This window comes from Cetorhinus maximus, chromosome 8 (genome assembly GCF_964194155.1).
Source record: "Cetorhinus maximus chromosome 8, sCetMax3.hap1.1, whole genome shotgun sequence".
NCBI lineage: Eukaryota > Metazoa > Chordata > Chondrichthyes > Lamniformes > Cetorhinidae > Cetorhinus > Cetorhinus maximus.
In genome coordinates this window covers 108,913,863-109,058,041 of record NC_135886.1, presented here as the reverse complement: position 1 = coordinate 109,058,041, position 144,179 = coordinate 108,913,863, and the positions used below count along the sequence as shown (strand labels likewise).

At 41.2% G+C, this 144,179-nt stretch overlaps 3 protein-coding genes across 14 annotated transcripts; 1 reads left to right on the top strand and 2 right to left on the bottom strand.

Moving 5' to 3' along the window:
* Positions 1 to 26,369: 26,369 nt before the first annotated feature.
* Positions 26,370 to 92,413, bottom strand: LOC144683873 (non-POU domain-containing octamer-binding protein-like). Of its 4 annotated transcripts, XM_078547400.1 has the most exons (12): positions 92,294 to 92,413; positions 91,694 to 92,057; positions 74,337 to 74,638; positions 72,830 to 72,925; positions 71,723 to 71,919; positions 70,412 to 70,496; positions 55,757 to 55,868; positions 54,449 to 54,503; positions 47,269 to 47,307; positions 46,774 to 46,901; positions 33,566 to 33,623; positions 26,370 to 31,297 (listed from the first exon to the last, which is right to left on the bottom strand). In XM_078547400.1, the coding sequence occupies exons 2-11, from the start codon at positions 92,051 to 92,053 to the stop codon at positions 33,597 to 33,599; spliced, it is 1,401 nt and encodes a 466-aa protein (XP_078403526.1). In that variant the 5' UTR covers positions 92,054 to 92,057; positions 92,294 to 92,413; the 3' UTR covers positions 26,370 to 31,297; positions 33,566 to 33,596. The 4 variants fall into 4 exon arrangements, with proteins under 4 accessions (XP_078403526.1, XP_078403527.1, XP_078403524.1 ...); XM_078547401.1 differs by lacking the exons at positions 26,370 to 31,297; positions 33,566 to 33,623 and adding an exon at positions 39,324 to 40,302 and having other exon boundaries at positions 92,294 to 92,388; XM_078547398.1 differs by lacking the exons at positions 26,370 to 31,297; positions 33,566 to 33,623 and adding an exon at positions 41,661 to 41,792.
* Positions 92,393 to 126,697, top strand: c1galt1c1 (C1GALT1-specific chaperone 1). Of its 9 annotated transcripts, none has more exons than XR_013577356.1 (4): positions 92,393 to 92,707; positions 93,037 to 93,101; positions 114,113 to 114,167; positions 126,579 to 126,697. XR_013577356.1 is itself a non-coding variant. In XM_078547403.1 (3 exons), the coding sequence occupies exons 2-3, from the start codon at positions 93,096 to 93,098 to the stop codon at positions 103,947 to 103,949; spliced, it is 966 nt and encodes a 321-aa protein (XP_078403529.1). In that variant the 5' UTR covers positions 92,527 to 92,707; positions 93,037 to 93,095; the 3' UTR covers positions 103,950 to 107,401. The 9 variants fall into 9 exon arrangements, 4 of the variants coding, with proteins under 4 accessions (XP_078403529.1, XP_078403528.1, XP_078403531.1 ...); XR_013577352.1 differs by having other exon boundaries at positions 92,393 to 92,933; XR_013577354.1 differs by having other exon boundaries at positions 92,393 to 92,933; positions 114,113 to 114,171; positions 126,579 to 126,647.
* On the bottom strand, positions 122,929 to 135,660 carry mcts1 (MCTS1 re-initiation and release factor). The gene is made up of 6 exons (XM_078547410.1): positions 135,511 to 135,660; positions 134,340 to 134,492; positions 131,365 to 131,462; positions 127,215 to 127,348; positions 125,863 to 125,930; positions 122,929 to 123,404 (listed from the first exon to the last, which is right to left on the bottom strand). The coding sequence occupies exons 1-6, from the start codon at positions 135,519 to 135,521 to the stop codon at positions 123,323 to 123,325; spliced, it is 546 nt and encodes a 181-aa protein (XP_078403536.1). The 5' UTR covers positions 135,522 to 135,660; the 3' UTR covers positions 122,929 to 123,322.
* Positions 135,661 to 144,179: the final 8,519 nt, after the last annotated feature.

Below are 144,179 nucleotides of genomic sequence, written 5' to 3'. Positions count from 1 at the left end.
TATTTCACCTCATTTCTCTATTTCCTTAGTTCTGATGAAGAGTCAAACGGACTCGAAAAGTCAACTGTGTTCCTCTCCACAGATGCTGTCAGACCTGCTGAGTTTTTCCAGACTATTTTTGTTTTTGTTTCAGATTTCCAGCATCCGCAGTATTTTGCTTTTGCCTTCCTACTTGTTTGTCTCAGTATATTAGGTCTATAATTCTTATTTTGCTCCTTATCCATCTAAGGAACTGCAGCTTTTCTTCTGCACAGTTCTAATTTTTGTCAGATATGTTTAATTTTCATCCAAATCATCTCCTAATTGAAAGTTTCCTATTGCCTGTCCTGTTTTATCTGCCAAATTTTCTTCCTTCCAAAACACTCCTTTCCTTTGGGCAGTCAGGAGAGCCTACCTATAAAAGTAAGAAATCTTAATCAAAACACTAAAATCACAGCTTGGAAAATAAAACTCTCTGTAGTTGATGTTTCTTATGCCAAATTAAGGCTTGTAACATAAAGGGGCCTAAAAACTACATAGTTCAAAACAAAATTAAATTCAACCATAAAGCTCTCTTTTGTTTCTTTGAACACAGTATTTAATGTTTTTCGCTGAAGGCTTTAGGCTCTCTCAAAAGCCTTGGGCATGATATTTTTGCTCAGCGTGTGCAGTGTGCATAATTTCCCAGAATGTATTCACAACGTGTCATCAATTAAACAGACAGACAGCTTCTCTTCAATGTCTAATGGTGTGGTAATTCTCCAAAGTTATTTTTTAAAAACTGAAGAACCAATTTTGAAAGCTTTATTCAGGTAGAATTAATAGACCATTTAAAACTAAAAACTGGTTGTATGCAAGAGAGAAAAACAGAAACACATGACACTTCAAAGACGACAAAAAGTGCTAATTATACATGTCATCTAACAATTACTTTTAATGTTTGAGGTTAATAATATTTTGTATGTTAACTTTATATTGCTTTACTATTTTCCTGCATACTTGGAATTCGTATAAATAATGGACCGTAACTTGCAGGAGCAGAGCATCTTGCAGCGTTGCCTGCTTCACTCAGCTTTTGCTCAAAATATTTATTGCACTGCAAGTTGCTGGAAGTACAAGCTGATAACAGCACAGCAATGACAACAGATCATCTGAAACCAACACTATGCCCTTCCACAATGACATTTAAGTATTGAGAAAGGAATAGAGAAACGACAGAGGGTGAATTCGAATAAAATCAGGAACAAGAAGAAATACAGAAAAGGAAAAGAAAGATTGAATTCAGAGAGAAAAAAAACAAAAAAGGAAAAGATTTTTTTTAAAGATCACTGGGACGACTTGGTTACCTGTAGGCTCCCTAGTCGCAATCATTCCCATGCTGGGCCGGAGAGGTTGAGTGGCATTGGAGGAACATAATTCTCAGAGCCCCAACTTGCTGTCGGAAGCTTAATTGGCAATGTGCAAATGCAACTGTTCTTTGAAACTGACAGGGAGGTTGGCAGCAAGCTGCTATTTTCACAAAGCTAACAGTGGAATGGTACAAATCACCCAGCAACTTGTGGCAATTCGTAATTCATGGGATATCTCTTCCGCACAACAAGTTGGACAATTTACACCTTAACAATAGTGCGCCCAGTAAATTTACCAATATTTTGGCAGAAAATTCTGAGCCAATGTTTCTGGAGATAATAACAAATGCTAATAAAAATTGACAGTAGCATTGGCAATTTACAAAGAATGAAGATTGAAATTCTGACCTCTCCCAATAGGTGTAAAAATTTGTTGGCTGAATTTTGCTCATTAAAATTGAAAGCTGTCCATTAAAGCTGCTGTATGTTTCTTTGCCAGTCCAGAAGGGCAGACAAGGGAATCTTTATATTTATTTACACAGCTGTGGCATTTATTTATTTAAAGAAAATTACATTTACTTAATTTACAGGTGCCTGTCACAAACACATAATTGAATGCCTCCTTCTCCATCCCCACAATGCTTCCATGGCTGCTGGACTCCAGGAACTACTCCAGATACCCACCCAAGATCTGACATACTGCACTATGGTACCAAACCCCAACACCTCCATTTCATTGCAGCCAAACTTCAAGAACCCCAACCTCACTCCACTCAGCCTGAGGAACACTCCAGTGTTGCTAAACATTATGATCCAAAAAGGCATGGATTACAATCTCAAGCAGTTATATGGGTAAAAAAAAAGTATGGAAACAGTTTTTGCAGAATAATGAGCAGACTTGCAGAATTCAATCCCCTGGCACTGACAAGAATACCACAATACCATGAAATAAAAATGAAATTTGACATTGTCACAATAAATCATTTTATTGTTGTAAAACACTCGCAGCAACTTACCACAGCCACCATCACAGGAGGTCCGTACATATTTGATACTGTATGTACTAAGGGTTGATATATTTGTATATAATGTAGAATGTCACACTTATTTTCAGCAACATTTTAAATGCCACACTCACCCATTTTGTTGATAGCATCTCTATTGTTATAAAATACCTTACACTCTTACCCTGAGCATTGGCTCATTTTGCACTAGTTCATGCTTGTCCAACACAGCCCGGGTGTGGCCTGCAAAGCCAGTCTATGTGGCCCCCAGAGTCTCTGTTCAAAATGCTGCTACGACAGGTAGGTGAGGCTGAAGGTTTCTGCGAGGGGCTGCTCCTCCAATCACAGGCCGTTCCTCTCCCGTGTTTGCTGCTGATAGGCTCACAGAAGCTGGCTGTGATTGGATAAGCAGCGAATACCGACAGCTGTGGGCATATGGAGGGAAAAGGAGAGGATTTCATGAAGTATAGAGAGACACTGTGGGGCACACAGGGCCTCGGTTCCTCTGGCTCTTGGTGCTTTCTTTCAGCTCTCACTGGTCCCCGCATTCAAGCATCACTAGGCCTTACAGAGAGCGCTCCAGGTCGCTCTTCCCCTCTCATCGCACCAGCCATGTACCCTCTCCCACCACCCACCAATTGGGTGAGTGCATTGGAGGGGTGGGGGGGGGGTGTGTGTGTGCGCGTGCGCGTGGGTGAAGACAGGTGTGCGAGGGAGGAGGGTGGGTGGGTGTGTGAGGGAGCGAGGGTGGGTGTGGATTACACACAGACTATGTCCCTGAACTGTGCTGTAGGTGATTTTCAACTAAGATTGTCGGTTACAGAACAATCCAATTTGTTTTATTAAAACTGGAGTGCTGAGTACCTATCCAGATGGATTACTGGCATCACTTTTATCGAAAATATCTAATCCAGATATCCGACTGACCTAATGTTTACTGTTTTTACCCGTCCAAATACAGGACTGAACATTCCTGCAACGTTAATTGTGTGCGCGCAAGAGGAGAGGAATGGGTGCGCAGGGTGAGGGGGTGGTATGCGCGGGTGCAAATGTGTGTGGTGCATGCGGTGAGTGTGTATGAGTGAGAGGGGTGTGTGCGCACGTTGGGCTGTGCACACGTGTGAGAGAGGGGTGAGTTTGTGTGTGTGAGGGGTGAGTTTGTGTGTGAGAGGGGTGAGTTTGTGTGTGAGAGGGGTGAGTTTGTGTTTGTGGGGGAGGGAAGAGAGAGAGTGCATGTGTGCGCAAGAGAGAGGGGGTGAGTTTGAGAAAGGAGGAAAGAGGGGGAGGAAGAGGATGTCTGGTTCACTCCCAGGCTTTTCATTTACCACCCCCACCACACACACACACTCACCCACGCTCAGTGAGTGAAGGCGAATCATTGAGCACCCAGAGACTGGGAGTGAGCCAGGCGAACAAACACACATACGTACGGCACACATGGTGACACACACAAGATCACGGGGACACGGACACGCTCTCACCCTCTAATGGTCATCTTTATTTATTACTCATTTTTTAAAATGATCAATTTATTGTTTTGACTTTTTTTTTTGCTCAGCAAGTTACTTATCATACGTAAGCTTTTTTTTTTTAAATTCACATTTAATGTTGTGCCATGCCTAATCTTTTCGAAATTTGCTCATCAGCCCCTTGAGCAAGAAATAAAATTGAAATGTGACCCCTAAAAAGTTCGACAAGCTTGCACTTATTGATTTCACACAGGAGTCAACAGTATATCAACTTAAATTCTCTCATCATGGATGCTTGGAAATAATTATTTCAGTCATCACCGAGTAGCACTAAAAAAATTAGGGCATTATAAAACACTCAGGCATTTGAGATTTAAGAAAATCCAATATCATCCAAATAACACCAATATAGAAAGCTGCCATTATCATTACTACCATTATAAGTGAGTACATAAATTAACTTTCAACAATTTTATTAATTAATTTTCACCTGAGTGTGCTATTTGTTCATTTCCCTGACAGTTTCATGTAGTATGGGCACAACATGAATTTATATGTGATTTTTACAGGTTGTGTTAATTTGTCTTAACAATGGGAAGATTCAAAAATTGTCAGTGTGCTGATCCTTGCTGTTTTACCAAACCTAAATCCTTGCTTCCTCCTGGTCACTCGTTTATGAGGACTTGATTCATGCTGATCTCCCAGACCTGAAGCCCTAACTCCTGCTCGCACCACAGGCCCAAAACCTTGATTCCTGATTTATGCATTGGCATCAAAAACACCAATTCCCTTGGGGCTGGGCTGGGAAGAAACTGACCATTTATAACTATAACGAAAAATTGCAGGTATGGTCTTAACTGCCTTAGCTGCTACCAAATAATCAAACAACTGTAAGGAGCTTTTTGATTTTAACTTAACTGTCTTACATCAATAGGACAACTGCAGGGCGAAGGTTGAAAGGTACACAGAGGTTGGACGGAAGTGGAGCTAGTGGATGATATGGGGAAAAAAAGACTTCAATACATGCACCATAACCTGCAGACTAACTTAGTCAACTTTTAACATGTCTAGTTTGAACATCAAGTTTTTGCTAAGTTGTTTGATTTCTGTTAATTTCTTTTGTATGTTTCTTTGCTGGTGTTTGGGGGGGTGGGGGGGAAGAGAGGAGGGAAGGAGAAGTAATTGAAGTGTACAGCTGCATATATTTTTGTATCTTGTAATTCCCAGCTTATTCCCTCATTGTACATCTCTTTCAATACCAAAAAGTGTTAAAGCAGCTCAAATCCTGACCCTTTGAAATGAGCAGAAATACAATGTACTTCTTTAAAAATGCCTGACATACAACAGTAGAAAGGAGCCAAGCAGCAGCTGTAGGAGCAATAAAACAGAGTGGGAGATGGGGACCAAGGTACACTGAGTACAGAGCAGAGTGGCAGCGGCAGAAGCAGCAGCAATAGAGCGGAAGACAGGTATCTGGGTACACTGAGCATAGAGCAAAACGGCAGCAGGAGTAGCAGCAAGAGAGCGGAGACAGTGGTCTGGCACACTGAGCACAGAGCAGAGCAGCAGCGGCAGCAACAGGAGAAGCAGCAATGGAGCGGGAGACAGGGGTCTGGGTACACTGGGCATGCAAAGCAGCGGCAGCATGTATATAGCAAAAAAGAAACTCAAGGAGTGATATCACAAGGTAACAAGTAGGTAATTGATTGGTATTACCATTGCCTTTGTTTCTCGGAGCAAGGGCAAGGGGTTAAACTAGGAAATTTGGTTGATTGTCCAATAGGTTTTTAAGTTTGGTAAGTTTTAAATTTGATATGCTAAAATCAGCTCAAGTCAAAGTCTCGCATTTTATTTAAATTAACTTCTGATAAATTAAGAGACATCAGCACAAGAGAAGCAGCTGATTGGTGAGCTGCTGGTTATTGCTAATTAATTTCCTAAATTTATTTGTCAAGTAAATCGTCTAATAAATAGAGGCATAACAGGGCACATCAGTCCTGCTTGATGCACATCCTGTTGTGTGTGGGAATTCCAGGAAACATCTCATGTTCTGGACAACCACATGTGCAGGTGTCCACAGCTATAGGAGCTCGAGCTCAGGTTTTCAGCTGGCATCCCTATAGTGCATCTGCAAAGCTGAGAGCTGTGGATAGCACGTTTTTGGATGTGGTTACCCTACAGCTTAAGGGTGTGTAGGCAGTGAGGGAAAGGGTGACCAACCTGGCAATCCAAGAGGATCAGCAGATGGTGCAGGAGTTCACAAAATGTACCTCACTCTCCAACCAGTATTCAGTTCTAAATACTGATAAAATTGGTCAAATACTGAGGCACTCTAGGGCATGCAGCTGGAGCCAAATTCTCAGCACCACGGCTGGCTCAGCTGCACTGAAGGGTAGGAGGAAGATTGGGAAAGCAATAGTGATAAGGGGTTCGATAGGGGAACAGATGGACATTTCTGCAGCCACAGACTTGAATTCAGGATGGTACATTGTCTCCCTGGTGCTAGGATGAAGGATGTCACTGAGCAGCTGCAGAGCACTGAGGGGAGGGCAAACAGCCAGCAGTCATGGCCCATATCAACGCTAACAACTTAGGTAGAGGGCTTAGGTAATGAAGGGAGATTGGAGAAAGCTAGGGAAGAAGCCAGCAAGCAAGACTTCAAAGGTCATAACCTACAGATTACTCCTGTTTTTATACTCATGGCATGGCATCAGGAGTTTAGAGCAGATGAATGCATAGCTGGAGACATAGTATAGCAGGGGAGAGCTTTAGATTCCTGGAACGTTGTGACCATTTCTTGTGGAGGTAGAACCAATACAGGTTGCACTTCAACACAGCAGGGGGCAATGTTCTTCTAAAGTGGTTTGATAGTGTTGTTGGGAGGGATTAAACTAAATTGGCAGAGGGATGGGAACCAAGCTGTAACATTAGAAAGGAAAACACGGTGCACAAAGAATTAGGGGAGAGAGATAACACTCGAGTAAGAAATAGTAAGGTATTAGGTTGGGGCAGAGTAAGTGGGAATGCAATAAAATCTAAATTAGGATTCCAATGCATCTGTGTGAATGCAAGGAGCATGATAGATAAGGTTGGTGAGCTGCAGGTGCAGAAGGTCAAGAAAGAATATGATGGGCAGGATTCCGCCTCCGGGGTCGAAAAGCTGATGTCAACATAATTTCCAAGTGCCAATCTCACACTGGGCCAAATGGGTGGGAAGCAGTCAGGGTCTTGAATTTTCACCAATGTCAACTGTTAGTTGGCTCAAGAGCAGGTTTGGCAGCCAATTAACAGCAGCAGGTGCAGGAGGAAGGACTCAGTGTGGGCCCCACGTAAAGGCATAATGGTAGCCATTACTGTAGCAGCTGTTTTAAATCAGCATACAAATTCCAGCAGAGGCCTGGCACCCAGGGCAGGGCTGCCCCAGGCTTCACAATGCAGCTCTCAAAAGGTGCTACCGGAGGCTGAGAGAAAGGAGGGAGCTCCTGTTTCCAGAGGGTGCTATGAGAAGGCCAGATAGCCAAATAAAGCGGGCCTGGTTGGAGGTTGCAGGAACTCTTGAGCAGAAGTATCGTGCAGAGCAACTGGGGTTAATAATAAAGTGGATGCAACATGAGGCCCTGATGACAGGCTTCTAGGTATGCAACCATCAGCTGAGTGGTTGGAGGGGTCATGGCACTCCTGAACATGGGAGAAATATGCACCCTCAGCAATGGCCAAAGCCCCAATGCTGCAAAAACCTGATAGCACTGATACATGCAGCTCCTTACGTAAATAAGCCACTGCCATTGGTCAGCAGTGACTTCTCTCTCTGGTTTATCATCACAGGAGAAGACGACATAATTTGCGGGTGGGGGGTTGCACATGAGGAGGCAGTGATGGAAATCGCCAGGCTGGCTCATAGGAGCAAATGGGCAATGGATAGATCAGAATACCTAGAGGAGAGGGTGAAAAGATTGAGATTCATGGATGAATCCCCGTTTGACAGCATGTCAAAGATACAGCCAAGTTAGGAAACCTCAGCACTACTGAGGCCTCTGCTGTCACAAGCTAGTTCTTATGATCTCCTCCTTATTTCTCCCAGAAATGGTCTTGGAGGGTGACCACCTAAGTAACATACGTCACCAGGGCTCTCAAGCATCCAAAACAGACAAGCCAGCACCATCACATCATTAGAGCACACCCTCCCCCAACTCAGATAGGAGGACGAGGCAACCATGGCTGACAAGGGAAGTCAGGGACAGCATAAAAGCTAAAGAGAAAGCGTACAATGTGGCAAAGAGCAGTGGGAAACCAGGGAATTGGGAAGCCTACAAAGACCAACAGAGGACAACTAAAAAAGAAATAAGGAGGGAGATGATTAAATATGAGGGTAAACTAGCCAGTAATATAAAAGAAGATTGCAAGAGTTTTTAAAGATATATAAAGGGTAAGAGAGAGGCAAAAGTGGACATTGGGTCGCTGGAAAATGACGCTGGAGACGTAGTAGTGGGGAACAAAGAAATGGCGGAGGAACTGAATAGGTACTTTGCGTCAGTCTTCACAGTGGAAGACACGAGTAACATCCCCAAAGTTCAAGAAAGTCGGGGGGCAGAGGTGAGTATGGTGGCCATCACCAAGGAGAAGGTGCTAGGAAAACTGAAAGGTCTGAAGGTGGATAAATCACCTGGGCCAGATGGATTACATCCCAGAGTTCTGAAGGAGATAGCTGAAGAGATAATGGAGGCGTCAGTGGTGATCTTTCAGGAATCACTCAAGTCAGGGAGGGTCCCAGAGGACTGGAAAATCGCTAATGTAACCCCCCGTTTAAGAAGGGAGTGAGGCAGACGGGAAATTATAGGCCGATTAGCCTGACGTCGGTCATTGGTAAGATTTTAGAGTCCATTATTAAGGATGAGATTTCAGAATACTTGGAAGTGCATGGTAAAATAGGGCAAAGTCAGCATGGTTTCATCAAGGGGAGGTCATGCCTGACAAATCTGTTAGAATTCTTTGAGGAGGTAACGAGTAGGTTAGAGAAAGGAGAGCCAATGGATGTTATCTACTTGGACTTCCAGAAGGCATTTGACAAGGTGCCGCACAGGAGGCTGCTCAGTAAGATAAGAACCCATGGTGTTAGAGGCAAGGTACTAGCATGGACAGAAGATTGGCTGTCTGGCAGGAGGCGGAGAGTGGGGATAAGGGGGTCCTTCTCAGGATGGCGGCCGGTGACTAGTGGAGTTCCGTAGAGGTCAGTGTTGGGACCACAACTTTCACTTTATATAGTAATGATCTAGATGAAGGAACTGAGGGCATCCTGGCTAAGTTTGCAGATAATACAAAGATAGGTGGAGGGACAGGTAGTATTGAGGAGGCGGGGAGGCTGCAGAAGGATTTGGACAGGTTAGGAGAATGGGCAAAGAAGTGGCTGATGGAATACAACGTGGGGAAGTGTGAGCTCATGCACTTTTGGTGGGAAGAATAGAGGCATAGACTATTTCGTAAATGGGGAGAGAATTCAGAAATCTGGAGTGCAAAGGGACTTGGGAGTCCTAGTCCAGGATTCTCTTAAGGTTAACTTGCAGGTTGAGTCAGTAGTTAGGAAGGCAAATGCAATGTTGGTATTTATTTCAAGAGGACTAGAATATAAAAGCAGGGATGTGCTGCTGAGGCTTTATAAGGCTCTGGTCAGACCACATTTAGAATATTGTGAGCAATTTTGGGCCCCGTATCTCAGGAAGGATGTGCTGGCCCTGGAGAGGGTCCACGAGAACGATCCCAGGAATGAAAGGCTTAACATATGAGGAACGTTTAAGGACTCTGGGTCTATACTCGATGGAGTTTAGAAGGATGAGGGGGGATCTGATTGAAACTTACAGAATACTGAAAGGCCTGGATAGAGTGGACATGCGGAAGATGTTTCCATTAGTAGGAGAGACCAGGAACCGAGGGCACAGCCTCAGAGTAAAGGGAAAACCTTTTAGAACAGAGATGAGGAGAAACTTCTTTAGCCAGAGAGTGGTGAATCTATGGAATTCATTGCCACAGAAGGCTGTGGAGGCCAGGTCATTGAGTGTATTTAAGACCGAGATAGATAGGTTCTTGATTGGTAAGGGGATCAAAGGTTACGGGGAGAAGGCGGGAGAATGGGGTTGAAAAACTTATCAGCCATGATTGAATGGCGGAGCAGACTCGATGGGCTGAATGGCCTAATTTCTGCTCCTATGTTTTATGGTCTTATGGTCAGATAGCTTAATAGCGGTGGATCCTTGTGCATATTTGGAAAGGGTGACGTGGGGTGAACAACATGGCACAAGTGACCAGGTGGTTGTGGTGAAAGAGGTAGCTGCAGGCAGACCCCCCCTTAGACGATAGAGGACAGACACAGGCTCAGTTGGGTGTAAATGCAGAGCTTCAAGAATCACAAGCAAGGAGGCTCTACTTTGATTAGCAACAAGAGGTGTGCACCCATGTCAGTATCTTTGAGGTAGTGCAGGGTCATTGGTTGAGAATAAAGCCACGTGCGCCACCATGGCTCAGGGCTTTGAGAGCATGAGCTCCTCCATTGAGAGAGTGGTCAACCTCATGCAATGCTATATGCAGCAACTCTCGAATGGATGCCAGAGCAGCACACTGACATGCACAGAGTGCATGTCAGTGCACTAATAATGCGCAGATACATGTAGTGGATGCCAACTGTACCCTAGCTGGTGGCCCCATCCAGTGATCCAGAGCACCAAAGGGGTAAGACGGATAATAATAAGGATGAGGGAGTTTCCCCTTTCAGGATATCATCAGCCTTCTTGGCCCCTCTAGCTGAGGGACCATCTCTGCACCAGGGGTCCGTGATGGAGGCTATCCCTGCACTGTTGTCAGTGCAACAGCTTCTAGCACTTATTAGCATCTCCACAACAAGGATGACTGCCACAGGCATCTCAGTCACAAGCAGACATTAGCAGGTTGCCTCCATCACATCTGAGGCCACGAGGAGTGCACTGCGTTGAAAAAGCCAAGAACAGAAGCCACTGTGTCCATCAGACCACGTAGTGTTTCACTGGGGTTTATTTCACTTGTTAATGTGCACTGTTACTTTTCGCTAATACTGTAAATCTTGACACATGATTCCAGACATGAGCTTCCATTCTTTAATGTCAAAGGTCAAAAGAGGGATGAAATGAAGGGGAGAATGAATGGTCTTTGAAGGAGGGCAGTAAGACTGCTAGACAGATGTGCATTGGCAGTAAGAGTAGATCTATTCAAGGTTGCATCTTCCATGGAAGTGTTCTCACAGGCAGCTCAAAGTGAATTTCAGAGCATGGGAGTCCTGCTGGGTTAGAAATGCTCAAGCGAAACATGCCTGAATCAGATGTTTCCTGCTGTCAAGACCATGCCATTGAGACCGTCGAGTACTGTGCCAACCCAGTCAAATCCCTGCACAGCCTGGGCACCTGTCTGGTCCACATCTTCCTCTTACATTTTCTGCTCCTCTGCTGATGAGCAATGTCATTCCAGCACCTTGTCCGCTTCAAGGACCACTACTCTCAGGAGGGCCATGTTTTGGACAGTGCAGCAGCCCACCACAATATGTTACTCAGCCCTAGAATCATAATTCTTTTCTAATGCAACTTCTCTAATGCCTTTATTCCTTTCCCAGGTGTGGTGTTCAAAACTGGGCAAAATACAATTGAGGCCAAACAGCTCCCTTGCTTTTGCTCTCATTTTTGATGCCCAGGATCCCATAGGCCTTTTTAACTTCATTCTTAGCTTGCCATGCTACCTTCAAAAATTTATGCACATATATCCCCATGTCTATCTGTTACTGCATCCCCTCTAGAATTGTATCCTTTATTTTGTACTGCCCCTCCTTGTTCACACTTCTCTGCATTAATCTACAAGATGTCCACATTCCATCAGCCTATGTCCTCCTGAAGTCTATCACTATCCTCCTCAGTTCACAATGCTTACAAGTCTTAGACATCCGCAAATTTTGCCCAGTACACGGAGGTCCAAGTCATTAATATATATGAAGAAAAGCAGTGATCCTAGTGCAGACCCCAGAACACCAATGTAAGCTTTATTCCAGTCCAAAAAATTGCCATTCACCACGAGGTAAATTTTGTATCCATGCTGCCCACTGTCTCTTTTATTCCAAGGGCTTCAACTCTGTTGACAAGTCTATCAAATGCCTTTTGTTAATACATATGCACCATATAAACCAAATAATCCTCTGCTGCCCCCTCTCTGTTACCCATCAAAAAACTCAATCAAGTTAGTTAAACAATTTGCCAACAAATCTGTGCTGGCTTTCCTTAATTAATCCCCACTTTTCCAAGTTGTTAACTTTGTCCCAAATTAACATTTCTAAAGGTTTCTCCAACACCAAGGTTAAACTCATTGGTCTGCAGTTGTTGGATTTATTCATACATTCTTTTTTGAACAGGGGTGTACATTTCAACTCTCCAGTCCTCTGGCACCACCCTTGTATCGAAGGAGTGGAAGATCAAGGCCTATAACTCCACAATTTCCAGCCTTACTTCCCTCAATTATTAGATGCATGCCATCTGGTCCTGGTGACTTATCAAAAGTACTGCCTGCCTTTCTAGTAGCTCATCAATATTTAGCCCATCCTGTATCTCAACTACCTCCTCTTCCACTAGCTTTGGCAGCATCTTCTTACTTGATAAAGACAGATGTCAAGTCGTCATTTAGTACGAAAAAAACTGTGAATGCTGGAAATTGGAGTTAAGAACGTAAAATGTTGGAAATACTCAGCCAGTCTGGCAGTATCTGTGGAGAGAGTTAACGTTTCATGTTAGTGATCTTACATAAGAACTGGGAAAAGTTAGAAATATAAGGTTTTGAGCAAGTGAAAGGGGGAGGGTCAGAAGAACAAAATTGAAGGTCTGTGATAGGGTGCGGGACAGGAGAGATTAAATGACAAAAGGTTTCATGGGTACAAAGCCAACGGGAGTGGTAATGGAACAAGTCAAGAAAAAAAAGATGTAAATGGCAGGGTGCTGAATAACTGCAGTCAAAAACCAGCAAAGACAAGCAGAACAAAGTGGGAGCAGAGTTACAATGCAAACTGGTTGAACTCAATGTTGAGCCCAGAAGGCTATAAATTGTCTAGTCAAAATAAGAGGAGCTGTAGTTTATGTTGAACTTCATTGAAAAACTGCAGCAGGCCAAGGTCAGAAAGGTCCTTTTGGGTTAAGTTGGAGACTTAAAATGACAGGCAGCTGGAAGCTCAGGGTCATTCTTCTTGCACAAGATAAGAGCTCACGGTATTAAGGGTAATGTATTAGCATGGATTGAGGATTGGTTAACACACAGACAGACAGAGCCAGGGCTAATGGGTCTTTTTCAGGTTGGAAAGACGTAACTAGTGGAGTGCCTTCAGTCCTGGTGCCTCAATTATTTACTCTCTATATTAATGATTTGGAGGAGGGGGCAGAGTGTAATGTATCCAAATTTGCTGATGATACAAAATAGGTGGGAGGGCATGTTGCGATAAGGACATAACAAACTTGCAAGGGGATATAGACAGGTTGAGTGAGTGGGCAAAAACTTGGCAAATGGGGTTTAATGTAAGAAAGTGTGAGGTCATGCACCTTGGTAGGAAAAATCAAAAGGCAGACTATTATTTAAATGGAGAGAGACTCCAAAAAAATACAACAGAGGGGGATCTGGGTGTTCTTGTGCATGAAACACAAAAAGTTAGCATGCAGGTGCAGCAAGTAATTAAGAAGGCAAATGAAATTTTGGCTTGAATTGCTAGGTGGTTTGAGTTTAAAAATAGGGAAGTCCTGTTACAACTGTACAGGATGTTGTGTACAGTTTTGGTCCCCGTATTTAAGATATACTGGCATTAGAGGCAGTTCAAAAGAGATTCACTAGGCTGATTCCTGGGTTGAAGGGGTTGACTTATCAAGACTGGCTAAACAGATTAGGTCTTTATTCATTAGAGTTTAGAAGAATGAGGGGTGATCTTATTGAAACGTACAAGATTCTGAGGGGGCTTGACAGGGTAGATGTTGAGAAAGTGTTTCTACTAGTGGGGGAACCTCAAACTAGGGGTAAAGTTACAGAATAAGGGGACACTCGTTTAAAACTGAGATGCGAAGGGATTTTTTCTTAGAGGGTAGAGAATTCCAGACATTCACTACCTCAGCTGTGGAGGCTAGATCACTGAAAGTATTTAAAGAGGAGGTAGATAGATTTTTGAAATATAAGGGAGTTGAGGGCTATGAGGAACCAGCAAGAGGAGTTGAGGCCTGGGGCTGATCAGCCATGATCTTATTGAATAACGGGGCAGGCTTGAGAGGCCTAATGGCCTACTCCTGTTCCTATTTCTTATGTTCTTGCAGATTAAACCGAGGTGTTCTGCAAAGCAGGCACCCCATCTGCATTTGGTCTCCTTAATGTAAAGGAGTCAATGTCGTGAGAAGCCAATACAGTATGCTAAATTAAAAGTAAATCAGTTTCACCAAGTAACTGTTCTTGGGGCTTTAAATGGTGAGAAGGGAAGTAAAAGGGAAAAAAAGTGTTGCATCTCCCTCTAGGGGGGGAACCTGGGTACCACGGAGGGAATAGTCCTTCTGAATGCAGAAAGGAGGGGAAAATATTTGGCAGTCACGTCACACTTGAGGTGGCAGAAATGGTGGAGGATAATCCATTGAATACACAGGCTGGTGAGGTGAAAGGTGAGGACAAGAGAACCCAATCACGGTTCTGGGAGGGAGATGATGAAGTGAGCTCAGAATGTGTGAAATAGAATGGACGAGATAGAGTGGACACAGTCCAAGACCCTGTCATTACTCATTTAATGCCTTTGCCTCCTTGTGTAGGTGTCTTTTTGATCCTTAATTATTCCCAGCCCTCCTTTTAACTACCCATTTACTATTCATGTGCCCAAAGTAAGTCTTTGGATCCCTTTCCATATTAGCTGCCAAAGTCTCTTCTCATACTTTATTTACTTTATTTTCTTTCTTGACTCCCCTTTGAACTTTCTACATTTAGCCTGCTTCTGGCTGTATTTAACCAAGTTTAAAATGCCCCAAATAATAACAATTAACAGTCTCTTTGAATATTGTAGACAATACTTTCATGATTGTAGAATGTGATTCCTAAATCACTAATTAAAAATTCAAGATCCCCAATGCAATTAAACATCAATGTTCAGTTTAAGCCAGTGATGCTCCAACAGCAGCTCAATTACCTCATCCTAATGAACATAGGCAATTCTCTTGGAAGGGAAGAAAATGGTACCAATCATATGAAATCTTAAATCTATTCAATTTGTGCTAGCAACTCATTCAATAAGATAATTCAATGCATGTTTTGGCGACAAAATCAACCCAAGTGATTAAGTGCGTTAGTTTACAAATAGTGGACCTTCCCCAAAATAAGTTTTGGGCACCTACCAAGGGGATATTTCCCTAGAAGATTAATCCCATACCAAACAAAATAACTATTCTGAACAGAGAATAAAAATAAACAAGTTATAACACAAAAAAAAAAGGAAATGAAGAGCTGGGCAATAGGATGAACAAGAGGACAAAATGGGCCTTGTTCTTGTCTGGAATTTCCATGATGCTATTATATTCCTTTGTTATATTGCTAGATAATGCTGTGAACTATATTACCATAAAAACCTTAATTTTAGCACAAATAATTATACATCATCAGTCCCTTATAGTATGAATAAAGGAATTTACAAATTAGTGGTTCACTGTTCATATGAAATAATAAGAATTACTAATAGGAATATAAAATGTAAAACCTAACCTTTAGTACTACCCTAAGTCAATATAATTTCACCACATTTCTACATTAATGGAGTTATATTGGTGTTTCAATCTTCAATGATCTTCAAGCAGAAATGCATTCTCCTAATATTTAAGAATCATGTTCAGCTGTATACTTGCTTAGGTGTATTTTATGAGCATATTTTATGTAGCATTGAATATAAATGTTAAGCTGGTCACAGAATCTCAATTCAAAAGAAGCACCATGTTAAAAAGCACTATTTTGCTTTCATTCACTGATTTTAGTAAAGGGAAAGGGAGGAAATAATGAAGCACTGAGAATCTTGTGTTGCATTTTATAGGGCGGTTTCATATTAGAAATCGGTTATCCAAAACGCAGTCAATACATCTTTCTTACACAGGATTAATGAATATATAGAGCTTTCTGGAATGTACATTCATACAATGCACCTATCATAACTGCTGAACATAGGTGCTCAGAGGTTGTTGTAGTGCTTACAGCTTGGCCCGTTTTTAATGTCGGCCATTCCAAAGTACATGAGATACGTAGGGCAAGAGCACGGTTAGTCCAGCTGACAAATCATGACAAGCACAGCAACTGCTAATCCTCTGTATATGCACCACAGCTCAGGAAAGATTAACTAACAAGCCATGCAGCTTCTGGATTTTAGGGGATAAGATCCGCCCATTCAAACCACCAAAACCAAGAAAAAATTATAATCTGGAGTTCTTGAGGCACCAGAATTAGATAAATGGAGATATGTGACAGTTGTAGAAGGTTACCGAGATAATGGGGGGCAAGGCCGTGAAAGGATCTGAAAACAGAATTGTTTTTTTTTAATCGATGCATTGCTTAACCAGATGTTAATGGAGGACAGCAAACACAAGGGTGATGGGTGAATGGAATTGCGCGAGTTAGGACACAGGCTGCAGAGTTTCGGATGGCCTCCAGTTTACATAGAGTAAAACGTGCAAGGCCAACCAGGACTGCATGGAATAATCAAGTCCAGAGGTAACAAAAACATGGTTAATAGTTTCAGTTGTGAGGTATGACTACAGAGGTGGAAACAGGCAGCCTTTGTGAGGACATGGATATGTGGTCAGAAGCTCATTGCGGGGTAAAGATGACCAAGGTTGTGAACAGGTTTGGTCAGCCTCACAGTTGCCAAGAAAGGGATGAAGTCAGCAACAAGTGGAAGACAATGGCTTTGGCTGGACAAGTAGTCTGACAATTTAGAAACAGTGGAGGAGTTAAGAGAGGTTGTGATGGGGTAGAGCTGGACGTTGTCAGCGTACACGTAGAAACTTACATGTTTTCAGGTAAAGTCACTGAGGGGGAGAATGGAGATAAAAAATAAAAATAGGAGCGGGCCATGGGTAGATCCTTGGAAGGCACCAGAAGTTAATTGTACAGGAGCAGGAAAAGAAGCCATTGGTGATGATTTCATGCTTATGATTAGATAGATAAGAACGGAATCAGGCAACGGCAGTCCCAAACTGGACAACAATAAATATCATTAATTTAAATTATTTAATACTTTATTCCCCTTACTGAAATTCACTGTGGGTATAATTGCTTATGCATAACCAAGGAAGAAAGAGTTACAAGGTAATATAACAGCCTGTGTCACTACAGTGTAGCGTTAACATCACAGCCAAAGAGAACAAGATAGAAAAACAAAGTCTTAGGTCTTCATGCACCCTCCCCAGAAGTACATTCAATAAATATGTCCAAATTGGTGATATGACTGTGTCCTCCAGATCGTCTTCTGTACCACACATTGATGGTATACTCAGCATGGTGATGAAGCAAATACAAAGTTTCAGTAAGCTCTCCAATCCCAGATAGTCACAGTCTGTCAGCAGACATTCCTTAATATCCTGCTATCTTTCTGCTACCAAAAATCCCCATGCCAAGGAGACCACCTGCTTTTGCTGGCCCAACCCACTCCTGTACAGAGGTATTTCAGCCCAAAAGCCTCCTGAGCAGCAACAACTCCAATGCAGCAACTCTCATCTGAGGCTGTTCACTTGTCAGTCCAGTGTTCGCCAATGAACTGATCCAGGAAAAGGGATATCAGGGAGATGGCCAATACATTTGGTAGCCCCATGTTGCAGTTGACACAGCCAAACCAAACCAGGCCACTCCAGCACGACTGACCACTGTACCAGGGCTCCATGCCCCCGTCTGCATGGAGCCTTCTTTCAAACCACTGCCATCTTGTTTGAATGGCTCAACCGTATAAAACGTTGTAGAAAGGCCAAGGACGAGAAGGAATAGTTTACTTTCCTCACAATCACGTAAAATGTCATTTGTCCTTTGATAAGGGCTGGTTTGATACTGTGGCGGGGCAGAAGCTTGATGGAGGGATTCAAAATGGGGTCCTGAGAAAATTAACATGAATTTGGGAGGCAGCAACATGTTCAAGAACTTTGGAGAGGAAGGGCAGTTGGGGATAGGTTGGTAGTTTGCAAGGATGGAGGTATCATGGCTTGGTTATGTTAGATTTGAAAGAGACGAACCATGAACAGCTGTCATGGGAAGGAAGGGAAGTTGGGTGTGCAGTTTAATGGGAATAGGGTCAAGGCAACTGGAGGTGAGTCTTATAGGCAAGATAAGCACGAAGAGGACATTTTGGGAGATGAGAGAGAAACTAAAGGATGATATGTGTTCAGGGCTGGGGCAAGGGGGTATTGAGAGGAAGTTTGGTTCCAGTGGGATGGGGGAAAGGAGGCAGAGGGAGCTGAGGGGATGGTCTCAATCTTAGTGACAGAACTGCATGAACTCATCACACTTGTTGGAAGGTGAGAGCGGAGGAGACAAGGGAGAGTGGTTTAAGATGATTGTCTGTAGTGGAGAAAAGCCATGGGTTACCTCTGCACTCCAGGGTGGTCCTGGAATAGTGAGCAGTTTTGGCAGATGAGAGCAGAATGATTTATGTCGTCCAGCCAAATCTGGAAGTTATTGGATATGATGTCCACCACATCCAATTAAGTCCTCAAGCGGAATATTACTGGCTTCTTGGTAGCGGGCTAGGAGATGAGGCGTGCATCAGGATCACAGTTCCTCTACACAGGAAGTTTTCCAATGGGTTGGCTGCCCATTGACCGAAGGCATTTTTACAGCAGTGGAACTGCCCTCATGACACCACCACGACCCCACCCCACCACCATTACCTGTGGCTTTCCAGGGAGGCCGGAGCCGAAGGCCCAAGGAGATGGCCATTAGCAGCAAAGGCTGCCCCCATTGGCAACAGAAAGTTTTCACCTCCGATTGCCTGGGCCTGCCTACTTGGCCTTGGCAAGTAAAACAAATATCTGCCCATCCCTGTGAGGGTACCTCAAAACAGCTATCTTAGCAGCAGCAACCCCTCTTAGAGGTGCTGCCAAGGCTGCACAACTGCCAGTCCTCTGATTGAGCCAGCAACTTCTTTCGAGTACAATCACAGTTCTTGGTTTTCCATGAGTGGGACATGAACCCACAACCCTCTGATTCAAAGGCGAGGGTGCTATGAACTGAGCCACAGCTGACACCTCCTGGAAGGCCTACTCACCTTCCTTAATTGGCTTCAGCCCCCACCTGTCAGTCTCAATTGTCTCCTCCTGGTAGCATCATGGGGGGAATCCCACCTCCTGCATGAGTGTGCTGGTCACCCAAAAGAAACTCCACCAACCTCAGGACTAAACATCCCCCATCCTTAGGTTTCTTGGATTTAAAGCAGTCGAGCCGAGGGTCATAGCAGGGGACCAGTCAAGGGAGGGAGAAGAGGAATGGTTCTAGTGGGAACTAGGACATCAAAAGTGGAACAGAGGGTGTGGTTGACCAGATTATGCTCAATTATGCTAAAATGTTATCACTAGTATTCACAGCCAAGATGCCCCACAGAAAGCAATGCAATCATGAGGATATATCAGGTCGAAGACAAATGCCTAACAAAAATAGCCATTGCTTTTAAGTGAGGTAACTGAAGTACCTAAGAAAAATAAATTCATATTAAAAATGGCCACCAGGTGCATCTTGGGTATCCGTTAAATTTCTTAAGTGGGAAGGTTAGGGTAGATAGTCAATACCCATAAGGGCTTATATCCTGCTGTCTGTTAATCAACTCATTCAATGCACTAAATGTATTTTGGGGGAATTTTATCTAGACCAAAATTCAATCCATTGCTTAATGTCTCTGGTATCCTCCAGTCTATTTCATATTGACGTGTCTCAGTGATAAATTAGGTGTTGAAAACCATTCCAGGAGGAACTATAGCTGGATCATGAGCTCATTATTTACAGTGACGCATGTCTAGTGAGATTCTATTTGCTTAAAAAAAACACTTCTGGGGCTCTCATTCTTTTATTTTCCGAGCCCCAATATGGTGGGGGTGATAGAAACATTGTCTGGTGGCAAGTCTGCATTTCTTAAGCTCCAAGGATCAGGTATGGGGAACTACAGGAATTACTGATTCTGCCTCTCTAATTTGATTGAATTTTACAGGGTAACTACTTCTGCGAACTGGCAAAGGATAAAGATACAGGTTTCAGTTCAAGCAAGATTCATCCCTCCAATAGGAATTATCGATACAATTGCACAAAGGTCTTGAAAAAAAACACTAAAAGCTGCTTCCTCAGAGACCAAGGGAAGAGAAAATGAAGTGGATTGTACAGTAGATCAGTGGCCTTCCTCCCTGATTAATTTCAAGTTTCGCCCAGCTGAGGGGATGAAAGTCTCTTCTAGTTAATGGGAGTAAGAGTTCTAAGATTTTAAGCAATCTCACCCATTCCCTAGTGAACCTGGGCACTCAATATAAAAATATCCTAATTGCAAACCTTTTAGCACTGTCATTCATATGCTAGAAATGTACACATGCACATTACAAGTGCACACTTCTTCGACTGAAGTAGCAGGAGCTTTACAATGGAACTAACCTGGAAGAAATCATGTTGACATGGATGCCTAAACTAGAACAAGCTCAACAATAACAACACTCACCTGGATACGCACAACATTCAAAGATAAATACGTATCATACCCCTGTGCAGAAATACTCACTCTGCACATCTAACTTTACCCAGTTGTCGATTATATATCAGCACTGATAGAACTCTGGAACCACGTTAGCTGCATGATTTCTTGATCAGGGATATTGGTGTTGCAAAGATTAATCAGGAAAGGATGACAAAACAAAGCTTATTTAAAATACATATCTATTGCAGACATGTCATGAAACAGCATTAAAATTTGCATCTTAAAAAGTAAAATTGTGCAACGTAGGGTTTAGTTTAAGTGGATTCTTTTGTGTATTACATTTTGTAATGTAAAGTATTCTAAAAATAAATAAACAGCATTATCTATATTTTGGCTGTTCCATCACATTACAAACATCATCTGGCATAAGCAAATTATTTTCTTCCTCTTAATGAAACGATCATATTAGCTGTAGATCACAGTACTGTATTGACAATCTAGTGTTAATTTAACAATCTGAAGCCCTGTAATCCATTTCTGCAAGGATTACCTTACATCATTTTGCCTTTTGGAGAAAATAAGCCTCTGCCACTTGGCTGCTGAAAAAAAATCACCTCTTCCAGTTATGTAACTAGGGTGTAATTTGACTTAATTTCCCTTTAGAAATAGATAGCCTGTAAAGAGGCAACTAGGAGTCATCAGCATGGAGACATGAACATGCTCAGTCACCATTTTGAATACAAGGACTCCTGTGTTATTTTTAAAAATATAATGAAATGCATGTAGGAAAACCGAACAGCTTATCTTACCAGTCCAGTGAGTTTTGAGTTCTCATGGTACAAGACATCCACTGGCCCACTTCTCATTTGGAATGAAAACAGATAAAAATGGCTTAACTTTCATGTTTAAATAATTGAAGATAAATATAAGTATCATTAATTTGTCAGAAAAATAAAAGTTGATGTTAAACATACCTTGTATGTGTCTTTTCAGCTCAAACAAACAGTTTCTTGAATGTAAATAGTGTGTGTAGTGTTGGCTGGCTTTTTATTTCCCTTGGTTGTTGCACCTGCCATCTGGTTTCCCACTGAGGCCTTACAAAGTTTAATAGCAAGAAAAAATCCAGTTTCAAGGAGATTTTTGTTCACCTTTAGTTTTACAATAGTTTTCCTATCAGTTGTATTATCCAACCACAAATCTGTCCCAATTTGCAACTAAATTGGCAAATCAGTGAGGCTTAACAATTAGAAATACAAATTCCCACTCTGTGCAGCATGGAGAAAGGCAGGTAAGCAAAGGGAACATGAAAAAGTATTGATAAGTAAAATCAAGGAAAGTCCAAGAGGTTTTATAAATACATAAAGAACAAGAGCATAACCAAAGCAAGAGGGTCAATTAGAGACCAAACAGGTAACTTGCACCTAGATGTGCAATATGTGGGCGTGATACTTAACGCGCACTTCACATCTGTTCTCACAAGAGGGTGAAGCTGACATAGTAATTAAGGAGTGCAAAATATCGAATGGGATAAACATATTGAAGCAGGAAATATTAAAGCATTTAGTATTCTTGAAACTGGATAAAATCACCAGGCCTGGGTGAAATATATCCTAGACTGGAGGGGGGGCGGCAACAGCAGGGGCTTTGTTGATCATATTCCAATCTTCTCCTGCAAAGTGCCAGAGGAGTGCTAACGTGGTACCATTGTCTAAAGGGAGGAAGGGATAACCCAAGTAATTACAGGCCAGTCAGCCTGAACTCAGCGGTGAGCAAATCATTGAAAAAATTCTGAAACATGGTATAAATCTTCATTTAGAGAAGCATGAATTAAATCAATGACGGTCAACATGGATACGCTAACGGTATTGTCTGGCTAACTTGATTAAAATTTTTTGAACTAGTAACAAGGAGGGTTGGTGAAGAGCACATTTGGTGCAGTCCACATGGATTTTAGTCTACATGGATCTTGATAAGATCCCTCATGGCAGACAGATCAGCAATTAAAAGCTCATGGAGATCCAAGTGAAAGTGGCATATTGGATCCAAAATTGGCTTAGTGGCAGAAAGAAAAGGGTTATGATCGTGTTAAGAACTAGAAATCGTTTAAGCTATATTTGTATTTGAGAGAGTGTTAGGAATGAGTTTTAGCTTGATGTTAAGTTTGGTTTATTTTTCTGTATGTGGGAGAAGTTTTAGTTTCACTTTAAAAGATGCCTGTATTTTAATGAGGTTTACAGCTCTTGAAGTGGAGTTAAAACAATCCAGGTAGAAACAACTGCGCTGCTGCCTACTTACAGGGGTCCAGAGAGAGGGACCTCACACGGGCACAGAAACAGAAAAACAGTTTGAGTTCAGTTGGTCATTCTGCTCTTAAGGTGAAGGGAGAAGTTTATTTCTCTTTAGCTGACGTGTTACCAGACTACTGGGGAAAATAAATCCAAGAACCTTAGATGAGTTGCTCTATAGTCAAAGTAACAATGCATGTCGAGTGAATTGTGGGTCTCAAGGGAGGAACTAAGGTGTCAGCATTCTACTGGGAGAGGGAGCTGCAGGGAGCAAGTCCTAAAGAAAAAGGAGAAATGCTCCAAGCTTAAAAGGAGAAAACTGCAGGATGCAGACTTGAAGCAAAATAGGTTTGCAAAAAAGATACAAGGAGACAGCCAAAGGTCTGTAACTCTTCGTTATGGGCACATGAAGCAATGGTGTTCTGTTGGCACGGCTGAGCATTTAAGAGAGTGCACGGAAGGCAAAGCTTGAATGCACGTGGCAATCCAGGGAAGGGGAACACTGGAAGGAGAGTTCAAAACCCTGGAGGTGGACCGTTGGGGAAGGCAACTGACAGAAAGAGTAGTTTGGGAGAAGATTCCAAAGCGAGTTCTTCTATTGGAGATTGGAAACCCTCATGTGAAAGACAGAGTTCAGTGAGACCTCACGGTGTGGCAAGGCTCTGGGGGGAGTTGGAGGGATCCATAGCATCTGTTTGGGGTGGCATTTGTCACTTAGTTTCAGAGTGTGGTATGCCTGAACACAGGTTGCCTATTAGTTTACATGGACTGTGTACTTACTGTGAATATAAGAGTATAAGATAGCTTTGGTAACTTGTGATCCTTCCAAATCTGTATATATCTGTAAAGGTATAGTGGTGGGTGAAGGAGTATTGTACAATAGTTCATCTTTTGTTTAATAAATGTTTTATTCTTTTGTTAAAAGTTCATCAGCTGGCTCGTGTGCCTCTGTCCAGTAGTCACTCTCCACGTTTCTAAACGAAAAATGAAAGTTAGGATCTATCAAGCCAGGTTCCACCCTGGGATCCAACTAGTCCAGTAGTAACATCAGCTGGGATCATAACAATCGACAGGTGTTTGCATGACTGGAAGGCTTTTCCCAGGGGAGTTCCACCAGACTCAGTACTCGATCCCCTTGCTATTCATCGTTTAGATCAATGATTTAGACTTAAAATACAGGAGATGTGATTAAGAGGTTTGAAGATTATATGAAAATTGACCATGCAGTTCAGTGAGAAGTTGAAGACTTCAGGGAGATATCAATGGATTGGTCAGGTAGGCAGAAGGGTGGCAATAGAATTCAATTGCAGAGCTGAGGTGAGTGGCTGCCCTTGACATCAAGGTAGCATTTGACCAAGTGTGGCACCAACGAGCATGAACAAAACTGGAATCAATGGGAATCAGGGGGAAAACTCTCCACTGGTTGGAGTCATATGTAGCACAAAGGGAGACCATTGTGGTTGTTGGAGGTCAATCATCTCAGCTCCAGGACATCACTGCAGGAGTTCCTCAGACCCAACCATCTTCAGCTGCTTCATCAATGACCTTCTTCCTATCATAAGGTCAGAAGTGGGAATGTTCGCTGATGATTGCACAATGTTCAGCGCTATTCATACCTCCTCAGATACTTAAGCAATGCATGTCCAAATGCAGCAAGACCTGGACAACATCCAGGCTTTTACTGACAAGTGGCAAGTAACATTCCCGCCACACAAATGCCAGGCATTACCATTTCCAACAAGAGAAAATCTAATCATCACCCCTTGACATTCAATGGCATTACCATTACTGAATCCCCCACTATCAACATCCTGGGGGTTACCATTGACCAGAAACTGAACTGGACTAGCTATGTAAATACTGTGGCTACAAGAGCAGGTCAGAGGCTAGGAATCCTGCAGCAGGTAACTCACCTCCTGACTCCCAAAGCCTGTCCACCATCTACACAGCATAAGTCAGGAGTGTGATGGAATATTCTCCACTTACCTGGATGAGTGTAGCTCCAACAAGTCAAGAAGCTTGACACCATCCAAGACAAAGTAGCCTGCTTGATTGGCACCCCATGCACAAACATCGACTCCTTCCACCGCAAACACACAACGGCAGCAGTGTGTACCACCTACAAGATGCACTGCAGGAACTCACTAAGCCTCCTCAGACAGCACCTTCCAAAACCCATGACCACTAACAACTAGAAGGACATGGGCAGCAGGCACATGGGAACACCACCACTTGGAAGTTCCTCTCCAAGCCACGCACCATCGTGATTTGGAACTATATTGCTGTTCCTTCACTGTTGCTGGATCAAAATCCTGGAACTCCCTCCCTAACATCACTATGAGTGCACCTACACCACATGCACTGCAGCTGTTCAAGGTGGCAGCTCACCATCATCTTTTCAAGGGCAATGAAGGATGGGCAATAAATGCTGGCCTAACCATTGACACCCACATCCTGTGAACGAATAAAAAAAATCCAGAGAAGTGCAAGGTAATGCATTTGAAGAAAAGGGAATGCACAATATAAGAATTTTTTTTTTTAAATTCATTTATGGCATGTGGGCATCACTGGCAATTGACCATCCCCAACTACCCTCAAGAAGGTAGCAGTGAGCTGCCTTCTTGAACCATTGCAGTCCATGTGGCATAGGTACACCCACAGTACTGTTAGGGAGGGTGTTCCAGGGTTTTGACCCAGCGACAGTGAAGGAATGACAATATATTTCCAAGTCAGGATGGTGAGTGGCTTGGAGGGGAACTTCCAGGTGGTATTCCCATGCGTCTGCTGCCCTTGTCCTTCTGGATGGTAGTTGTGGAAAGTGCTGCCGAAGGAGCCTTGGTGATTCTTGCAGAATCCGACCATTTAAAAGGAACACAGGCTTGTTATGTCTATAGATTCCTGAACATAGCAGGACAGGCAGATAAGGTAGTCAAGTACACATACATGATACTTTCCTTTATTGGCCAAGGCATAGAATACTAGAGCAGGGAGGCCATGTTAGAACTGCATGAAGCACTCATCAGGCCACAGTTGGAGTACTGCATATAGTTCTGGTCACTGCATTGCAGGAAAGATGCGATTACACCAGGGAGGATACACAGGATGTTGCCAGGAATGGAGAATTTTAGCTAAGCAGGAAAATTGGGCAGAATTGGAAGAGAGGAGGCTATGGGAAGGTTAAATCTAAGTGTATAAATAATGGGGAGCCTAGATGGAGTGAAAAAGAAGGGCCTATTTCCATTCGTAGAGGAATCAAGAACCAAAGGACATAAATTTAAACTAACTGGTAGAAAGATTAGACAGGAATTGTCCAGAGGGTCGTGGGGATCTGAAAGGGTGGTAGAGAAACATTCAACATTTGTGCTTGGATATGCAATTGAGGTGCCATAACCCAGAAGGCCAAGAACAGAAAGGTGGCATTAAACTGAATAGCTCTTTCAGGTGGCATGGACACAACAGGCCCTTCTGTGCCTTTCTATGCAACAAATTTCCCATTTGTTGTTCAGTTAGCTCCTACAAACTACACTTAAAGTATTGGTGTCCGAGATTAACCCTTTATAAAATATAACACATTCAAGTAATTAGTAGCTCAAGCAAATTGTATTAGCAACAAGTATAATACCAATTAAAAACTTGACTGCCCTTAATACATCAGTAAATTTGTACTTTTTTCAAACTCAAAGCAAGTCAGAGTAATGCTGCTAATACTTGCGTCACACAGCTCTGAATTCGATACCGTCATCCAATGGAGCAGAGTGCTGCATGCTCAGCGATGGCTAAATGCATATGTAACGATGATAGCGAAACGTTCCCAAAACAAACTCGCCTTTTCAAAATATAACTGAGAGATTTTAGTTTACTGTATTCTGCACCTATTCTTGGCCACCATGATCATCACCAGCTTTTACAATTTCATATGCGATCAAACCTCAAAAGTGGAAAGCTGAAGGGGAGGAAAGAAACTCCAAAGGCCAAGACATGGACAGCTGAAAGCACAGTCAATCTAATGATGGAGTGAATGAAGGAGGAAATTCATAAGAGGCCTGACTTAGAGGATCTTTACAATTGTGAGATTACACATTGGATAGCCAGCTCAGGGTCAAATAGACTGTTCACAACATCCTCTTCCTGTTTCAATTGAGAATATTAGCAGGGATGTGGATTCATAAGTGAACTGAGTCTGGTGGGAAATGTGGAGAAGGTTGGTGACTTTTGCTGGCAGCGTCAGAGTTTAACAAGCAAGAGGAAAAGGAGATTTATTTTGACAGTGCTGGGTGGAAAGATGTTCAAGACAAAAGCAGTCTCAAGGACAGCTTCATGAAGAACAGCATAATCCAAAGATGCACAAAAAAGACATGGAATTAAGAATGCAGTCACGAGGTAAATTAAGCTGTGCACACAACAAACCACCACTTCCAGGAAAATAAGCTATAGCAAAGCATGAACTTCTGCTTATGCAGTACCCTTCATGAATTCACAGTATGCCAAGCCACTTTAGTCAATGAAATACACTTGCAACACAGGGAAATAAAGCAGTCAATTCGCACACAGTACGGCCCAAACAACAAGAAAAAAGTGTTGTTGTTTGAAGAATAAATGTTTGTTATTTACTCTTCTTTAAATTATGTCATGGGAAATTGTGTGTGCATCCAAGAGCAGATGGGGCCCTGGTTTAATGCATCTTCCACAAGACAATGGAAGTTGGGGAATTTAAATTCAGTTAATTAAATCTAGAATTAAAAAGCTAGCACCAGCAATGGTAACCATGAAACTACCAAACTGCTGTAAAAACTCAACTGCTTCACTCATGCTGTTTACAGGAAACTTGTCACCCTTATCTGGTCTGGCCAACATGTGACTCCAGTCCTACAGAATTGTAGTTGTAGCAGTTGCAATTTCAAGGGCAACTAGGGATGTGCAATAAATACTGGCTTTGGTAGTGACATCCACATCCAATGAATGAATAAACAGATGACAAATGAAGGCTTATGTTCCTGAGAAAGTGAAAGCCTGTGATCAAATGAAAAGGTTTGCTTTGCAAGTTGAAACACAGAAGTTCATGAATTCATTGTTCTATTTAGTGAAATTTTTTAATAATATTTTCAATGTTAGTTATAAATTTGTATTTGTACTGAGTTTGATAAGAAACCAATGTATGTACAAAAAAGAATTATTTTGAGATACACTTAAGAGTCTCATTATTCTCATTAGTTGCCAGGAAATAAACTGCTCACAACATTCAGTGCCGTGCATCAAAAATTTTCTTGCACTAAGAACACTCCCACATCCAGTGAAGGTACATAGAGACATATCCCATATGATGGGAGAATTTTTTTTTATATAATAGCAACATTGAGAAGGACAATGTATCAATTAATGAGTACTGTTGAGTTGTATTCATAAACACTTCCACAGGAAGAAGTGTGCAGTAGTGAAAGGATTTGAAGATTGACAACATTCCAAAAAGGCCACAAAATGGGTCAACCCCATTCTGGGCTGTAACATCTTTTTAACCAGCCGATCATTAGCCCAACATGGCAGGTTTAAAGGGCTCCCACAACCAAAAGCACTGGACATGAGTATTCCGCTGAATATCATGCAAGAAATCAGAGTTGGAACTTCGGTCCTTACTTGCTCAGACTGCCTAAATTAGGATCCGAACCCTGTACTTTCTGACTCGAAGTGGGAATGCTATCGTGAAGGCAAAGCTTTTCTTTCATTGCTCATGCAAAACAGGTTATACATTGGGCTTGCAGTCTGAGTGTATTAATACTGCTGCGTAGAAGTCTTCAGTGGGTTGTATTTTTTGGCGATATTAGATATTATAGATATTAAGATTATTAATCTTACTATACACGTATTCATAGGTTACAGCCTTATTCATAATTATTGTTGTGCGCTTACATTCATTATTACTATTAAGGGTGGTCAAGATCTGATTGATACTGAAAATAAACTCAGGAGTTTGCGCATTTCAGTTTAGTCAGATTGAACTAAAGTTCAGCCCAGAATATCCCAAAAAATAAGTGCGGTGTTTTAAAGTCCATTTAACAGCCAATTTCTTGAAGCAGTGGAGATTTAAAAAATAATTATCTACTGCATCAATCTATTGCAGTGAAGAACAAGATTTTTCTAAAAATGAAAAATTTACAGGAATAAAAATGGTAACCTTACAACTGTTAACCACACAACAGTCTGCAAATAACCTTACAACAGCCTGCAAAGGGGTGAAACAAGCTCAGAGCCTGGGAGCATAGTACTCTAGACCAAGATACAAAAACAGGTCAATGTGATATAGCAACGACTGTAAAGATAAAATAGGTTTATGGCAAAGTTTCTTTTTGGTCGAAACCATTAACTGCAATGTTGATAAGATTCATTTTTAGATGTATCTAGTTTGTAGCTCAAAAAGTAACATGTTTAATGGAAGTTTAAAAAATGGACATTTGATTATTTTCATGTTACTCGCTGGTTCGGAAGTGTGGTGTGGAGGAGAAAGGGAAAAATGGAAGAAATAACTGAATGTTCAAGTACTTGCTGATCAGGTGAAAAGCAATAGCACCGATGGTGGTCATGGAACCATATTCCAACTACTGAGAGCAAGATATAAAATTGAGGGAAAAAATAGGTAAAGTAAATGCTAAATAATTCAGTAAAAAGGATTCAGCTTAAAACTGAAAGGAAGGTTTATATTTATTTAGTGCCTTTCATAATGGCAGCTAAGTACTTTGGATGTGTGGTCACTGTTGTAATATCAGAAATGCTGCAGCCAGTTTGCACACAGAAAGATCCTACAAACAGCAGTGTGATTATGACCAGATAATCTGTTTGTGATGTTGATAGAGATAGAAATTAGCTAGATCACCGGGGGAAACTCCCCTGCTTTTCTTCAGAATAGTGCCATGGATTGTCCATGTCCATTAGAGGGTCGGATGTTTGTTTAGCATCTGTGAAAGACAGCACTTCCAACACCACAGTGCTCCCTCAGGACTGCACTGGAGCGTCAGTCTAGATTTTGTGCTCAAGTCAATGGAATGGGGCTTCAGCCTACAACATTCTGACTCAGGCGAGTGCTACTACTGTGCCACAGCTGATAGCCAAGGACTATTAAGTTAAGAAAAACATAGTAAACGAGAAAGTGGAATAAAATGTTTTAAAAAAGCAAACATAAAAAGTATGACAGAGAATAAAGCCTTTTTACTGCTTTAAATGTTTCCTGTAACAGTTTTTCCTGAATCGACTATCTTCAAACAGAAGCCCTTTTCAAATTTCCATTAAAATCTTAGATCAACCTACTTTCCTCCACTGTAGTGTTGCATGTAATCCGCCACTATCAGACAGGCAAATATTGGCTTGGCTACATTTCTTTTTGGCTTACTTGCATTAGATATTGAAAAGCCTTCCTATGAAGACTGTCTACTCTGCAATACGTGCTCAACAATACTCAAAACTGCCAAATCATACAAAGGAGAAAATGTCAAAACTAAGGTTTGCCGTCAAAGGAACATCGTAAAAACATTAAATATTTGTTCTTTGAAACCTGTTCACTAAACATCGAAGCCCTGAAACACACTCACTTCAGGATTTTTTTTTAAAGATATAGACAATTTAGAGGTGGAGGAGGAAAGCAGAAAAGGAGGGCAAAAAAATAAACCCTTAAAATAAGCAATAGAAAGATTTACCACTGTCAACGCTGGATTCAGTTTCCAGAGGTATACAATTTATCAAGATATTTTCTTCTCAAAAGGATTTTCTTAAGTCCATGTGCACTTAAAACTTATTTAATATTAAATACATTTGGACAGTACATCAATTTGGCCATATTTCACCACGTGCTGTATATTCCAACAGACTTTTTTTTTTAAAACTCTGTATACAGCCTTATGGATTAAGAACAATTCTGGGCTTCAAAACCGGTTTACTCCAGTCATTAATAACAAAAGCTTTGAAATGAACATAGTAAACTAAAGCTTTCCCCGTTCCCATCCCACAGTTGAACCGCCAATATCCAGCGTATGGAAATTGACAAGTCACCTGCATTCTCCAATTTTAGTCTTAATATACGTAGTACATTAGAAACAGAAAAGACAAGCACATTTCAAATAAAGGTACATTGTTTAGTTACAGTTTTGATTATATTTAACATTTCCCTAAAGGGTCTATTCTCATCTGTCCCCTCCTCCACACACAGATTCTGACTGACAGCTTAACTGGAGATAAAGGAAGTTCTACAATATTTAGAATTAAAACTATAAAAACAGATTTTCCTTCAGAGATTCTTTCATTGTATTTCAGTATGAATGCAGTCGCAAATTTCTTGTATCTATCAGTTTTCTTCAGCCAAGTAGAGCCTTCCATTAAAAATACATTTTTCTATATGTATTACATATACTTAAAATTATGTAGGAGTTACACTTGTAATAGGAAGTAGAATTAAGTTTATACCAATAATGGATCTTCCAAGATCAGAAATGCTTCACAAGCATTGTGGTGAACATCACTTTGGGACCTAAAACAGGAATCAGAAACAGTGAAGAAATTGCTCCTCCAATAAATGTAAATCATTAGCCAGTTAATTAAGTAATTGCAAAGTAATCAATTTGCAGATCAGACTACTTAAAATGACAAAAAGGCCAAGTTAAAAAGTCGAGCGAGTTTGTACTGAGAAAAGACAAGAAAGGAATTTAGCCTGAGCACAAGTTCAGCAGCAAGACAAAATGAACAAATTCGCTAAGACCATGGTAGGCAAGTGAAATTAATTTAGTTAGATTGCAAGTAGTACCGTAATTGGGAGTATAAAAATAGTGGGAATCAGGAACTATAGTGTGTGCAACATATAAGTTATTCCAGAAATTTTAATGTTCAAAGGAATATGCACACATGGAATATCACTTATTTTGCTGCAGCACAAGGACACTGAACGCAAGGAACTGCTGGCTGTGCTCACAACATAAGGCAACACATTCCAGAAAGTGGTCACCCAGATTGAAAACAATAGTAAGGAGGAATAAGGTAATCACCTGTGAGAGAAACCTGAAAAGATGAACACTGCTCAGTGTTTGACCCAAGGAATCAACACCTATGAATATGACCAAGGCAGACACTTTGGAAAGTAACCAAGAGCACTACCAAAAGGTTGATGAAAATCTAAATCTCCTTCTTCAATCAATTGTTGGTGTCTAATGTTTCACTGCTTTCACTTTATAAATGGCATGGAGGACAAGTAGATTAGTCTAGCATTCATAATCTACTTGATTGCAAAGTTTCTAATAAGGACATAACAATAAATCAAAAAAGTCTGCAATGGAAGGCAATACAACCAGAGGTCATGGCTCACATTTGACTATGGTGCAGACCTTGTAGAAACAATGAGTTGTGGTCTAAAGAGCAAGGCCACACAAGCAAACATGTCCATAACGTGATGAGAATGATGTAGGAAAATTGGAATTTGTTGCATACTTCCACCTCCACGACATCAAACATCTTTGCTCCTCCTCACTCACTACAACTCTCATCACTGCATTTGTCTACTCCACTACCCATGTCCCATCCTGTATCGACTCAGACTCATACTCCTGTCCTTGCTGGCTAGTACCCAAAAACCTCTAATTAAAAAAACCCCACCCTCGCATTTAAATTCCTTCTCAAACCACACACCCTAATATATTGCAGCAGTGCCTTCAGAATTCACATTATTGAATTCTCCCCCTCAGCACTGCCAATTGTCCACTCCCCTCTCTTCCTTCAAGGACCTCCTGGTCACCCTTAACTTCTCATTCTTTGTCTCAACATCCTGTCTGATTATGCTTCTGCAAAATCCTTTGGGAATTTTTTTTCTATGCTAAAAGGAACTATTTGGGTTGAAGTAACTTCAGATTCCCAGGATACTTGGACAAGTTCTGGGGCAGGGCAAGATAGCTAAACTGGTAGTGCCTATGTCTTTCACCAAGAATAAATAAGGCACGGCAGATAAATGAAAAAACAAAAAAGTGCCATCGCCGGCACAATTACCACATAAAAACAAATGTTCTGAAGCAATGTTTTCAATATATTTTATATAAACATAAGCGCATCAGGAATGAAGGGCTGATCATCTCAAACTGGGCTAACAGCAGAGAATGACCAATTATCGACAGGGTATAAACAGCTCACAAAGATAGAGGTACAACGATGGATGTAGTGCTTACATTATTGATAAATTTAGCTGTAAAGAAAGGTTGTGGCAAATGGGGAATAAGGTTGAAACAAAATGGACAACAATAATGGCAGCAAATTAGTTGCTACCTGCTGAAGACCACTAAATATGGGGTGGGGGATGGGGGGGATCATTGGGATAGAACAGGAGGGCAGATGGACATGCCACTTCTGATCAGCTCCAGTGGAATGGTACACACCAAACATCGTCTGGTCTAGTAACAGGCTGCATGTGAAAAAATAATTCAGAAGTGACCAGAGACTTTATTTTCACTCATCTATTCCTCATGCCCAAGACTTTAGATCTAGCAATTCAGGCATTGCCAAAGTTGATTATTTGTCTCAAAGCCTTGGCAAAAGAACAAGGCAGTGTCAAAGCCTTGGCAAAAAAACGAGGCAGTGGTACAATACTCAAAGATTTAAGTCACAAAAAAGGTCTTGGAGAACCATATTTAAAAACAGAACAAATGAAAACAGACTAGGAAAACAATGCCATATTTATTATTTCATCATTTTCCTTTTTTAAAAAAGCCCAGCAATACCTAGACCACATTAATTTAACGAGAAGTAAAAACAAACATACTGGGTGGTGGAGGCAGGTTCGATCAAGGTATTCAAAAAGGAATTGAATGGCTGGCCATCTGAAAAGAAAGAATGTGCAAGGTTATGGGGAAAAGTTAGGGGAGGAGACTAGGTACAATGCTCAGAGAGCCAGTACAGACTCAATGAGCTGAATAGCCTCCTACCACACTATAAAGATTCTGTGATTCTGTAAAATGATACATGGAAACAAAACACGAGGACTGAGATTCATAAAATAGCTATTTTCAAATCAATTTAGGAAAAATGAAACAGACCATCTAGAGGGAAATAAAAACCTGTTCAACCACACTGATAATAGGAAGGTCAATGAACCAACAGATTTATGAAAAGGGAGGCTTTCAACCCATTTTGTCTGGGCTACCTGAGCAATAGAGCAATTCAAAACTTCTCCCATTTCCCTACTCTTTCTCCGTCCACCATTTTTGTCCACTTCAAACATTTAATATATTGCCTTCAAAATGCAATGGGCTTTTCCAGCATAAATCATGATATGGAAAGCAGCATGGAAAGAAATTTCTCCTAACTTCCCTTCTCACAGGGAAATTTCAATTTATGACCCCTCTAAACTGACTCACCAACCAGAGATTAAGCCTATTAGAATACTTCATAATTTTAAAAACCATTGTTCAATTTTCAGTGTTTTCCATATTCCACTGGAATAGCCCCATAATTTCAAGTCTCTCCAAACTGCATTTTTCCATCCCTTGTGCCTAAACACTGAATCAACACTGTCCACTCTGCAGGTTAAATTTTGAGAGTTCCCACTTGGCAGTACAGGGTGGTAGCACCCCAAGTGTCATGGCGAATGACTTATCACCTCATCTCTGTGGCTACCTCAATCTCCCCCCTTGGCGACCAGCCATCTTGACAGTACAGGACAGGGCATATGCCGTAATCACTGTCGGCTCCTCTTTGGCTGGACCACCAAACAGGAGTTGGTTTTTAATTTTATGGGGGCAGAGTGGAGCAGGTGTGCTGATCTGGTGGCCACTCCACCCCACAGGTCCATTTTCTTCTAACCCATCTGCCAATGATGAGGCAGCCTGAAACTGGCAGGAAATCCTTGTATGCTGGCAGCCATTCAAACCAACAAGGTCCAGCCCTAAAATAGATTGTGCTTCCGCTGAGACTAGCTAGTAAAGTGAGAATCTACACCTGTTTTTTCCTGTAACGCAGATTCCCAAACTGCATGCAGCATTCTAATTGCAGTGTAACCACTGCATCGTACAAGCTTATCAGCTATAAACCCAGAATCCTACAGGAGTGAATGTTTATGGTTTTATCAAACCATAACTTTAAAAGATTTATGCTTGCACTTTAGGTCTGTCACTTCCTCCAAAACCCATAGCACATTGTAATTTAATTCATATTCTCAATCTTCATTTTACCTCAAAATATATTACTCTCTCCACTTCCTCAAACATCACATCTGCCACTCAGCTGGGACTTTATCAAGCCTGAGTGATGCCAGTTTGTTACACATACTTCAGGGGTCATTAGCAAATCTCATATTATCCAAATCAAATCATTTATTTATATTCATTGTCTTTAACAAGTACACCCAGCACTAGCCCCTGGGGTGCACTATATGTCCAACCTATTTCCAATTCAAGCAATACCCATCAACCTTCGAACAGTTTCCTGCCCAATCACATCCATACTTCTACATTTCCTCACATACCACAAGCCCCTCAACAAATAGTCACAAAATTCAGGTAGACATCTAACACTCAATATGCCTATAAGCAGTTACTCCTTTAGATTAAACATTAAATTTGTCAAACAGAATTCAACTCTACCAAGTTCGACTGGTTGGCCTCAATTTTCCCTTTCTTTCCTCCAAATGCTCATTAACTTGGCCTCAAATTCTTGATTCTCAAATATCTGCCTGCAATAGAAATCTTCTAATTTATCATTCCCTTCCATCTTAAACAGAGGCATTATAATGGCCATGCTTCATTGTATAATTTGCAAATCTATTGAAAATTGAACAATCAAAACCATTGCTTGCAAACCAAATGCCTGGCATCAGGGCCCAGTGAGTTTTACACCTTGACTGTAATTTCAAACTAATTCCTTATCCACACATCTCTATTAATTGTTCCATAGCTTCCAACAATTTCACCTTCACTACCATTTGTAAACCTGATGCAAAATAAAACTACTATCGCCTCTTCTTCTGCCACAGCTCTAACCTCCTTCAGCCATTATTTTTACTTCTTAAAATTATAAGATGCCCAATATTTCCTCTTAGCACTGTAATCTCCCTTTTCACCTCCCTACAATTTTCATATTTATTATTTGATCGTATGTTTAGTTTCAAGTTTGATGAGTTTTAATCTCCACTTAACCTTCTTTGATCTTAAATAGCTTTCTGGCCACAATCCATCCAATTTGAATGTTTTTACTAATTTGAGCCAGATACCATCCAATCTCATTAATTTAGCCTTTTCCAGGCCAACAGTTATCTTTCCTCATCTCAGCGAAGTTTGCTGTGGTCATTAGTTGCAACTAATTTCCTAGAATTATAGACCATTACTTCCTTTCTCTAGACCAAGGATGACCAAACTTTCTCAACCTTGGAGCCACATACATAACCTTCAGATATTTGAGAGCCGCAAGACATGGACAACCTTTAGAGACATCTTTATTACTACTGGTTAAACTTGTGCCCTCCCTTTCCACTCAGTCCCCATAAACTCACTCATGCCCTCCAGCCCCCACTATGCCCTCCTTCTACTCCATCCTCCCCCCTACCTGGATTTCACCACCTTAGCAAGACGTGGGAGAGCTGGAAAGGAGAGAAACACTTTTAAGGGCACCACCGCCCCACACCCACCCCCTCCAATTCCCAGTCCCCCTCTAGCCCTGCTCTCATCCCTGTCCGGTGGCATCAACTCCCATAGCCAAGATGGCACTAGACAGATGATCTAGCGCAGGAAGGCGTTCTGCAGGGTACACGTGCGAGCAGCAGCTACTGGGGGCATTGCATCGCCAAATCAGAAATAAGAGTTGGACAGGTAGGAACAGCTTGATTCTTCGGAATGATCCAGATTAACTTCTCAGCCTTAACAACCACCTCATTTCATCTGTGAAGCCATACTTTTTGTAAAAAATGGGGAACTGCACTTGATCTGTAGGAACAGCTGCATTTGGCTGTCCTTGCTCTGGACACACTGATCTCGTAAGCAGTCTTAGGGGAACACCTATATTAAATATTACCTGTATCCCAGGAAACCGAGGGATAGTCAAAAATCATAGATGAGCAAGATGTAGCAGACATATCGAATCAGTCATCTCACACACACAAGGATTGTAGACAAACTCCGATAATAGTAAATGTGCTAAATGATCGATATCAGTGTTTGTTAATAAGTTATGCAAAACTAGGGTCAAAACAGCCACTAGGTTGGGAGACTTTTTCTAAATTCCTTGACAATTAGTGGATATCAGTGAAGCTTTGGCTGAAGTAACAAAGGTGTGGATGTTGGCAAATCTAGTTCTGATATTTAAAAATAAAACTTATGCTTTATGAAACAGCTAATTTGAGCATGTCTTCACTATTCATGTTGAATTAAACAAATGCCTGAAGACATCCCACAGTTTGCGACAAATGAACGAAAACACCACAGGTATCAGAGAGCATGATTTTAGGAATAATGCAGGTCATGGCTGGCAAAACTTCAAGAAATCCAAGATACAACTAGTTAGAGGTAGCCAGTAGTTTGGATTTTCAAAACAAAAAATTCATGTGAAATTAGTAGAGAGGATTAAGGCTGATAGTTTAGTTGACATTGTTTAGGTTGACAGAATTTGATTGACAAACGAAAGACAAGGTGATGAACAGAAAGTAGTCTGGGGGGGAAAAAAAAAACTAGTGGCATTGTTTCTGACCACTAGTAATTATAATTTGGGAATATGGAACCAAACGTCTGTGGTATTACCAAATTTTCTGACAGCATAAGTCAGTTTGCACAGGTAATGTTTAAAAAGCTGATACATTATTTTCAGAGAAACTTGGATCAATTGTGTAAATGGACTAAGATATGGCAGATAGATTTTAAAATGACTAGATGCAAGAGTATACATATAAAAGGTAAAATAAATATGTATATAAAATGGCTTCTGCTAATGGTGAAAATAAGAAAGGGATTAGGGAGTCACAACCAGACAGTGAATGCAGGTTAGATTAGGTATTATGGTACACTGAACAAGTCAGAACAAGTTACAAGCGTGAAGCCAACTTCAGAGAACAGCAGGCAGTTTTAGTCACCCCACTTCAAAAGGGATATAGATGCGTTAGAAAAATAGCTAACATAAAACCAGGAAATTTGTAAGCCTTGTACAGAACAAGTTATGAATAAAAAGATTATGATTCAAGAGAGAAAACATGATATAGGTCTTCAAAATAATTTTAAAATACAGATAAGATTAACTTTGATGTGTAGATTATGGGAATAGTCCACAAGTTCAAAAACCTCAATCAAAGTTGAAGATGTAAAAGCTTTGGGCAGGACTATGGACATATCATGAGAAATTCAGATGACTAGTTAATTGACACCTATATAAGGGAGCTGGTTCATTGTTGACAAGGAGAATTGAATAAATGGTTGAGGGAGAAAAATTCATTAAGTTAAAAAAACGATGGCTGGAACACAGGGTAAAGGCTCCAAGTTAAAACAGAGACAGACATAGATGGAATGAACGTGATGGGACAAGTTGCCTTTTCTTGTCCCAGGCTGTCCTCAAAATGGCAGTCCAACCATTTGACTTGAACCGAGCCCAATAGTGTAACATGCACTTTTAACTTTTACAGTCGTAGAATCTTGAGTTATTTACGACACAGGAAGCCATTCAACCCATCAAGTCCATGCCAGCTCCTCACAAAACAATCCAGTTAGTCCCACTCCCCTGCTCAGTCCCTGTAGCCTTGCAAGCTTATTTCCTTCAAGTGTCCATCCAATTATATTTTCTGTAAATTTTTTCCAAAAATTTTACATCAGTTAACAAAACTTCAAAATACATGCATCTTTTTCCTACTATTTTATTGTTGTTTTTTTTCAAGATGACTTCAATGGCCCAACAATACTAGGGCATACACAATAGAAAGGCCCGCGATGCACTTAAAAGTCTGTTCTAAATTAGCATTCACCATCTGGGCTCTCACAACTAATTGCTATTTGGCTGAGATACCAGAGGGTTGAGAGGCCCAAATCATCAGTCAGCACCTTCATAAATGGATAAGGGGCAGTGAGGAAAAAAAAGTTCCATTAAAATGCACATTTTTAATGGCAACTGCCAAAATATTTGCTATTAAGGTTTACTTATTTGGTTGGGGAGTGAAAGGACTGACTCAACAATTAAGCAACTTCATATTGGACCATGATAAAGCCACTTACTAGTTGCCTGGTTATTGTGAATTGAAGTTTGGGTGATAGGGAAACAAATTTTTATCAAGATCTTAGACATAAGTCAAATAAAACCATTGGGTTGCTTAAAACTTTGAAATTCTATGGACTGTTTTTAAAAAAAGAACTTCTAATCCACTGTTCCACCAAAACTGCAAGTTAAATTAGAAATTCAACATTCCTACCAACTCTCATTACCCATGCATCTAAAAATGCTAACTAAAATCAGGGAATACAAACTTTAAAAAAATAGACACTGCTCCGAAATGGGCAACAATACAATAGAACAAGATACAATTAGGGTAGTAAATGAATACATTACAATAGAAAGATTGCTGAGAACTTTATTTGCATTTTGAAGTGTGTATTGGAAGGTATACCAGGCAAGTAAAGACAAACCAGAGGGTATCAAGCTCAAAAGGTGGGTTTATATTTGATTTACTTTTCCTGCAAGTTAGGCATGTTTGCCTGGGACACTGAATTTTAGGTTCAAATGTCCCATTCTACAAATATAAGTCACTCCTGTTAGATATGGTCAATGGTTTCAAATATTTTAAACTTTTGAACTAGCAAAAACAATAAGCCATATCCTTAAAAGCGAACACAGCATGGTATTGTCAATGAACCTGGAATCCACCTATTTTATGCCAAAAACTTAAGCCCATTCCACATTCCAACATAAACTCAAATGCAAACCCACCAATATCCTACATTTCTCCTCCCTGCTATATTTAAAATACCAAACACATCAGCATAAAGCCTTCAGCAGTAGAAAATAAAAACACATAAGCCATTTGAGATTCCAATTTTACTGTCTGTAATCACTTTTTAAAAAAAAACAAAAATCACAAAATACGAAATTGTTCCAGAAGACTGTTTCATTGGAGAATGTTGCTAGAGTAGCTAAACAAATATCAAAATAGTAACATCTCAATGAGAGTTCGTGTCCAAATTCTTTGCAACGTGTGCATTACATTATGTACATTGTAGATTACTGAAACATATCATGCACATTTACCAAATACATCCAACAGGAAGTTAAAAGAATATTTGAAACAGTAAATTACTAAAGACCTTATGTACTAAAGCTCATTACAATGATACAATCTGCAAAAATACTCGAGGCAATTTTAAGTGGAATGGCTAAAGGCTACTGTATTTTTCAGGTCTGTAATTAGTATCTACGACGTTTGGCTGAACCATACTCTCCTTGATTTCCACGGGGAAACCCAGCAGGGCTGCCAACCATCTGTCCGCCCATGTTATTTGCTTGACCATCCATATTTCCAGGAACAAATCGATCATTAGGCTATTAATTTAGTTAAAATATGTATGATAGGACATTAGTGTTCATTGCAAGTCCCACGTAGATTTAACATTAGGCAGGTTGAGAATCCCCCATTGGAACGATGAAAGTCAGCAGAGTCCAGAAGTACCGATAAAAAAAGGGAAAGGGGTAATCATATTAGACTTACAAGGTATCAGCAAACTTAGGGAAACAAATTAACACCTTCCTCTTGCCATCCGTACACAGTATTTACTAAAACTGAATTTCAAATGTGTGTAAAATGTAAACTAAATTAAAGAAAAATAAAAGCCACCTACTCTTCCAAACTCCAGTCAGTCAACAATCATGGGCCTATACACAAATACCTTGTGGTGAGAGTGCATCACTTTTATAGAATGATATATGCTCCAAGAGCATTTTATGACCTCAGTTCACTGTGTCATCAGAATAACATGCAAATTTTAATTACCTTAAATAATAGCGAAGGTAAATGTTTAGTGCAGTTAGCAGACTGATCAAATGTTATGCATGACCCCTTTATAGAAGTGCATTGAAAGAACCAGGTTTGATTTTAATGCCTCGGTTCTCAAATAACCTGCAATTGTCAGAGTAGGCGCTTCTACAAAACTGTGCTACAGGAGTCAATATCAAAAACTGGAAAGGGGAGGAAAATTGATGAAACAGCAAAACTGGTCCTCAGATTGTTTGCACAATTCACTTTCAGTGCAACATGATAAATACACAGAACAAATATGGAACATACTTGTACTGCGGTGGCCCAAAATGCTTAACCTTTAAATCGGAAAGTCCTACTGAAGCATAACACTCCCTGTTAATTACACTGTTGTGAACAATACAATCTTATATGTCTCTTTGTCCCTGCTCTTCAAAAAAAAAACACATGGGATTTCATTACAAGTTGAACCAAATATACAAATGGATGCAGGATGCGTCCAGCTGACATTTCCACTTAAAATATTCCAAACATTTTATAATTAGTCAAACACACAATTCGCCTTCCTGATCATGAATGCATCAATGTGACTTAATTAATTCACCTCCCACTCCTTTTGTGTGTCAATTTAAAAAAAATTCAGCCATTAGTAGATCTAATATGAAATTTGAGAAATCCCTCAGTAGTGTAAAAAGCACAACCTAGAGTAATAGAGACCTAAAAGTTCCCAACTGAGCTGGCAGAAGTTCCAGCTCTGGTGCCCTTGGTGTCTCTGGGCTAAGGAAGGGGCCTCATGAGGGGGAAGGGGAGAAGATGGGAAAAATAATTGACTTATGAACATGTGGCTGCCCCAGTTAAAAACATACATCCACATATGTTGGGTAAGGCAATATCAGCTGCAATGCCCTACACAACTGAATAATTTGTTAACGCTCATTGTTCAGAAACACACAAGAATGGTTACCTGAACAAGAAATTGATGGGGCTGACAAGAGAAGAATATACCAGCTCGTGCCAGCATAGAAATTTGAGCACCAGTGGCATGAGCAACACTGGGCTGAGGGGAGAATGGAAAGGAAAAGGGGGAGAAAGTTAATTACTGAATATCCTGCGGTTGAGAAAAAAAAACTTGAAATCACAACTCTGCAGAAAGATCAATGCTGTATAACTTCACTGTTCATAATATTTTCCGAGGGAAAACACCTCACCAAAATTTAAACACCAATACAAATAAATCTAAATAGATTAGGTTTGCTCTAAGCTTAGCCTTCAGCACATTAGCTCAAATGAACAGCAAAATAACCTGGAGTACAAGCTCCACTTGCCAAATTTCCATCAATCTACTGCAGTTGAGATCAAAGTTTAAAGTGCTAATTATCAATTTAATAACAAGTAATATCTTCAATTTTAAAAGCAACTACAATGGGCATATCCTTTGAACACCTGTGTGCTATCATGTTCAACTTTTAAGAGGAAAGAGATCAAGCATTTTATGCAAATAATCCCACCAATTATATTACACAATTAGCCCTGAAGGTCACCTGCAACAAATTACAGCTAGTCAACTACTAACCTACCAAATCTGCATCTCACTTCAACATTGAGTATTTGTTGAATAGCGTAACAGGCTGAAATATTATCTTCGGTTCTTCAAAGAGAAGATCTTTGTCTTTGATTTTGTGAATAAGTGTACTGCATTCATCCCTATGTGCATATTATAATTACAATTATAACTACATTTAGGGAGCCGAATAAATGAGAAAGCAAAAAAAGTGAACCCGACCAGGAGCGTGTGCAGGTGATGGGTAAAGTCTGGGTCAAATACTGCTGCGATATCTTTCTCCCTCAAAATTATTTAGTCAGTCATCTAGGTCCACACATGAATGGTAACTCTTGCAAGAGATCAGCAGCTAACTGACACCCAAGGAACCATATCTCACTAACGCAAGAAAAACAGTCAAATCATTCATCCAGTAGCTTAAAAGTAAATGCTGCAATTCCAGGCATATAATGATCAATTTAAAATATTCCATTCGTAATACAGCAACAAAAGCTTAAATGCCAAAACTTGAAGTAATTTTAAGATAAGATTTGAGCAATGACTACAGCATAATCAAAATGTTAACGTGTGTCTGGGATTGTTATTTTCATACCAAAACTGCCAAGAATAAGACTGACTTACATTTAACACAGAGGATGATTAAACCATCCATATACTGTTGACCACTAATTTCATTTCTCAGCATCTACTCCATCTCCTTTTGAAAGAAAAATTTTCACCAATAAAAGTAGCACTTAATCAATTAATTTTCACAGTAACCAAATAAATTTAAGTTCTCCAAGGCATGTGCAACATTCAGAATGAACAGAACTTATTGCAAATGTTAGAGCAAATTAGGAAAAATATATATTTGATCTCTAAAGTAACAACAAGCACTCTTACAATGTTGTTGGAATTCTGCAAGCTCAAGACTGAGAATGTACAGTTATATTTTAAACAAAGTGTTTATGCCTATAGTTCTACACCACCTGACCAAACATGATGGCACCCAGCTTACTTGTGCCCACAAAGCAAATAGCAGTCATCTGGGCTCTCCACCTTTCTGTAGGAAAGCACTCCATTAGATCAATACTTCTGGTGGCACAGGCACCTACACTACTATCTGCATATTTGTGACAACACATACTCAGTGATTTACTATACTGTTGCTGTAATAATACTTCCCCACAATAACTCAAATAGTCACCATTTTGAGATAAAGTCACCACCATAGTAATGCAAGTTCTCAATTATTCAAAAAATATACAGGCTATTCATTAAAAAATGCTAAAAATCTAAATACATAAATTGGTTCAGCTTTCTGGTTGGGTGATTTTCTGCTGTGTATTTCAATGTACAACAATATAATACATCAAGAAAGCTAAGCTGCCTCATTATTAGGGAAGTAACATTTGACATTTAAAAAACTAGGTCATGTAGCTCAATGGTGCTGGAAAACAACCTTACATCCAAGTGTGTAACTATTAAAATCTATTAACTCTCTGTTCTGCAATTCCAACAGATGAAAATTGCAATTTTGGATAAATAAATATTCAGATTGGACCATTTCAATAATCCAAAGAACTGGACCTTACCACAAGTAATGTATTTCAGATCACTTATGGTCATGTCATTTAGAATCTCAATACCAAGATACATTGCAACCAATGTCAGCAACAATTAATGCAATTATCAATTGCAGTTATCAAGTCAGGATGATTAAAACAACGATCTGCAGGATCATTTTCATATATCAACCCCAAGGTACGCAGCCTACAAAGTAACCGCATTGAATTTCTTCGAGGCTCCAAAAATCACCTACCTTATATCCCCTAGATAACCTCCACTCTGCTCACCTCACAACGAAAAAAAAACTCTTGTAAATCCATCCAAAGACTATGCCACAATCAAAGGATTACTCAATAGCCTGAACTGAAAGCACGTTGATAGGAAACCTTGCATTCAACCTGAAAACCAAAAGTATCCAAAAATAACAATTTCCTGTAGCTAATCTATTTTGAAAGAGACCAACTGATTTTGTTGTAATATACTCCCATAAATTTACGTTAATTTTTAATAATATGCTCAAGACTGATGGTGAATTAATCAATAGTGCTCTTGATATATATATGCGATTAAAACAATAATGATTTCCAGAATGAGAAAGCACACAGAGCTTCTGACAAAAAAATTGTTGTACAAAGTGCAACTATGTTAGAGATTTGTGAATTGATTTTTTTTTTTAAAGTACAGGCTAGTATTCATATAAAAAGTTCTACAAGTTTACAGAAATTCACAAAACCTATTTCCAGTTGAGAATACGCTACAAATAGACTGTAGAAGATATCATACAACTCCAACAGTGTAAAATTTGAGCTGAAGGACAGATGATGAGTTTTTGTAGATAATGGATTGAGTGATCTGGTGAGAAGTCAAGAAGGTGGGATTTTCTTTAAAAAATTGACTGTTGGGCCAAACAAGCTTTTGAAGCTTCTAAAATGTTTTATTTTCACTTGTTAACATAGCGGTGCATTGACACAAACACTATTACAATAGCACCATCAAAACTGATACAGATATCCATGTTCCATCTGTGTCCTTCATTCCAATACAAAATCTTTGCCTTATTCACTATATACATTCGTAAATAGTTTGGCACATCCTCTGTTTAAGAACATAAGTGGCACTGCTTTCGGAAAAGTCGCAAAATTAAGCACGAGCACCTGCTTACCAATTATGTTTTTACTATACTAATCAACTTCCTGTGACACTGGACACAGAGTCAACATCAAATCTAGTCTTCAGAGATAAATTGGACTTGGGCGCACAGATGTAATTCAGGCCCCACCTTATATATTCTGTTCTTATCGCTTTCCATTATAAATTCCTATTTTCACATTCATAATGGAACTGCCTATATAAACTTAGCACAACGCAATTACATCTTCCTTCCAGTGGTGGAGCTCCAACACCTCCACTAGTGGAGAGCATGTAATTTCAACCTGATAAAATTATTTAAAAATTCAGCTTTACAAATCCGGACACAAATATAATGGAAAGAGTTGACAGAAAGTGCACACAACATTTTTACGGTATTAAGATATATCCAATAAGTCACAATTACAGACTTCAAGCAAGAGTATGTACAATAACTGAAACACACTGTATCATTAAGATTACAGGAGAAATAACTTGCTCTCAATATAACTTTGGAGCCTTAAACAGACAAGTCTACACAAAACCAAATAAATGGAGTACAAAACTCAATTTAAGAATAGTTCCCCAGAAGCTTTTTTTTGAGATGTTGACTTTCACTCATTTAAACTGTTAAGTCTCTTCCTCAGAATTTCCAGAAGTCTGCATTCATACCTTCCCCTTTAGGTTTTCTTGCACTTTTCTATCCATTCCTGCATCTCATTTTGACCACTGTCTGTAAACCCAGTTCATTCTTTTACTGAACCTCCTGTGTTAACCAGTTATGCAGAAGTTGGTCCAGTAGGGAACTTGTCATAATTCATCCTGATCTACTCCAGAAAGCAAATGGAGGTAAAGAGGTAAATTGAGAAATCAATTAGGAGCCTGGTAATCTGATCAGAGATGTTAATAAATATTAAAATAAAACTTTCCTTTTTTTTTTAAATCAGCACTTAGGCTGCTAAGAAAATGCATTCAAGTCAAGAATATCTGTACTTTCTAAATGAAAACTCACCATTTTGAAAGTAATTCATCAGTCAAAAATTTGCAAATTTCACAACAACTCATTCCAGTATTTACAGAATTATCATTACTGTCATTGACTAATCAGTGCAGTGGGAAACTAACACCATAGGAGCATGTCCACAGCTTTGACAATTTCCTGTCACAGCGGACTTTTTACAAAGACTTAAAAGCTTATAGCTCTACTACTGCTGTATTCTGCATTTGCAACCGCAAACTGGACTAACCCAAAAAGATCAGTTACTGCGCAATATACACCTAAGTGAAAGGAGTGTTGAAAATCCATAGATTATATGGCATCCAGTATACTAAACATTGTAGAATTTGGAAGACTTCCAACAACTCGATTATAAAAGGGATACGGCAAAGGTATTCTGCCATTGTATGCTTTAAAGACATAACTACTGAAATACTTTGCATTTTTATCTCAAGGACTTAGCTGCCAAGTTGGAATGGGGGCAGGGGTGAGGGGTACTATCCTCTAAACCAAATCCTAAAATGGGAAAAAGAACCAACAAATTTATCAACATACTTTTTATATTTCAGTTAGAGGGGGCACCCAAAGGAGCCACACACCATGTGTATTAAGAGTATAATTTTACTAAAATGAAACCAAACAGTCTAGATAATTTCAACACACATTTACAGTCTCTCTCAGCCCCACACTGTCATGCCAAAGATTAGGAAAAATCATGCTTACAACTTCAAATTCATTATTTCTTTACCTGAAATTTACATCCCTAGGCTAGTTTTATGTATTTAATATATGTTAATACATTACCATTCCCATATTGTTTTCCGGCATTTGGTTTCCCAGGCTTCCAGGTGGTCCTTGTGGAGGTGGTGCATTAGTATTCACAGTTGGCCTGTTCATTCCCATAAGTGGCTGTGGAACTTGGTTTGCAGAGGCTGATAATTATAATATTTCGGTAAAATATAGGCCGACAGTGATTGACACATTCGCCATTCATCCAATCAAGTACTTAGCCCCAAAATAAGTACAGATAACTGCTCCATCAACTCAATACCCATCAATAATTGTTGTGGAGTTCCCACTCCTAATGGAAAACTTACACTCTTTGCAATTTCAAGGAAATATAAAGTGCTAAGATTGAGCTTGGGTGCAGCATTTTTTCTTCCCAGAGTGGTTTTTTTTTGTGCTGCATGCAATAAAATCATATGCCTATATTTTGGGCATCTTCCACGAAGTAAATACTGCAAATTATGCCAAAAAACAGTAATCTCAATGAAATCTTTAAAAATTGAAATTTCATACCTGCTTTAAGATTCGTAAAATCAGCTGCAGTTAGTCCCACTGAAATGAATGGAAACAGGGAAGAGTTTTAAATAAAAATTGTAAGGAATGCCTCCCAAACAAACTTTCAACAATGCCTCCAATACATCTGAAGGATCCACACAAAATAAAGTGGAATATCAGTAAGATTTCCTTAAAATACAAACTAGAAAAGATGAACATGGTAAGAAAAAGATAGCTCCCTAGTCATGTTTATAGCTTTACATTTCTAAAATTAACTCATCACAAACAGTAGGATCTGGTGAAATTTACCAGTTTGCCACTCGACAAAGATGCTGCTGCAGTGGCACTTACAAACAATTAACTTTTCATAACCTGTGATTTTCTATTCAAGATCATTCAATTTTAAATTTTTGATGAATCAGCCAAGTAATGAAAATTAAAATGGCATCAAAATTGGTACAGGATTAAGAGTGTATGGATGTTTTTAATTAGTTTCAATTTTAGCTTTACTTCTGATTCAACATTGGAGAGAAGCTGGGAGGGCTACTTTAAACAGAAAAGTTGAATATTAAGTCAAAATTCCACCTTTGACTCCAGTTTGAGTATGAGTTTATGGCCAAATTACCTAAAGACTGCATAAATGGGGATGCAATCACTCCAAAATCACAACTTAAAAAGACACTAAACAGTGATTGGCATACAAACCATGTTTTAACACAACTTAAGACGACATTTTAAGAAAATCATCATGCATTCTGGAGCCAAGAATAGGTGTCATTCCAATCCACTAAAAATGATCAGCAGCAGGTTAAAAAGCCCTCAACTAAAATTAAGGCTCCCAAGGTAGCTACGCTCTCCAGGCTTTGTCGCAAGAACAAGCAGCACACTAAATAACTAATATTCATGGGTACATCAACAGAGAATGCTGCACTGCATGGATCAACAAGTCAATAAACAAACACTGAATAAAAAAGCAAATAAAAAGAGAATTTCATCTCTATGCCAAATTAAAACGGTAAACTTCAACCCCAAAATAAAGCCCATGACAACAATCTTGATGATTTTAATCCTATAGGGAAAAACTCACAACTTCGTACCAAAACATAGACACTATTCATTTATATAAAATAACTGATCTCCTACAACACCAAGTACATTAAATTACAACCAAACAGATCTTAGCTAAGGCAAGTTACAGAACAGATAAATGGACCACCAGCTCTGTCCTCATTTTGTCTCATATTCTACTTTAATTTTATAATTATATGATGTATATTCATAATTAACTAACAAAACTTGCAGAAATTGGTGCAGCAGAAATAGTCTGTATCTGAGGGTTTCTCTGCAGTGGAGGTTAAACAACTGGGTGTCTCAAAATTCACAAGTACTGCAGCACCAACACCACAAGCTGGAAGGGATCATTCCATTGCAATCCACTCTAGCTGGGCAGTTATAAATATCTACGTGCAATCTGATAGCTAAACAAAAATTCGACAGGAATTTAAGACATCGTAGACAGGAAGTGCAGGTAAACAATGCTTTTTTCCAAAAATGACCTGATTGTTCCACTCCATGCTTCTGATTGTAGTCAGGAAAGATATAACCACAAAGCATCAGCTTTCCTAGCAAAGCTCTAAGAGATCATTTTATCCAGACTGATCTGAAATATATACAAATGCTTACACATTTTTTGTACACAAAAATGAAAATAATAAAATATAAACAGAATGTTTACACCATGAGGCCATACGGCCCATTGTGTGCATGCTGGCTTTCTGCAAGAGCTATCCAGCTAAATCCATAGCCCTGTCATTTCCCTGTAGCCCTACAAGTACTTTCTCCCAAGTTAATATCCAAATTCCTTTCGAAAGCCAGAATTGATCTGCCTCCACCACCCTTGCAAGCAGTACATTCCACATCGCCACCAGTAAAAGATTTTCTTCATGTCATCTTTGGTTCTTTTGCAAATAATTTGTCATCTGGTTCACAACCATTTGGCCAATGGCAACAGTTTCTCCCTCCCCACTCAGTCCAGGTCCATGATTTTGAACACCTCTATCAAATCTCCTCAACCTTCTCTGCTCCAAGAACTTTTGCTGCTTCTCCAGTCTATCCACATAACTGAAGTCCATCCATCTCTGGAGCCAGTCTCAAATTGTTTCTACATCCTCTTCTCCAAAGCCTTCACATCCTTCCTAAAATCCAGCACCCAGAAATGGGCACAATACTCCAGTTGAGGCTAAAACTGCTTGCGCCGCCCCAGAAAAGTTAATCATAGTTTCTTGCTTTTGTATACTCTATCATTTATAAAGTGCAGGATCCTCTACGCCTTAACTAATTTCTCAATCTGCACTGCCACTTTAAGCCATTTGTGCATATACCCTCACGTGTCTGCTCCTGTGCCCCATTTCGAATTGTACCCTTCATTTTATATTGCATCTCCTAGTTTTTCCTACCAAATGTAATACTTCACACTTCTGTGCATTAAATTTCAACTGCCACAAGTCAACCTGTTCCATGAGCCTATGCCTTCTTGAAGTCTATCACTCACCTCTTACAGTTCACAATACTTGCAAGTTTCGTCTCATCTGTAAATTTTGAAACTGTGCCCTGTGCACCCAAGTCTAGGTTACTAACATTTAAAAATAGTGGTCCTCGTACCAAGCCCTGGGGCTCTCCACTGTACATCTTCCTGCAATCCAAAGACCGAGCATTTACCAAACCCGTTTCCTGTCACTCGGTCAACTTCATAACCATGCTACTACTGTCACTTTTATCCCATGGGCTAGAACTTCACTGGCAAGTCTATGTGGAACTGAGCAAAACCTTTTTTTGGAAATCGATCCACACCTTCATCAATGCTTTCTGTTACCTCATCAAAAGATTCAATCAATTTAGTGAAACAAATCCATGCCAACTTTACTTAATTAGTCCACATTTGTCCAACTGGCTGTTAATTTTGTCCCAAATTATTGTTTAAAAGCTTTCCCGAGGTTAAACCGACTTAGCCTGTTGTTGCTGGGCTTATCCGTGCATTTTTTAGAACAAGGGTATAATAATCTCCAGTCCTCCACCACCAACCCCTGTATTTGAGGAGGATTGAAAGATTATGGTCAATACCTCTGCAATTTCCACTCTTACTTTCCTCAGCAACCTAGAATGCATCCCATAGCCAGCCTTTCGAGTACTTCCTCTATATTTCAGATCATCCTGTATTTCAGCTACCTAATCTTCCATTGTGGTTTTAGCAATGTCTTCCTTGGTAAAGACGGGTTTAATACCTCAGCCACACCTCTGCTTCCGTGCATGGTCTCGTTTTTGGTCCCTCATTAGCCCACCCTCCCTCTTTCCACCCTTTTACTATTTATGTGCCTAGACAAGACATATGGATTCTCATTTATTTCAGCTGCTAGTCTCTTTTCATACTCGTTTGCCCCTTTTATTTCATTTTCACTTTCCTTATGAACTTTCTACATGCAGCTTGGTTCTCATTTATATTACCAACCTGGCATACATCATAAGCACTCTTTCTGATTCATCTTTTTATTTTACTGCTTCCGCCATCCAAGCAGCTCCAATTTTTGTTTCCCACAAGGGGGAAAGGTAGGGCATATACCTCAACTGCACCCAAACTTCCTCTTTGAGGCAACCTTTAAAATTTTGTATGCCAACCTTGGATTCCAATTCACCCATGCCAGATTAGTTTTCAACTCTGATATTGGCCCCCATCCAATTAAGTATTTTTACTCTAGACTGCTCCTTGTCCTTTTCCATTACTAATCGGAAGCTTATCATATTATGGCCTCTGTTCCCTAAACAGTCCCCTACTGACTGCTTAACCAACCTCATTCCCCAAAATCAGATCCAGTAATGATGATTTTTAAAATTCATTCATGGGGTGTAGGCATCGCTGGTTAGGCCAGCATTTATTGCCCATCCATAATTGTCCCCGAGGTGGTGGTGGTGAGCTGCCTTCTTGAACCACTGCAATCCATGTGATGTAGGTACACCCACAGTGCTGTTAGGAAGGGATTTCCAGGATTTTGACTCAGCAACAATGGAGGAACAGTGATATATTTCCAAGTTTTTTTTTAATTCGTTCATGGGATATGGGCGCGCCGGCTAGGCCAGCATTTATTGCCCATCCTAAATTGCCCTTGTTCAGAGGGCAATTAAGAGTAAACCACATTGCTGTGGGCCTGGAGTCACATGTAGGCCAGGCAAGGATGGCAGATTTCCTTCCCTAAAGGCATTAGCGAACCAGATGGGTTTTTACAACTATCGACAGTAGTTTCATGGTTACCATCAGACTTTTAACTCCACTTTTTTTTTATTGAAAAAGCTTTACCCTGGGTGTCTGGATTAACAGTCCAGTGACAATACTACTATGCCACCACCTCCCCCAGGATGGTCAGTGGCTTGAAGGGGAACTTCCATGTGGTGGTGCACCATCTATCTGCTGCCCTTGTCCTTCTAAGTGGTAGCTAGCAGTTGTGGGTTTGGAAGATGCTGTCTAGGGAGCCTTGGTGAATTCCTGCTGTGCATCTTGTAGATGGTAACACTGCTGCCAATGTATGTTGGTGGTGGAGGGAGTGAATGTTTGAGAGTGGAGTGCCAATCAAGCGGGCTACTTTGTCTTGGATGGTGTCGAGCTTCTTGAGTGTTGTTGGAGCTGCACTCATCCAGGCAAGTGGAGAGTATTTCATCACACTCCTGACTTGTGCCTTGTAGATAATGGACAGGCTTTGGGGAGTCAGGTGGTGAGTTACTCACTGCAAGATTCCTTGCCTCTGGCCTGCTCTCGTAGCCACTATATTTATATGGCTAGTCCAGTTCATTTTCTGGTCAATGGTTGCCCCCCAGGGTGTCGATAGTGGGAGATTCAGCGATGGTAGTGCCATTGAATGTCATGGGGCGATAGACAGATTTTCTCTTGTTGGAGATGGTCATTGACTGGCACTTGTGTGGCGCAAATGTGACTTGCCATTATCAGCCCAAGTCAGAATATTGTCCAGGTCTTGCTCCATTTGGACATGGATTGCTTCAGTAGTAGACTGATGGGACAGTAACTGGCTGGGTTGAATCTGTCCTGCTTTTTACGTACAGGACATGCCTGGGTACGTGCCAGTGTTGTAGCTGTACTGGAACAACTTGGCTCGGGGCGCAGCAAGCTCTGGAGCACAAGTCTTCAGTACTATTGCCAGAATATTGTCAGGGACCATAGCCTTTGCATCATCCAGTCCCTTCAGCCTTTTCTTGATATCGCACGGAGTGAATTGAATTCGCTGAAGGCAGGCATCTGTGATGCTGGGGAGCTCCGGAAGAGGCAGAGATGGATCATCCACTCGGCACTTCTGGCTGAAGACTGTTGGAAATGCTTCAGCCTTCTCCTTTGCACTGATGTGCTGGGCCCCCCCCATCATTGAGGATGGAGATATTTGAGGAGCCTCCTTCTCCTGTCAGGTGTTTAAATTGTCCTCTATCATTCACAACTGGATGTGGCAGGACTGCAGAGCTTAGATCTGACCCATTGGTTGGGGAATAGCTTCACTCTATCGCTTGCTGCTTCCACTGTCTGGCATGCAAGCATTCCTGTGCTAGTTTCACCAGATTGTCACCTTATTTTTAGGTATACTTGATGTTGCTCCTGCCATGCCCTCCTGCACTCTTCATTGAACCAGGGTTAATCCTCTGGCTTATTGGTAGAGCAGAGGATATGCTAGGCCATTAGGTTACAGGTTGTGAATGAGTACAATCCTGCTGCTGAAGGCCCACAGGGCCTCATAGATGCCCAGTCTTGAGTTGCTATATCTGTTCTAAATCTATCCAATTCAACAGGGCGGTAGTACCATACATGATGGAGGGTATCCTCAATGTGAAGATGGGACTTAGTCTCCACAAGGACTGTGCAGTGATCACTCTAACCAATAGTGTCACGGATAGATGCATCTGCAGCAAGCAGGTTGGTGAGAATTAGGTTAAGTAGGTTTTTCCCTCACCACTTGTCGCAGACCCAGTCTAGCAGCCATGTCCTTTAGGATTCGGCCAGCAATGGTACTACCAAGGCACTCAGTGATAGTGATTGAAGTCTCCCATGCACAGTACATTCTGCGCCCTTGCCACCCTCAGCGCTTCCTCCAAGTAGTGTTCAACATCGAAGAATACTGATTCATCAACTAAGGCATGGGGGAGAGACAGTACGTGGTAATCAGCGGCAGGTTTCCTTGCCCATGTTTGACCTGAAGCCATGAGACTTTATGGGGGCCAGAGTCAATGTTGATGACTCCCAGGGCAACTCCCTCCTGACTGTATACCACTGTGCTGCCACCTCTGCTGGGTCTGTCCTGCCAGTGGGACAGGACATATCCAGGGATGGTGATGCTTGTATGTGGAATATTATCTGTAAGGTATGATTCCATGAGTATGACTATGTCAGGCTGTTGCTTGACTGGAGAGGGAGAAAAACACTGATCAAGAAAGTTATCCTAAACACACTAAATTTTTGCCCCCCCACTCTATTTACACTATCCCCATCTATTTTAGGATCTTTGAAATCCACCATTATGATTACACAGTTCCTGAACCTCCTAATTTCCTGAAAATTTGCACCTCTATATCCTTCGCGCTAGTTGGTGACCCAAGATCATAAGAAATTGGAGGAGTAGGCCATTCTACCTATAAAGATGTCTCCTCGACATTATATTTGCTTAGTTTTTGAAACTCGCCAAGCAGAACAATGAGCCTTTTTGCATTATTGACACATAGGTAACGTTACAACTAAACATTCATTGAAACAACTTGACTCTCTTCCATAAGTAACAGTGCCAGCTAGAAGGATGATAATTTGTCGACGGTGATAAGCACATTGCAGATGCATGGGAATACCACCTCCTGCAAGTTCCCCTCCAAGCTACATGCCACCGACTCGAAACTATAACGCTGTTCTTCTACCGCCACTAGGTCAAAAATCCTAAAACTCACTTCATAACAGCACTGTGGATGTACCTACACCACATGAATTGCAGCGGTTCAAGGCAGCAGCTCACCACCGCCTCAAGGGCAATGAAGGATGGGCAACCAATGCTGGCCAAACCAGCGAGGTCCACATCCTGTGGACGAATACATTTTTTAAAATCTGTGAAAGAAAAAAAAAATTACCTTCACAACACTCCATTCTGAAGTTCACTATGCATCTTACCTGGCATGGTCATTCCACTCCTTTGGGCTATTTCTTCCATCCTCATATTTTCTCTCTAAAAAGAAATTGCATACATGCAATGAAAAAACTCAGTCATTGTCCTTTCCTCCACTTTTGAAAATATTATGATTTGCCTGTGTTACATGTCCATAACTTCCAATTACCCTCTAATACTTCACCCAAGCAGCCATAACTCAAGAGTCGTATTGTTTATCCAAGAAATCTGACCATGTGCATCGACAAGGTGCTCAGTTGGAGGATGAGTACAGGGACCATAACTCAGCCAGTCACGCACTTTCACCAAGAGTTGTTGGATAATAATGAGTAGGAAACTTGGCTGCATTTCTCTATCTGGCAGATTCAACATGAATAATGGTGCCACTGCTGTTGCTCTGGCAGAGTTTAGCGAAAGCCAACAGATTATGAAATGATCAATACAAAGTCCCAAAGGATGCTCATCAAGAAAAACAAGTAGTTGATAGGAAGCCTACAAATTCTAAAAATAACTGGCTACCATTTAATCAAATTCAGATCCACATCAGTGAGTTAAAGAAGCATAGTTCATCATTAATCTAAATGATGGTTATGCATTAAATGAAATCATACTTGTTAATTGGCAAATTGGTAGAAACCCTTGCTCCAGTATGTATCAGTCACTCGTCACAGGTCGCTAATTGGGAATCCAGATGTGGCTAATTGTGTTGTGGACACATTGGGCATGTGATCTCAATAATATGTATGGCGAATGCACATACAAACAGCATTGTGCACGTTGTTGCTGCCTTAGTTACTGCTTATCCGTGAAAATAGTATTGAACAGGGTGAAAATATTGAAATTCAGAATCATAATAAATTAATGCCAGAATTCCAAACTTTGGTAGAATATGACTACCACCATACAGTGTAAACCTTTTTGCAATGTTTGTTGAGTGAAATTACACAAGCTACCTGTAAAGCATTTTCTACTATAGTTCATGTGGCAAGACCTGTAGACAAGTGGTTAATTAGTTATTTCTATAGTCAGTGAATGCCCTCAAAACAATCTAATGATTAGAAAGACTTGATGTGAGTGATCAAAACACTGACCTAACATCAGTGTTGCTCAACATACTGTAAAGCTTGCTGCTCCAATAATGTATTTGCTTAAGTGATACTTTGTGAAAACATACAACTTTTCCTGTTTTTAATCAATATTGGGTCATTTACACATTCTATTCTTTGCCACAAATCTATTCATATATTAAACGTGCTTCCAGGACAGACGTTCCACCTTTGCTCATAATGGTATTGATATTCCAGAACACTTACATTTTCACCAAAGTTCCCTCGGAATCCCTCCTGTTGTCTTCTCATCATTTCTTCTTTTTCACGCTGACGCAACAGCATTTCTTCCTCACGTCTTCTGCGTTCCTCTTCTTGCCTACATTAAAAAGTTGGAATTTAGGAAGTTAAAACAATTCTTTTCAAATCTAATGCTTAACAGTTCACCTCTACATGAAATTAGACAGAGGTATTATTTGAATAGAACATTTTCTCAAATGGGATCTCAAAACAGTTTTGTATTTTGGTGCACGGTAGAGGTATTTACAATTGGAAAATTCTGAGAACCACAGCAATGAAAGCCATCAAACTCATGCTTGTCCTGGCCCTTAATAGAATCTAATCCTAGTTCTGTATTTGCCCCATTTATTTCATGAAGGCTCATCCAATTCCCTTCTAAAGCAATTGTCATATCCCCCACCTATCTTTCTCAAACTTATTTGCACAATAGCACTTAAAGGCGGCAGCTCACCACCACCTTCAAGAGCAATTGGGGGTGGGCAAATGCCAGTCTTGCCAGTGATACCTACAGAGTCATAGAGGTCTACAGTACAGAAAAAGGCCCGTTGGCCCATCGAATCTCTGCCGGTCAAACAAGTACAGAACTATTCTAGTCCCATTTTCCAGCACTAGGCCCATAATCTCGTATGACACGGCATCGTAAATGCACATCCAAATGCTTCTTAAATGTTATGAGGGTTTCTTCCTCTACCACCCCTTCAGGCAGAGAGTTCCAGATTCCCACCATCCTCTGGGTGAAAAATTCTTCCTCACATCCCCTCTAAACCTCCTGCCCCTCACCTCAAATCTATGCCCCCTGGTCACTGATTCCTCCACCAAGGGGAAACGTTCCTTCCTGTCTACCCTTTCTATGCCCCTCAATTTTATACACCTCAAGCTTCAAGGGAGTACGGCAAGGCTGAATGGCCTCTACTTTAATGCCAGGAGTATTACAGGTAAAACGGATGAGTCAAGGGTGAGGATTGACACGTGGAATTGTGATGTAGTAGCCATCACTGAGACGTGGTTGAGGGAAGGGCAAGATTGGCAGCTCAACATTCCGGGATATAGAACCTTCAGACGAGACAGGGCAGGGGGTAAAAGAGGAGGAGGCATTGCATTATTAGTTAAGGAGTCAGTTACTGCAGTAAGATGATATCTTGGAGGGGGCAACGAATGAAGCTTTGTGGGTAGAGCTTAGGAATAAAAAAAAGGGCAACCACATTGTTCGGTGTTTATTATAGACCCCCCAGATAGCAGGAAATTGAGAAGCATTCAAGACAAGACAAATGCTGGTAAATGGGATTAGGTAGGTAGGCCAGGTGTTTCTCACGTGTCAGTGAAGGCTCAATGGGCCGAAGGGCCTCTTCTGCACTCTGTGATTCTGTGATTCAATCACGTCCCCACTCAATCAATCTCCTCTGCTCCAGGGAAAATAGCCCCAGTCTATCCAATCTCTCCTCATAACGAAAACTCTCCAGCCCAGGTAACATCCTGGTAAATCTCCTCTGCACTCTCTCTCTCATGCAATCACCGCCTTCCTATAATGCGGATTCCAGAACTGCACGCAATACTCTAGCTGTGGCCCAACCAACGTTTTATACAGTTCCAGCATAACCTCCCTGCTCTTATATTCTACGCCTCAACTAATAAAGGCAAGTATCCCATACGCCTTCTTAACCACCTTATCTACCTGTCCCGCTACCTTAAGGGACCAGTGGACATGCACACCAAGGTCCCTCTGATCCTTGGTGCTTCCCAGGGTCCTACTATTCATCGTGTATTCCCGTGCCTTGTTTGTCCTGCCCATGTCACATTTATCCGGATTAAATTCCATTTGCCACTGATCAGCCCGTCTGTATCCTCCTGTAATCTAAGGCTATCCTCCTCACTATTTACCACCCCACCAATTTTCTTGTCATCCATGAACTTACTGATCAACCCTCCTACATTCAAGTCTAAATCGTTTACATGTACCACAAACAGCAAGGGACCCAACACTGATCCTTGTGGAACCCCACTGGACACAGGCATCCAGTCACAAAAACACCCCTCAACCTTCACCCTCTGCTTCCTGCCACTTGGCCAATTCTGGATCCAATTTGCCAAATTGCCTTGGATCCCATGGGCTCTTACCTTCGTTATCAGTCTCCCATGCGGGACCTTATCAAAAGCCTTGCTGAAGTCCAAGTGGACCATGTCAAATGCATTGCCCTCATCTACACACCTGGTCACCTCTTCGAAAAATTCAATCAAATTGGTCAGACATGACCTCCCCTTAACAAAACCATGCTGACGGTCCTTGATTAATCCCTGCCTCTGCAAGTATAGATTAACTCTGTCCCTCAGAATTGCTTCCAATAGTTTCCCCACCACTAAGGTTAGACTGACTGGCCTGTAGTTCCCTCGTTTATCCCTTCCTCCCTTCTAGAATAACGGTACCACATTGGCTGTCCTCCAGTCCCCTGGCACCTCTCCTGTGGCCAGAGAGGTATTGAAAATTATTGCCAGCAGTACTCTTTCCCTAGTTATCCTCTTACTCTTAATGTACTTGTAAAATAACTTTGGATTTTCCTTTATTTTACCTGCCAATGTTTTTTCATGCCCCCTTTTTGCTCTCCTAATTTCCTTTTTAAGTTCCTCCCTGTTCATCCCATGAAAAAGGAACCCTTTTCAAATAAATGAATCAACGAACATGGACCTCCCCATTTAAATTATAATACTCAAAATGAAAGTGCTGCTCGTAAAGGGTGTTTTAATGTTTAAAAATCTGTATTTACTTAAAGATATTGTATCCTTTCGACCACAATGCACCTCAATGAGAACTTGCAAATTATTTCAGACTCCTTTTAAGTCGCTACAGGCTCAGAGACGCCTGCAGACTAGTTTGAGAACTACTACTCTGCACATGAGACACCCATGGTAAACAAGTCTTTATGTTCTTGTGGCAATAAACTTCAGTCTATGCCCCACTGAATAATGACTGCCCAGTGGAGATGATCTTTTAACTATTTTCCAACCTTCGATTCCTACCCTTTTCCATTACTCACAAACACAGGATAATTCCAGTCCACTGTAAACGTGACCAATTGCTGGCTCTAATATCTATCCAATAATGTGTGCAGAAATGCACACAAAACTCCTTACTAATGTGCTAGCCAAAGTCTTGCACAGATTCATCACTTGCTTGTTCATGTTCAATACCCCCTATAGAAAAACTGCCATTTCGTAGCCTTATCCCAATTGCATCTTCACCTTTTAAGATCTATGTATTTGCTTTCCTAGATATCTATTCCTCCACAAACATTACCCTCTGGAATAGTATTTATTATTCTTCTTTCACCCACCCCAAAAATATTAGTTCAAACTTCACTTCAGTGAGCATATCTGCTCCTTTCACGAACATAAATAATTTCCCACAAGCTTCCAGTTTGACCCACTCCTACAATCTGCCAAAGTTCTCTCAATTCGAGAATCATTCCATTACATTGGAAAATTGCACATCAATCCACTATTTAAAAATGGTGACAAAGGGAAACTGGGGAATTATGGATAAGTCAGCCTAACATTTATCATCAGAAAATTGCTTGGTCTATAATTAAGGATAGTCAGTAAAGATAAATAAGCCAGTCTGTTCAGAATTTTGATGTCGCATTTGATCCCGAGATGGGCTTACTACCTTATATTCGTGCCATCACTCAAACTATTTGCACATCCGTGACATGGCTCAACTTTGTCCATCTCAGCTGACCTGCTAAAACACTTGTCCATGACTTCAACACCTCTAGGCTCAACTATTCCAATGCACTCCTGGCTGGTCTCCCACATTATCTCTGCAAACTTGAGGTCATCCAAAATTCTGCAACCCATATTCTAACCCACAGCAAGTCCCGCTCCCCTATCACCCATGTGTGCCGACCTACATTGCTTGACCTGGAGCCAATGTCTCATTTTTTAGAATTGTCATCCTGGTTTTAAAATTTCTCCATGGCCTTGCGCAACCCCATCTCTAATCTCTTCCAACCCTACAATGCTCCAAGATATCTGCACTCCTCTAATTCTAGCCTCTTGTTCATTCCCAATTATAATCACTCCACCACTGGCAGCCAAGTTTTCCATTTCCTTAACCCCAAGCTCTTGAATTCCCTCTCTTCGTCTCTCCACCTCTCTACTTCACTTTCATCCTTTAAGACACTTCTTTAAACCTACCCCTTCAATCAAGCTTTTGGTCAGCTGACCTATCACCTTATGTGGCTTGGTGTCATACTTAGTTTGATAATGCTCCTGTGAAGCACCTTGGGACATTATTTAAAGGTGATATAACAAGCTCCTGTTATTATGGGGCGACAGATCATCTTTAAAAATTTCAGCTTATCAGAGCCAGCATGGATTTGTAAGGGGCGGTCTTGTCTGATAAATCTGATGGAATTATTTTTAAAGAGGTGGCTAAAGTAGTGGACAACAGAATATCTATGGATAAGAATTTTTACATAACAATTCACACTCCATTTGTGTGTTTTATTACTATATCCATTACCACTCTCTTTGGACTGTTGCATCATGAAATCTTTTTAATCTCCCCAGGCTCTATCACAGACCTTCTCCATTGTTTTTCCCGTCTCCTCCCCGCTCCCTCTTGACTTAGAAACGCTTACATTTCTATCATCAGTTCTAGTGAAATGTCAGACCGGAAATGTCAACTGTTTCTCTCAACGGATGCTGCCTGACCTGAGATTTTCAGATTTCTAGCATCGGCAGTATTTTGTTTTTGTACTAAAACCATAAGATGTAGGAGCAAAACAGGCCATTCGGCCCATCAAGTCTGCTCTGCCATTCAATGAGATTATGGCTGATCTGATAATCCTCAACTCCACTTTCCTGCCTTTCTCCCATAACTCTCAGTTCCTTTACTGATTAAAAATGTCTCTCACAACCTTGAATATACTGAACGACCCAGCCTCTACAGCCCTCTACAGTAAAGAATTCCACAGATTCATTACTCTGAGAAGAAATTCCTCCTCATCTTTGTCTTAAATGGGCGACCCCTCACTCTAAGATTATGCCCTTTGGCCTTAGACTCTCCCACAAGGGGAAACAACCTCTCAGCATCTACCCTGTCAAGCCCCCTAAGGATCTTATGTTTCAATAAGGTCGCCTCTCATTCTTCTAATTTCCAATGAGTACAGGCCCAATCTACTCAACCTCTCCTCATAAGAAAATCCCTTCATCCCTAGGATCAACCTAGTGAACCTTCTCTGGACTGCCTCCAATGCCAGTATATCTTTCCTTAGATAAGGGGGCCAAAACTCTTCACGGTATTCTAGGTGTGGTCTAACTTGTGCCTTGTATAGTTTTGTGCACAAGGGATCTGACCCCACCAAAACTTCCAATGATACAAGAGTGCTGTGGTCATGAGAAAGAGATGTTTGGGGCGCTGGAAAGGTGGGAGGGAAGCCTTCAAGATGCTGACCAAGGGGGAAAAGAGAGAACTCATCTTCAAGGGGAAATTCCTGTCAACACAAAATATGAGAGGGAGTGTGTGCGAGCATAATGGGATGCAGGCAGGAAGGAATTTTTTGGGAAAGTGGAAATAAAGGAGGAAAGTACCTGTTGATCTGGAAGGGGGAGGAAAAAAATGGATAGGAACTTCACTGTGCAAGGAATAGGAACAGGAGGAGGTCATTCAGCCCTCCAGCTTGTTCTACCACCATTCAATGTATCATGATTGATCTGTGACCAAACTCCATGTACCTGCCTTTGGTCCTTATCCCTTAATAACTTGCGATAACAAAAATCTATTAATCTCAGATCTAAAATTAACGACTGATATAAGCTAGCATAAATTGCTGTTTGTGGAAGAGTGTTCTAAACTTCTACCACCCAGTCTGCACCTGAAGTGTTTCCATATTTCACTCCTGAAAACTCTGGCTCTAATTTTTAAGACTCTGTCCCCTAGTCCTAGACTCTACAATCAGGGGAAATAGTTTCTCATATTATGTTGAAGGCCTTCTAAATTCCAGGGAATACAACCCCAGTTTGTGGAAACCTCTCCTTGTAATTTAACCCTTCGAGTCCAGGTATCATTCTCGTTAACTCCTCTGTCCCTCTCCAGTGATGTGGAGAGCAGAACTGTGTGCAGTGCTCCAGCTGTGGTCTAAACAGTGCTTTATATAGTTCCCTATCAGTATTATATTGATATTATGTTATTATGGATGTTGGGAGCCCCTCACCTGTGTAATAAATGCCTAGCTTCCCTCTCAAGCTCATTATAAACCAGTTCCAGGTAAAGGTGCACAAACACCAGGTACAGCAGGGTGGACAGTTCGGCTTTGAAGGCATCCAGTGCCGTCTCGATGAAGCCCTTGAGGCTGATGTAATATTCCTCATACAAGCTTGGGTCTCCCTCATTGCTGTAGACCGAAAGCACTGAGCTAACATCAGACTGATGGACCGAATCAGAGCCCCTCTGGCACTAGTATTTAATTCACTGCCACTTCTCTTCCAGGAATGCCTACCTTGAACTTCTGCTCTTCTCTGCTGGGATTTCCATTTGGCTCTTCTTCCTTGTTGACAGCCTTTGCTTTCTACTTGCTTTCACATGTTTCATCAGATAGCTAAAAAAAAATCCGCTTCCAGAGCCACATTTGCTTCATCAGCAACAATCTCATGGATTGCAGTTTAAATTCCACCCTTCTTGTAATAATCACATCTCTCTAAGAATTCCAGAACCCTTTGAACCATTGTTCTAACATCCCAGGATGCACACTCAATGTCATGCACCACAACATGTGCACGCTCGACCTCTCCCTTAAGCAACTTCAACTCACTCAATCTCAAAGCTGTCCTGGTCCACAGTTTCATTTCATCCTTCACCTCATTCAGCAATGTAACAAAAAAGCTTTTTAATCTTTCTTTCAGGTGTGAAGGACCACAAGCTTCAACAACTCAGATACCAACATCCCTCTGGATCCTTCCTCCCCTTCCCTTCCTTCCGACCCCCTCTCAGAGTCTCACCCCTTGCCAGATATTCACAATACCTTATGATCTTCCCCTCTCTGATCCTGAATGCTCGGTCCTTAGCAAAGGCCTCAGCTTCACCACCTTACATCCCACTTCTATGAAATTTCAAGCTTGACAACGCTAAGCTCTTCTTCCATCACCTCCACACCCACTTATTCACCAGGAGTCTCTCTCCCACCCCCCAAAACCACCACCCCCATTTAATGGATCCCTTCGCTAGTTTCCCAACATTCTCTCTCCAAATGGACTGTTCCCTGGATCATTTTAGAGAACTGCCAGCATGACATTAGCCTCATCAATTTCTCTGCCCTGCTAACTCACTTTAACATGTCTCCCTCTGAATTTGCTGCACTCCATTCTTGGAGGGCTAAAACAGTCATAAAATCTGGTGACGTGGGTGGCGCTATTCTGGTCTGGCATACCGACAACCAGCACAGGCCAAACATCAACTCGGGCACTTTCTCTTGCCTTCCCAGGACCATGACCCCACTACTGAACATCAAGTGCCAAGGACCTTCACTGACCTCATATCCTTGGCAAATGTTCCCTCCACTGCCTCCAACCTCAGTTCTCGAAGAGCCCACTTCCACCTCCTTCTCAAAGTACATAAACAGGGCTGCCCCAGTCGACCCATAGTTTCAGCCCGACCTTGTCCCATTGAACTTAATTCTTTCTATCTGAACTCCCATTTTTCCCTTCCTTGGTACCAACTCCAACAAGAGAGATTCTAAGCATCGTCTCTTGACATTCAATGGCATTACCATTATTCCCCCACTATCAACATCCTGGAGGGAGGTAACCATTAACCAGAAACGAACTGGACTAGCCATATAAATACTGTGGCTACACAAGCCGGACAGAGGCTAGGAATCCTGTGGGGAGCAATTCACCTCCGGACTCCCCAAAGCCTGTCCACAAGTCAGGAGTGTGATGGAATACTCTCCACTTGCCTGAATGAGTGCAGCTCCAACAACAGTCAAGAGGCTTGATACCGTCCAGGACGAAGCAGCCAACTTGATTGGCACCCCCTCCACAAATAGTCACTCCCTCCACCACCAACACACAGTAGCAGCAGTGTGTACCATCTGCAAGATGCACTGTAGAAATTCACCATTGCTCCTAAGCAGCACCTTCCAAACCCACAACTGCTACCTTCTAGAAGAGCAAGGGCAGTTGGAAGTTCCCCTCCAAGCCACTCAGTATCCCGACTTGAAAATATATCACCGTCCCTGGGTCAAAATCCTGGCACTCACCACGCACCGCCCCCCCACCCCCAACAGCACTGTGGACATACCTCCACCACAGGGACTGCAGCAGTTCAAGGCGGCAGCTCACCACCATCTTCTCAAGGCTAATTAGGGATGGTCAATAAATGCTGGCTTAGCCAGCGAAACCCACATCTAGTAAAATGATTTTTTTTAAAAATCACTTCCTACCTAAACCCACGACTCTTCTGGTGCCCTATGTCACTTCAACAGTTTCCTGGCCCAACTGCCTCTTCACTATAGACGTCCAATCCCTCTACACTTCTATCCCCCACCAGGATGGTCTCCGAGCTAATCTTTAATGGAAGCCCAACCAATTCCCATCCACCATCACCACCCTCTACTGGCTGAGCTTGTTCTCAGTCTCTCCATCTACTCCAGTCACTTCCTCCAAATAAAAGGTGCCGCTATGGGCACATGCATAGGTCCCAGATATCTCTGCCTTTTTGTGGGATCATGAGCCCCATTTCTTTTGCCAGTACATCAATGACTATCGGTGGCACCTCTTGCTCTCGCCATGAACTGGAAAACCTCATTTCTACCCTCCCCTCAACTTCACCTGGCCTATCTGACTCTTCCCTTCCTCAACTTCTGTCCCTAATTCTGGAGATTCATGACAAACCCATAAACTCTCATAGCTACCTCAGCTATACTTCCTCACACCCTGCTTCCTGTAAAGACTCCATTCCATTCTCCCAGTTCTTCCATTGCATCTGTTCTAATGCTGCATCCTTCCACACAGCACTTCAGACATGTCTTCCTTTTTCCCTCCAACATGTCCAAATAATGTAATCGCTTCTCCCTCCCAGCTAACCAGCCTCCATTTCAATGGATCATCCTCCACCAACATAATGTAACTAAATCTTCCCTATCCTCCACTATCAGCATTCCATGGATGTCATTGAGGGAACAGTCCCTAAGTCCACTCCACAAATCACTCCCAACACTCCCTCCTCCCCTACGCACCTTTCCATTCAAGCATTGAAGATGTAACATCTGCCTTTTACCTCCTGCCTTCTCACTGCCCAAGGCCCCAAACACACAATCGAAATGAACCAGCGATTTACTTGCACTTCTTTCTAGAATTTCCACTAGGTGGTGCTGATCTATAACATTTAACCAGTAAGAGAACACTTGCTTCATTTATTATACCATTTATCGGAGAATTCAATCATCTTTAATAGACGTGATGGGGCTACGAAAGGCTTTTTCACAATTTAATGGTATCGCGTACATAGTTTATACAAGCTATTGTTTCTTTATTTATTACCATTTGGAACCGATGACTGTTGAATCGAAAATTAGTCTTTCAATTTAGTATACTGTATTCAGTGCTCACGACATGGTCTCCTCTCCACTGGGGAGACCAAACGCAGACTGGGTGACCGCTCTGTGAAACACCTCTGTACAGTCTACAAGCATGACCCGAGCTTCCAGTTGCCTATCATTTTAATGCTCCACCTGCTTCCATGCCGACCTTCCTGCCCATGGCCTGCTACAGTGCTCAATGCAAGCTCAAGGAACCGCACCTCATTTTTAGTCTCAGCACTATACAGCTTTCTGGGCTCACTGAGCTCAACAATTCTGGATCATAACCTCCGCCTCCACCAACTTCAGCATGATGCCACCACCAAACACATCTTCCCTTCACCCCCCCATCAGCAATCCGTAGGGACCGTTCCCTCCGGGACACCCTGGTCCACTCCTCCATCACCCCCTACACCTCAACACTCTCCCACGGCACCTTCCCATGCAATCACAGAAGGTGCAACACGTGCCCCTTTACTTCCTCCCTCCTCACCACCCAAGGGGCCAAACACACTTCCCTCAATTTGGTCTACTACATTCGCTGCTCCCAATGCAGTCTTCTCTACATTGGGGAGGCCAAACGCAGACTGGGTGACCGCTTTGCAGAACACCTTCAGTCTGTTCGCAAGCATGGCCTAGACCTTCCTGTCGCTTGCCATTTCAACACATCACCCTGGTCTCATGCCCACATGTCCGTCCTTGGACTACTGCAATGTTCCAGTGAAGCTCAACCCAAACTGGAGAAACAGCACCTCATCTTCCGATTAGGCACTTTACAGCCTTCCAACTTAACATTGAGTTCAATGACTTCAGATCATGAACTCTATCCTCCATCCTCACCCCTTTTTGATCCCTTTTCAATACTCATTTTTTAAATTATTATATAAATATTTTTTCCCACCTATTTTTATTATTATTTTTTAAAAATTTATTTCCATTCATTGTTTTATCCCCATCTTTTAGCCTATTTCGATCTTTTCTCCCACACCAACCCCTCCCTCCATCCCACCCGGGCCATTTGTCACTTGCTCATCCTGCTTTCTAGTCAATGTGAGCATTAGCACCTCCTTTAGCCAGTATCACCACCATCAGCACCCCTTCGACCTTTTGTTTATGACATCTTTTGCAATCTCTCCTTTGCCTCCACCCATCACTGGCCTTCTATCCAGCTTTACCTGTCTCACTACCCTTAACAATTTATATTTCACCACATTTCTACTTCTCTTTAGTTCTGAAGAAGTCATATGGACTCGAAACATTTACTCTGTCTTTCTCTCCACAGATGCTGTCAGGCTTGTTGAGTTTTTCCAGCAATATTTGTTTTTGTTTCAGATTTCCAGCATCTGCAGTAAGTTGCTTTTATCCGCCTCCATCTTGCTCTGTGTTTTCTTCTTTTGTTTTGCTAGTCACTCGTGTTATGTTGTTTTCTTCATGTTGCATTCAGGTGGTTTTCATGAAGCAATTCACATCTCATTTGGATTCACACCTCATTTGGATACAACCTTTGTTTCTTTATATGTCCACTGCCACTCTTCAGCTGTTGCATCATGAAATCTTTTGTTATTTTATCTCCCCTGGTCTCCACCCACATACCTTTGCCTTTCTTCTTCCAGCCCTCACCCCCCACCTTCCTTTAGCTTAAAAACTCTTACATTTCTTTCTTCAGTTCTATGAAACATCATTGACCTGAAACAAATTGTTTCTTTCCACAGGCTGACCTGTTGAGTTTTTCCAGCATTTTTGTTCTTATTTCAGTTGTCCAGCATCTGTAGTGTTTTGCTTTTGTATGAATGCTTATAAATGTTGCTTACATGGACTCCTAGAAGGCATTTGATAAAGCTCCTCATACGAGACTGCTAGCTAAAGGTGAAGTTCATGAGCTTGAAAACAAACTATTGATCTGGGTCAACTGGCCGATTGTCTCCTGCCACTCAGCCAATAGAGTAAACTTAATGGGCAGGTACTCTAGATTAGCAGATGTGACCAGTGGTGTCTGGCAAGGTCTTATGTGGGGGCCTCAACTAATCACTGCATTCGTTAATGACTGTGCTGATAGAATGTAAAGCCACATATCCCTATCTTCTGATTGCACAAAGATAGGCAACATTGTAAGAGTGTAATTTTATGCTTCCATTTACAAAGTGAATGACCCCGATTTGCCTAGTTTTGCTCAATGCAGGCAAACACATCCACTTTGGACTCCAAAAAGGAGAAAAAGAGTGCTTATGAAATGAAGAAAAGCTAGAAACAGTGGAAATCCAAAAGAGACTTAAGGGTGCAGGTCCATAGGTCATTAAAATGCTATAAACAGATATAGAAAATGTTCTAGAAGTTTAAATGGAATGCAGACCTTTATATTGAGACAACTAGAACACAAAATGGGTAGAAATGTGGTAAATCATGCCACAACTGTACAAAGACCTGGTTCCACCAAAAGTACCACAAACAATTCTGGAGCACCGCAGCTCAGAAAGAATATACTGGCCTTAGAGGGAATGCAGGATAGATTTACCGGAATGATGCCCTCCAAAGGGTAAACTATGAAGAGAGATTAACACACTGGGGTTGTATTCCCTGGAATTAAGATGGTTGTTTTTTTTAAAAACAGGTGCTTTGATCAGAGTTTCCAATATATCAAGGGGAACAGAAAGACGAGATAGAGAGAAACAATTTCCAATGGTGGGAGAGTCAAGGACTCGTGGAACAGTCCAAAAATTAGTGTCAGATTTTTCAGGAGCGAAATTAGGAAACACTTCTGCATGCAAAGTGGAGATAAATTTCTAATTCTTTTTCACAAACAAATTATCTAGCATCAGTTTCTAATTTTAAATCCAAGATTGATAGATCTTTGTAAATGAAAAATGTTAAGAGACATGGGGTAAAGGCAGGTAGGTATATAATGTTAGGGTGCAGATCAGCAGGCATTTTACTGAATGGTGGAACAGGCTTAAGGGGCTAAGTGTCCTACTTCTTTTTCTATGCTCTGGGCACCACACTTTTGATGGGTATATTGGCATATAACAGGATACAGTGCAGATTCATCTGAATCTCAAAAATCTGAAGTTAACTTATGACTTAGTCCACAGACTAGATTTGTATCCACTTGAGCATACAAGATTTATGAGATGAAAACTGAGATGTTTATAATGATTTAAGGACTTTATATGAGACACAGTCAGAGGCACTACTGCCTCTGTTTGGGAGAGTCCAGAATAAAAAGATGCATAACCTTAAAATGAGAGTTCTGGGATTATATAAGGAAGCACTTTTTCATGCCAAGGATAGTGAAAATCTGGAACGTTCCTTTCCCTGCAAACGTTGCTAACGTTAGCTCAATAGAAAATTGAATGTTGTTAGGAAAGGGGTACACAGCAATGGCAAGTAAACAGTTAGGATACAGATCAGCTTTGTTCAAACTGATTGGCAAAACGGGCTCAAGGAGCCGAAAGGCTTACTCATATTTTTATGCCCCTAACAAACTTGGGGAAACAATCCCAGCTTATCCCTGGGGCACCCCGCAACAATTATCAAATACCTTCTGAAAATCCATACATAAAATCCACAGCATTCATTTCATTTATAACCAATTTCCACAAAATAATTTGACTAAAATCAGTCAAGCATAGCCATGCAGATTAATTGTTCTTCATGAATTCATGCCCCTTTAAGTATTCACCTTTTTCAACATCTATTTCAATCAGAAGTGCACCCAAATAAATAAGCCTGCAATTTTGTAGGTTATCTGCTTCCCCTTCTATGAACAGGGGTGCAACAATTGCCACCCTACAGTTCTTTGGGATGTAGCTATTGTAACAGGAATACAGCAAACTGTCACTTCATGTTTCGAGGTTCACCCTCAAAACACCGAGTTAGGACAAAAAAAATTGTTTGCTCAAAAAAAAATCAGGGTCCAGTCTACTCTTAATTCAAAACTGCCTTATTCAAACTGCCTATTAAATCTAATCAAAAACTCCCACTTAAAAACATAATAAAGATTAATAGATTTACTAGTTACTGCCACTTACCACTACAAAAGCCAATTCAATTCAGTGATTATCAGATACCTTAACTTCAGCAGTATTCACCCACTTGAATAGAGTACATTGTTCAATGTTTGTAAAGGTTTGAGAAGAACAAGATCCTTAGCATCAATTATACAAAGTGTGTGAAGAAACACCCTGAAGAAATTAAGCTGTCAAATCTATTAAAACTCATCCGGACTTCCTCTTGCCCACAGATTATGCATGTCATCTCAAGTACCTCAACTTGAACATTTAGCTATTCAAGCAGGCCACTGAAACTAAACTTCCTCTTCCAGTAAGGCATGATCACTGCAAATTGGACAGATAATTTGAAACAGATAATTTCTACATAGTAACTAACTTCTTCAAATATCAACACATAATTAAGTTTAGCATTCAGTCATGAAAAGACTAGCCACAGAAAAACATTGATTCATGATAAAATTCCTGAATTTGTATCACAAGGTGGAACACACCATCTAAGACTGAAGAAGCAGGTCTTTTTTTTTCCAGCCTGCATAAAAGCAGAAAACTAGTTTCCATCTAGGGAAAAAAAGCAGGAAAAACATCAAAAACCTTGGCAACCTACTTTTAGCTAGCAACCAGAGTATCCATAAATGCAGACTTGGAAATTTTGCTGGGATGCAAGCAGCACTGACCACAAAATCAGCACACTTGTAGATTTGATTTACTCTATCACAAAGCACTGCCACTTTCTAGTCACTCAACTGGTCTCTCCTTCCTTCAAAAAAAACCTCAGTGGCATTCTTAACCCTCAATCTATATTAGCAACTAACTCAATTTCAAATATATTACAACAGCAACTGTATTGCTGTTTTGTATCAACCAGTCACAGTTCAGCAAGTAACTGAAACAAGATGCAAGCCATCAAATATAAAGTGAAATAGAAGATTCTGAACATGTGCAATATTGTGATACCAACTATCTGTCAGAATACGCAGTCTTCAGAAGTTTGGCTTGGGCATTTACTTAAGGGTTTAGTGCAAGAAAGACTACACATTCTTTACCTCAGTTCTATTTGTTTTCGCTTCTGCAGTTCCTGATTATGCAATTCTTCCATGCGCCTCAATTCCTCTTGACGCCTCATTAAATCTGGTGACAAAAATAACAAACGTTTGAATTGAACCAAAATTTCATTTTTCAACACAAGTGCCACACATTGCAAATTCTGGAAGATACGGTTGCATTTTTTAAGTGAACCGATTTGCAACTTTACCTAGTTACGCTTTCTACAGAATTTCCAAAATGGACGAATGTTTAATCCCAATCCTCGTGATGTGCTCAGAACAGTAACTGAATGCAGCAACACTCCTTTAGATTTGCAAAATTGGTGCGCGATATTCAAGCATAGAAAACAGCCTTGGCTTGTTCCCCATTCATCACAAAAAAGCTTCAATTCACAGCAATATAAACCAAATTATATAATTTTCAAGGGGGTGCAAGAACAGAGACCCATGGGTGGCGGTGCACAAAAAACTTAAATGACAGGACAAGTTGAGAAAAATTTTAAAGCAGCATACAGGATCCTTAGCTTTATGAAAAGGAATACAAAAGCAAGACTGTTTCACTTTTTAAAAATTTATCATATCACACTGGTCAGTCCCCAAATAGAGTGCTTTGGTCAATTCTGGGCAACACTAGTTAGGAAGGATGTCAAGGCCTTAGTGAAGGTGCAAACAAGATTAGTTATATGGAGAGACTGAAGAAATTGGGATTACTCTCCTTGGAAGAGAGATGGGAAAATTTGATAGTGGCATTCAAAATTTTGATGGGTTCCAATAGGTGAAATAAGAAATGGCAGAAGGGTCAGTAACTACACGAGGGTTAAAACTCCAGAGATGACATTAAAAAAAGTCTTTCCATCTGGGATGTCCTGCCTGAAAGGGTGGTGAAGCAAATTCAATAACTTTCAAAAAGGAACTGCACAAACACTTGCAAGGGAAGAACAGGAAGAGTGGGATTAATTGGCTAACACTTCACAAAGAGCTGACATAGGCACAATAGTCCAAATGGACTAAAGTCCAGTATCATTCCATGATACAACCTTAAAAATTGTCCCTTCAATAATTTACCTGATGGCTCAACCAGCAAAGCCAGCAGGCAATATAAACCGAGAAGTTCCAGGTTCTATAACTGGCCTTAGTGATAGTGGGTTGGGGAAAAGGAAAAGAGAAAGGAAGGATTAAGTCACAGGATGGAGAGAGGACTGTGTAAACAGAAGAAATTTAAGCCACAGTTCACATTCATGATCTCTATCCAGCAACATGTAATGCCTTTAGGCATGCCACAGAAAACAAATTGCAATCTTCTCAACCCACCTTGTCTCATCAGCATGACTTGGTGCTCATGACGTGCAGCTTCCAGTTCAACTTCCAGCTTCTCTCGTGCTTCCTTTACATTTCTATCAACTTGCTCCTGCTGCTGTTTCTCCATTTCAAGCAGAGCCTTCCACCTCATGGCATATTCATACTCAAATGACCCATGTTGGGCAAATCTAGGTGGCTGTTCACGTTCCCTTTAAAATCATACAATAGTTACAGACAAGTATAATTGAAGGCAAGAGGCCAAAGTAACATCATTTGCACTCCCTACATACAAATAAGCAGTGTAAATGTTCATACACTATGCAAAGAAAAATTCCTTATTACCAAACTAACAATTGATGTGACTACTAAAATGGTTTAGTCTAATCAGGTTGCCAAGTGTTAGCTAATTCGCAATTTCACTGCAATGCTCAACATGCCTATGCAATACGATAGCGAAATCTAATCATGACTAATCTTGACCCTTACAATTTACTCTTTGCCTAACAGAGGTATGGCCTGTTCCCAAGGCCATTCTCTCACCAACTCATGAAAAATAACAGCCTACATGTGCTCCCTACCTTCCTATTCCTGATGAAGAACTCATTCTGTGGAAGGGAGTTTAACGAAAACAAGATGGACCAAATGTCCTACAACACACTCCAGGAACTTATTCCGCTAATTAATTTGACAATGTCTCCTCACTCCCCATTGTAAATTTCAGGGCTATTTTTTGTGCCAGCCCACAGCCTGTAAAAAATGTGACAACTCAACTGGCCTTTGATTTTGTAACCAAATGGCAAACAAAAGTAGTAAAATTTTACTTATAGCAATACACAGAAGTATGCAGTGACAGATAGTACTTAATTTTCCACCCCCCCAAAAACTAGGAATTGAACCTGTGCCTTGAAGTTCATTTAGCACATCAAATCACTCAACCATACAAACACTATGTAGGTTTTCTAATTTATCTACGTATCTATATTTTACCAAGTGCTCAATCAATGCAATTACAGGCAAATTCTTAGATGGTTTTAGAATGGTTCACTTGAGGGAAACTTTAATAGAGGTAAGGAACAGAAATTTGAGCACATATAAAAACAATTTACAGTCAATGCATACTTGTGATAATGTTGATTTTTCTGGACCAGTTTCTCTTGAAGTCCATCTTCATCATCACATTGATCAAAAGGTTCAACAGTCACAGGTCTTGGAAACCTAAAAATGGAAAAATGCAATGACTAAATATATTTGAAGCAGGGTATTACTTTTAAGTAACAAACAATACATTGCAAAACGTAGTACATGGCAACAATTACTGAAATTCAGAATGCTCCAAATCACTGTGTATTAATGAATGACGGTGTTTTTAGGCTGTGGAAAAAAATGATCTTATTCCATCATGCAACTATCGCCAGGGTGCAATTAATATTTTAGCATTGAAAATTAAAACAAAATGAACTAAAAATCATCAGATTAACCATGTGCTTGTCATTGAAGAATAAGACATTATTTGTGTAGTAACACCTTTAGCCAAGGGTGCAGTACCACGAGTAGAATCTTTATGGTTTTGGAGGTGGGGAGGGGCGGGGGCAGGATTTCTTTTTAATTCAAAGCATTGGTCTTCAACAATAAAGGTGATGTTAGCCATGAAAATCAAATCTTGTTTAATACAGTTTTAGAAAATGGAGGAGGTGGGGTTTGCAGAAGAAATGAATTTCCAAAAGTGCTCAACAAAAAAAAAAAAATGAATAAATAAAAGCAAAATACTGCAGACACTGGAAATCTAAAATAAAAACAGAAAATGCTTAAAAAGCTCAGGTCTTCTCTGTGGAGAGAGAAACAGAGTCAACATTCTTGAGAGTCATACGGACTCATAACGTTAACCCTGTTTCTCTCTCCACAGATGCTGCCAGACCTGCTGTTTTTCCAGCATTTTCTGTTTTATATTAAAAATAGTTAGGAATCTTTGGATTACAGAATGTGTCTCAGGAAAAACCTCTCCAACTCAAACAACGAGACAGCACATCTAAGTCTGGGTTCTCTCACTTCCATTGGCATCCTGGAACATTTTTCCAAACAGGTTGTGGAATAGATCTTAACTTTAATCTCCTACACTGAAACAATGGCTTCACAGCTAAAAGAGGAACCTGTTTGAAGTCTTCAGGAAAACAATATTCAGGAACACAACAGTAACAATTTTTTTTAAATGACATCTTGGCCTATCCATTTCCATAAATCATGCTAAAGCCAGTTTTGGGCCAAACTGCGATACATTAACCAAGGGTGGTATTGTGTTACCAGATGCTCTGAAGGAACTAAAACTCAAACCTGGTACCATTTTCTACGCAACCAATTTCTAAAAAGACGATCCCCATACACTTTCACCTCCCTAACCCCCCAAGCACTTAAGCCAATTATAGTACACCAACTAAATCAGCTAACAACAAAACCAGGAATATAACCTGGTACCCATGTAGGGTTAAGCACTACAACAGATGGAGTTTCCACTCATATCCACATTAGAATTTCCAACACATTAAAAAGTGAGCTGAAACAGAAAAAAGTTCAAAACAAAATATTCTTGCCTGCAACCTCTCCACAATGAATCTTTATGCTCATTACTCACGCTGTCAATAAGAATGCACCATCTGTGCATCTGTCCAGAGCCTTGCGTGCTGCAGGTTTTGCTGCAAACTCCACAATGCCTTTACCAGTTGGTTTTCCACGGTCATCTACAATCACCACTGCTCTTTCCACTGGCCCAAAGATAGAAAACGCCTCATCCAACAGCTCATTTGATACAAACTGAGGAAGGTTCTTCACTGTGAGAGCAGCACCATGTGTTGCGAATCGAATTCTTATCTGTCTCCCTCTTAGCGTAGTATCATCAAGTTCCGCCTTTGCAATTTCAGCCAGAGTTCTAGTTTCCTATAATCAAAATGAGTAGGCATTAATTTTCAGTCACATAACAAATAAAATTTTGTTCTAACAAAATACAACCCCCATGACCAAGCTGCCAAACCCCCACCAACCCCATCGGATATAACCTTAACTCTAGCTTCTAGGATTGTACCTCTGCTTTAAAAATAGAAAGCAAGTCAGCTCTCATGCTTACTCGACAACTCTAGATGCAAAAAAATTTCAAAGACAAGTCACCTCATCTCCCCCCACAGTGAAACAGCAGTACTAGATCAACATATATTCTTGGTTAAATCTCCAAGAGCTGAATGGGAAAAATGTTGGAAGATAAGGCCATTGAAAACAAGAGCCTGGTGGTGCCTGCTTATATATCTTACAGGTTGACTTAAATATGTTTTTGCACAAGAACACAAAGCCTCCAGAAGAACCTTTAATCATACATCTTCCCTGAAAGATTCTAATACTGCAACTAGGAGTAATAAGGAAAAAGAGCGCAGATCTTGAAGGCAGGTCAGTTGAAAAAGAGCGCGGAGAGTGTGGGGGAGGTTATTTGAAAAAGAGCGCGGATCTTGAAGGCAGGTCAGTTGAAAAAGAGCGCGGATATTGCAAATAAGAGGGGAAGCTGAAGGGGAGCGACCAGTGTGTGAGTGGCCCAGTGAAGGAGTGGAGCTTTGAGGCTTTGGCTCGAGAGGCTTAGGCGAGCAGAGGCTGAGGACGAGCTTGCTCCCAGTGGGGTAGGGCCGGGTAAAGTCCTTTTAAGTAAATTAGGAGTAGGTAATGGAGGAAGCAGTTGGGGCAGTCGAGTGCTCCGAATGCAGCATGTGGGAAGTCATGGACAGCACAATTGTCCCTGATGATTACACCTGCAAAAGGTGCATCCAGCTGCAGCTCCTAAGAAGGCGAGTTAGGGAACTGGAGCTGTAGCTGGATGAACTTCGGATCATTCGGGAGGCAGAGGCAGTAATAGACAGGAGTTTCAGGGAAACAGTCACCCCTAAAAGTCAGGAGGCAGGCAGCTGGGTGAATGTCAGGAGAGGGAAGGGGAATAGACAGAAAGAGCAGAGCACAACTGTGGCCGTTCCCATCAACAATAGGTATACCGTTTTGGATACTGTTGGTGGGGGCGACCTACCAGTGGCAAGTTGTAGTGGTCGCGTCTCTGGCGCCGAGGCTGGACCCTCAGCTCAGAAAGGTGGGAGGGAAAAGAGGACAGCAGTAGTGATAGGGGATTCGATAGTTAGGGGGACAGATAGGAGGTTCTGTGGGAGAGATCGAGAATCCCGGATGGTCTGTTGCCTCCTTGGTGCCAGGGTCCGCGATATCTCGGATCGAGTTCTCAGTATTCTCAGGAGGGAGGGTGAGCAGCCAGATGTCGTGGTCCATGGAGGGACCAATGACGTGGATAGGAAGGAGGAGGAAGTCCTGCAAAGAGAGTTTAGGGAGTTAGGTGCAAAGTTGAAGGACAGGACCTCCAGGGTTACGATCTCAGGAGTGCTACCCATGCCACGTGCTAGTGAGGCTAGAAATAGGAGGATAATGCAGCTAAATACGTGGCTAAGGAGATGGTGCAGGAGGGAGGGCTGCATGTTTCTGGACAACTGGGCTCTGTTCCAGGGAAGGTGGGACCTGTTCCGACGGGACGGTTTGCACCTGAACTGGAGGGGGACTAACATCCTTGCGGGTAGGTTTGCTAGTGCTGCTCCGGGGCGTTTAAACTAGATTTGCAGGGGGAGGGGAACCAGAGTGTTAGAGCAGATAGTGAGGTGAAGGAGGATAAAGGTCAAGCGAGGAATGCATATATAGACAGAAATCAAGGGTCTGTACGTGATAAAAATGTTCTCAGGTGCATCTATTTCAATGCAAGGAGTATTGTCAGAAAGGCAGATGAGCTTAGGGCAATAATTGACATTATTGCTATTAGAGAGACTTGGTTGCAGGAGGGGCAGGACTGGCAGCTCAATGTTCCGGGGTTCCATTGTTTCAGACGTGATGGGGGGAGGGATGAAAGGGGGAGGAGTGGCATTACTAGTCAGGGAAAATATCACAGCTGTGCGTAAGCAGGACAGCCCGGAGGGCTCGTCTACAGAGGCCATAAGGAGGTGTCAGCTGTGGCTCAGTTCATAGCACCCTCGCCTTTGAATCAGAAGGTTGTGGGTTCATGTCCCACGCCCAGAAACCAAGAACTGTGAACGTACTCAAAAGAGTTGCAATCTGTGACTGTTGATAACTCGAAAGAGTTACAGAGGCCATAAGGAGGTGTCAGCTGTGGCTCAGTTCATAGCACCCTCGCCTTTGAATCAGAAGGTTGTGGGTTCATGTCCCACTCCCGGAAACCAAGAACTGTGAATGTACTCGAAAGAGTTACAGAGGCCATATGGGTGGAGCTGAGGAATGGGAAAGGTGTGACCACACTAATAGGGTTGTATTATAGACCGCCCAATAGTCAGAGAGAATTGGAGGAGCAAATCTGTAGAGAAATAGCAGACCGATGTAAGAAACAGAAAGTTGTGATAGTAGGAGATTTTAACTTTCCACATATTGACTGGGACTCCCATACTGTAAAAGGGCTGGATGGCTTGGAGTTTGTCAAATGAGTTCAGGAAAGTTTTCTAAATCAATATATAGAGGTACCAACGAGAGAGGATGCAATACTTGATCTCCTATTAGGGAACCAGACAGGTCAGGTGACAGAAGTATGTGTAGGCGAACATTTTGGGTCCAGTGACCACAATGTCATTAGTTTTAAGCTAATTATGGATAAGGATAGGTCTGGTCCTCGAGTTGCGATTCTAAATTGGAGAAAGGCCAATTTTGTGGAAATGAGAAAGGATCTAGGAAAAGTGGATTGGGATAAGTTGTTTTCTGGCAAGGATGTGTCCAGTAAGTGGAAGGCATTCAAAGGCGAAATTTTGAGAGTGCAGAGTTTACATGTTCCTGTAAGGATTAAAGGCAAAGTTAACAGGCATTGGGAACCTTGGTTTTCAAGGGATATTGGCGACCTAGTTAAGAAGAAGAGAGAGGTATATAGCAGGTATAGGCAACAAGGAGCAAATGAGGTACTTGTAGAGTATAGAAAATGTAAGAAAATACTAAAGAAGGAAATCAGGAAGGCAAAAGGAAGACATGAGGTTGCTTTGGCAGATAATGTGAAAGTAAACCCGAAGGGTTTCTACAAGTATATTAAGAGTAAAAGGATAGTAAGGGACACAATTGGTCCCCTTGAAGATCAGATTGGTCGTCTATGTGTGGAGCCTCACGAGATGGGGGAGATCTTAAACAGTTTTTTTGCATCAGTATTTACTCAGGAAACTGGCATAGTGCATAAGGAAGGAAGGGAAACAAGCAGTAGTGTCATGGAACATAGAGATTAAAGGGGAGGTGCTTGCTGCCTTACAGCGAATAAAGGTAGATAAATCCCCCGGGCCTGACGTGATATTCCCTCGGACCTTGAGGGAGACTAGTGTAGAAATTGCAGGGGCCCTGGCAGAAATATTTAAAATGTCCTTAGCCACGGGTGAGGTGCCGGAGGATTGGAGGGTAGCTCACGTTGTTCCGTTGTTTAAAAAAGGCTCCAAAAGTAAACCAGGTAATTACAGGCCAGTGAGCCTGACGTCAGTAGTAGGTAAATTATTGGAAGGTGTTCTGAGAGATCGGATATATAATTATTTGGACAGCCAAGGGCTGATTAAGGATAGTCAGCATGGCTTTGTGCGTGGTACATCGTGTTTAACGAACCTTGTAGAGTTTTTCGAGGAGTTTACCAAGAAAGTAGATGAAGGAAAGGTTGTGGATGTTGTCTACATGGACTTTAGTAAGGCCTTTGACAAGGTCCCACATGAGGGGTTAGTTCAGAAGGTTCAGACACTTGGTATCCATGGAGAGGTTGTAAACTGGATTCGAAATTGGCTGTGTGGGAGAAGACAGAGAGTGGTAGTGGATGATTGCTTCTCAGACTGGAGGCCTGTGACTAGTGGTGTGCCTCAGGGATCTGTGCTGGGACCATTGTTGTTTGTTGTGTATATCAATGATTTGGATGATAATGTGGTGAATTGGATCAGCAAGTTTGCTGATGACACTAAGATTGGAGGCGTTGTGGACAGCAAGGAAGGCTTTCAAAGCTTGCAGAGAGATCTGGACCAACTGGAAAAATGGGCCAGAAAATGGCAGATGGAATTTAATGCGGAAAGTGTGAGGTGGTACATTTTGGAAGGTCAAACCAAGGTAGGACATACACAGTAAATGGTAGGGCACTGAGGAGTGCGGAGAAACAAAGGGATCTGGGAGTTCAGATATATAATTACATTAAAGTGGCGTCACAGATAGACAAGGTTGTAAAGAAAGCTTCTGGCATACTGGCCTTCATAAATCAAAGTATTGAGTATAGGAGTTGGGATGTTATGGTGAGATTGTATAAGACATTGGTGAGGCCAACTTTGGAGTATTGTGTGCAGTTCTGGTCGCCTAACTACAGGAAGGATATCAGTAAGATTGAGAGAGTGCAGAGAAGATTTACTAGGATGTTGCCGGGTCTTAAGTAGTTGAGTTACAGGGAAAGATTAAACAGGTTCGGACTTTATTCCTTGGAGCGTAGAAGAATGAGGGGAGATTTGATAGAAGTTTACAAGGTTATGAGGGGTATAGACAGAGTAAATGCGAGTAGGCTCTTTCCACTTAGATTAGGAGAGATAAACACGAGAGGACATGGCTTTAGGATGAAAGGGGAAAGGTTTAGGGGGAACATTAGGGGGAACTTCTTCACTCAGAGTGGTAAGAGTGTGGAATGAGCTACCATGACGTGGTAAATGCAGGCTCACTCTTAAGTTTTAAGAATAAATTGGATAGATACATGGATGGGAGAGGTCTGGAGGGTTATGGACTAGGTGCAGGTCAATGGGACTAGCGGAATAATATTTCGGCACAGACTAGAAGGGCCTGTTTTCTGTGCTGTAGTGTTCTATGGTTCTATGGAAGTTTAACACCCGTTCTGGAACACTAAGAAAGATATGCCTCAGTTGTATACTGCATTGGTCATGACCCATCATGCATGTCAGAAAGGATCTACTGGCCTTCTGGAAAAACAGTATAAATTGATCAAAACGATACCAGAGCTCATTTCAAAATAAGAGCCAAGCTATTCAGAAGTGAAATCACAGAGTACTTGGTCACACAAAGAACAAGACAAATCTAGAACTGTCCCCCACAAGAGTGTGAATGGTGGCTCAAATGAAGCTTACAAGACCTCTGCGATGAGTGAAAGGTCAAGCATGAACTAATCAAATGCCAGAACAGACTTGAGGCATTGAATGGCCTTCTCCTGTTCTGGCCTCATAAGGGTTCCAAGAATACATTACAGGAGACAGGTTGAATCTCCAGAATGTCACAACTACAACTATTTTTCTACCTAGAAGTTTTGGTTGTGCATCCAATATCACACAACCATTGGGCCAGGGGCCCCTTGAGTAGTATTGAAGATATGAGGCAGTGATAGCAGTCATCTTTACTGTACTTGGCTGCTCCAGGAGCAACTGCACGATCTATCCATGCCAATGAAACTTGGTGGGGAGGGGAGAAAGAGAGACAGCAAAATCTCCTACATAGGTTTAAAAGTGAGAGGATAACTGTTTGACTATGTTATGTACCTGGGTCTGACATAAATTTTAAAAGGCTAAGAATCCTATGTTAAGACGGGGTCACACCATCGGTTTTGAAACGTGACAGCTTAGAAGATAATTGGTAGCCAAATTAACAGGGCTGGTCACGTAAGCACAAGCTTTTGCATTTCAGTGCACCATAAGGCATTGTTGCTACTTAATACATACAAAGTTTTACTGTGCACTTGAATAGACAAAATTAGTTTTTCCTGGCTTGCCGCCTTGTTCAGTCAAAATGAGAGCAATTCTGATTACAAAGCAAGATTACACTATAGGTTTAACTCTCCTCCAGCTTGAGTTAGAGATTTTCTGCATCTATTCGCCTTCATTTTATATTGAGTCGCCAGAGTGATTATGTTTGGTGTAAAAATATTGGCACGAACATTGAGCTTTTTGGCCGTGACACATCGGCTGCATGATCCGCAAGGACTGATAATTTTCTGCAAACCACGAACAGTCAATAAGAGGGGTGCCAATATTGGGGCTACAGCAAGAGGCTACCTCGAGTTAGTTCCAACTTAACTGGAACATGATCCAAAATGACTATGAAACACTTATTAAAATTGCTGTCTTTCAACAGGTGGGCTTTCATCATGAAGTAATTTTTAAAAAGTGAATTGGCTTCTTTCACTCAAAAAAGGGTGCATTTATTTGTGCCACAATACAAAGGGAAGCACTTCCTGCACATGGACAGGTGCAGTGTTGGTGATTGCTTAGTGTTTGCTTGAAGTGAGAGATACTTTAAGTGCAGCTCTGCTTTGTCACTGAATTATGCAATTTTTGCTTGCTGGATTCTTACACCCGTCGCCTTTACAACAAACCTGTTAATGGAAAAAAGTTGCAATTTTAATGTCCATTACTTATTCAAGTAGCGAACACAAGATAACTGGGAGCGAAAGGTAGATACTTCCCCCCCAGCAACTCCAATTAGTGCTCTTAACTGTGGAGTTTAACTATTGGCAAAAAATCAATAAAATTATTAAACAAAAAAAAGTCATCTAATTTGGGGCTCGATACGATGACTGGGATTTGAGTCCCATTATTTGAGCTAGCCGGGCTGCGTAGAAACTCATTGCACAGTCTTTCCAACTTGATCACGTTGAAATATATTGTATTTGTTTATTTAAGAATATCATTTAGTGATTAAAGTTGCAGTTAACCTGGTTTGGGAGCAAAATGGCACGCACCAACCATCTTGGTGGGAGGATCTGCATTTACTACAGCAGTCTCAGTGTGCATACGCAACTTTTCCTGATGTCTTTCCAGTCAGCTTCAGGGGTTATTGCAAACCAAAAATTACATAAAATATACAGTACAAAGAGAACATTTAGCCCAAATAATCAGAATGATATTTATACTCTACATGGATTTCCTCCTGTTCCACCTCAGTCTTTTAACATGTCTTCCTATTCCCTTTACTCTCCTGTACTTAACTAATTTCCTTTTGAAGTATCCAAACTATTTGCCTCAATTACTTTCTGCTATGCCATGTCCTCATTCTAAACACTAAAGAATTTTATCCTGATTTCCATATTGGATTGAGTAGTAACTTCCTTGTATTTATGGCCCCCAGTTTTGGATTCTCCCACAAGTGGAAAACATGTACTTCCAACTCATACTCTGTCCAACAAATCAATTAATTTAAAAGACCACTATCAAATCACCTCTCGACCTTCTCTTTAAGTTAAAAAATATATATGAGTAGACCAAACAGCCCCTCAAATCTGCTCCATCGTTCGGCACACTAACAATTGATCTTCTGCCTCAACTGAACATTCCTACCTGTTCCCCAGCTCTTGATTCCCTGGGAGACCAAACAACTGTCCAGCTCAGTCTGAAATGTACTCAACGATGGAGCATCCACATCCTCCAGGGCAGAGATTTCCAATGATTTACAACCCTCTCAAGCAAAGAAACTGCTCCTCATCTCAGTCCTAAATGATCACCCCTTATCCGGAGACTGTTACCATGTTCTAGATTTCCCACCAAGGGGTACAAACTCTGTGACTTCCCTGTCAAGCCCATTCAGAATCTTGAACGTTTCAATGAGATCACCTCTCATTCTTCTAAACTCCAGAATACAGACCCAATTTACTCAGCCTCTCATCATTAGGGTAACCCGGTCATCCCAGGAACAAATCTAGTGAACCTTCACTATACCACCTCTAATGCAACTATATCTTTTCTAAAAATGGAAACCAAAACTATGTACAGTCCCACCAAAGCTCTACACAATTGTATCAAAACCTCTTCATTCTTATACTCCATCCACCTTGTAGTAAAGGCCAATATGCCATTTGCCTTCCTAATTGCTTGCTGTAACATAAAACAGAGAAAAGAGGAGGAGGTCATTCGGTCCTTCGAGCCTGCTCCGCCATTCAATATGATCATGGCTGATCCTCTATCTCAATGCCGTACTCCCGCTCTCTCCCCATACCCCCGACGCCTTTAGAATCCAGAAATCTATTTCCTTCTTAAACATATTCAGTGACAATTTGGCTTCCACAGCCTTCTGTGGGAGAGAATTCCATAGGTTCACCAACCTCTGAAAGAAGTTCCTCCTCATCTCAGTCTAAATGGTCTATCCATATCCTGAGACTGTGATCCTTTGTTCTAAATCCCCTCTCAGCCAGAGGAAATATCATCTCTGCATCCAGTCTGACCATCCCGGTCAGAATTTTATAAGTTTCAATGAGATCGCCTCTCATTCTTCTAAATTCCAATGAATAGATGCTTAGTTGGCCCAATCTCACCTCATGCGACAATACTGCCATCCCAGGAATCAGTCTGGTGAACCTTCGCTGCAATCCCTCTATGGCAAGTATATCCTTTCTTAAGCGAGGGAGCCAAAACTGCACACAATATCCAGGTGTGGTCCCTTACCACGGTCCTGTACAGCTGCATTAAGGCATCCGTACTCCTGTATTCAAGTCCTCTCAAAATGAAGGCCAACATTTCATTTGCCATCTTAACTGCTTGATGCGCCTGCATGCTTGCTTTCAGTGTTTGGCGTACAAGGACACCCAGGTCCCTTCGTACATCAACATCTCCCAATCTATCGCCATTTAAATACTCTGCCATTTTGTTTTTCAGACTAAAGTGGATAACTTCACACTTATCCACGTTATACTGCATCTGCCATATATTTGCCCACTCACTCACCCTGTCTAAAATCACCTTGAAGCCTCTTTGCACCCTCCTCACCGCTCTCATTCCCACCAAGTTTTGTATCATCAGCAAAATTGGAAATATTACATTTGGTTCCCTCTTCCAAATCATTGATATACATTATGAATAGCTGGGGCCCAAGCACTGATCCCTGCGGTACCCCACAAGTCACCACCTGTCACTCTGAAATAGCCATTTAATCCTACCGTTTCCTGTCTGCTAACCAATTCTCAATTCATGTCAATATATTACGCCCAATCCCACTTGCTTGAATTTTACGCACTAATCTCCTATGTGGGGCTTCATCAAAAGCTTTCTTAATACACAAATACACCGCATTCACTGGTTCTCCCTTTGCTATTCTGCTAGTTAGGTCCTCAAAAGACTCCAATAGGTTTGTCAAACATGATTTCCCCATCATAAATCCATGTTGATTTGTTGAATCCCATTGATACTTTATAAGTATCCTGTTATCACATCCTTTATAATAGACTCTAGCATTTTACCCACTACTGAGGTTAAGCTAACTGGCCTGAAATTCACTGTTTTCTCCCTCCCTCCTTTTTTTAAATAGTGGAGTTACATTTGCCACACTCCAATCTGCCGGGACTGTTCCAGAACCTACAGAATTTGGGAAGATAACAACCAACACAACTACTATTTCCATGGCCGCCACCTTTCGTGCCCTGGGATGTAATTATCGGACCTTGGGGGTTGGTCAGCTTTCAGTAACAATTTCTCCAGCACTATTGATTTAGTAATACTAACTTACTTCAATTCCTCCTTCTCACTAGACCCTTGGTTCCCTAGTATTTCTGGGAAGTTATTTGTGTCTTCCTCTGTGAAGACAGAACTGAAGTAGTTGTTTAACTCTCTGCCATTTCCTTGTTCTCTACTATAAAATTCTCCTGATGAGGACTGTAAGGGCATTTGTCTTCACTAATATTTTTCTTCTTACATACTTATAGAAGCTTTTACAGTCTGCTTTTATGTTCCTTGCAGGTTGACTCTCATTCTTTTTTCCCCCCTCTTAATCAATCTCTTGATCCTCCTTTGCTGACTTCAAAACTGCTTCAATCCTCAAGCTTGCTACTTTTTCTAGCAACTTTATGTGGCTCGTCTTTGGATCTAACACTATCCTTTATTTCGTTCGTTAGCCATGGTTGGGCCGCATTTTCTGTTGTGTTTTTGCGCCAGAAACAAATGTATAACTGTTGCAATGCATACAGTAGTTCCTTAAATACTAACCATTGTCTATCCACCATCATGCCTTTTAATGAAGTTCCCCAATCAATCTCAGCCAACTCATGCCTCATACCTTCGTTCTTTCCTTTGTTAAGATTTAGGACACTAGTTTCAGATCAGCCTACTTTACTTTGCACCCGAATGAAGAATTCGACAATGTTATGGTCACTGTTCCCTAACGGGCCCCACACAACAAGATTATTTATTCAACCCTTCTCATTGCCCAATACCAAATCTAGGATAGCCTGTTCCCTCGACAAACTCGTCTAAAAAACCATCTTGTACACACTCCAGGAATTCAACCACCACAGTATTATCGCTAATTTGGTCTGCCTGGTCTAAAGTCACCCATGATCACTGTAGCTCTCCCACTCTTTCTTCCATACACCCCCATACAGCTGAGCCACTCATGGGTGTCACGGACTTGGCTCTTGCTGCATTCCCCTGCGAAAGATCTTCCCCAGCAGTAGCCAAAACAGAAAATCTGTTAGAGAGGGAGGTGAACCTAGGCGACTCCTGCACTACCTGCTTAGTGCTTTTATTCTGCCTGGCCCATTCCCTTTCTGCCTGTGCACTCTACTGTGTGGCCACTTCACTGTACGTGCTATCCACAAAGATCTTGTCCTTGTGGATGCTCCACAGAAACTCCAGACACAGCTCCAGCTCCGAAACTTGGATTTCGAGTAGCTGGAGCTGAAGACAGTACCTGCACACATGGTCACCCTGGACACTGAAGTGCCCTTGACTTCGCATATCACACAGGAGGAGCATTCCACTTGACCGAGCTCTCAACATCTTCCAACCCAAAGAGCAACTTTTAGTAGTTGCTAAATTTAAACTTTAGATAGAAATTAACCCTTCCCCCTCTCTCCTCAAACTCCAACTGAAGCACTAATGCAACCCATAGATGCACTCTACTGCAGACTTTGTACCTGCAAACCTGGATTTTAAAATTCTCATCCTTGTGTTCAAATCTCTCCATGACCTGATCCCTCCCTATTTCTAACCTCCTCCAGGTCTGCAGCTCTGAGATCTCTAGATTCATCCAATTCTGGCAGCTTGTGCAATCTGCACTATTTTCATTACTCCACCATTAATGGCTGTGCCTTCAGCTGCTTAAACCCTAAACAACTCGAAGTGTCTCCCCGCCAATGACATTGCAACATTCACCAGACGAGACAGCCCATTCTTTTTGGATCACTAGTGCTGAGTTTCTTTTTTAAAAAAAAGGGTCATCCTCTCTGCTCTAATGAGGAGGCGACAATTAGGAAGGGTTGTATAAACCAGATCCTGAATTTTGCCCACATGCACTTAAGTGGGAACATTCCTGTAAGAATGTCACAATCATTTTTCTTTACAGCCAAACTTTTCAGGTAGTTTGAACCTTGGAATTAAAGGAAATTATGTCCATAACTGCCATTGTTGGCAGATGTAGTAGGCCATGGTGTGTATTATAGGTAGATATGTGCACATCTCTAACCAATCTATTTAAGTACACAAACATACAGTAGCTAGAACAAATAAATGAGAGCTGGCTATAGTTAAACAAAGACATTTACGGTTCATGTAACAACGGATCCAAGATTTAATCCTTCATCTTGATGTCTCAATGTGAGACTATCTGCAGATGCAAGAGTTTAGTTACAACCATGCCACTGCACCATCTCCAGAATGCAACTGCACCACTTTCAGGAATAAGCTGGGACAACACTGAGGTGTCTAATGAATTTTAAAGCAAACGACCAAATGTAATACTGCCATATTTATGCAAGAGAGCTTTGAACTTTCATGTCTCTTGCACTTGAGCAATGATTTTTTTTTTTAATTCATTCACGGGATGTGGGCTTCGCTGGCTTGAGCTAGCATTTATTGCCCATCCCTAGTTGCCCTTGAGAAGGTGGTGGTGAGCTGCCTTCTTGAACCGGTGCAGTCCATGTGGTGTAGGCAGACCCACAGTGCTGTTAGAAAGGGAGTTCCAGGATTTTAACCAGCGACAGTGAAGGAATGGTGACATATTTCAAAGTCAGGATGGTGAGTGACTTGAAGAGGAACTTGCAGGTGGTGGTGTTCCTATCCATCTGCTGCCCTTGTCCTTCTTGGTGGTAGTGGTCGTGGGTTTGGAAGGTGCTGTGTAAGATGTATTGGTGAGGTCCTGCAGCGCATCTTGTAGATGGTACACACTGCTGCCAGTGCGTCGGTGGTGGAGAGTGAATGTTTGTGGGTGTGGTGCCAAACAAGCAGGGGGCTTTGTCCTGGATGCTGTCAAGCTTCTTGAATGTTATGGGAGCTGCACTCATCCAGGCAAGTGGGGAGTATTCCATCACTCCTGACTTGTACCTTGTAGATGGTGGACAGGCTTGAGGGAGTCAGGTGGTGAGTTACTTGCCACAGGATTCCTAGCCTCTGACCTGCTCTTGTAGCCACAGTATTTATATGGCTAGCCCAGTTCCGTTTCTAGTCAATGGTAAACCCCAGGATGTTGACAGTGGGGGATTCAGTGACGGTAATACCACTGAACGTCAAGGGGTGATTATTAGGTTGTCTCTTGTTGGAGATGGTCATTGACTGCCACTTGTGGTGCGAATGTTTTTTGCACTTATCAGCCCAAACCTGGATATTGTCCAGGTCTTGCTGCATTTCGACATGACAGCTTCAGTATCTGAGGCGTCACGAATGGCGCTGAACGTGAACATCCCCACTTCTGACCTCATGATGGAAGGAAGGTCATCGATGAAGCAGCTGATGATGTTTGGGCCTAGGACACTACACTGAGGAACTCCTGGAGCCGAGATGATTGACCTCCAACAACCACAAGCATCTTCCTTTGTGCTAGGTATGGATCCAATCAGCGGAGACTTTCCCCCGATTCTCATTGACTACAGTTTTGCTCGGGCTCCTTGATGCCACACTTGGTCAAATGCGGCCTTGATGTCAAGCACAGTCACTCACACCTCGCCTCGGGAGTTCAGCTCTTTTGTCCATGTTTGAACCAAGGCTGTAATGCGATCAGGAGCTGAGTGGTCCTGGCGTCAGTGAGGTTATTGCTAAGCAAATGCCGCTCAATAGCGCTGTTGATGACCCCTTTCAATCCTGATGATCGCGAGTGAACTGATAGGGTGGTATTTGGCCGGGTTGGATTTGTCCTGCTCTGTGTACAGGACATACCCGGGCAATTTTCCACATAGACAGGTAGAAGCCAATGTTGTAGCTGTACTGGAACAGCTTGGCTAGGAAGGCAGCAAGTTCTGGAGCACAAGTCTTCAGTACTATTGCTGAAATATTGTCAGGGTCCAAAGCCTCTGTTTATCCAGTGCCTTCAGCCGTTTCTTGATATCGCGTGGAGTGAATCGAATTGGATGAAGACTGGCTTCTGTGATACTGGGGGCCTCCAAAGGAGGCCAACATGGATCATTCACTCGGCACTTCTGGCTGAAAATTGTAGCAAATGCTTCAGCCTTATCTTTTGCACTGATGTGCCGGGCTCCCCCATCGCTCAGGATGAGGATATTTGGGGAGCCACCTCCTCCAGTGAGTTGTTTAATTGTCCGCCACCATTCACAACTGGATGTGGCAGGACTGCAGAGCTTAGATCTGATCTGTTGGTTGTGGGATCACTTAGCTCTATTGTTTGATTATGCTGTTTGACACGCAAGTAGTCCTGTGTTATAGCTTCACCAGATTGACACCTCATTTTTAGACAAGCCTGGTGCCACTCCTGGCATGCCTTCCTACACTCTTCATTGAACCAGGGCTGATCCCCTGGCTTGTTGCTAATGGTAGAGTGGGGGATATGCCGGACCATGAAGTTACAGATTGTGTTAAAAGTACAGTCCTCCTGCTGCTGATGGCCCACAGTGCCTCATGGATGCCCAGTCGAGTTGCTAGATCTATTCTAAATCTATTCCATTTATCACAGTGGTGGTGCCACACAACACAATGAAGGGTATCCTCAATGTGAAGGCAGGGCTTCATCTCCACAACTGTGCGGTGGTCACTCTTACTGATGCTGTCATGGACGGATGCACCTACAAATGGCAGACTGGTGAAGTATGTTTTTCCCTCTTGTTGGCACCCTCACCATCTGCCACATAACAGTCTAGCAGCTATGCCCTTTAGGACTCGGCCAGCTCAGTCAGTGGTGGTGCTATCGAGCCACTCTTAGTGATGAACACTGAAGTCCCCAGCCTAGAATACATTCTGCCCTTGCCACCCTCAGTGCTTCCCCCAAGTGATGTTCAACATGGAGGAGCACTGATTCATCAACTGAGGGAGGGCACTGCGTGGTAATCAGGAGGTTTCCTTGCCCAGGTCTGACCTGATGCCATGAGACTTCATGGGGCCTGGAGTCGATGTTGAGGACTCCTAAGGAAACTCCCTCTCGACTGCATACCTCTGCTGGGTCTGTCCTGCCAGTGGGACAAGACATACCCAGGGATGGCGATGCTGGTGTCTGGGACATTATCTGTAAGGTACAATTCCATGAGGATGACTATTTCAAGCTGTTGCTTGCAATCAGAGACAACTGTCACAATTTTGGCACCAGCCCCCAGATGTTACTAAGCAGGGCTTTGCAGGGTCAACAGGGCTGAGTTTGCATTTGTTGTTTCGGGTGCCTAAATCAATGCCAGGTGATCCGTCCGATTTCATTCCTTTTTTTGTGACTTTGTAGTGGTTTGATACAACTGAAAGGCTTGCTTGGCCAGTTAGGAGTCAACCATATTGCTGTGGGTCTGGAGTCACACGTAGGCCGGGCCATGAAAGGACGACAGATTTCCTTCCCTGAAGGCCATGAGTGAACCAGCTGGGTTTTTACAACAATCGACAATGGTTTCATGGTGATCATTACACTTTTAATTCCAGATTTTTATTGAATTTAAAATCCACCATCTGCAGGACCCAGAGCACTACCCTGGGTCTCTGGATTACTAGTCCAGCGACAATACCACTATGCCAGCACCTCCCCTGTAGGGTAGCCTGTTTCAAGTCTGAAAAGTGCATTCCTGGATCACAACATCTTGGGAATTGGAAACAAAAAGGCATAACCGACAGGGTTCTAAGAGTTCCAACTTAGCATCACAAGCTAATCAGAAAAAAAAGGGTGTCCTAGTGAGCCCACCATTATCAACATGAAATGGGCTTTATTTTCCTTTTTTTCCTTGCTGTAGCACAAGTAAAAACTCAGAAGGTAAAGCAGAAAGCAACTTAAATCATAGCGATCAATGAGGTCTCAGACTATCTAACATACAGTACTTTAACTGATCTCAACTATAGGGGTAGGAAAGCACTCGTAATCCATATTGATTGGGAATCCACAAGAAAATAGGATGGTGGCCCATTCCTACTAACTCCAGCAAACCCTGCTGGCAAATGTGTATGCAGGCACCAGATGATAACAGGATCACACCCAGTTGTAGTTTCCCACACAGATTAAAAAAAGATCGCCAAGGTTTACTGTCAACTTTATACAATAACAACCAATTAAATCAGCTAGGCATTAAGCATACCATAGGGCTTCCTCTTCTAATATTGCCATTCTTTATGGATCAGCAACTCACTGTGCAAGGCTGTATTACCAGTAGCGAATAGCAAAATTGGATTAAGCCCCCAGATTGTTGGAGTACAATAATCCAATGCCACATCTTAATTCACCTCATCATTTGTTAAAAGTCTCTAGGACAAGAGGTAGAAAACAGGATTTAAAAAAATAAGTATTTCATGCGCTAGCGATGATTCCCAATTACAACTTACCTAGAGTAAATTGAAAAGGTAACACAATATAATACATAATTTATCTTCATGAAGTAGTAGGCTCATATCAGGATGCTTAGCTAAAACAAAATAAGGTTGAATAATATATTTAATCAATTTCTAACATAGTACTACCACCACCTTAAAATATTGCTTTTGTTGGTTAAAAAAGACAGGATTCAAGAACTGTTAATCATAAACTATAATTCCAAGTTTTATGATCCAGATGGTTATCCTGGAGTCTTCCAACAAAATAGCTCATTTTACAAGGAGCAAGAGGTGAATTAAGGGGTAGGGTGTTGGGACACTTTTGGTCCAAAATTCCATTGCCTTAATCTAAGGCTCTCATTCACTGTTAGTAGCAGCATAATATGTTGAGGTAGTCAATATTGGAGACAAAGCCCTCTTATTAAAACAAAATGTGCAGTAAAAGCTTGATCAGATTTTATGTCCCAATATACAATGAATGGCTTAACAAGCAAATGACTTGCATAGCTAAACCTGCAAGCTAATTTGTACATGGCAAGACCTCACAAACAGGTAAAAAAATGTTTTCAAGGAGATACGGAGGTTCTTCAAGTCAAACAACAGGCAACTGGGATGCTGGTTTGATGCCTCACTCAAACAATGTCTTGCAGTCTACACAGAAAGCTTATAATTTCAAGGAAAGTTTAAAATAAAAAAATGGAAGTTCATACACTTGAATGGTTAACACTGCCTAATTTTCATCTTTTGAGAAAAAGATGCAAATTAAAGAAATTTTGAAGATTCTGCTGCAGCGATAATCCAAGTCTACAATTTCCTCAAAATCTCAGATAAACCGATTTTGCTTTTTTTCCATGTACAGAGTATACGATTGGACTCTCTATTCGATTGGCACAAATTAACCAGTTTCAGAGGCTGGTAAACTGGTAAAAAAAAAGAAAAGCTATCAGCCAGCACTGTAAAATAACATGAAACATTATAACCCGAAACGTTCTTAAGTTTTCCCTTTACAAATACCGACATACCGTCTTCTGCTTTCCTGCCAGCATTCAATTTTATGCCCAACACCCTTTACGATTATTTGTATTTAAAGATACCACAATGCGGCAAAACAATTTAAACTGACAGTAATATTCATTGCCGTATCGACTTGCATAAGGTTTATCTGGTAAGAATTTGCTGGTAAAGAATAGCTGGTAAATGCGAGGAATTGGTGTGGTGACGGGGAGGGGCAGAGAGAACAAAGACCCTGAGGAGCGGCACTCACCAGCCTGATGAACCCGAACCCTTTATCCTTGTTGATGAAGATCTCGGACGGCTCTCCGTATTTCTCGAACATCTTCTTGAACTCCTCGTCGGTCACATCGTTCGGCAGGTTGCCGACGAACAGGCGGCAGCGCTGCGTGTAGGTCTTCTCGCCGGGCTTGCGGAAATTGGTCATGTCGACGGTGATCCTGGCGTCGGCCGAGGCCCGGTCGCCATGTCGGGAGGAAGCCTGCTGGTGGTGGTGGTTATTGGCGGCAGCACCGCCGGGCCCGGAGCCTGCATCCTGGCGGTATTCCCTCTTACGTGGGCTGCTGTTGTCGTTGCGGTTCCTGCCGCCGGATTTCTGGATGTGATCTTGCATGATTCTGAGATTCAACAACAACAACAGAAAATCTGAACTCTCGAAAATTTAACTCAAACGTTAAAAAAAAGCGGAAAACAAAATTCCGCCTCCCGCTTGATTTTTCTCAGTTAAGGCCCTGATGCGTATTTTTTTACAAGATTTTAAACATTTTTGCACACACGATAGAAAAAGATGCGTTGACTATTTTGACTACAATCATGATTTTTTTTCCTATTGTTTAATTTGATTTTCTTTTACCTCACGATCTCAGGCCGCTGCTTACCGACGAACAAACCAAAGCCGCGAGGAAAGGGCGCCGGAGAAAAAAAAAACCCGCACCTCAACCGAACTTGAAACCGGGGGAAGAGGGGGTGGGGAATGCTTGTCCTCCCGATTGTTGATTGGCGGAGTCGGTTGGCTTGATGACGACACATTGTGGCGTCACAATGGGAGAGCGCATATCGCTGGCCGGTCATTGGTCGGCCCGGCCGTCACTCAATCTCTAGGCCGAACGCCATCACTTTCGGACGAGCCGAAGGTCGGCATGTGCTCTACTCCTGCGTCATTCTGAGTGCGGGCGGCAATTTAAAAGAATTATTATTCAGGGTCGTTTTTTTGTAAACTCGGTTGAAAGCGTAGCCAAAAACAAGGAACAATCAGTTATGTTTAAAAGTGAGTTCCATCCTCCCTAGAATGCTTTTAAATTTGGGGGATTTTCTTGATTACAACGTTCAGATTTAGCCAAATCGAAATAATTCCTAGTTTTGCAATTGCAAGAGTTTTGTTCTTTCTCGAGAGGGAGGGTTTATTTTCTTTTTGCAAGAAAGAGAAGGCCCAAGGAGAACTTTGAATGCCTGTTGTTCCATGGAAAAAGAACTGCAGAATAAATCCACGAAAGGTATATTTTTTCAAAGAATTTTTTTAGCAAATCTTACCTTCCCTGCTTTTTTAAAAGTTTAGCTGAGCAATGCAGTTAACTTTTGCAGTTTACTTTTCTATAGGTTCTGCCTGACCGCAAAGGGATCTGGGAGCACGAGTACACAAATCATTAAAAGTTGCAATGCAGGTTAGTTTTTTTCATTCATTCATTCATGGGATGTGGGCATCACTGACTAGGCCAATGCTGCCCACCAGTTACACTTAAGAAGGTGGTGCTGAGCTGCCATCTTGAACTGCTGCAGATGAGGTGTCAGCTGTGGCTCAGTTCATAGCACCCTCGCCTTTGAACCAGAGGGTTGTGGGTTCATGTCCCACTCCCGGAAACCAAGAACTGTGATTGTACTTGGAAGAGTTGCAATCTGTGACTGTTGATAACTCGAAAGAGTTTGAACTGCTGCAGTCCATGTGGTGTAGTTACACCCACAGCGCTGTGAGGGAGGTCATTCCAGGATTTTAACCCAGCGAAAGTGAACGATAATATATTTCCAAGTCAGGATGGTGAGCGGCTTGGAAAAGAACTTCCAGGCGGTGGTGTTCCCTTGTGTCTGCTTCACTTGTCCTTTGAGATGGTAGTCGTTGTGGGTTGGTAATGGAGGGTGTAAATATTTGTTGAGGTGCCAATCAAGCAGGTTGATTTGTCCTGGAAGGTGTCATGCTTCTTGAGCATTGTTGGGGAGGTGTCAGCTGTGGCTCAGTTCATAGCACCCTCACCTTTGAATCAGAGGGTTGTGGGTTCATGTCCCACTCCTGGAAAAACCAAGAACTGTGATTGTACTCAAAAGAGTTGCAATCTGTGACTGTTGATAACTCGAAAGAGTTTGAGCATTGTTGGAGCTGCACTCATCCAGGCAAATAGAGAGTATTCCATCACACTCCTAACAAGTGACTTGTAGATGGTGGACAGGCTTTGGGGAGTCAGAAGGTGAATTACTCACTGCAGGACTCCTAGCCTCTGACCTGCTCTTGTAGCCACAGTGTTTATATGGCTAATCCAGTTCAGTTTCTGGCCAATGGTAACCCCCAGGATCAGCCCGTTCCTGCGCTCTCTCTCTCTCTCTCTCTCTCTCCCTCTCCCCCCCCACCCCAATGGGGAGAACATTTTTCCCATAGAACTTTATTATATTTCAGCTTAGCATGGATCCTGAGGTCAGCCCTTGGTGGATACTGAGTGAGTTGGCATATAGGGTGTAAAGGCAAAGGGCGGTGGGTGGAGGGGTCATGGGTTGGCATGAGTTGTCATTAAGTTGACAGGGGCTATAAGGGGACATGAGGGTGGGTGGATGGGCATAGTTTGGCATGGAAGATATGAGGGGCCTTGGGTTGGCATGGAGGGAATAAGGGGCCATTGGGGTGGGTGGAGGGGCATAGATTGTCATTGATGGGGAGTGGGTGGGTGAGGGCTAGGGGGCTTAATATTCAACAATACAACTGGGATGAAGTCTCAGAGAATTGAGGCCTTTTAATCAAGCCCGCCTTGGCACTTGGGGCTGCCTCCGATCCTCTGATCTGCATCCAGGAGTGGCAGGCTGGACTCCAGGGTGCATGAGTATTGCGTGCAGTTCTGGAATCCGCATTTTAGGAAGGATGTGATTGCATTAGAGAGAGTGCAGAGGAGATTTACCAGGATGTTGCCTGGGCTGGAGAGTTTTAGTTATGAGGAGAGATTGGATAGACGGGTTATTTTCCCTTGAGCAGAGGAGATTGAGGGGGGACATGATTGAGGTGCATAAAATTATGAGGGGCATAGATAGGGTAGACAGGAAGAAACTTTTCCCCTTGGTGGAGGGATCAATAACCAGGGGGCATAGATTTAAGGTAAGGGATAGGAGGTTTAGAGGGGATGTGAGGAAGAATTTTTTCACCCAGAGGGTGATGGGAATCTGGAACTCACTGCCTGGATCAGAGCTTGTACAATTCCAGCTTCAACTCATGTCAAGGCTTCATGCTCGGCATTGAGACTGTCCATTCCAACATGGATAGAGTAGTCAAGTCCATTAGGAGGACAGTGCTTACATCTGCTGTGGAAGCTCAGACAGCTGACAACAATCTGGCATAGCGAGCCCACTGTTGCCAGAGCAGTTCCAGAGCACCATCTCACTCCTGCACTCTGTCCTTGTACAAAGCTGCAGGAGTGCTGAAGCGCAGTGTTACGAGAGTAGCCTTGGCTCCGGGACAGAAAGTAGATAATGGTAAGAAGAAGCAGCATGGTAAGAATGGAGGGTAATGAATAGTAATATACAGAAGGAAACATCAGACACAGCATACGAGTATAGTTGACATTTTGCAGAGTGCAGTTAAAAAGCCTGAATGAAAGCAGTGCAAAAATAGCAAGGCTAAGGTAATGAAGGCATCAATTAGTGTTTCAGCAGTGATGGAAGACAGGTAGGGAGATAAACAGGTAACATTTTGGAGATAGAAGAATGCTCCAAAAGTCAATGACAGTTGCTGGTGTAAATGCTGTAAACCTGAAAATAAGGTTGTGCACCCCTCTTGTGTCTTGTGCACATGACACCTTGTGCCTTTTCTTCAGCGAGTGTCACAACCTGTAGATGCGGTACTCAGTCAATTTAGAAGAGAGGATTCTCTAAGCACAAATCCATGGTAAGCATTTAAGTGAAGGAGCTTGCAAGAGAAGGCAGTGGTGCAAAAAACCTTTGCTACATAATAAACATGATATGAAAGCACTTTATGACTGTGAAGGAGATAATTGTAAGTGCTCTAGTACACTGCATTTATGGAAGGCACAAATGGCATCCTATGTGACTGTGGCTATGTCATGAAGCTATTAATGTATATAATGTCACTGGAAATTATTTTTTTTAAAATAGAGGGTAAGTCTGTGGGCGTGTCTTAATTGGATTAAAGCCAGTTAGTCTGGGTGCTTTGATGTATATGAATTTTGAGTTTAAGAGAAGTAGAGGTACATTTGCATTTTGTTGAATAGAGCAATCAAGAAGGTGAGTGAAATCTGGCACCTAGCTAGCAGAGAGCAAGCAATATGTTTATGTAACTAATAAAATTGGTACTATGAAAGGGATTTTATTGTTAGACAAGGTGGAGTTCAAAGGGGCTGGTGATACAATGAGAATTTACATTCAATGAAGTGTGTTGGGCATAACAGACAGCAGGCTTGTATGTGCAGGGCAGAGGCATGTAACATCAACACCTGTAAGCCTTCCACTGTGTCTGCAAGGAACCAAAGTGAAAGGAACCTCATTTTGAATTTGTATGGTGAAAATGCTTTGTTTGGCGTCTGCTTAAAAATCTATGGGTTGCTGTTGCCTTAGTGGAGATTAGTCTCAGAATTTGTTAAAAGTTATGATAGTAGTAATTTGTAGCCATGTGTATGTGTTTAATGTGTTGTAACTTAATAAAATATTTCATTTAGTTTAATATAAAACCTCTCAAGAACCGGTGGTGTGATTCCTGAATTTAGAGCTGCATCTCAAACATAAAAAAATATAGGTTATGACAGTTGTTTAAAGTTTCCCTCTGAGATTTTTAAATAACTCAGCTTTACCAACTGCTGGGTCACACAGGCTATGATAAACTATCCTTCCTCATCCTTCTTAACCTGTCTGTAGCATTTCATACAGTTGGCTGCACCATGCAGCTTGAACACTTCTCCATCATCAGCTAGGTGAGACTGCCCTCATCTAGTTCCATTCCCAGCTGTCCAGTTGTAGCAAGTAGATCACCCTCTGGTTCTTCCATACATTCCTTTTACCTTTGGAGTGCCTATGGATTTATCCTTTTGTTCCTCCTATTCCTGATCTACATGGTGCCCTTGATGACATCAGCTGAGAAAACATCAAGTTCCAATTGTACACACCTCACCACCCCATCCCCTGTCTCTGATTGGTCATGCTGCTTGTCCAATATTTAGTACTGGATTAGCACAAATCTCCTTTGGTCTTTATCACAAACATCATTCCCTAGCCACCAACTTCATCATGGCCACTATCTGAGGTTAAATCAGACCATTCGCAACCTTGACACCCTGCTTGACACAGAGGTGAGCTTCTGACTACGTATTCTCTCCCATCATCAAAACCACAGATATCCACCTTTGTAACAGCACTCGAATCAGCCCTCCTTCTGCTCATCTGTTGCTAGAACTCTTATCCGTGCCATTGTTACCTCTAGACTTAACTAATTCAATACTGTCCTGGCTCATCTCCTATTTTCCATCCTCCATAGTCTTGAGCTCATCCAAAACTCAGCTATCCATATCCTAATTTTCATTAAGTCCCATCACCCTTGTGCTTACTGGTCAGCATTGACTACCAATACTCCAACTTGTTCTAAACCAGGTTTGTAGCAAATGACAGAGCACATCCAGTCAATGATCACACTTCAGCTGAATGCTGAAGTAGTATATCTGTAGTATATGTATATACTATATAGTATATCTGTAGTATATGTTTATGACAACAATGGAATTTCCAAAGATTTTTGCACTGTTTTATTAATTCACAGGATGTGGGTGTCACTGACAAGCCAGCATTTAGTGCCCCTCCCTAATTGCCCTGGAGAAGATGATGCTGAACTGTTTCTTGAACTGCTGCAGGCCATGTAGGGATGGTCCTCTCACAGAGCTGTAAGGGAGGGAATTCATGTTTTGAACCCAGTCACAATGAAGGAACAATATATTTCCAAGTTAGGATGGTGTTCCAATGCACTTGCAGTCCTTAACCTTCTAGGATTAGAGGTTGTGGGTTTAGAAGATGCTGTTAAAGAAGCCTTGGTGAGATGCTGCAGTACATATTGCAGATGGCAAGTATAGCAGCCATATTGCACAGGTGGTGAAGGGAGTGAATGTTTAAGGTGGCGAATGGGGTGCCGATCAAGTGATTTGCTTTGCCATGAATGGTGTTGAGCATCAAGTGTTGCACTCATCCAGGTAAGTGGACATTATTCCATCACACTCCTGACTTGTGCTTTGTAGGCTGCAGAAAGGCTTTGGAGAGTTGTGCTGATGAAACTGATTGTTTGGTGCACGTTGGAACGAACTGTCTCAATGCTGCATATGAAGTCATGACATAAGCTGGAACTGGACTTCATGCACTTCAAAATTGTGTGCAAACTTGCTAGCAATTCAGTGCAGCTAGCAATTCGTGTATATGCCCAACAGCCACCTTCTTCATCAATAGACTGAGTCTTCAAAGTCTACATCAGAGTCCAGTGCAGCAGAACCAATATGTGATTGAGCCCTCCAGCAATCTGGCATCTGTCACATACTGTACACCTGCCCTAGTTCCTGCACACTTGTGGCCAGTGATTCACCATATGAAGAGTTCTCCTCTAGCCAAGCCTTAAAGTACACATAGTGCCCATATCTGAGCTGGTGCTTGCGCGGTTGTGATTTAGTGACACTGCGTCTTCCACTGGCAGAGAGACATGCACCTTCTCGGCTCTCCGAAGCCTTTAAAATTAAAAGATTAATTAATTCCAAGATTAAAATCATCCACGATTATTGCAGTACCTTTCTTACAAGCCCCATTATTTCCTGATTTATGCACTGTCCTACAGTGTAGCTACTGTTAGAGGGCCTATAAACTATTCCCACCATAAACTATAAACTACTACTACTTTTCTTGGTTATTTCTTATCTCCACCCAAATTGATTCAATATCTTGATCATTTTTCACTATTATACTGATCTGTACTGATAGGCCTGGTTATGTAGCAAGATTAGGATTCATATATCCTGATTGTAAATATAAAATAGAGAGGAAACAACAGGAGGGAGTCCAGAGCTAAAGGCAGAGGTCCTGTAGAGAAATAAAGTTGACACAGGCTGGGTCGAGTTGTCATGGAGCATTGACGAACTGTTATCCAAGTTCCAACAATTCTGGTAGGCAAGTAAAGTCCAGAAACTTTTTAAAGGATAGAGCATTGATGGAGGTATTTCCCTGCAATGAAGATCCAAGAGGTGCTGAATCGGTTGCGGGGCATACTTAAAAGAGTGGCAAAGTTTGAGGTCACCATAAGACCCAGAAGTAGTGGAGAAAGATACTTCAGCCCAGGAGCCTGAATCCCTGGCTGGGAACCAAACTGCAACTGTATCTGAAAAACCTGTAGAATGTTCACAGACTCAGCAGGGAACAGCAGAGGTGGCGGAAGATGATCAAAGTTAATTTAAATAAAAACAGAAAATGCTGGAAAAACTTTGCAGGTCTGACAGCATCTATGGAGAGAGAAACTTCAAAATTTATGCAAAAGAGCAGCAGATCAGAAACACACCAGCTAAGTCTAATGGTGTAGTCCAGTGCAGAAATGTCATCCTGATTTACTGAGATCTCCAGGAATTTGGAATCCAAACTTGAAAAAAGATCCATTGCTCTCCGAGGAAGACTAAGAGCAGGAATGGTTTGGGTGATGGGCAGTGGCAGTTTAAACTAGCAGTTAATTTGCAGTTTGGATTAAAATACACTCACTCTTAGAGCCAGGGGAACTTAAACACTGTAAGAGACAGTAAAAAAAAAAGAAAATCCTGCATGTTTGTAGTACCTTTCATGACCTCAGCCAATTAAGTACTTATGTAAGAAACACGGCAGCAAACTTGCACAAGGCAACAAATTGTCATCATCATCCTTCCATCAACATAAGAAAATGGACATGCAGCAAATCCATAGGGGATGGGGTGACTTCATTATGATGTATTTTTGCTGACGGCTGAAGAGACCAATCCATGAACAAGTGCCACATATGAGATGGCTATCAGGTGTTTTGTGTTGGCGCCTGCTGCCAAGCTGTTGCCACTGATCATCATGATAGCACACGCTGGCCCACAGGTGATGTTGTTATTTTCCTCTGTCATTGGCTAATGTCTCCCAGGTGTGTAAATCCATGTTTAAGGCCTTCATGTCATGTTTGCAAGCATCCATGAAGCTGAGCTTTGGGCATCCTACCCGTCTTCTGGCTCTGGCAATTTCGCTGTACATAAAATCCTTGGGCATGTGTCCATCTTCCTTCCTGTGAACGCACCCAAGCCAGCCTCTGCTTAATGACTGCCAACATACATGGCAGGTTTTCTTTTGAGACAACTGCTGTATTCATGACTTTGTCATTCCATGAGATACTCAGAATATGCTACAAACAGCAAAGGTGAAAGTTGTTGAGCTTCCTTCATTGATAGCTGTAGGTAGTCCATGTTGCACAGCCAGAGAAGGTGCTGAGAAACATCTATCATGCTATCCTTGGATCACTTGCTAAGAGAGCATCTGTAACTCTTCACCTTTGCTGGTCTTATCTCTAATTTGACTCAGCTTTGATGGTGTTACGTTCACTAGGTGATGGATCTTTATACCTAGATCTTTTATCTCATGGTTTGCTGACATAAGTTGCAGCTCTTCGCAACTGTTCAACCCCAGGATAGCAGGACCAGCTGGTTCAGTGACATAAAACATACAGTTAATATCTTTTCCTTTGTAGTTTCCTTTGATTTGGGTTGTTTCTTGCTGTCGAATATCGGTTCCCCCACATTTCATTAGCATGACATTGCTCGGTTTCAGAGCACCTTTCCTTGGGTAAACATTTTCTTTTAACTTTTCAGGAAAGATCATCTGGTATAGTCTGAATGGGGTGATGTTAACCTGTGCTCTGGTAACAAGCTTCAGCTTCAAATTCATGGTTGTGGAATTATTTCTCACCCTCTTCCTGTTCTGAATGTTGTGTGAATTTCTTTTCTCTGGGAACTGTCGCATGCAGCTATTTCATGCAGTTGTCTAGTTCCTATGCCTGTTGTGTCTTCAAAATTATCGTCATCTTTTAGGGTATGGATGTTTTGGTGTCTTTTACTTCTTATTCGCCTGTTGCTCTGTCTCTGATAAATGATGATAAACGAGTTCTTTGTTCTGTACATATGTTCCCAGTGATTTGGCTTTCTACAAGCTCTGCAGTTTGGTCCAAATGCCGAATATTTCCTTGAGTCTATAAATTCATGTGGTTTTCCACAGCTCTAGCACATCTTTCTCTCTGTCTGGTGTGCATTCTTCTGTTGCTGTTTCACTGCATCAACCCTGCTGACTTTTCTCTCGACTTAACTGAAAGCTAGCCATTTAGGTAGTCAGCGTCTTGTGGCTTCATGTGCTCAGGCAGTGTCTATAGCCTGTGATATTCTGAGCTTGTCCTTTCCAAACCAAATCTTTTTGTACTTCAGATTGTGCAGAGCTCCAAATGAGCTAATCTAGCAGCCTTTCATCTGTGCTCTTAAATTTACATTTGCTGGCTGCATTTTCCAATCTTGTTATGAAATTGTCAATAGACACCCGATTCCTGCCTCAGGCCTTGAAATTGATATCAGTAGATCCGATGATTTGACTTTGGCTGGAGATGTATGCTTAATTTTTCAAAAATAATGTCTGGATTTCTGCTGTTGTTTTCACTCAGCCCCCAGCTATTAAACGAATTTAATCATTCCACCCCTGCCCACAAAAGGATGTAGCTGACTCTTTCCTCTTTGCTAGTGCTTTTTAGAAAGCTATTGAATGTCAGCCCACTTTTGTTTAAACTGAAACTCAAATACCCCTACAACACCATCAGCCTCCCAATTCATTATGGGCTAGAGCTAGTGTTTAATGCTGCAGCTGCCATTTCGTTTTTGCATGATCCACTCAGTTTATCTCTCTCTCTCTCTCTCTCTGGCACTAGTTCAGATTCATTATTCAATCTAATGCAGCATTGCATTTGTTTAAAATGTTTGGGTTTTTTATTCACAGACACCCTGCTGCCACTATGTTATGCCTTCTGGTTCTCATAAGCAGGCTGACCGACTCTGGGGGACAAAAAAGGGACAATTCGTCATGGCATACCGTGGGAACTGGGTGTGGGTGTTCTGCCAGGACAGTTGGGGGTGGGGGGGCGTTGTATTGCTGGAACTGGAGGAGCGGCAGCTGGGTGGCTTACAGGACCGTGGGGGGTGGTGGTGAAGGCAGTGCTGGCTGTACAGTGTGGTGGGGTGTGAGGGTTTGGCCTGACCCAACTTCGGAGCCACCCCCAGTAACAAATTGGTCCTGAGACTGGCACCGCTGGCTGAGATATAACCCCACCCTAACCTTCTGGCCCCCAACCCAAACCACTCACCTGCCAAAGCCAAGCGACTTTCAGAGGCTAGCGCTGGCCAGCGCTCCCTCTACTCCCTCTTGGCCGTGGGGGCTCAAGTCTGCATATGCAAAGCAGAACAGTGTGCATGCACAGACAGAAAAGATTCAGACACAACTGAAGAAATCCAGGGTTTCAGACCTAGAACGCAAGATGGAAAGCTGAATTCTGGGACAGCCCCAGAAAATCTGTGATGGTTTGTCACCTTGTCCACAAGCTAGAAATAATCACACTTTAGGAGCTTCATGGGTGCAAGTATTTTTTGCTATTCTCCATGGGACTTGAAGACTGATAAACTGAAATATTGTCACTGACTGCAGTGCAACAGTTAATGTAGCACCCCGAGATATATTTTCACATAACAGTTAGTTCCTAACTTTATGAATAATCCAAGTCTGTTCTATCTCGCTGACTTGCACTTTGATTCTGCCAGTACACAATATGGCTGACCTAACCCAGTGATGGCAGCCATCTTTGATATTGGCGGAAGCAGGAAATCCGGCTTGGCCCGGAAGTAGACACGTCGAAGGCTGATGTGTATTTGCGGCTGGTTTTTCGAGTGGTGGTCCATGAGCCAGAGGTGAGGTTGTGAAAGGGGGAGGGGGAGTTTGTTCGGGGCTGAGGAAGGGAGGTGCCAGCATCAGCCGGTGGGAGGGAAGTGGTGGTTGTACTGGACTGGGCTCCAGGGCTAATTTGTTGCCCTGGTGATGGACCCAGCGCTGCCGGAGTCGCCTCACCTTCCCTGGGCCATGTCCACTCCGGGTGCCTGAAGCTGCTTTCACTCCTTCACCGACTCGCTGTCACCATTTAAACCAGGTGGCTTTCAAAATTACGTGCAACTTAAAAAAAATAAATTGATGCTGATAAACATTCCGCTCCAAGTGACTTTATTCTTTTTCCTTCATTAAAGGCAAAGATGATTACAGAAGGCAATTCTTTCATGAAGGGTGTGATGTTGGGTGGAATGTTTTATTTGGTGTTCACCCTTTTTGATAACAAGATGCGCGGAGAATCGGGACTGCGAAGCCACGAACACCACCATCTCAAAGCTCCCAACAAGGAAGAACTGTTGAAGCTTCCAGAGGCGAAGCGTATGGAGCTTAGTCTCACGATCCGTGTTCTGTGTTTGATCATGGTTACACCCAAAGAAATTGGCTACTGGGCCTCCGTAGTAGAAACGTGGAGCAAACATTGTGATAAAGCTGTGTTTTACAGCCCGGAAACCATTAAAATCTTCGAATCAGTCAGCCTTGCAACAGAAGATAAATGGGTCCAGACCAGAAAAGCCTTCAAACATGCATATGAAAACTACAAAGATGATTATAACTGGTTTTTCTTAGTAAAGTCAACTACGTTTGCAATTATTGAAAATCTTAAGTTCTTTTTGTTGAATAAAGATCCAGAACAGCCTTTCTATGTTGGTCATACAGTCAAGTCTGGTGATTTGGAATATGTAGAATCATCTTCAGGTGTGGTCCTAAGTATAGAAGCATTAGAAAGGCTCTACAAGGTTCTTGATGATCCTGTGAAATGTCCAGAAAAGGGGAGTTTGCTGTGGAAGATGTCTGAAGAAAAGGAACTTGCAGTGTGTCTGAAGTACACAGGAGTTTTTGCTGACAATGCAGAAGATAATGAAGGAAAAGAACTGTTCAACTCAAAAAATATAAATGCCCTTGTCGTAGAGGCAATGTCTAATAATCCAAATGAAGTTGTGGAAGGATGCTGCTCTGATGTGGCTATTACTTTTCATGGACTTTCACCTAATCATATGTATGTCATGATGTATGGCGTTTACAGGCTACGACCTTATGGACATACGTTTAACGATGCATTGATTTTCATGCCACCTGTAGGCTCGGATAATGATTAAATGCCTCTTCTATGCTAGAGACATTCCAGGATATGAAGTATGAAAACCGCAAAGGAGATGTTTCTGTTGTTATTTAATATGTTCTTCTAGTTTTGTAAAATCTCAAAGAAATATTGTTTCTAACTGAAAATGTGCCTTCAATGTTAATAAGCATAAAATGATGTAACTAACAACTTGACTGAAAAATTGATCATACTTAATTTGTGGTTTTCTTAAACTGCAGGGTTAACAGGAACAGGTTTTAATTACTGAATGGCAGAGTAAATGTTGCTAGGAGTCAGTAAAACATTTTGGCAAGCATCAGAAATTTTTGTAAAATGTTCATGTGAACTTTGAAAAAGCACCCAGTTGTACAATCGTTTATCATTTCAAGCCTGAGTTTTGAGCTGTGTAATACAAGGGTGGTTATAGGGATGTCACTGGTGGTAGAAGTGATGAATTCTGAGTATCATACAAGAAACATATGACCCAACAATGAACTGTATTACTTTGAGTAAAATTTTCAGTCATGCATATAAGTGGATCTCTCATTATGTTGCTTACGTCGGGTTGGATATTGTACTGTTTATAAAGACTGGGTGTTGTATAATGTGACTGAATGTTTTATTTTTCTGCTAAGGTGAATCTGCCCTGTTCCTTGAAATCACAGCCTATTACTGTGCAATGCTGAGGACAAATAGAGTTTAATCACTAGTTTTGGGTGGTGTTTGCATATTGGTAGGTGCAATTACAAGCTCTAACCTGCAAACTTTCTTCATCAACCTCAACCTGTAATTGATCTCTGTGTATACTGCTGTTTTCAAAAGTAATTTTCTTTCTCAAGTGTGACACCTGCAATTTTATTAATTATCAGGACTTAAATTATGTATATAGGATTTGCAGTTAATGTGATTCTGTCACACATCTGTGTCGAACCATCATTGTCACACTTCATTGCACATCATACATCCCACTTGGACCTAAGTGTATAAAATAACAATGATTAAGCAAAATGATGTCATATATAAATGAGAAGAAGTAAGTTTCTGCAGGTTTTTCCTGAATTTGATACTGTCATTACTTAGAATAGCATATTTAAAGTAAAGCATCCCTAAACACTTCAGATGTGTAATGTAGAAAATTCCCTCAGCAACAGCAATTTACCTCTTTGACCTGAGGAGGTGCCTATATGAGCCAATTCTGTACAGGGAACAGCTGAACAATAACTTTGAAAGGATGTTTTGAGGTAAAGTGGTAATCTCATTGGGATGGTAGTAATCACTTTTGAAGAGGGGAAAACATTTGCACAAATACAGTAAGAGATGCTTTTCTGCATAGGGGAATTGTTTGACCAAAGAAGGAACTTCACTGCATCTGTCCTGAAGTTAGTGGGTATAAAACTAAAATTCCCAGCTTCATTGCCCAGGTCCATCACATCAAACACAGAAATTTGCAGAAAAAAAAGCATTACCAGCAAAGAGTTACATTGACAGGAATGCACGATGATATGGTTCTGGAATATCTTTATTTCACAACTTTCCTAGTTAGTGCATTTTAAATTTCCTTTGCTTGCCTCCAAAGTGGAATAAATGAAAGTTGGGATCGAGTCTTGTGCCTTCTACAATGTTCTAAGCTGTACCTTTTGTTTGAGTGTCAGCTATTAAGATGAACCATGCACAGTTACTAACTGTGTTTGTAATTACGAATGTGATTATGTAGCTCCCCCTAAGGTTTAGATACCAGGGATGTCCAACCTTTTTGAGCTGAGGGCTTGTCGTAGATGAGCCGCATAAGACTACACGAAAATGCAAATTCCCATTCATACAGTCCCTATACACGAAAACATTGAAGTCCCAAAAAGAACGCTATACACTAAAAAACCGTCCCAAGGCACAATCATACAAAAACTTAAAGCATTTCCTCCTCCTATTCATCTTCCCTCCTATCGCCCTCTCAATATCCTCCTTTCACTTCCCTTCCCATACCACATTTTATTCATCTCCACCTCTTGCTCCTCATTGCTTCCTTGCCTCTCTTCCTCTCCCCTCAACCCTGTATCTGCTTTTCCTTCTCTTAAAAGCAGTGGTGTATAGTCCAGTGGTGGTGGGGGTTAGTCTAGAGGAAACTGGAAGAAGTCAAGTAGGGATCAGGCTTGGAGCACAACACCACTGATCTTGGAGATGGAAGGCCTTAATCAAAGATAAGTATGTCATAAATATATAGGTATAGTTCCAGGAAGGTGTTGAAAGAAGCAGGTGTGATACAGGAAGTGTGCACTTAGCAAAATACTTCTAATATGTTATTAGGCACTCTCTTGTGGTGTTGCACTAGTCTTCAGGTGAAAGGTTAGAGAATAGGGTATCACAAGCTATGACTATGTGATTCAGTCCTCATTTTAAAGTCATGCATTTTGTTCTGTTTTATAGTCTTTGATTTGATGTTTATAGTTAAATAGCAAAACTGATGGCAATTTGGGAACAGAAGTATAATTGATTGGAGCATAGCAATTTATCAGCATTGCAAACGAAGCAACTGGGAACACTTCAGCTCCACTATTGGTAAGAGAGAACAGTGCAATTGCAGAATGACAAGTTTATATCGACAGTTTTCATTATAAACGTGGACATGGGAGTTTATAATGGAAAAGCTTTACACAAAATTGTGTGTAGGGTTTGCAGAGAGGAAGTGCATACAGATTTTTAATATAAATATCAATATATTGAAGTATTACTATAAAATGGGAAGTAACCTTACCTCAAGATTGTCAGCGCTTTGCTTAGGTTTTTGTGAATATGTCAATATAGTATTGAATATTTCCTGATTTACATTATTTATGGATTAATTGAGATTCAAACATAAATTCTAATGTTCGAGCAACTTTTTTTCTTCTCATGATTTTGAGGAACAGTTTGTCAAAAGTAGATTTTTTTCCAAGGATGATATGAAGGTAGTTATATCCCGTCTACATTTTGAATTCACAAAGCAACTGCTGAATGCAGGAAATGTGTGAGTTCATGAATGTTGGACTTGGACCGTGGAACACATGATTATACCATTATACGTTAATAGATTGTGTAAAGTTTTCATCTCAGCATTGTGATTCTAATTTCAGTAAAGTATAACAATGAACATGTGGAATTTTCAAACTGTGTACATAGAACCAGCAGTATAAAAATGTATTTCCCTGTCTGAACTTGGGTTGTATTGATAGAGAGCATTTTGAGCTGTACAGCATGCAGCTTTATCACTGGTGATGGTACTTCTGATGATGATTTGAGTATCACTCGTTGACATCACATGATGTGTGTTTTCTTGTAGATAATTGGTATCAAGATATTAAGTTCGTCTTTTGGGGGAGGGGTGGTTGTGGGCACTAATGGTCCTTTCTTGTCCTGATTCTTATGTTCATCTGTATTTGTATTGGGAAAACCTGTTTCATGTTTTCTATTTAAAATAAAATTTAACTGTACAAAGATTGAGTCATATTGGGAAATAAACTTAGTATGAGCACCTTTTGTAGTGACCTTCATCTCTGAACCGCACAATCTTCAAAATTGGATATTCTGCTTTAATGAAATAATTTCACATTGTACAGGTTATTCTAAAACGAATCACTGGATCATATTGCTGCAATGGTACTTTTTTATCTTGTATATCCTAAGTCTCTTTAGAATTTGAGTTTTGTGAGTACCCTTTGTGATTTAAAAAAAACTTAGTAAATATACCTTATCAATGATTAAGTGACTTAAAAGTACAAAATGTCCAATTAATTAGAACAACGTTGATATTTTTGTGCCGACTTTAAACTGTCTCCATTATAACTCAATATTGAAACATTTCATTAGAAATGGTGGTTCAATAGCTTTTGCTGTGGCGTGGTCTCATATTTTCTATTAAATAATAGAATTGAAAAATTCAAATTTATCTTATATAATCATAGAATGATTACAACACAGAAGGAGGCTATTTGGCCTGTCGTGCCCATGCTGGCTCTCGTAAGAGCTACTGAGCTAGTCCCACTTCCCTGCCGTTTCCCCATAGCCCTGCAATGTTTTCTCTTCAGTTAATTATCCAATTCTCCTTTGAAAGCCACAATTGAATCTACCTCCAGCACACTCTCAGGCAGTGCATTCCGGATCCTAACCACTCAGTGTTTAAAAAAAAAAAGTTTTTTTCTCATGTCACCTCTGAGTCTTTAGTCAGTCACTTTAATTCTGGAATGGGAACAGTTTCTCCTGATCACCTCTGTCCAGCCCCCACCCGTCATGATTTTGAACAACTCCATCAAACTTTCTCTAAAGAGAACAGCACCAGCCTCACGAATCTATGCTCGTAACTGAAGTTTCTCATCTCAGAACCATTCTTGTAAATCTTTTCTGCACCCTTTCCAATGCCTTCACATCCTTCCTAAAGTGTGGTGCCCAGAATTGGATGTAATACTCCTGTTGAGGTCAAACCAATGTTTTATAAAGGTTCACCTAAACTTCCTTGCTTCTGTACTCAATGTCTCTAAATATAAAACCTAGGATCCTGTATGCCTTATTAGCCGCTTTCTCGCTTTGCCCTATGACTTTCAACGATTTATGCACATATACTCCCAGGATCCTCTGCTCCTGCATTCCATTTAGAATTGTATCCTTCATTTTATAATCCCTTTCTTCATTCTCCCTACCAAAATGTATCACTTAACGCCTTTCTGCATTAAATTTAATCTGCCACATATCCACCATTCCTACCAAATTATGTCTTCTTGAGGTATATCACTATCCTCTTCACAATTCACAATACTTCCAAGTTTTATGTTCACAAATTTTGAAATTGTGCCCTGCACACTCAAGTCTAAGTCATTAATAAAGATCAGAAAAAGCAGTGATCCTTATACCAATCCCCTTTGGGGAATACCAATGTATATCTTCATCCAGTGCGAAAACCAATCATTTACCACTACTCTGTTTACTGTCACACAGCCAACTTCACATCCATGTTGCCACTGTCCCTTTTACTTCACACTGACTCATGTTTATCTGTTGAGAAGACAATATTTTATTTCCAAAGCTCATGCACTTGAAGTGTTGCACTATACAAGCCAGCAGTAAAGTTTATGTTCCAATAAAGAAGTTACAACTTTTCTTGCATGCCTGTTATGACCAATGCACTTGGTAAAGCTGAGTTATTTAAAAATCCCAGAGGGAAACTTTAAACAACTGTCATAACCTATAATTTTAAGTGTTATGTTTGAGATGTGACTCTAAATTCAGGAATCAGATCACCAGTTCTCGAAGTTTTACATGAAACTAAATGAAACGTTTTATTAATTTACATAGATTAAAATATATATGCACATGGCTACAAATTACTACTATTATTACTTTTAACAAATTCCCAAACAAATCTCCATTAAAGCAACAGCAACCCATAGACTTAACCAGACACCAGGAAAAGCATTTTCACCTTACGAATTCAAAATGTGTTTCTTTTCACTTTGGTTCCTGTGGAGACAGTTGGAGGCTTATAGCTGCTGTTGATCTCACATTGCCTCTGCCCTACACACACCACACTGCTGAAGTTATACCTCGCAAAGCCCATTGATTGTAAATTCTTATTGTATCACCAGCCTCTTTGAACTCCACCTTTTAACAATAATTTTTTTTTTGCAAAAATATACTTTATTCATAAAATATCTTCAACCACATTCCAAACCATTTCAAAAACACCATTACAAGTGTACAATCAGGTTCAACTTTTACAAAATGTATCACCAGGTGCATCAGTACAAACAATATTACAATCATTTACAGCCTTTCATTTTGAGCTGTATGGCCCGAGGGGATTTAAACAGTTCCCAGTCCCTCGGTGCCCTGTGGCAGAAAGGTCTTAGACAGCGACCCTTCCCCATTGCGCCTTTGCGGCGGCTGCCCCAAGATTTAGTGTGTCCCTCAGCACGTAGTCCTGGACTTTGGATTGTGCCAGTCTGCAACACTCGGTCGGGGACAACTCTTTGCGCTGGAAGACCAACAAGTTTCGGACAGACCAAAGCGCGTCTTTCACCGAGTTGATGATCCTCCAGCTGCAGTTGATGTTTGTCTCGGTGTGTGTCCCTGGGAACAGCCCATAGAGCACAGAGTCCTGTGTCACAGAACTGCTCGGGATGAACCTCGACAGCAACCACTGCATCTCTCTCCAGACCTTCTTTGCAAAGGCACAATCCACAAGGAGGTGAACAACAGTCTCTTCCCCACCACAGCCACCTCGAGGGCAACGTGCCGAGGGGGTGAGACTCCTGGCGTGTAGGAAGGATCTGACGGGGAGGGCCTTTCTCACCACCAGCCAAGCCACGTCTTGGTGCTTTGTTGGAAAGTTCTGGCGATGAGGCATTCTGCCAAATGATTTTGACAGTCTGCTCGGAGTACCATCCCACAGGATCCACCCTCCTTTTCCCTCAGGGCATCTAAGACGTTACGTGCTGACCACTGCCTGATGGACTTGTAGTCAAAGGTGTTTTTCTGCATAAATTTTTCCATGAGGGATAGGTGGTACGGCACGGTCCAACTACTTGGAGCGTTCCGCGGCAGCATGGCCAGACCCATCCTTCGCAACACCGGGGACAGGTAGAACCTCAGCACGTAGTGACACTTGGTATTTGCGTACTGAGGGTCTACGCACCGCTTGATGCAGCCACACACAAAGGTGGCCATCAGTATGAGGGCAATGTTGGGCACGTTTCTTCCCCCTTTATCTAGAGGCTTGTACATCGTGTCCCTGCGGACACGATCCATTTTTGGCCTTTTCCACCTTTTAACAATAAACCCCCTTTCAAAGTACCAATTTTATTAATAACATAAACATATTGCTTGGTATCTGCTCGCTAGGTGCCAGAATTCGCCCCACTTCTTGAAAGCTCTATTCAAAAAATGCAAATGCACCTACCTCTCTGTTTACATATAAAAACTAGTACACATCAAGGCACCCAGACTAGCTGGCTTTAATCCACAGACTAAATCTCTATTTTAAAAGAAATAAAATATTTTCCAATAATATATACATTAATAGCTTCATGACAGTGCCATACAACTACAATGTCTAAGCTGGTCAAATGCATTGTCTTTTCTCTTGTGATGGCATTTCTCCTTTGAAGTTGCCTGTTTAGAACAGTGCTTAATCTACCAATTCTACTGCTACCATGTCATCAGGTAGGTGTGCCAGTGATCCCTGTGACCTAAGGTTCTATTGTGCCATCAACATTATTTCTAGTTTACAAAAGAGCACTTTCAGGCAATGCATGTTATCAAATTGTTACACAGAATGTGAGCCTACAGCTGGATACTTCTGTTTTTTGTGCGCTTTCTTTTTGGAGGGTGATTGTGTGAGAAATGGAGGTAATTCTTTTTAATTTTTTGGGGAAATATTGTGTTATTCTGTAAATAAGGCTGTGTGTCTGTGTATGTGTGTAAGTGATGTAATTAAGCTGGGCAGAGATTACTAGAAGACAGGTTGTCTGGGGGGGTTTAGAACATGAAAGGATAGAGGTGTTAGGTTTGAGGTACTCTATGTTTCGGGTACTTAGCTATTTTCATTTGATTCACTTTTTTCCCTCCTTCGAGTTGCGTTTCTCTCGTCTGCTTTTTACAGACACTGGGTTTGTCCTGTTCCTTCCAAGGGGAATGTGCACTCTGTTCATTCCTAGAGTGAAATTTAATTTTCTTTCTCCGTGGTGTACGCCATGTTTTTGCTGGACATATACATTTTGCAAAGGGAACATTTATTTCCACTTCTTTCACAATTTCAACCAAACACTTGTGTGCTGTTTTATTTTCAAACCCTTTTGCGAGCTTATGAATCTTCTCAATCAGCTCAGCTTTTTCTTCTTTTAGTCCCTTCCGCTTCACTGTCAGACTTATATTTTCCAATCTCATTTCTGTCTTTTCTTTTTCTGTCTGCAATAGAACTTGGTCCTTGTCCTTCATTTTAGGTTCACTGTTGGCCAGGTCTGTCTCCGGCGAAGTCTTGTTTCAGTACTGTAATTGTGCTATTCATGGCTTCATTACCTGCTCACAGTTTGGAAAGTTTGACGGCTTTTCCTTTCAATACCACCTCTTTTCCATTCAAATGATTCTTCAGCTCTTCACTCTGTTTCTTGTAGCTTTCGGCTTCCTCCTGGATTATAGAACATCACTGAGTCTTCTCTGCCAACTGGTTCTTCAGTTTGTTGAGTGACGTTAAATTTATTTTCCTTCTCCCCATTAATTTTCCAGAGGAATAAACTTTGACCTAAGGAATCCTTGAAACATGTGAAGGTCTTTCAACAGGTTTTCCTTTTCTTTGCAAAGCTCACTTGCTTCACCTTTGAGTTTTCCTGTAATTCAATAGAGTTTCCTTGTGTTTCTTCTGCTGTGCTTCCATTCTGCTGTTTAAGGCAGTCTTCATTTCTGCATGTTGCTGAATAGTTATGTATTCCTTTTGCATTTGATCTTGAATGACAATCAACTGTTCTTTCAACTGTTTATTTTCGTGTTGATCTCTTGCCAACTCACTCTGGGCATTTAAGCATCATTTTGTTGCTGCTGATACTTCAGAAAATGCTGCGTTGGAACTATTATCCAACATTCTTTTTAGCTCCTCATGTTTTTCCATGGCTACATATTCTTCAAGGAGTCTTTCAGGGTTGCAACTTCTTTGTGTGCCTTATCTGACTGCTGTTTTGCTTGGCTGTACTTCTAGTTGAGTTTTCCCAACTCCTGCTTTGATTTGTCAACTGTGGAATTGAGGGTCATTATCTCCACCTGGTACCTTTGTGTTGTCTCTGAAATTTGTTTTTTCAGATCTTGAACAGCTTGGTAAACTGCGTTTTCAGAGGTATATACTCAGCTTGAATCTTGTGCTTCAAATCTTTCAGTTCAGCTCTGATGCACACATTTTCCTGTAGAACAGCTTCATTTACTTTTTGCATGCGTTACATCTTTTGAGTTACCTCAGATAGCTTTCCTTCATTCACAGCAATCTGCTCATCCCGCACAGCCACTTGTCTCCCTCGCCCTTGGATCTTTTGGCTCCCTCTCTGTGGGGTTTTCTGTCACCCTCACTCTGGGGTCTTTTGTTGCCCTTGCTCTCGGGTCTTTTTCCCTTGCTCTGGGGTCTTTTGTTGCCTCCCTCTGGGGCCTTTTGTTGCCCTCCCTCTGGGATGTTTTGTTGCCTTCCCTCTGGGGTCTCTATTGGGAGTTCCCCTCTCTCTGGAGTCTCTTGTTGCCCTCAGCGCTTTATTAGGAGTGTGCTAGATCTTGCGCTCTCCACAACTTGGAGCTTAAAATATCTGTCAAAGCCTTTTAATATCTCACCAAATGTTGTGAATACATTGGCTGTGGAGTACTTCACTAGCAAATAAACCAAAGATGAATAAAATCAACTTGTACTTCTTCTGATTCCTTATTTATTCTTGTAGTTCTTCTGTAAACTAAAAATTGTTTTCTCCAAGAATCCCACTCTTGGGTCTGGCTTAGACTTTTCCGTAGCCCAAATGAATCTGGCTCATCTAATTTGCTGTCCATGGCTGCTTGTTTTCTCTTGTATTTACAGCTTTAAATTTCATTACCCCATGAAGATTATCTGTGCTTTTTTGTGACTCAGACTGTCTCTGCAGCTGCAGATTTCTCTGCTTGTGATTTTCCCACGCTTTTACAATCTTGGTGGGCTCTCCGGCAATCATGCTTCGTTTTTCAAAGTTTTTTTTTAAAGAAAATACTGCAGCAATTCTCTTCTGGGTGATTATTTCCTTTTTAAACTCTGCAGGTTATTTTTTTCGCTCTACGAATGTCCCGTGCTTTTCCAATTCTGGCATGCTCGCAAGTGATCATGGGCCTTTTTAAAAAAAATTTATAAACTTTTAAAGCTGGGTCCCAATGGAAAAGGGATTTATTTTTTGGACTCTGCAATATTTTTTCCTGTTTTTTATTCTCAGTGCCTTTTTTTTAATTTTAAAGCTTCAATATAGCAGCACTGTTCTCTTCTATACAAGAAGCCAGGAACACAACTGAAAAGGATTCCCTTTCTCCTAAACTCTGCATGCTTTTCCTTTCTTTTACTGTGCTCTGAATGTTTTTTTGTTAAACGATGCAGGTTATGCTCAAACATTTGACTCTGCCAGCTGACTTTTACAGGTTTTTTAAAAAACTTTTATTTTTTACTTGCAGTTCTTCAGCTGCCCTCCAGATGCTGAGCCCTTGGGACCGTCACCTATTCTAAAATGTAAGTACACCTACTTTTTTTGTATTTTTGCTCACCATCGCGTGAACTGTGAGACTCAGGTTCTTGCAATTTTCTGTAATAGACTTCCACTCACTCTGGTGGATTCCTCACTTCCAAGTCTGTAGTGAAACTTCTATAACTTTTTCTCAGGTTTTCTTCTTAGGTGCATGTCTCTCTAGTTAGGCTTCAGTTACTTTTAGTGTTGCAAACCTTGGGATGCTGTTCTGGGTTCATGCATTGAACTTCCACCTTTCATATCACCACAGATCATCACATCAGATTCTGGTACTATCTCTGATGTGTTATCTTGTAGAAGTGACCACCGCTGCCAACCATACTGTAATATGGGTTCTTTAGATGTCTCAATGATGAGATCTTGAGATTTGGATATTTAAACATTAACTGTTTATTGTTAGTCTTCAACTATTTACATATCCCAGGTTACTGTCATGCATGCTGCTGTTACCTCCATGCAGGCTGGTTCCAGAGTGTTCTCTCAAGACTATTCTCTCAGTCTATTACCATGTGACTCCATGCATCATACTGTGGGCAGTGCTATTCTCCAGTCCTTGCTCTGACAAGCACTGTTACGTTACAATGGCATGCAGGCACATCATACATAAGTACAATTGACCATTGCTGTTTAGTCTGAGGAACAAAGTTCTAAGGCAGTTATACGTGTTAAACTTCTTACAGTCAGTTGGAGGAGGAAACCAGAAGTCAATCTTTACTCACTTTTAGATTTATTCGCAAAGTGAAACATTACAAATATATAGCTCCTAACTCTACAACCCACCAGAATGTCAGTAAGTGTCTCTAATCGATATATTCAAAAAAATAACTAATTAACTAATAAACAAATTAACTAGTTGACAGCCCCTTAAAGGAGCACCATAACAAAAAACAAAACCACAAAGGAAACTTATCAAATTAAAATAGCATTCCCAGGGCTGATGCATTCCAGGTCCTGTGGTGCCCACTGGTCACAGAAGGCTGCAAGCACATCAGCGGGTAAATTCTGCAAGCTTCTGTGATGAGGTTTGAACTCATGCCTCTGGATCATTAGTTCAGGACTACAAGTCCAGAAACATTACCACAAAACTACTGTTCACCCCAAATGTTTCTTTATACTCTTTTGTGTATACCACTAAAAACAAATTAGCTAACAAATTGACAGCCCCTTAAAGGGGAAGTGTATCTTTTGCTGCATGAGTAATTATCTGATGACTACCCCCCACCACCTGTAGACATTTAACCTTAATTTATACAGTTAACAGATTCCCCCCCTTTTCAATAAAACTTAAATAATATTCACAAGCAATATTTCAAATTAAATCAAAGAAAAATGATTTTCCATATTTCTATAAAGCTGTCTTCTAGGACACCCAATAATCTTTTGGTACAAGCACATCTTTTTGTGACACAATCAGATAATTGATTAATTGCATCAACCCATTTTATCTTGGAGATTTTCTTTTATTTTAACATTTGCTTCATGCTCGCAAGGTCAATCCTTAATCTTATTCATTTTTTATTGACTGAGCATTATCTCAGAAGGAACAATTATCTATGTACTATTCAATGGACAAACTGCTTTCAGAACACTCCTTGTATAGAATTTCCCCTAAATTATTTGACAAGTTGAATCCCAAATTGAGTGTTTTCACAAGAGCCAGTGTTTCTGCAGGTAAAGTATTTTTAACAACCCTTTTTATTTTCTTAGCTTCCCAGGTTTAAAAAGAAAACATTTCCCATTTTCACCCTGCAAAAATATTATGAAACCTGTGGCACTTGAATACGTATCAGGAAAATTGGCATGAGAAATATGACTAAGAATAACTAATTTCATGTTCTTTGGGTCATCCAAGGATGGAAACCTAAGTACTTCGCCATATTTAATTTTTTTAATGTTTTATTCTCCCTTAAATCATCCTCAACTTTAGGATGCTTCATTGCAGTACTCAGTTCCAATACTTCAAAACTAGGATCCAGTCTTGTCAGAATTCATAACCAATTCAGTTGGCCAATCAAACTTTGGAGCTACTCTGTTTTTTTTCTTTAGATGTGGCATTATCTTATGCTCCACTTTAATCTTAATAATAACACATTTCTCAAACTCCACAGAACCACCCCTTGAAAAAATCATCAACATACATCAAGAAGATGCCTGAAAGTTTCCCCGTCTTATATCAATAAAATTGTGGGATCTGCTTTTTATAATTGAACAGCCTACTTTCAGCAAAACAGATCTCACCAAAAAATACCACACTCTCAGGGCTTCATTCAGGTCATAAACCCATGTGTATAGTTTCCTCCCTGTATTGCTTGCCTCTTTAAGCAGTTTCAGAAACACTTATCTCTGAAAATTTTCACCCTGCAGAAACATGGCTTTTTAGTCAATTGATCTACACTCCCATGAATACATGGCTAAAGGTGCAAAAAAGACTTTTCAAGATTACTTTTTCTGCTGTGGGAGAATCCACTCCAACATCTGTATCACCCAATCGCTCTTCAAAACCCTAAGGAACTAGCCTTGTTTTAACCTTATAAGTCCCATCTGCAAGGATCTTTTCAGTACAAATCCATCTATGCAACAAGGCTAGCTGTCCCCTATCAGGTACTTCTGAATAAGTTAAAAATTCTTTTCAACTATCTAATTCCTTTTGTTAATTCCTGTCTTATTAGTTTACCCTCTAGTTTATTGGCAGCCACCAAAACGTCATGATCATTAGGACTTATGTGTCTCGTCCTGTCGAGACTGTTCTGTAGCCCTCATTTGATTGTGTAATCTATTCAAGCTGCAGCCTCTACTTGCACTTCAATTTCTTTTGGACTACTACTGTAAGATCTCTCTCTCTCTCGTGTGGTCAGAGATTTTTTCTCAGTGTGTGATCATTTTCTCATGCAAGAGTCACTCTCAGATCTACTATTAGAACTCACACTATCCTTTCTTACTTCTCATTTTACTCCATTCTATCAGTCCATGGACTTCACTTCTTGGCCATCACCTTGAACATTTAACCAATAATTAAACTTGCCAGGAGCTTTTCCTGCAATACCCACAACTTTTTAAATATATTTTTCATGGGATGTGAGTGTCACTGGCTAGGCCTGCATTTGTCCATTTCTAATCGCCCTTGAGAAGATTGTGGTGAGTTACCTTCTTGATCTGCTGCAATCCATGAGGTATCGGTACACCACAGTGCAATTAGGGAGTTCCAGGATTTTAACCTAGCAAAAGTGAAGGTATGGCAATATATTTCTAAGTCAGGATGGTGTGTGTCTTGGAAGGGAACTTGCAGATGGTGGTATTTCCATTCATCTGCCGCTCTTGTCCTTCTAGGTGGTAGAGGTCGTAAGTTTGGAAGGTGCTGTAGAAGGAGCCTTCCTGCAGTGCATTTGGTATGTGGTACACACTACTGCCATTGTGTGTTGGTGGGGAGAGTGAATGTTTTGAGGTGGGGGTTGGGGTGCCAACCCAGCAGGCTACATTGTCCTGATGGTATTGAGCTTCTCAAGCGTTGTTAGAGCTGAGCTGCATTCATCCAGGCAAGTGGAGAGTATTCTATCACACTCCTGACTTGTGCCTTATAGATGGTGAACAAGCCAAGAGGTGAGTTACTCGCTGAAGAATTCTCAGCCTCTGACCTGCTTTTGTAGCCACAGTTTTTATGTAGCTGGCCCAGTTCACTTTCTGGTCAATGGTAATCTCTAGGATGTTTATGGTGGGGGATTCAGCAATGGTAATGCCATTGCATGTCATCATGAGATGCTTAGATTCTCTCTTGTTGGAGGTGGTCATTGCCAGGCATTTATGTGGCACAAATGCTACTTGCCACTTATCAGCCCAAGCCTGAATGTTCTCCAGGTCTTGCTGTATATGGACACGGTCTACTTCAGTATCTGAGGAGTCGTGAATGGTACTGAACATTATGCAATCATCCTTGAACATCCTCACTTCTGACCTTATGATAGAGAGAACATCATTGATGAAGCAGCTGAAGATGGTTGGGCCTAGGACACTACCCTGAGGAACTCCTGGGATGAGATGATTGACCTCCAACAACCACAACCCCTATTCCTTTGTGCTAGGTGTGACTCCAACCGGAGGAGTGTTTTCCCTTGATGCCCATTGACTTTAATTTTGCTAGAGCTCCTCGATGACACATTCATTCAAATGCTGTATTGATGCCGAGGGCAGTCACTCTGACTTCACCCCTTGACTTTAGCTTTTTTATTCATGTTTGGACCAAAGTTGTAATGCATTCAGGAGCTGAGTAGTCCTGGCAAAACCCAAATTGAGTTAAGTGTCACGTAGTAACATTCCTGATGACACCTTCCATCACTTTACTGAAAATGGAGAGTAGACTGATGGAGCAGTAATTGGAAAGCTTGGGTTTGTCCTGCTTTTTGTGGACAGGACATACCTGGGCAATTTTCCACATTGTTGGGTAGATGCCAGTATTGTAGCTATAATGGAACAGCTGGGCTGGGGACGCTAGTTCTGGGGCACAAGTTTTCAGTACTGCAACAACATGACAACAGTCGCATCCTTCTATTCACTGGACCCTTCTGGAACATATGGCACCCAAGTACCCACTTTTGGCAATTGGTCTTTGAATGTCATAGTCTTGTCCAACCATGGCAGATGGTGAAATTTGAATTCAATAAAAATCTGGAATTAGAAGTCTGATGATGACCATGAAACCTTTGTCGAGTTATGTAAAAACCCATCTGGTTCACTGTCATTTTTGGAAAGGAAATCTGCCGCCCTTGCCTGGCCTGGCCTGGCCTACATGTGACTCCAGACCGACAGCAATGTGGTTAACTTTTAATTGCCTTCTGAAATGGCTTAGCAAGCCACTCGGTTGTATCAAACCGGTACAAAGTCTACCTACACCACATGGACTGCAGCGGTTCATGAGGCAGCTCACCACCACCTCCTCAAGGGCAATTAGGGATGGGCAATAAACGCTGGCCTAGCCAGCCACGCGCACATCCCGTGAATAAATTTTAAAATGTCATATGTCATGATGACTCCGCCTACCACCATTCAGCCCTGAGCTATTGTATTCTGTTTCTCAGGACTGTTCTTGCAAAACAGGGTGCCTCATCACCTATCAACTGTTCAGATTCTGAGACTTTGTAATAAATCCCAATTAACTGTGAGGAATGAACCTTAATCGTTTGATTACAATGTTGGATAACTACTCTATTACAATCACAACCTATTACCTTACCAGACCTTTCCTCAGGGCACCCTCTATTCTAATGGACTTTAGTTCTGGGTAATATGGTGTATCTCGGACAGTTTTACATGATGCCTTTGAGTTCTTTGGATTTTTTCCAAGATCTCAGCCCTGTGAAAGCCTTTCTCATTGCATGTAAAGCATTCAAATATGCAGAACAAATAGAAGTCCCCTCTAAGGTCAGGGACTATTTATTGCCCAGCACAGGAGATAATTTGCAATTCCTCTCCTAGACCAATTTGTAGGGACTATACCCTCCAACCATATGAGGTGAACTCTTTGCATGAACTGCCCATACCAGTGCAATTGTCAATTTGTAGTTTGGTTGATCTGCTAGGATCTATCACCACGTGATTCCTTTCAGAGTCCATATCTAAAAGGACTTTCAGCTGTGGTATTCATAATCATAATGTTCATGTCTCTAAACTCATCATTAGCAAATTCCCCTGCATTATCAATCAGAAACTTAGCCAATACCTCAAGTGCAATTCTTATCCGTTTCTCTGACTTTATGTACAATTACTCTTTTGTCCTTGGCATGTAATGTTCCAACAGTATTACGTCTGGTTTCTATGTCTATAAAGTGTAAAATAAAAATATTTGTCTTTTTGCCTCATGCGTTAAGATCCACAAGAAGGGCTATTAAATTGTCTGTGCAGCTTTAAAGAGATACAATAATGCCCTGATAGGGTACCTGCAGTTTACCTCGTCTTTCCAAAAACAATTGCTTTATCATGCTCCATGTCCAGTTCCATTTGTGTTTTTCTCATGGAAGACTTACTTAGCGACAAGGGTATTGCATTAGAGATTACATCAGTACTAATAAAGTGTTTTACTCCAGCTATTTTTCACAAAATCACCATGCTTTTTAGTGACCTCAATGTGTTGTCATCCCCGAACCTAAAACAAGTAGAATTTTCATTCTCCCTGACCTTACACTAATCCTCACCATGGAGCGATTCGAGATAACATTTTAGCCAATCTGCTCCACATACACTGTTGATGCGCAACCACTATCTAACACCACACGGTTAACCTAATCTGCAACTAATACTCTCATCATCGGACTAAAGCTTCTTGTGACCAGTACAATTCCTTCAGACTCATCACTATCACCTTCAGCCTTCAAATTCTGTGTCATACATCACTTCAAGAACCCTAATGTTCAGCTTTGGGCAGTTCTGATATTGAGTCACAATAGGCCCTTGTTAACTGTTCCCTGGGCATTCCTGGGGTTCACTCACCTATTACTGCACCAATCCTGTCATCTTCTGTAATATCCAGATCTGCTAAAAGTACTTTCATTCTCATTACTTCTATCTGTAACTCTGTTTGTTTGTACTGGCACCTGAAATCACCCAGGTACTGGATGCAAAGTACCGCAATCATTGAGTCTTCCATCCTTTGTGACACTGCGGACTGTCCCACTTGTGTCATCAAGGCTGCTGGAAATGGATGCTTCCCCAGGAATATTTTCAAGGCAGCAGACATCTGCTCCAAAAGAGAGTCTCTTTCCGAGAACCAAACCCCAGCTAAGATCAGGAGCCTGCCCATATGCGACACCTTGGGACAATCCAGTAATTTAAATCCAAGCACAGAACAAGGAATTCAAATTGAATTTCTCAAATCTTTCATGCAGTCTGTTAAAAGTATACGATATATTCTTCCATGGAATAACTGCCCGTCTTTCGAAATCTATCAAAGTCTGACCATGCTTTGTAGGCATCCAATAGTTCACCTGTTAAATTTCATCCATGAAACCTAGTAGAAGAACCAAACCTTCCTCAGTATCCAACTGATAACCTGCCAACTCACAAAATTCTTGGGTTCTGATTTATTTTTGTTAGTAAGTGACAATGCCAAGACCACACACCATGGTTCTTCTTTGCTAGGGACATAACCAGTGCCCACATATCTACTTCATTCTTCCATGGTCATAACGTTCAGACGCTGAGAACATCAGCGGATAATCATAACCTGACAATTTACACTTGCTTTCATTCTTCACAAAAGCTACTCAGATTGTAATCTTGTCTTAAATTGTCTTCGCTTCCAACCTTCACGTTTAGGCAATCATTCTTTAGTACCATGTTAAACTTATTAAAGTCAGTTGGTGAAGACGACCAGAAATCAATCTTTACGCAGTTTTAGATTTAGTTACAAAATGAAATATTACAAATGTATCACTCCTCACTCAACAACCCACCAGCAGTGTCTGTAAGTGCTTCTATGTGCACAAGTAATTATCTAATGAGTGCCCCCACTTATCAACATTTAACCTTAATTTATACAACAGTTGCTTAGTAGGAATTAAAGGGAGAAGAGGAATGTGTTTAATGAACAGGGCTAATTATTTTTGATTTTAAAAACAAGTAAGGTTGAAATGGAAGATGTTCTCTTAATAGCCAAAAATGGAAGTAGTTCAGTTGGCAGCATGGGAAAGTCAGCATTTATTTAACACTGCTAACACAGACTGCTGATAGAGGGAAAAGGAATGGTCTAAGTACAAGTAGCAGGAGGATCACTACAAGCATAAGTAAAAGTAGCAGTATCAGTACTGTGCTTATTGATCTAGGTTGGTTCCTAGTCAGGCAACACCTCCATTTTAAAATTCTCATTGTTGCATTTGAATCCCTCCACGCCCGAGCATCTATTTCTGTAATCTGCTCCGTCCCTGCAACCCTCTGAAGTCTCTAAGCTCCTCCAGTTCTGGCCTATTTTAATTGCTCTAGCATTGGTGTCCATGGCTTCAGCTGTCCAGGCCCTAAGCTCTGAAATTCCCTCCCTGAAACTCTACACCAACCACTCCTCCTTAAAGGCACTCCTTAAAACTCACCGCTTTGCCGAAGCTTTTGCTCAGATTCCCTTATATCTCACGATGCAGATCAGTGTCTTTTTGCCAGATAATGTTTCACTATGTTCAAGATTTTTCTGAGGGATGCAAAAGATTGCACAAGCAAAAGTGCTGGAAGCACATAGGAATCACTTGTGAGCACAGAGATTTTAGTGGAATCAGAACAAAGGTGAAGGAATGAAAAAAGAAATTGCTCGATGATTCAGATCAAGAAAAATCAAGATTCAGTATTGTCAATAGCAAATTGGTTCACCAAGTTATTTTTAAACTGAAACAGGAAGTGACAGTTAAGAGTTCAGTAAAAAAGTGAGGGCTGCTGTATTGTCCACTGCTACTTTCTACCCAGTATTTTAAATAAATCCATTACAGAGCCTAAACCATGCTTATTCTGCCACTTTCTGAAGTATAGATTGTAACCAGAGGGGCTTATCTTATCTAGTAATATTAAATGTTAACAAGGGTTTATTTTTCAACCACTTTTAATGCTACACTATTAAATATCATGCGGGTAAAATAACACCAGTTTGCCTGGAGTGAGGTATTTACCATACAGCATAAGAGAAATACACAGACAAAATCTAAAAATGTAACCAAGCCCTCCAATGGTGGAATTACAAAAATGTGATGATCTCCCAAGTTTCAATAAAAAAGATAAACATTGTATAATCTTGGGTATTAATTTAATGAACATATTTTGACATTAACTATGCAACCATGTTTGTACAAACCCACTGTACAAGTTAAAGACATCTGCATTGTGATACTTGATTTAACAACAGTTGTTGCCAATTGTTTGGGGGGTTTTTTTGCTGTATATTTTGATGTGATTACAAGTCCTTTTGTAATTTGGACAGGTTTGAATAGTGAAAGGTAAATCCAGGACAGATGGAACACAAAATTGCTTTCATAACCCCACTCGAAGTGTTGTGTTTACACAAAGCAAAATAAAAAATAAAATTCTAAAAATCCAATACTGTAAATGTCTACATGTCTTGCAACTGGTCTGTCCATTTTTCCCTTCCAGCAGATATCTCACATTGCTGGTATTCATGTTATTTGTATGTCTTCATGTGCCAAAGACCATCATTTAAGTAATGCATGTTCTCAATTCCAATACCTTTGTTGACTTGTTCACTATGGACACAAAAGAAACAAAATCAAAAGGGATTTGACCATTTGTATTTGAACAAAATTTATTTTTAATTTTAAAAAAATGTAATTTTAAGCTGTGGTTACTTTCAAATCCAACCCACATTTCCAACCAGCTAGTGAATTAATAATTATATTGCCATGATTGATATCAAGAATCAGCTTCAATGACTTTTTCAGTAATGCATTTACAAATCTTCCCAAGTTAATCAGTAGTTTAACCCCTGGAATATCATTGTATATAAAAATCCCTGAATTCATATAAGCATTTTATCAAATCGCTGTATTGCACACAATGAATTCCTTTTCAAGGGCAGTAACTTAGGCAAGCAAAAAAAGTTTTAAACAGTCTGTCCCATAACTACTGACAGTGCAGCTGATAGTCTTTGAGGAGATAAGCGAGGCCCACATTACATCTGGTACCCCTCCACAGCATGGGTCTTCAAAGGAATGAAAGATCATTACAGTTTGTTTCTCATTGTTAATGGGAAGCTTTGAAAACCAGTACAAAAAAAAACACTATCAATTGATATGCGGAATCAAAAGAAGAGCAGGTAAGAGGCTGGGAACTCTGCAGCGAGTGACTCACCTCCTGACTCCCTAAAGCCTGTCCACCATCTACATGGCACAAGTCAGGAGTGTGATGGAAAACTCTCCACTTGCCTGTATGAGTATAGCTCCAACAACACAAGAAGCTCAACACCATCCAGGACAAAGCAGCCCACTTGATTGGCACTCCATCCACAAACATTCACTCCCTCAAACACTGATGCACAGTGGCAGCAGTGTGTACCATCTACAAGATGCACTGCAGCAACTCACCAAGGCTTTTTCACAACACCTTCCAAAGGAGGAACCTCTACACCACCAAGAAAGGACAAGAGCAAAAGGTACATGGGAACACCACCACCTGGAAGTTTCCCTCCAAGCCAAACACCATCCTGACTTGGAAATATATTGCTGTTTCTTCACTGTCACTGGGTCAAAATCCTGGAACTCTCTTCCTAACAGTACTGTGGGTGTACCTACGCCACATGGACTGCAGTGGTTCAAGAAGGCAGCTCACCATCACTTTCTCAAGGGCAATAAATACTGGCCAAGCCAATGACACCCACATCCCATGAAAGAATTAAAAAAATCATGACCCTAATGTTATGTCAGTTCAGCATGTACCATGAATGAACAGCCATTCTCCAAGGCTGAAAAATCAATAGACAACTTTCTGAACTGTACTGACTTATTAAAATTTCCAAAGTTAATTTTTTTTAAAAAGGAAAATAACATTGTGTGGGTCATCGTCTTGTTCATTCATCTCAGACTTCCAATAATGAATCCCGTTTCAATTGATGCAGTGAAAGTCTCCTCACTCTGACTTTTTCAGTTATCCTATTTGCTGCTGGAGGTAACATTGAACAAAAAGTAATGTTCAAATTGGTAGAAGCTTTGATGTGCAAAGACCCACGGTATCTCCAACATTTCGGTCTGGTCACGAGTGAGATGTCATCAATGAAGGCCCGTCTATATACTCCTTTTATGAATGCACATATTCTAGTTATAATAAGGGCGTACCCAATTCGCCAAGTTTAAATTCACTCAAAAATTTAATGCTGATATGTTTTCAAGTATAGAGCAAAGCATTAAGGAATGGGGACATGGGTATAGACGCAGGGACCTCTTCTCTATTGCACAGCATAGGCTGGATTTCAACTTACCTAACCCACTAATCGTTTGGGGTTGGGGGGGGGGGGGGGAGGAAGTTCAGTGAGGATAACCCAGACGTCAGGATGGTATATTATGGAGTTTTAACTTGGCTTCCAATAGGCAAGGAGCAGTTCGTTTGAAGATGCAGTACCAGTTAAGTCCGTGCCCCCAAAGAAGTAAAAAGGCACTCACCTCCTGGATCTAACAGTCTTTACCTGGATTTAGCTGCCAGGTTTTCCAAGGCTTGAGAAACATGACCATCCACAGTGAAATATCAAACGAGGAATAACAATGAGGCATGCAACTTCATTATAATAACTGAAATACCAATCCACCTCCCTGGGATGGGTTGATTGGCTCTCTGTCTGACCCCCACCTACTGTTAAGATCAGAAGTGCGATGTGGATTTGGGGATCAAGATTCAGTTTTTTAACTGTTAACCTCCTTCCTGACGCTGAGGTCAAAATTTCCTCCATGGCTCAATTTTCACCTCAGCAGAACATGCTTCATTGTGTAGCAGGCCGACATCCTAGTGCCTCCAAGTGAGAATGTAATGTGTGTGTAATTGAGGATTCTTCTTTTGTTTATGGGTCCATATCTACCAGGAACTGGATTGAGACTTGCAAACTCATTTTGCTATCTTTCCCATCAGTTACAGCTGGACCCCAGGGATGAAAGGTCACTGCATGATCCAATTCTCCTTAAACCAATAAAACATGCAAGAAAGTGAAGAGATATTTACATTTTATCTGCTGGCATCTTCATAACTCCCACAGAGAGGGCATGTTGCTTGCCTTCTGCCATTATAGCCTATATTCAGTTCAAGAATATTCAGTTAAGGAAACTTTCAGGTACCAAAAGAGTAAAGCAAAGTACTTGCATATGAACAATAACTGACAGAAAAAGACCAGTACTTATCTTCTCAAATAGAAAAATAAAATGTTCAAATAAAATTGCATGAAGTCTGTTTTTCTATATGTCTCTTTTACTCTAGTTCTAATAAGGGCATACCCAATTAGCCAATTCACTCAAGAATTAAATGCTGTAAAAAAAACTCTACCAATGGATTAATTCTCAAACATGGGGAATATGTATCCTATCCAGGCAGGACAGGAAAGAAAAACAACAAAAGGAGAATGCAGCTATGTTTCAGCAAACATTAGTGATGAAGACAGAAAGAAGTATCAAATCTCTAGGTAACTACACCCCTCCCCCCATCAGGAGCAGGACTAAATTTTTAATGGATAAAGTTGACAGACGATGCATGCAGAGGCAAGAATTAATATAATGTTGACTTTGTGCATTAACCAATATTTCTTGTTATTTTCAATAGTAAAATACAATTTGCACATTTGGGATTCAAAGAAGGCTATTTATAAATTTCCTGGCTTATGAAACTAAAAGAGTTCTGTATCAGTGTTGCTTTGCCTAATTTGTAATTTTTTGATTAATTAATAGTTTATTTGATCTCAGTCAGGGCAGCAATTAGACTACAACAACTGACTTCAGTGCCTTTGGGATACGGAGAGGAAAAAAATACAAATTTCATGCTTCCAATCACTATCAAGTGAACATGCTGCAAAATGCATGAATCAACATCAGGTGAGGACAGAGTGTGGCTACTCAGTTTTAACACCCAAATTCAATAACTAGTCAACACTCACTAGCAAGGCTGATACATAAATAATGTTCAGTTAGGTGGAGTAGTGGAGGGCTGATAGTGCCCCTGCGAGTCAATGGATTCGGGGAAGGGGGAAGGGTGGGGGTGTTTGAATTAGAAAGGAACAAAATCAAAATCTGACTAATGATCTTGCTCAATCATTTGCCAACCATGAGAAACCTACATAATACCCTATGGAAAGTACTTCACCCCAAGTATTACCCCATTTATCACAACTTCAAGGACTGATATCTAAAATTAAAATCTAAAAATTAAATTGCAAATTGCTATGAAGATGATGAGATAGTAAAACAATTTGATAAGCAACACACTTACCAGTAAGAATCAGCCTTCTGGTAATAAATACTTTTTATTTTATGAAAAACAATCCTTGTTTGGTCTCTAGTAAATAAAATAAGTCACATCAAGGATACAACTATAGTGTCAGTGTCAGCTGGGTGAAGCTTCGCTCCAGGGGATGTTAGACCAGGACACATGATATTGGCCCCACTGAGCACAAACTTGATGGCCCCTTTATCAACCTGTTGATGTGGTAAGATAGTGGGATCTGTGATGAAGAATTGAAGATCAATAACATTATACTGACACAATATTTCAAATTAAACATTTTCATTACAGCCCAATTACCGTTAGTCACAAAATGCATACCTCATGACATGTTTGCACATAAATTATTAAAAATAATCCAAGCTAATCTCCCATAAATTCATTTGAAAAGAACTTGGCAAATAAAATTTCTCCTGTAGTCAATTTAAGATGGCTACTTTCAATTTTGTCTGCTCCTGTCCTGAAGATTTTGACTCTGCTGTGACCTTGTCCAACTGGCCATTTTTCATGAGTTTGGGTGTCCCTAGACTATCTAACCATGAGGGTCGGGGTAGCGTCACAGCTCAGCCTTATCCTGCTCACACCCAAGATTCACTTGTATGGCTTACCAGGGTTGCGGGATAGCAATTTGAAATAGGAGCCGTGAATGTACAATATAGTGAGTTTTTTCCCCCCCACCCCCTGTTTTTTTTAAATGTCCTCCTGTTTGTCAGACATATCAACTGGTACCATTACAGCTGGTGGAGAGAGAGAGATCTGGCCCAAAAATTGAGAGCCACTTAGTGCTACACAAAGCTGTGTTATGCATTAGGCCAGAGGAAACCACAAACTGACAATTAATACAAAGCTTATTTAACTCATGTCAGCTTTGACAAGTTGGTAGCACTCCAACCTATGTTAGAAAGTTGTGAGTTTAAGCCACAAATCAGAAAAAGTGAGATCTTTGCTATGTAAAAAGATGATATGATTAATAGTCTGGAAGGATATTGGGCTTTTTATCAGGCTGTATTATTCCCATTGACATAGAGGAGAAAAATTTACTGGGCCAATTAAACAAGGCTCAATGGTTTGGAAAAAGGCTCAAGTTGAACATGCCATGTCTTATCCTGAACCAGGATTCCCCATTTGTCCTTATAAGGTTTAGAGCCCCCTATAATGAGAATTCCTAATTCTCCAGCCCATCCGTGACTGACCCTATGTCCAGAGGATGGTATGCTCAGTAAGATGGGGTGCACCAGCCTCTAGAAGTTTGCACATGGAAGAAGCCTGAACTCATAAAGGAGTGAAATTTCTCTTTAAATTTAATATTGGTTCCCTTGCCAGTAGATCCTTCATTGTATCTTACATAGAAACTAGGAGCAGGAGTAGGCCATTCGGCCATTCGAGCCTGCTACGCCATTCATTATGATCATGGGAAGTAAGTAAGCATGCAGATATCCAAAGGCACCCTGTGCATTTTTGGGTCCAGAATCATCTGTTTTTATGAATGATTAAATGAATGTTATTTAAAACACAACTTTTCCTAAATTGTAACTTTTTTTTTAACAACAGGAAACTGTTTGCCAGGATCTTGTAATGCAAAGCAGCTGATTAGTGTTCTCGAGGAAAACAATTTTAATTTCCCCTTTTCTTTGAATAGATATTAGTGCTGCAGCTTTTGTGTTTTCCACTCTTCAATAAGTGCTGATAACTACTAAATTACTTTCAGACCCAAGATGCTAAATGGGTGCTGATAAATCACTGCTTTAATAAATTTGGAAAACAGTGAGACATGCCATTATTTTTACAGCTTGATTTCAAACTTAACCAGGAATAATGATGTCTATAAATAAGGTATTAATTATGATTTGTATATACAAGTGTGATTAAATGACAGGTACTGATGAGGGCAAAACATGTCAAGTGATACGCATAGATGGCAGATCCATTACGCTGCTGACTGTGCCTTGCTGTTTGTCAAGCAATAAAGAAATTCTGTGCACATGTGCAAGCATTCATGAACAGAGGTTATTTAATTGTCTGGTTGAACTCTATCATGAGACCCAGAAGGAATATGTTGGACTATATAGAATTTTTTTTTTTATATACTTAACTCATCAACAGTCTGTGTGGTAATGCTGCACCTAAAGTGACCCATAGACTAGTCAAGCAACAGCCCAACACACTCTTACTCAGTGAATCATACATTACAGCCAGTGGGATGTGTGGCAGGGCTACAGAGTATTGATTTGATTTGTTGGTTGTGGTTTGCTTAGCTCTGTCTATAGCAGGGTGTCCAACCTTTTCGCGCAGGGGGCCACATTTCAACTTTTTCTTACTCATGGGGTCGATGAGCAAATTTTCAGAAAGATAAGGCATTAGAAATTTAGGAATGGAAACACCAGTTGGCCATTCAGCCCTTCAAGTCTGTTCTATCATTCCAATTAATCTTAGTAGATCTGTGCCACAACTTCCTTTGCCTGCCTTTAATTTATGTCCCATGATGCCCTTCCATAATTAAAAAGTTACAGTGTCAGTTTTGAAGGCTCCAGCCGTCCCCCAGCATCCACAGACTTTTGGAGAGAGTGAGTTCCAGTTTTGCACTACGCTTTGTGTGAGAATGCACTTCCTGATTTCACTCCTGAACAGCCCAGCCCCAATTTGAAAATCATGCCCCTTTTGCACAAGTTAATTGCTCACAGTATTCGGGGTAATGTATTACCATGGATTGAGGATTGGTTAACACAGAAGACAGAAAGTCGGAATTAATGGGTCATTTTCAGGTTGGAAAGACATAACTAGTGGAGTGCCACAAGGATTATTTACTATATTAAATGACTTGGAGGAGGAGGCAGAGTGTGAAGTATCCAAATTTGCTGACGATACAAAAATAGGTGGGAAGCCATTTTGTGATGAGGACATAAGGAATCTGCAAGGGGATATCAATAGGTTGAGTGAGTGGGCAAAAACATGGCAGATGGAATTTGATGTAAGAAAGTGTAAGGTCATTCACTTTGGTAGGAAGAATCAAAAGGCAGACTATTATTTAAATAGGAAGAGGCTCTTAAAAAAAAAAAGCACAGAGGGATCTGGGCGTTCTTGTGCATGAAACACAAAAAGTTAGCATGCAGGTGCAGCAAGTAATTAAAAAGGCAAATGGAATTTTGGCCTGTATTGCTAGGGGGTTGGAGTTTAAAAATAGGCAAGTCTTGTTACAACTGTACAGGTTATTGGTGAGGCCTCGCTTGGAATATTGTGTACAGTTTTGGTCCCCGTATTTAAGAAAGGATATACTGGCATTGGAGGCAGTTCAAAAGAGATTCACTAGGCTGATTCCTGGGATCAAGGGGTTGACCTATCAAGAACGACTAAACAGGTTAGGTCTTTATTCATTAGAGTTTAGAAGAATGAGGGGTGATCTTATTGAAACGTACAAGATTCTGAGGGGGCTTGACAGGGTAGGTGTTGAGAAGATGTTTCCACTAGTTGGGAATCTCAAACTAGGGAACATAGTTACAGAATAAGGGGACACTCATTTAAAACTGAGATGCGAAGGAATTTCTTCTCTCAGAGGGTAGTGAACATCTAGAAGTCTCTACCCCAGAGAGTTGTGGAGGCTAGACCACTGAAGGTATTTAAAGAAGAAATAGATTTTTGAAATATCAGGGAGTTGAGGGCAATGAGGAGCTGGCACGAAAGAGGAGTTGAGGCCCGGGGCAAATCAGCCATGATCTTATTGAATAGCGGGGCAGGCTTGAGGGCCAAATGGTCTATTCCTGCTCCAATTTCTTATGTTCTTACAAGGATTGCAGCAATTCAAGAAGGAGGCTCACCATCACCTTCTCAAGGGCAATTAGGGATGGGCAATAAATGCTGGCCTTGCCAGCAATACCCACAATGCATAAACCGAATAGAAAAAAACACCTCCAAGGAGATGGTCTCACACTTCCTATCTTTAGTGCACTCAGGTCGACGACCCAACTCCCAAATTACAACTCCACTTCGGGAGTAATCAATGAATAATGTTGTACTAACACATTGTATTATTCTGTTCTAAAAGGACTAAATTCCTTAAATCAAAGTTTATAAAAATGTAATTCCATGTAGAAAATAATGTAGCATCCATTCTTTCATGATAATACAACTCAGGCCACAGCTTTTTAAAAAGTATAACAAGATTGGATAAAGATAGCATCATTTCCACCAATATTTGTGAGTTTACAAGTCTACAAATACACTTAATGGCAGTATACATACATTTGTGAAGTAAACGTAAGGTTGGGTAGAAAGGTCCCTCCCTCTGTCTGAAGAACAACAATTCTCCATTAACAGTCAGGATCTCTATATGTTCATGGCTACAAACAGAGGATAGAAAAATAGAATATTAGGATCTCAAGTTATGAAAATAATTAAAAAAAACAAAATAATGCCCATATTATGTTACAAATAGCAGAACATTTTAAGTAATCAGTTTTTCTCCCCTTCAGAAAAAATTTTGAAAAAACAAAAATGGCATTTTTTCTATTCATTAAATTATGGCACTTAAGGTATGGAGTAATTCATCTATTGAAATGAATACTTGTATTTGCATAGTCCCTTATTGCACCACAACATTTCAAAGCTTTTCACATCTAATTAGTTACTTTTTGAAGTAGTGACTGTTCTCGTGTAGGCAGCCAGAAGCAACATGCCATAAACAGCAATGGGATGAACAACCCATTATTTTTTTGTTTGCTGGTTAAAAGGAATATTGGCTAGGCTACCAGGACAACCTTCTGCTTTTTTGAATGTTGTAGTGGGATCATCAACGGCACCTAAACCACAGGAAAAGGGAAGTGTGACCACGGCCAAAAACCTTAGCCAAAAGATTGCACCTTCAACAATTCAGCATTCTATCATTGTCACACTACAATATCAGTTTACACTTTGACTAAAAATCTCCATTTTTAACCTAGAGATTAGTGCTACCAACTGAACTAAGTTGACACAACTGACAAGCTTCTGAAGCATATTACACGTCCTTTCTGTACAAGGACTTGTGCAATTTAATTCCATTCTGTGTGTGCAGATTCTTATTCCTTTTAAATGGCAAAACTAGGCATAAACCTAGAACTAACCACTTCAATTCCTCCTAGGTATAAAAACCAAGGTGTAGTACTGATTTCCTTCTTCTCCTGCAGGCACCATCTCACATTGGGATTAGTTCCAGGAAAACGACAGCCCTTGCAACTTAACACAAGTGGCATCTTTTTTAAATGCACCTTTTCATAAATTTTGTGGTCATCATTAAAGGGTGTTAACATTGGGGAATAGAACATTTCTACTTTGAGCAACCTATGTTAGCAAGTGCTCTTACTAAGCATGAGCACCAAGTTGTCAGCTGTTTAGACATATAAGGTTATCAGGATTCTGTTTTCATCCTACTTCCACATACACACACTTTCCAGCAGGGGGCCACTGGTTAGGGAGCTTGATTGGAACCTTGACTTATTTTTCCTTTCCTCTGCCCTGATGGGATCAACTGTAGCATCCCACTGCTGCACAGGCTGGGTGCAACACTGATCAGGGGTCAAATATGGGAACCTCATCTATATGACATAGTTCTATGCTGGGTGACACCTTAATCCATTTGGCTACTCGGCAGCGAAAGTTAAGCATTTTCACTTCTGATATTAAATCAGCAAAGTCAAACTGATGCTAATTTTCCATTTGATGCATAATAAAATCTAATATACAATTGGAGACAGATAGACACAAAATAGGGCACTGCTATTTACTAATCAGTAATAAATATGTAGGATTGATCATGTCCATGAATATTGTAAACATTTTCCACAATAAGAAGAGTATTAATTTATCCATCCATTTTATTTTCCTTTCTTTTTCCCCTCCTTTTCCTTCTTGGGAGGATTTCAATAATGCCATAAACTCTGCTTAGTAGTAAGTCTAAATGATAATCTAGATGCATTGTGTTGTCACCCAGATTTCAGTAAAGTGCAATAGTGAGAGAGAGGAATATGCCTATTTATCCCAAGTTGTACATTGATAGATTTTATACTTTAAGATTTTGTGTCTGAAGAGTATTTTGAGCCATATAAGATTCGAAGGAAGTACTAAAAGTTACTTCACTTGTGCCTGGACAACTTAAAGTGATGTGTTAAGAGAATCACATAACATTAAAGTGCTCTGGCTTGAGTGCAGAATTCGAAATCTCCAGCCATGTACAGGTTAAATCACATCCAGAGTACAGTATACATACCAAGACATATTGGAACCATTCAAGAAATGGAGGCATTACAGAGAAGAGTAATGACATCAGGTGACAGATGTACCGTGACAAATGGCCTGACAAATGATAGATCTCAAGACGAGACACCTCAGAGGGGACCTTACAGAAGTACAAAAGATACTTAACAGGATTGAGAGTAAACTTAATAATACTGCAATATGTTATGGCAGCATGACCAGAGTACTAACTTAAACCAGATATCAGGAATAACTTCTTTACACAGACAGTAATCAACAGTTGAATGGACAGCCAAGTAAGGATGTCAAGGGCAGGATGCATTTAAGAAACTATGCTGGAATAAGATGATTGGTTGGTATTCCGGAACGCCAAAATCAAACAGACTATAGGGCCTTCTTCATCTGAACTTATCTTGTGATCTTGCAATATTTTCTTCAGTATATTGACATTAAAATGTCAAGCCGACTGACAACACTGATTTAGATGCCAAATATTGGAACCAAATTTAGAAATAATGTGAAGATTATACTGTGCAATGATAAAGTCAGCTAGTAGAATGTTAATTTTGTGTGTAATCGATATCACTATAGGAATATGAAAATCGGACTTCAAAAACTGAAGAAAGGCGGCAGCTGGAAGTGTGTTGAGTTGTGATGCTACAAGTATATACTGAAAACAAACTGCATGAAAAGAATGAGAAAACCAGCACAAGAATTACAGAAATAATTATAAGGAAAATAACATAGCGTTATTTGAGTCACCAGGAAAGGTTGTGTCTGGAAAAGCATATTGTGAAGAGTTAAAAGGCAGTTACGAGTATGATTGAAGACGGGATGGAATTTGCAGGTGCAACATAAACAATCCACCTGCACAGTGACTAAGTGTGGACTGCACGGATCACCAACTTCCTGAACAGGAAGAGCACTCAGAAGAGTATAACTTAATAATTAAATTTACATTTAGAAAACAAGAAGTTAAATTGTACCATTTTACTATTTTTACAGGGTCCTTCTTTGGCATGATTTGGTTCAACCATGGCTCAATTACTGGAAACTGATCCACCAACTGATTCTTAATGCCTTTAATAACAGATGTTTTCAGCTGGATGCAGTTTGAAACATTTTCCTTTTCATCAAATCTGTTAAGATAGAAAATAAATGAATCATTGTCATTGCTGACGTTTTCTAAAACACAATAGGCACACTCCACTCCTACTCCAAATAAATAGAATCACTTGGACGCTGTATACACAGTTTCAAAATTGTTATTTCCCCTTTTGCCAAGGATGCTGACTTTGCTGAGGTTCATCTCCATAATTGCCAATATCTATCCAATACCTCATTCAAGTGGTTGTTCTTCATTCATGAGTTAGACAGTGAGTTTCAACAGGCACTTTGACCACAGGAGATATCACAGTCAAGCCTGACACTGTCCTCACACCATTCGGCGTCACCAGATAAAATCAGCAGGAGCAGCCATGGCCAACTCCACATACCCACCACATTCACATAGGCCTTAGCAAACCTCGGTGACAACCTTACCATTGCCATTAGCTGACCGAGCACCAGCTGCGGCCGGAACTCAATGGCCCAGCTACTACACCTGAAATAAACTCTCAGAGCAATCCGTTCAGAGTCATTAAAATTCACTGCTCTAATAAACTATAATCGACCTGAAACGTTAGATGCTCTCTTCAGATGCTGTCAGACATGTTGCGTATTTACAGTATTTTGGTTTTTTTTAATTTCAGGTTTGAGGTAGGATCCGCAGTATTTTGCTTTTGTATTACTGTTCGAAATGGGGGGGGGGGAATCAGATTTTTTTTTTAAATGATATTAAGTTATTCAATACGTGAACTGACAACAAAAACTGTCAAACATATTTTCAGCTTGTAACGCTTAACCGCATGTTTTTGTTGAGAAAAATGACTCGGTAAAAATCCTCCACGAAAGGTTAGAAGGAAGAGGACAGCCCAGAAATCCTGGATTTTATTCCAAATCCATTGCGTGAAATAAAATCATATATTTATCACAGATGGGAAAATAAAACCAAGCGCAATAAATTAAAGGGACAGGTTCAAACCAACACGGGGAATCCGAAGATCACATCATTTCTGACAGGAAAATAGAAGCAACGATATAAAATGAAAAACTCACTTTTTAAACATTGCGCAGCCTCAGGGACTCCAACACCACGAGGCCCAACCGGAAATATACTATCTTACGGCAGGTCGCAACTACATAATAAATCACAGCAATGCGGTAAAATGGATTCTTCTTTGTATTCTCCATAGTTCCAACCAGAGAGGGCAGTAGAGTAGCAAATAACTCCAAAAGCAAAATAACGTCCTTTCAAAAAACATGACATGACAATCACAAAGGACAATGAGTTAATGAAACATCAGTAAATAGTTTTGTTTCCTATTCCCTTTGTGATAGTTCTAAACCTTTCCCCCTTTTTAAGCATTGTCCAGGCAAGGCAGTTCCACTTCTGCATTCATGATCTGCCCATGGTGTCAATTGGTGTGGAACATCGGACTGGAAGCAAGAAGAAAATCCGATCCTCTGCTTCTTGCCGTGGCATGGTGTCTTAGGCATCACCAAACGATAAGTTCCTCAGCACCATTCTTCATGTGTGACCCACAGAATCACAGAATCTTTACAGTGCAGAAGGAGGCCATTCGGCCCATTGAGTCTGCAGTGGCTTGCAGAAAGACCATTCTACCTAATCCCACTCCCCTGCCTTATCCCCGTAACCTTGCACATTCTTTTCAGATAATCCAATTCCCTTTTGAATACTTCGATTGAACCCGCCTCCACCACCCTTTCAGGAAGTTCATTCCAGACTCCAACCGCCCTCTGGGTGAAAAAAATTTTCCTCACATCACTTCTACCCCTTTTGCCCTCTAGTTCTTGATGTACTCTTGAGTGGGAACAGTTTCTCACTATTTACCCTGTCCATACCCCTCATGATCTTGAATATATACACTTGGAGAGGCAGGGATTAATCAAAGGCAGTCAGCATGGTTTTATTAAGGGGAGGTCATGTCTGACCAATCTGATTGAATTTTTCAAAGAGGTGACCAGGTGTGCAGATGAGAGCAATGCATTTGACGTAGTCTACTTGGACTTCAGCAAAGCTTTTGATAAGGTCCAGCATGGGAAACTGATAATGAAGGTAAGAGCTCATGGGATCCAAGGCAATTTGGATCCAGAATTGGCTGAGTGGCAGGAAGCAGAGGGTGATGGCCGAGGGGTGTTTTGTGACTGGATGCCTGTGTCCAATGAGGTTCCACAGGGATCGGTGTTGGGTCCCTTGCTGTTTGTGGTATATATAAACCATGTAGACTTGAATGTAGGAGGGTTGATCAGTAAGTTCGCGGATGACACGAAAATTGGTGGGGTGGTAAATAGTGAGGAGGATAACCTTAGATTACAGGAGGATAATAACGGGCTGGTCAGATGGGCTGATCAGTGGCAAATGGAATTTAATCCGGATAAGTGTGAGGTGATGCACTTGGGCAGGACAAACAAGGCACGGGAATACATGATGAATGGTAGGACCCTGGGAAATACCAAGGACCAGAGGGACCTTGGTGTGCATGCCCACCGGTCCCTTAAGGTAGCGGGACAGGTAGCTAAGGTTGTTAAGGAGGCATATGGGATACTTGCCTTTATTAACCGAGGCATAGAATATAAGAGCAGGGAGGTTATGCTTGAACTGTATAAAACGCTGGTTAGGCCACAGCTAGAGTATTGCGTACAGTTCTGAAATCCGCATCATAGGAAGGATGTGATTGCATGAGAGAGAGTGCAAAGGAGATTTGCCAGGATGTTGCCTGGGCTGGACAGTTTTAGTTATGAGGAGAGATTGGAAAGACTGGGGTTATTTTCCCTAGAACAGAGGAGATTGAGGGGGAACATGATTGAGGTGTATAAAATTGAGGGGCATAGAAAGGGTAGACAGGAAGGAACTTTTCCTCTTGGTGGAGGGATCAATGACCAGGGGGCATAGATTTAAGGTAAGGGGCAGGAGGTTTAAAGGGGATGTGAGGAAGAATTTTTTCACCCAGAGGATGGTGGGAATCTGGAACTAACTGCCTGAAAAGGTGGTAGAGGCAGAAACCCTCATAACATTTAAGAAGTATATGGATGTGCACTTGCAATGCCATGGCATACAAGGCTATGGGCCTAGTGCTGGAAAATGGGATTAGAATAGTTAGGTACTTGTTTGACCGGCACAGATTCGATGGGCCAAAGGGCCTTTTTCTGTGCTGTAGACCTCTATGACTCTATGACCTCCATCAAATCTTCTCTCAGCCTTCTTTTCTCCAAGGGAAACAGACCCAACCTCTCCAATCTATCCTCATAGTTACAGTTGTTTATCCCTGGAATCATTGTTATGAATCTCCTCTGTACTCTCCAATGCCTTTGCATCCTTCCTCAAGTATGGCACCCAGAACTGGACGTAATACTCCAGATGAGGCCTAACTAAAGTCTTATAAAAGTTTAACATGACCTCCTTACTCTTGTACTCAATGCTCCAATTAATAAAACCTAGGATACCATATCAAAAATAAAAATACCTGGAAAAACTCAGCAGGTCTGGCAGCATCTGCGGAGAGGAACACAGTTATGTTTCGAGTCCGTATGACTCTAGAGGTGAAATATAAGCTGGTTTAAGGTGGGGGGGTGTAGAGCTGGATAGAGGGCCAGTGATAGATGGAGATACCCAAAAGATGTCATAGACAAAAGGACGAAGAGGTGTTGAAGGTGGTGATATTATCTAAGGAATGTGCTAATTAAGGGTAGAAAGCAGGACAAGCAAGGTACAGATAGCCCTAGTGGGGGTGGGGTGGGGTGAAGGGAAGGGATCGAAATAGGCTAAAAGGTAGAGATAAAACAATGGATGGAAATACATTTAAAAATAATGGAAATAGGTGGGAAAAGAAAAATCTAAATAAATTATTGAAAAAAAAGGGAGGGATCGGAAAGGGGGTGGGGATGGAGGAGAGAGCTCATGATCTAAAATTGTTGAACTCGATATTCAGTCCGGAAGGCTGTAAAGTGCCTAGTCGGAAGATGAGGTGCTGTTCCTCCAGTTTGCGTTGAGCTTCACTGGAACAATGCAGCAGGTCAAGGACGGACATGTGGGCATGAGAGCAGGAAGATGCGTTTGGTGGTGGCATCATGCTGGAGTTGGCGGAAATGGCGGAGGGTGATCCTTTGAATGCGGAGGCTGGTGGGGTGATAAGTGAGGACAAGGGGGACCCTATCATGGTTCTGGGAGGGAGAGGAAGATGTGAGGGCGGATGCGCGGGAGATGGGCCGGACACAGTTGAGGGCCCTGTCAACCACCATGGGTGGAAAACCTTGGTTAAGGAAGACATGTCAGAGGAACTGTTTTTGAAAGTGGCATCATCAGAACAGATGCGACGGAGGCGAAGAAACTGAGAGAATGGGATGGACTCCTTACAGGAAGCGGGGTATGAGGAGCTGTAGTCGAGGTAGCTGTGGGAGTCAGTTGGCTTGTAATGAATATTGTTGGACAGTCTATCACCAGAAATTGAGACAGAGAGGTCAAGGAAGGGTAGGGAAGTGTTAGAGATGGACCATGTGAAAATGATGGAGGGGTGGAGATTGGAAGCAAAATTAATAAATTTTTCCAGGTCCAGACGAGAGCATGAAGCAGCACCGAAGCAATCATCGATGTACCGGAGAAAGAGTTGTGGGAGGGGGGCGGAGTAGGACTAGAACATGGAATGTTTCCAGGACTGTTACTGACCTCACCTCCTCCTTCCACAGCTTCCAACCTGATAGTCTCCCAGCCTCGGACGGCCCGCTTCTACCTCCTACCCAAAATCCAAAACAGGACTGTCCCGGCATATCGATCGTGTCAACCTGTTCCTGCCCCATGGAACTCATTTCTTGCTATCTTGACTCCATTCTCTCTCCTCTTGTCCAGTCCCTTCCCACCTACATCCGTGATTCCTCTGATGCCCTACATCATATCAACAATTTCCAGTTCCCTGGCCCCAACCGCCTCCCCTTCACCATGGATGTCCAATCCCTCTACACTTCCATCCCCCACCGGGATGTTCTAATCGCTCTCCGTTTCTTCCTCGAACAGAGGCCCGAACAATCCCCATCCACCACTACTCTCCTCCGTCTGGCTGAACTTGTTCTCACACTGAACAATTTCTCCTTAAACTCCTCTCACTTCCTCCAAATAAAAGGTGTGGCTATGGGTACCCGCATGGGCCCCAGTTATGCCTGTCTCTTTATGGGGTATGTGGAACATTCCTTGTTCCAGTCCTACTCTGGCCCCCTCCCACAACTCTTTCTCCGGTACATCGATGATTGCTTTGGTGCTGCTTCATGCTCTCGTTTGGACCTGGAAAAATTTATTAATTTTGCTTCCAAATTCCACCCCTCCATCATTTTCACATGGTCCATCTCTGACACTTCCCTTCCCTTCCTTGACCAAGTGTGAACTTTGGAAATCCTGAGCTCTAGCCTCTTATCTATAGTGGCAAAAAAAGAAAGCCAAGCCTCACTTAAAATTTATAGCAGGCAATTTCCGGTCACACCCCGGGAAGTTCAGTATCCAGGCCTTGTCATCTCCTCTGTTCTGGAGACGTTGCCAGTAGGTCAGTGTATAGTCAAGGGTGATGCTGAGGTATTTTGGTATTGAGTTCTGGACGAGTGGTCTGCCACGGAACTGGACATGAAGTTCTTTCCTGGCCTTCAGGTTGTTCAGGTAGAAGGCTAAAACAACAGTCTTGGCAGCATTTGGTCAAAGTCTCCACTTTCTGAAATAGGCTTCCAGAGAACATGGATTTTCAATGAGTGTTTTCTCAATATCCTGGAGCTCTTTAGCCTGGAAAGCCAGGGCCAAATTGTCAGCACATGCAAAGAGCCGTGACTTTGTGGGAGGGAGGTCACAGGTATATATGTTGCGAGGACTGATCCCTGTGGGAGCTTATTGTTGGTTATGCGTGGGCGACTGATTTGATTTCTAAACTGCACGTGGAACTGTCAGCTGCAGAATGCTGGAGCAAGATGAGAGTGGATCTCACATAGAAACTAGCAGGTACCATCTGGGCAGCAGACCCAACACACTACGCACTATTTCACTCGCCCTATACTATCCAACAGTAGAGTACTGCACCTCAAGCTGGCTAAGAAGTTGCCACACAAATGTGGTAGTTTTCCACCTCCAGGAAGTCATGAAGAATATTTCCAGAACATTGAAACCAAAACAGCTCAAGTTGTTTCTTGTGCTCGCACATATTAAACCTCCTGATGTTCACTAGAAAACATCCTCCTCAAATAACACTATCATCTGATGGCTAACAAAACACTCCCATTGACACAGGACCTCAAATAATCTCCATGCATCCATCTGAAATCTCATACCCACTACTGGAACACACTCTACATGCTACAAACTGAGACAACACTGCCCCTCGATAGCACTCCTCCTGGTTTACTGCAAACATCACCAAGCACAACTTGGTAACTGACCTGACTCATGAAGTCCTAGTTTTCAACCTTCCATGGAAAATCTGGACAACCCTCAACCGCTTGAGGATGGGCTAGGAAAAAATGTAGCTACTTGCTCCACAAGCGGAACATGAGGAATAGCTCAAATTGTGACTGTGGCTGTCCAAGTCACACCATCATCCATATACTGAACTTCTGCCCTGAGAAATCCATTCCTGGATGCATTACAATCATTCACGCTGTTCCAGCTGAAGCTGTTGAATGGATTGTTAACCTCAATATCAAACTATAACTGAGTATTGCTGAGACATGTCAAAGCTTTTTGTCTTGCACTCATCAGGACACTTCGCAAGAATACCAGTGTAAGGGAAAACAACAACTTATACTGTATGTGAAGAGAGAACTATAGTCCCCAGCCATATTTATTTCCTTTGTGACAATATAATGTCCAGTTGGTGCCAGGTCACAGGCAAAATACCACAACTCATTAAGCGGCAGACAATACACTTCTGGTATATAATTTACATTTAGAATTTTTAACATACCACCCAAAAGCTGGGCAGGCTGTTTTGCTATGATATTCCTTACCTAATTTATCTGGCAAGATTCCTGGCTTCCTGTGCTGGCTCCTCACTTCTGAAGTTGCAGTGAAACCAATCAATTGCCCTGTTTCATTGTCATGTTTGGAACAAAAACAATGACAACATTTTTTGGTAGAACTGCTACAAAACAATATTGCAGAGCTTTACAGTGCAGGGGAGATGAATGGACAGCACTCAGAAGAGAGAAGGGAAACAGAGGAGTTCGGAGAAGCAAGGGAATTTTAAGATAGGTACAAAATAGTAACAGATTACTTAATGTATAAATGCAACCTTCATAGTTTCAGATTGTTCCAACAGTGGAGGACAATCTCAAATATCGACATAGGATTCTGATCTATGTGTTTATAAATTTGTCCTGCCATCTTTAAAGACGTACAACACTGCCCCTCGATGGCACTCCTCCTGGTTGACTGCAAACATCACCAAGCACAGCTTGGTAACTGACCTGACTCAGGTCTCTCTGTTTCTCCACTCCCTCTAACATTGTACCACTTTGTTTCTGCTGCCTTTCCCCATTCTTTCTACCAGAATGAATCACTTCACACTTCTGTATGTTAAATTTCATGTGCCATGTTTCAGACCATTTCACCATTTCTGACTACTTTATATTCTCCTGAAGTCTGTTACTATCCTCCTCATTGTTTACTACAATTTCAAGTTTTGCGTCATCTGCAAACTTTGAAATTACTCCCTGTATACCTAAGTACAGGTCATTAGTACATATCAAAAAGAGCAGTGGACCTACACTGACCCCGGGGGAACACCATTGCATACTCCACTAAAAAACAACTGCTTACCGGCAGGCTGAAAGGTTGGTAGAAGCAGATTCAATAGAGTATTGAAAGGGAAAAAATTTCCAGGGCTATGTGTCAAGAACAGTGAAGTGGGACTAAAGGACAGCTCTTTCAAAATACTCGTACAGGCATGATGAGCCAAAAGGCCTCCTTTCTATATGGTATCATTTTATGGGATCTGAGGAACCTCGAATATTGGGCCTTGGGCCTCATTACAATGAAATTGGGGCTGTGGGAGAAGACAGCAGAAGGTACGTGCTTCAAGTTTGCACCACATGCATCATTTTAAGATTTATATTGCGCTGATAGTGAGATTTGCCAAGCTTGTGAGAATCCCATCCACTGTTTATCAAAACATCGATCACAGCAGGAGTACCAGTGGAAGGAGATAGCAGTACTTTGCGGTGGGAGAAAGCCCAGTTGCATTGATTTATGACAGCAAATGCTGACAAGTGGACAATTCGATCAAAACTCTGATGGTTAAAGGATACTCCCCCATGTGCTCTTGTGTCTAAATCCTGATATTTTTAGTGTCACCAATTCAAATAGCGGATTCCCTTCCAATATTAGAGCAAAGCTTGTTTTCAGGAATACTGGCGTGAGAACAAAATAGACTTGAAATCAAATGTTAAACACACTTCACAGATATCAGCTACTTTAAAGTGTCGTTGACTGTTATGCAGGCAAATACAGTTACCATTTTTTAGATAAGAAGACCCATAATCAGCAATGAGGTAATCTGTATTTGGTACTGTTGATCCAGGGAGGAACACAGATTGATCTTTTTCAAATAGTGCAATACAACCTTTAATGTAGTACTGTCTTACTACTACAATTGAGTGTTATCCTGAGTTATGAACCCACAGCCTTTTGGCTCAGAGATGAGCCAAGGACCACACAAGCTACAAACAGGATAATTCTTATAGCAGTTTTGGTTTTGAGATGACTGCAAGTGAATTTTGTAGTTTCCTCTTCATTACCCATTATCTATATTTTTCCATGCAACCAAGGATGATGTTTCCTTATTTAAAATTTAGTTTGCTATTTCCATTCTCTATAAAGTCAAATTATTGTTTGCATGCACTTCCAAAGGTACTACACTAAGCTCATTTAATCAGAGACACAAAACAGTTACTATTGGAAGGAAAATAACTTGCTTCTATAATTTTACAGTTTCTTCAAATGTCAATTTAACAAGCAGCAAACTGTCTCAATGCACTTAATCTAGGTAAACATTGAGCTTCCAGAACCCCATGCATCATTTTAAGATTAATATTTATGTTCAGGATTCTTCTTGCAATAGGTTTTGTGCATTTGGTTGAGGCGCCTCATGGCCAGAATGGTCTCCTGAAACTCCACTTAATTGCTTGCAGGGAGTATCATAGAATTCAATCATACAATTTTATAACACATCTTGCCAGTGCTTGCACGTTGAAAGAGTTATCCAATCAGTCCCACTCCTGCCTTTCCACAAAGCCCTGCAATTTTCTTCCCTTCAATTATTTATCCAATTCCCAACTGAAAGTTACTTGTAAAACTGCTTCCACTAACCTTTCGGGCACTGTTTTCCCAATCATAATTATTCAATGCATAAAAACATTTTTTCTCATTTCACCTCTCACTCTTTTGCTAATTACCTTAAATCTGTGTGCTCTGGCAACCTACCCTGCAGGTAGTGGGAACAGTTTCTTCTTATTTATTCTATCAAAATCCTTCATAGTTTTGGAGAGGAGGTTCCCAGAATTTCCTTTTCCCTGAATTAACCTAGGTTTTTGAAAAAAAACACCTTTTTTGTCTCTCTTAGGATATTATGTCTTTGCTCATGTTGTGGATCATGAGGACTCATGATGCTTAGTTGCAACATGACTATAAGAGATTGGCTCAATTGACCAACTGATCTTTTCTATCAGTTTTGTATATTTGT

Excerpts from the sequence above, each read along its gene's own strand:
- mcts1 (XM_078547410.1), bottom strand. Across the intron at positions 131,463-134,339 it reads CCTGTAAAAATAGTAAAATG|CCATGAACATATAGAGATCC; the intron begins GTACAATTTAAC and ends CTCTGTTTGTAG. Across the intron at positions 125,931-127,214 it reads CTGACACTGACACTATAGTT|GCTATAATGGCAGAAGGCAA; the intron begins GTATCCTTGATG and ends AACTGAATATAG.
- LOC144683873 (XM_078547401.1), bottom strand. The coding sequence starts at position 92,053 with ATGCAAGATCACATCCAGAAATCCGGCGGCAGGAACCGCAACGACAAC. Across the intron at positions 74,639-91,693 it reads GGTTCGGGTTCATCAGGCTG|GAAACTAGAACTCTGGCTGA; the intron begins GTGAGTGCCGCT and ends TTTTGATTATAG. Across the intron at positions 55,869-70,411 it reads CGAAAACAAATAGAACTGAG|GCAAGAAGAGGAACGCAGAA; the intron begins GTAAAGAATGTG and ends TTTTTAATGTAG.